The sequence below is a fragment of the Coffea arabica genome, chromosome 8e, assembly GCF_036785885.1.
Source record: "Coffea arabica cultivar ET-39 chromosome 8e, Coffea Arabica ET-39 HiFi, whole genome shotgun sequence".
In the NCBI taxonomy this organism is placed as follows: Eukaryota; Viridiplantae; Streptophyta; class Magnoliopsida; order Gentianales; family Rubiaceae; genus Coffea; species Coffea arabica.
In genome coordinates, this window is record NC_092324.1 from 49054026 (window position 1) to 49174528 (window position 120503).

The 120503-nt window shown below is 36.4% G+C and overlaps 19 protein-coding genes and 1 long non-coding RNA gene across 28 annotated transcripts; 15 read left to right on the forward strand and 5 right to left on the reverse strand.

Annotated features, from left to right (window-relative positions):
* Positions 1–667: 667 nt before the first annotated feature.
* On the forward strand, positions 668–2739 carry LOC113702761 (probable aspartyl protease At4g16563). The gene has a single exon (XM_027223893.2). The coding sequence runs from the start codon at positions 883–885 to the stop codon at positions 2386–2388; it is 1506 nt and encodes a 501-aa protein (XP_027079694.1). The 5' UTR covers positions 668–882; the 3' UTR covers positions 2389–2739.
* Positions 2740–14511: 11772 nt separating this feature from the next.
* Positions 14512–20305, forward strand: LOC113704233 (phosphatidylinositol/phosphatidylcholine transfer protein SFH11-like). Of its 2 annotated transcripts, none has more exons than XM_027226001.2 (12): positions 14512–14584; positions 15347–15726; positions 15903–16002; positions 17188–17454; positions 17810–17887; positions 18010–18111; positions 18180–18229; positions 18385–18493; positions 18603–18695; positions 19544–19687; positions 19790–19831; positions 19929–20305. In XM_027226001.2, the coding sequence occupies exons 2-12, from the start codon at positions 15353–15355 to the stop codon at positions 19971–19973; spliced, it is 1404 nt and encodes a 467-aa protein (XP_027081802.2). In that variant the 5' UTR covers positions 14512–14584; positions 15347–15352; the 3' UTR covers positions 19974–20305. The 2 variants fall into 2 exon arrangements, with proteins under 2 accessions (XP_027081802.2, XP_071918072.1); XM_072061971.1 differs by lacking the exon at positions 14512–14584 and adding an exon at positions 14617–14747.
* An 832-nt stretch (positions 20306–21137) lies between these two features.
* On the forward strand, positions 21138–25188 carry LOC113704234 (vesicle-associated protein 1-2-like). The gene is made up of 8 exons (XM_027226006.2): positions 21138–21392; positions 21476–21546; positions 21693–21774; positions 22599–22714; positions 22933–23088; positions 23238–23279; positions 24462–24539; positions 24831–25188. Exons 1-8 carry the CDS (start codon positions 21341–21343, stop codon positions 24939–24941), a joined length of 708 nt encoding a protein of 235 aa, XP_027081807.1. The 5' UTR covers positions 21138–21340; the 3' UTR covers positions 24942–25188.
* A 2105-nt stretch (positions 25189–27293) lies between these two features.
* Positions 27294–32685, forward strand: LOC113704975 (vesicle-associated protein 1-4-like). The gene is made up of 14 exons (XM_072062087.1): positions 27294–27401; positions 27488–27529; positions 27954–28008; positions 28112–28182; positions 28274–28355; positions 28771–28886; positions 29076–29213; positions 30360–30399; positions 30494–30564; positions 30778–30859; positions 31222–31334; positions 31454–31603; positions 31980–32071; positions 32446–32685. Exons 1-14 carry the CDS (start codon positions 27396–27398, stop codon positions 32474–32476), a joined length of 1089 nt encoding a protein of 362 aa, XP_071918188.1. The 5' UTR covers positions 27294–27395; the 3' UTR covers positions 32477–32685.
* Positions 32686–33976: 1291 nt separating this feature from the next.
* Positions 33977–35334, forward strand: LOC140013040 (small heat shock protein, chloroplastic-like). The gene is made up of 2 exons (XM_072062019.1): positions 33977–34345; positions 34667–35334. The coding sequence occupies exons 1-2, from the start codon at positions 34111–34113 to the stop codon at positions 35086–35088; spliced, it is 657 nt and encodes a 218-aa protein (XP_071918120.1). The 5' UTR covers positions 33977–34110; the 3' UTR covers positions 35089–35334.
* Positions 35335–36587: 1253 nt separating this feature from the next.
* Positions 36588–37661, forward strand: LOC113703018 (heat shock 22 kDa protein, mitochondrial). Its single transcript, XM_027224225.2, has 2 exons — positions 36588–36899; positions 36988–37661. The coding sequence occupies exons 1-2, from the start codon at positions 36668–36670 to the stop codon at positions 37323–37325; spliced, it is 570 nt and encodes a 189-aa protein (XP_027080026.1). The 5' UTR covers positions 36588–36667; the 3' UTR covers positions 37326–37661.
* A 2683-nt stretch (positions 37662–40344) lies between these two features.
* On the forward strand, positions 40345–46822 carry LOC113704976 (putative 57 kDa heat shock protein). Its single transcript, XM_072061165.1, has 8 exons — positions 40345–40553; positions 41014–41300; positions 41677–41818; positions 41989–42346; positions 43849–44027; positions 44164–44495; positions 46004–46145; positions 46270–46822. The coding sequence occupies exons 1-8, from the start codon at positions 40445–40447 to the stop codon at positions 46602–46604; spliced, it is 1884 nt and encodes a 627-aa protein (XP_071917266.1). The 5' UTR covers positions 40345–40444; the 3' UTR covers positions 46605–46822.
* Positions 46823–47575: 753 nt separating this feature from the next.
* Positions 47576–48499, forward strand: LOC140013126 (14.7 kDa heat shock protein-like). Its single transcript, XM_072062233.1, has 2 exons — positions 47576–47876; positions 47974–48499. The coding sequence occupies exons 1-2, from the start codon at positions 47651–47653 to the stop codon at positions 48339–48341; spliced, it is 594 nt and encodes a 197-aa protein (XP_071918334.1). The 5' UTR covers positions 47576–47650; the 3' UTR covers positions 48342–48499.
* Positions 48500–55062: 6563 nt separating this feature from the next.
* LOC113702699 (NAD(P)H dehydrogenase (quinone) FQR1) lies at positions 55063–56709 on the forward strand. Its single transcript, XM_027223827.2, has 4 exons — positions 55063–55171; positions 55554–55647; positions 56053–56315; positions 56405–56709. The coding sequence occupies exons 1-4, from the start codon at positions 55149–55151 to the stop codon at positions 56634–56636; spliced, it is 612 nt and encodes a 203-aa protein (XP_027079628.1). The 5' UTR covers positions 55063–55148; the 3' UTR covers positions 56637–56709.
* A 2042-nt stretch (positions 56710–58751) lies between these two features.
* Positions 58752–61979, forward strand: LOC113703541 (uncharacterized). Of its 4 annotated transcripts, XM_072060640.1 has the most exons (6): positions 58752–59042; positions 60652–60768; positions 60976–61189; positions 61266–61347; positions 61451–61563; positions 61655–61979. In XM_072060640.1, the coding sequence occupies exons 2-5, from the start codon at positions 60656–60658 to the stop codon at positions 61480–61482; spliced, it is 441 nt and encodes a 146-aa protein (XP_071916741.1). In that variant the 5' UTR covers positions 58752–59042; positions 60652–60655; the 3' UTR covers positions 61483–61563; positions 61655–61979. The 4 variants fall into 4 exon arrangements, 2 of the variants coding, with proteins under 2 accessions (XP_071916741.1, XP_071916740.1); XR_011819677.1 differs by having other exon boundaries at positions 58752–60768; positions 61322–61347; XM_072060639.1 differs by having other exon boundaries at positions 58752–60768.
* A 4609-nt stretch (positions 61980–66588) lies between these two features.
* Positions 66589–67600, forward strand: LOC140013099 (24.1 kDa heat shock protein, mitochondrial-like). Its single transcript, XM_072062169.1, has 2 exons — positions 66589–66926; positions 67029–67600. The coding sequence occupies exons 1-2, from the start codon at positions 66665–66667 to the stop codon at positions 67376–67378; spliced, it is 612 nt and encodes a 203-aa protein (XP_071918270.1). The 5' UTR covers positions 66589–66664; the 3' UTR covers positions 67379–67600.
* Positions 67601–74430: 6830 nt separating this feature from the next.
* Positions 74431–75451, forward strand: LOC140013030 (heat shock 22 kDa protein, mitochondrial-like). Its single transcript, XM_072061967.1, has 2 exons — positions 74431–74785; positions 74872–75451. The coding sequence occupies exons 1-2, from the start codon at positions 74494–74496 to the stop codon at positions 75210–75212; spliced, it is 633 nt and encodes a 210-aa protein (XP_071918068.1). The 5' UTR covers positions 74431–74493; the 3' UTR covers positions 75213–75451.
* A 1373-nt stretch (positions 75452–76824) lies between these two features.
* LOC140012491 (uncharacterized) lies at positions 76825–77982 on the reverse strand. Its single transcript, XR_011819652.1, has 3 exons — positions 77517–77982; positions 77264–77345; positions 76825–77144 (listed from the first exon to the last, which is right to left on the reverse strand). It is a non-coding gene; the product is annotated as an uncharacterized lncRNA (long non-coding RNA).
* An 868-nt stretch (positions 77983–78850) lies between these two features.
* LOC140004112 (uncharacterized) lies at positions 78851–80811 on the reverse strand. Of its 2 annotated transcripts, none has more exons than XM_072061735.1 (2): positions 79870–80811; positions 78851–79302 (listed from the first exon to the last, which is right to left on the reverse strand). In XM_072061735.1, exon 1 carries the CDS (start codon positions 80645–80647, stop codon positions 79895–79897), a length of 753 nt encoding a protein of 250 aa, XP_071917836.1. In that variant the 5' UTR covers positions 80648–80811; the 3' UTR covers positions 78851–79302; positions 79870–79894. The 2 variants fall into 2 exon arrangements, with proteins under 2 accessions (XP_071917836.1, XP_071917835.1); XM_072061734.1 differs by having other exon boundaries at positions 79888–80809.
* Positions 80812–81366: 555 nt separating this feature from the next.
* Positions 81367–88311, reverse strand: LOC140012985 (uncharacterized). Of its 2 annotated transcripts, none has more exons than XM_072061813.1 (15): positions 87960–88311; positions 87674–87848; positions 87499–87553; positions 87349–87388; positions 86636–86740; positions 85863–85975; positions 85717–85782; positions 85489–85631; positions 85238–85331; positions 85081–85142; positions 84348–84452; positions 83734–83809; positions 82766–82878; positions 82111–82170; positions 81367–82009 (listed from the first exon to the last, which is right to left on the reverse strand). In XM_072061813.1, the coding sequence occupies exons 1-15, from the start codon at positions 88045–88047 to the stop codon at positions 81898–81900; spliced, it is 1407 nt and encodes a 468-aa protein (XP_071917914.1). In that variant the 5' UTR covers positions 88048–88311; the 3' UTR covers positions 81367–81897. The 2 variants fall into 2 exon arrangements, with proteins under 2 accessions (XP_071917914.1, XP_071917913.1); XM_072061812.1 differs by having other exon boundaries at positions 85714–85782; positions 87960–88309.
* Positions 88312–90088: 1777 nt separating this feature from the next.
* On the forward strand, positions 90089–97539 carry LOC140004561 (uncharacterized). 3 transcript variants are annotated; one of them, XM_072061456.1, is made up of 4 exons: positions 90089–92321; positions 92778–92962; positions 93114–93265; positions 93536–97539. In XM_072061456.1, exons 1-4 carry the CDS (start codon positions 90299–90301, stop codon positions 93588–93590), a joined length of 2415 nt encoding a protein of 804 aa, XP_071917557.1. In that variant the 5' UTR covers positions 90089–90298; the 3' UTR covers positions 93591–97539. The 3 variants fall into 3 exon arrangements, with proteins under 3 accessions (XP_071917557.1, XP_071917558.1, XP_071917556.1); XM_072061455.1 differs by having other exon boundaries at positions 90090–92321; positions 93530–97539; XM_072061457.1 differs by lacking the exons at positions 92778–92962; positions 93536–97539 and having other exon boundaries at positions 93114–93260.
* LOC140012912 (membrane steroid-binding protein 2-like) lies at positions 97437–98284 on the forward strand. Its single transcript, XM_072061458.1, has one exon. The coding sequence runs from the start codon at positions 97437–97439 to the stop codon at positions 98004–98006; it is 570 nt and encodes a 189-aa protein (XP_071917559.1). The 3' UTR covers positions 98007–98284.
* A 3101-nt stretch (positions 98285–101385) lies between these two features.
* On the reverse strand, positions 101386–102977 carry LOC140012863 (uncharacterized). The gene is made up of 3 exons (XM_072061229.1): positions 102239–102977; positions 101860–102048; positions 101386–101629 (listed from the first exon to the last, which is right to left on the reverse strand). Exons 1-3 carry the CDS (start codon positions 102476–102478, stop codon positions 101516–101518), a joined length of 543 nt encoding a protein of 180 aa, XP_071917330.1. The 5' UTR covers positions 102479–102977; the 3' UTR covers positions 101386–101515.
* A 976-nt stretch (positions 102978–103953) lies between these two features.
* Positions 103954–106841, forward strand: LOC113703746 (uncharacterized). The gene has a single exon (XM_027225223.2). The coding sequence runs from the start codon at positions 104380–104382 to the stop codon at positions 106657–106659; it is 2280 nt and encodes a 759-aa protein (XP_027081024.1). The 5' UTR covers positions 103954–104379; the 3' UTR covers positions 106660–106841.
* A 2518-nt stretch (positions 106842–109359) lies between these two features.
* Positions 109360–110051, reverse strand: LOC140012924 (uncharacterized). The gene has a single exon (XM_072061505.1). The coding sequence runs from the start codon at positions 109781–109783 to the stop codon at positions 109610–109612; it is 174 nt and encodes a 57-aa protein (XP_071917606.1). The 5' UTR covers positions 109784–110051; the 3' UTR covers positions 109360–109609.
* Positions 110052–120503: the final 10452 nt, after the last annotated feature.

Genomic DNA, 120503 nt, shown 5'->3' on the forward strand with positions numbered 1-120503 from the left:
ATCTCACGTATATCACATCATAAAAAATACTACAGTAATTATTCCAAATAATATTTCAAATAATTCTGTATCCAAACACATTAAGATCATTTGTGTTTGGTAAACCATAAAAGTGAACATCCACAGATGCTGCCTGATGCCTCTACTCCCTTTCAATGACAAATTTGTTAATCCTCGTCCAATGTTCCCAACAAATTGAGTAACACACTGCAACAGTTTAATTGACCACGTCAAATTTAAGCACTTATTTCTCAGAAAAAAAAGTGGGAAAACAAATAGGGAAAAAAGTAAAAACATATATAATATTGAAGCTATCAATCTCAAAAAAGCCGGATCAAGGGCCTCCGTCCGCCCAGTTGATTCTATTCAGTTCAATTCGATTATTGTTGTATATCTTATAGTAACTTTTAACGTAAATGCGTATAATTTTAAAATATAATCATGAATCAGTTGTATAAATTAATAAAATTCATGTTTATACTAAATAGAGTGTACGTATTACTACTGTACAACAGCCCGAAGGTGGATAAAAATTCAATTTGGGAAAACTCCGAATCCAAAAAAGCCAGCTAGCTAACCAAGCAACCTACTAGTACGTTGCAAGTAAACTTTTAGGCTCCCTCTTCCCACCAGAAGCTTCGTCCTCTTCTGCCCCCACTTATGACTTAACCTCTCCTCTCAACCATGGTCAGTTCATCACCACCTATAAAGCTCACCAATCACACACTCTCTTCTTATACCCAAGAAAACACGCACTTCTTCCCTCTCCCTGTGGATATAAACACACAATCACACACCCTTTAAAATTTAAAAACACAATTGTGGATAGATAGCTAAAATTAAAATTTAAAAAAAAAAAAAACTCTGTTTGTGTCCTTCGGTATGGCTTCCTCCATTTTATTCATCATCTTCGTCGCCACCATAATTCTCCACGTCTCTATCTCATATTCATCAATCCTAGTCCTTCCCTTAACTCACTCCCTCTCGAAATCCCAATTCAACACCACTCCCCACCTCCTCAAATCCACCTCCACGCACGCTGCCACCCGCTTTCGCCACCGCCTACACAGCCAAAACCAGAAACAAAACCACCGCCTTCAAGTCTCCCTTCCGCTGAACCCCGGCAGCGACTACAGCTTGTTCTTCACCCTCGGCTCCCAAACCATCTCTCTCTACATGGACACCGGAAGCGACATCGTTTGGCTCCCCTGCCACCCCTTCGACTGCATGCTCTGCGAAGGCAAGTTTAATCCCTCCACCATCCCATACACAGCCCCTCTCAACATCACCTCCGCCACCCCCGTCACGTGCAAGTCGCGTGCATGCTCCGTAGCTCATTCCTCTCATCCCACGTCCGACCTCTGCGCCGTGGCCAGGTGCCCATTGGAAGAAATCGAAACCGCCGATTGCAAAAAGTTCAGCTGCCCGCCTTTCTACTATGCTTACGGCGACGGCAGCTTAATTGCTCATCTGTATTCAGATAACTTATCATTATCCCTCTCTTCTCCGTCCTTGGTCCTCAATGATTTCAAATTCGGCTGCGCTCACAGCACTCTCGGCGAGCCTATCGGAGTAGCCGGTTTCGGCAGGGGAGCTCTATCCATGCCGGCTCAGCTCGCTAGCAGTTCCCCTGAAATCGGGAATCATTTCTCTTATTGCTTGGTTTCTCATTCTTTTGACACCGACAGAGTTAGAATGCCGAGTCCACTCATTCTGGGCCGGTATAACTCGGTTGGCGAGAACAAAGACAGGCGAACGGATTCACCGGGAACTGATCCTGTCTACACTCCGATGCTAAAAAATCCGAAGCATCCGTATTTCTATTGTGTTGGGCTGGAAGGGCTGTCCGTCGGGAAGAAGAAAATTGCGGCGCCAGAAAATTTAAGGCGGGTGGACGGAAGAGGCAACGGTGGGATGGTGGTGGATTCCGGGACTACGTTTACAATGCTGCCACCCGGGCTCTATGAATCGGTGGTGGCGGAGTTCGACAACCGGGTCGGGTCGGTTTATAAGCGGGCGATTGACGTGGAGGGGCGGACGGGACTTGGGCCGTGTTATTACATAGCTGGCGGGGATGTTAAGGTTTCGTCGAATGTGGTCGTGCCACAATTGTTGTTGCATTTTGGGGGGAATTCCAGCGTGGTGATGCCTAGGAGGAATTACTTCTACGAGTTTTTGGACGGTGGCGATGACGGGAAGGTGAAAAGAAAGGTGGGGTGCATGATGTTGATGAACGGTGGGGATGAGAGTGAATCTGGTGGGCCAGCTGGTCTGCTGGGGAATTATCAACAGCAGGGGTTTGAGGTGGTGTATGACTTGGAGCAAGAAAGAATAGGGTTTGCAAGAAGGAAGTGCGCATCTTTGTGGGATACATTGAACCAGCACTAACTTGCGCCGTTGGATGAATGGGGCGAAAGAAAAGTCTCCAAGCTCCAAGTTTGAAGCTTCAGAGTTGACTCTCTGATTTGGGTTGAGGTGGTCAAGAAAGGAGGGCTGACCACAATCATCAGCTCAATAGGAAGGGATTTGCCTTGCATTTTTTGCTTCTAATAGTCCTGAGCTTTTCATTGTATAGTTTGTTTACTGTTATGGTACATAAGGTGATAATAAATGGAGTTTTAGAAGCAACAAATGGAAGGCAAATATAAGCAACAGATTCTTGAAATTGGATGTATGAGTTACTCACTCGGATTAAAGTTTGTACAGAGTTCCTTCTTTAATCATGGATCTTTTTGGGTACCAGGTTTGTTTGGATTGCTTCATATTTCCCCAATTTTATTTGCTTACATCATCTTTACAATTTTCAATACACTTTTTTATCTTTCCAATATCTTTTTATCTCACATACATCACATCACAAAAAGTGCTACAGTAAAAATATCCCAAATAATCCCAAATAACTTACAATTCAAACAGACCATTCGATTGTCTTTTTCTCCAAGTTGCTTATGGGAAAATGATTGTTGGAAAGATTGTTTAGAAAATTAAAAAGATATTTTTGCACAAAATTTTTTTTAGGAAGCTAATATGTATTGAGAGAGCACATTTGGAGCTGCAAATAACTAGAATCACCTACCTCCTAAACCGAAAAAAAAAACCCTACTTAAATCTGAATTTTGCATATTTGCTTTGAGGAATAACTAGACAACGGAAAAGATGATATGGACCAAAATGAGTCAAGGCTAAAATTTTTAAGGACCAAAAGTTAATTTCTTATTTAATCTACCAATACGCCACCGTTATCCAAAGCAGATGAGGCAATAAATTATAGTGCTCCGTTAAGATGCATCAATTATTAATGGGTTCTCTTAATTTTCAATGGTACTAGTTATTTTTACAACCTTGTCAATTTACAGAACGTCATGAAAGATGAGAGAAACTCACTCAATTCAAGTGGTTATACTAGTAGTATATAGAAATGAGAGTGAAATAACTAGTGACCACGATAGCTAAGATTGGAATTTTGGACAACTACAATTGAATTTCAACTGCTCGCATTCTCGTATTTGAATCAGCACTTTATACTACTATCACTTGCCATTAAGTCTTTATTCCCGTTGAAAAAAGAACAAAAGGACAAAATGAGATCAAAACAAAAACTTGTTGAGTCTTTGGTTGTGTTTGGATTGCATTTTTCGTCATTTTTCATGGAAGAATTACTGTAGCGATTTAATATATGTGAGGGAAAAAGGTGATAGGGAAATGTGATCACGGAAAACGATAATATTTTCCGATGGAAACAAGCAATCCAAATAAGGAATTTTGTGGATTGTGCTTTTCAAAACTATTGTTAGGAAAACATTTTGTTTGGATTGTAAGTTATTTGGAATATTTCTACTATAGCACTTTTTGTGATGTGATGTATGTGAGATAAAAAGGTAATTGGGAAGATAAAAAGGTGTATTGGAAATTGTAATGATGATGTAAACAAATAAAATTGGGAAAATAATGCTCAATCCAAATATTACTGGTAGTGACGTGACGTATGTTATGAAAAACGGTGATTGAGAAAAGTAGAGTGATTAAAATATTTTGTTAAGTGAATGATCCAAGAAAATAGTTGATCAAATTATAGGTGTTACTATTTCATGACACGAAATTATAAATTCAAACCTGATTCTAGTAAACTCGGTAGATTTCCTAGAATTTCAATTCGACTATTAAAATTTTATAATTTATATCTGTTATTCTAGAAAATCCTTTCTTCCATATACACATTTTAACAAAAGAAAGTGAGTTAAAATTACAGATTAATTTGCTACTGCGTGTGACTTATTCAATGTTGAACTTTTCTCGTGAAAATGAGCTAAATAATTAAGTATAAGGAAATTCATTACCCAACCTTGTGGAAATATCAAATGTACAAATATACCAACTCCATTATTTATTAAACTTAGTTATTTTGTATGATTTGAAAAATAGCTCAAACAAGAAGATAAAAGTTGGTTGAAGAGAGAAAGTAAAATATGAAGAATTTGATTCCTTATATTAGTTGAGAAAGACAATTTTTAATGATTACTTGATTCTTTATTTATCAAAAAAAAATCTGAACTACTTTAATTTATTCTAATATCCAAATTCTGATACTAGTCACTCACTTAGCATTTGAATCCTTGAGTACCTTTTACGATGTCGATCAATATTCTGCAGTTGCTTGCTCAATGAAATGCATTTGGATAGAAGATTAATTGGAAATATTTCAGAATATTATTATGTTTTTTTAATATAATGTATGGAGATAAAAAGGTGATTAAGAACATATGTATAATTTAAAGAATCCAAAAAAGAGCCATCCAAACGAATCCATTTATGAGCAGAAAAGGAATAAAATAGCATAACACTAAATAAGTATCGTCGACTCTACAATTAAAAGTTAACATGTCCTATTGTTAATCTAATATGTTGTCTTGTGTTATTCTTTGTACTTTTATTTTCTGAAAAAACGCATCAGTTTCTCGGCCAAAAAATATTTTTCTTTGACTAAGAATATAGAGGACTTCAATGTATAATGAGTCACGTATAGTTGATACAAATAAGATTGGATTCTTTTTTTCTATAAAAGGGTGTCGATTGGATTATATAAGCAGGATTTTGGCAAGTCAAGTTCGACTCACAAAAATATGTAGAATTTCTATAATTCGAGTTCATATTAGGAGTCCCATAGTCATTCACAAAATAGTCTTTTTAGCCTATTTTGGGCTCGGACTTGAGCTCAAAATTAGCACATAACTATATATTTACATTACGCATTATAATAAAATTTTATATAAATTGTAAATTCTATACATTATATAAAATTATTTGAATGTACACATCAATAACACAATAACTTAGTCCCAAATTTTTAGCCAAACGGGTCGAGCTCGGGTCGTCCAGTCACGTTGACAGTTCTATTTGTATGATTCTTTGCTCATGCAAAGTTGCAAATCAAGTGCTTCATTTGTGTTTTTTTCTCATTTCAAGTCATGCGTGAACTTTTGGCAAATCAATTAGGAAGAGAAGTAGGGGTTGGCATGAGTCGGATACCTGTCCCATTTACTATTTGATTGATCCGATCCGCGCCTCACGGATCAGTCATTTTCTGACCCTTACCCTAAAGAGAAGCAAGGACACTGCTCTGCCAGATTTCAAGTGTAAATTAGTATGAAACTCGAAGCGTGCAACAAAATATAATTCTGCTAGCATTCTGACTTGTGATCGTAAATCGCTAGAGTACTATTTCATGCAGTAAAGATGCACGGCAACATTACATAAATGTCGTCTGAGGCTGAGCCTGGCTTCAATTAATTTTCGAACTGATTACAGAATTTGTGTATCAAAAGCCAGCGAACAAGCAAGCGTATAATGATGAAGCTACAATAGGTTACATGCTTGATTAAATGAACAATGAATGGTGCCAGTGGCGACGCTACAAGGACTAAAATTTTAGGGTTAATCACATTTTATCTCCGTACTCCATTTCTCAGTTTACTTCATAACCTTTAATTTTACTCACTTAACCTCCTTTAGGACAAAATTGCCCTCGCATTATCTTGACTTTTCATTTACTTTGTTTTCCTTTCTTTTATTTCTTTTTCTCTTTCTTCTTTATTTAATTCTTCCTCTTTCCCACAAAAAACTTCACCTTAATGATTGAAATTAAAAAAGAGGAATTGCGGAGATCTATTTTTTCCTTAAATGATTAAAAAAATATTCAAATCACTTTCCTAAAATACAATTTTTTTAGCCTTTCAAATCTTTTAATTTTGGGTTTTCCTCTTTCCTTTTTAGTTTCTCATTTTATTCCCAAGAAAATATCTTAAGATGAAATTGTGACCTAATTAATAATCATCAATTGAAATTTGTGACACGTGACATCATACAAAAAATCAAAATTAGTTTTTGATACTTTTTAAACCTTCACCCAGAAATATGCAATTACAAACTCAAAACAAAAATTTTCGTTGAAATGGAATTTCTATTGGGAAGGATGAAAGAGAGAAGAAAGAGAAAAAGAAATAAAAGAAGGAAAACAATTTCATCTTATGATATTTTCTTGAGAATAAAATGAGAAACTAGAAAGGAAAGAGAAAAACCAAAAATTAAAAGAATTGAAAGGTTAAAAAAATTATTTTTTAGGAAAGTGATTTGAATATTTTTTTAATCATTTAAGGAGAAGATAGATCTCTACAATTCCTCTTCGTTAATTTCAATCATTAAGGTGAAGATTTTTGTGGGAAAAATGAAGAATTAAATAAGGATTAAACTTTTCTACACTGACAATGTATACACTATTAACGTTGGATGATTGACAACTATACCAAATTTAAATTTGAAATTCAACTTTTGCACACATGTCATGAATCCAACGATGATAGTGTATACACCGTCAGTGTAAGAAAGATTTACTCATTAAATAAAGAAGAAAGAGAAAAAAAAATAAAACAAAGGAAAACAAAGTAAATGAAAAGTCAAAATAATGCAAGGGCAATTTTGTCCTAAAGGGGGTTAAGTGAGCAAAATTAAAGGTTATGGGGTAAACTGAGAAATGGGGTATTATTTAAGGGGATAAAATGTGATTACCCCAAAATTTTATTGGCTAAATCTTGCGAGTAAATGCATTCACAGCTGTGCTGCATTATCCTCTAGGATTGCATTGCCTTTTCTAGTGAGGGTTAATTTAATGTGATTAATTTTTATACACTCGCATTGTAAGTTTTTTTTTTTGCCTACACAAGCAGACTTAGATGAATATCATATCATCACCTTTCAAATTTTAAATTCACGTTTTATCCATGTGTTATGCATGTATACTTGTTAATATAAAAAATCTTTATGCTCATAGTATATATAACATTAATCCTAATTTAATTTGAAAAAATGTATGCCAAATTTGAAAAAAATCTTTACAAACAAAGGTGCTGGGCCAAAAATGCTCCGCTCAAAACTCAATTAGTTGACGGATTTAATCCGCCTCAATAAGTTTGTTGGACTTTATACTCCCTCTCCCTTAGTCCCAATTTAATAATCTTATTTATTATTTTTTCATCCGTCTTAAATTATAGTTCATTTTTTAATTAAAAAATATAGTTACTTTTTAAGAATTTTTTTAATGGGTGTTCATTGGATATTCGTTATTACTCATACATTCCATTTAATTTACCATTTATATATATATATATATATATATATAGACACACACACACATACACTAATAATTAATATCTTTTCTTACAGTTATACACTTTCCTTAATTAATTTACTGTATTTTTATACTTTTCTTAATTAATTTTATCTTTCTAAAAATTTAACATCTGAAATAGATCTCAACGAGTGCTTATTAGACATCTGTTAAACAAACCCAACTTTTAATTACTATGCTACACCTTTATTTAATATACTTTGTTATCAGTTAGTATAACCTACCTTATTTAATATAGTTTTTTTTATCAATAATTACTTTCATTCATGCCTTGAATGGTACTTCCTCTGTCCTACTTTGATAGTCTTGCTTTTCTTTTTCAACCTTCCCCAATTACAGTATACATTCCAATTGAAAAATATAATTAACTTTTAATTTTTTTAAAATACCCTTATTTAACATACTTAGTTATTGGTAAATATAACCTACCTTATTTAATGCAATCAACTTTTTTCACAAATAGTAATTGTTTTGATATATGTCTTGAATGATGCAATATATTATTATTAGTATTATTATTAATTTATAGATATAGTGGTTAGTAACACTCCAAATATTAATGTAAGGACACTTTAGAAAAACATCAGATTAGATTTATTCTTTCAACAAAGTTAACTAATTTTTCTTAATAAGAAAAAAAAAAGCTATCAAAGTGAAATAGAGGGAGTACAATTTTTTTATCAATATTGTTGTTGTAATTAATAGTGTAAAGGTATAGTGATTATTCATCATAATCCTAATTTTAACATAAAAGCATTTTAAGAAAATAGTAGGTTACATTTATTTTTTCAACAAAATCAACCAAAACATGTGAAATAAAAATCAAGATTATCAACGTAGGACCAATGGGCTATTACCTGCCTGAAACTACTCGGTTTCACTCAAATTAAGGCATGCAATTTGAATGTAAGTTGAGACGATTTTCCCAGTGCCATCTGCACGGGGCACTGCACAATTGAAGGCTTTTTTTTTTTATTTATTTTTTATACAGGGCTTCAGGCATCAACAAACAAACGGGAGAGGGCAGGAACGGTTACTGTTTTCATGGCCAAGATGTGATCAAGAAGAAATGTAAGTTTCGAATTGTATATTAAACATTTATTATTTTTGATACTATGTATGAGATTCATAAAATTTTATCCTATAATTATATGTTATTAAAAATAAATTACACCGTATATATACAGAGTTACATGCTGTGCATTTTGCACAAAACCGTCCCAACCTCCCCCTGTCCTCAACAAACATTAATAGGTTTGTTTGGACAGTAGATTATTTAGCCAAATATATTTACTGATATCATCATTACACTTTCAAATATAATTTTTTATCTTCTCAATTATCTTTTTATCTCACATACATCACATTACAAAAATATTACAATAATTATTTTAAATAATATTTTAAATAATATCCTATACTATCCAAACAAACCCGAATCATTCATCAGCTTGATTAAGCATAGTATTGGTTACTATTAGGGATTAGGTGACCAGTCACTGAAATCAGTAGGAACTAGGAATCCGATCCAAACTCTTTATTAAAGTTGAAAAAAAGTCATTGAATCAGAGCCCAATGGAGCGGGACGCCGGAGACGCGACAGGTACTTGACAAAAGACGCCGCCGGAACCAGAAAACCTTTTTGAAGGATTCGGTAGCTGACGTCATGGTGTCCTTTTGTTTTGTGTTTTCAAGGAAAATGCTTTTATGAAAACGTGTGTGTCTGCTCACCGCCAGCTGTTTTCCAGATGTGCTCCCGTACCTCTAAGATATTTCCTCACGTTTTACTGCTATGTTAGTACAGTACTTAGCAGTAGGTAGCAGTAACATTGTGGGTCCCCTCTTCCCCACGAGTGGGTTTGTGGGACCAACTGTCCTTTTCACTCTATGACGCTAATTAACTTCTCATCAACAAACAATCAAAAAATACGTAAGAGGATAATTTTCTTACGTCGTCCAAATAAATTACTAGTGCTAGTAGAGTAAAATTTCTATAATTAACTTTGGCATCGAACAATTTCTATTAATTTAAAGAAGTATTAATTAATTGGTAAATTAATAAATTACTATTATTTATCGAGTGTAGTTATAATTCAAATAAACACTCATTTAATCAACTAAAAATTTATTTTATTTTATAAAAATATGAATTATTCTATTAATGAAAAGAGGTTAACAGTTAAAAGAATATAAACTAATCCATATCTATTTGATTTGCAAGTATAATTTAATTTTAGGGGAGGGTTGAGTTGGGCAGTAAGGTGGAATAGATTGTAAATAGGAGGTATTGAATTTAATACCTTTTACTTACAAAAAAAAATAGATAATTTAATTCTATTAATGTTTTCAATGTTCGTGTGCCTAACGAGTACTTATTAGTACATCTACATCAAACCTAATCTATCATATGAATTTGCATTAATAATTATTAATATATCTTACATTTATATGCTTTCCCTAATTAACATTAGCTTTTCATATTATTAATACTTTGAACTCCACCTCAACTAGTGACTATTGACCACCCGTTGGACACATCCATTTTTCTATTATCAAGAGGTCAAAAAGACTTATGAATGATAAATGATTGATATCCATTTCCTGTTACATGAAAGGAAGCATTGAAATCATCAAAGTATCAATAACTCTTCATAATTTCTCATTGCAATATGAGAATTCAAGTCGATAGATTTATATTAAAAAATACAGTACTAGACACATATTTTAGGAATGTATGATATGTAATTTTAATAAATTATTAATTTATGATACGAATAGAAGCAAAAGGTTGTGTAAGGTTTTCAAAAAATTTATTATCTTATTATTTTATCAAAATTATTAATTTAACTCGTTAGTCCAGATCGAGATCGATAAAAGTTATTATTAATTTATCAAATATTAATTTACAGAGATTTTACTGTAGTTTAGATGTGTGGCACATAAATTTCATTTAAAGTCCAAATTCTCTTCTTACGCATATGTCATTTTTTTTTTTTTCAAATCCGTATGCATAAAACAATTTTTACACTAAAAGACTAATCCAACAAATAATGCACTTACCATATTTTAATATTCAATTCAAGATTAGTATTGAAGATTTGGTAAATGTCAAGAATTGAAAGGACAGTCGATTATATAGAGCGGCATGGACTGGCCTCCCCAACCCTTATCATGATGTCTATTATTTTGCATAAGCCGTTCGGTGTCCTTGGCCAGTCAGGGGACGAGGTCATTTGTCTGCACTACTATAAATAAAGCCAACAAATAGACGTGAGAAATTTCACTACAGCTAACAATACCTTTATAGATTTGCGGGGAAACGCTCATCGTATATTTTATGGGACTCCATACAACATGATTTGGCTTCACCAGGCATGCAAATCTTTTGATGATTCAAATGTTACGGCATTATGATTCTGTGTTGGGCCAAAAAGATGCAGACATACATTATCATGGCATTTCAAAATATATGTTAAGATTGCCATGCATTTACGACAGACTATTATATATATATATATATTGGCTTCTTCAATTTTTTTTGTTTTTGTGCTGCACATTATGGCTGGGGCCTGGGGGGTTAGTCATGCATGGCCACTTCAATTTGTCATTTTTTGCCTGTCTGTGTCTCTGGTGGGACTGGGGATCCATATTGCCTCTAGTCCAATCAAAAGAATTCTAAACGCTTAGATTTGTTCCACACTGATCAAACGATTTTGACTCTGGCCACCGTAGATGGAACAGATGGCTACAATACAACCAAGTGGTTGAACAATTTCTTCTTGCCTTCTCATAATGCATAAAAATGATAACTAAAAGACAAACTTTGCTTAGACTTGAGTCCAATAGCACATACCAGAACAGTCCGAACATATAACAACCCCCCGGCTGCTTTTTGAGGTCTAACTAGATCGCCATTCAGATTTAGTCAAGAAATTGAAAGATGTTCTACCAAGGAAAAGAATTAATTGTTTCACAACAATTGAGAGATCCCTTGGTATAAGTATGAATATGATTCATATGAAGTAAGGAAGACAACCAGAAGGTTAACCAACCATCAGTTTGGGACCAATGAAGCCCGGTTGTTGGACTCCATGTCATCGGTTTTAATGCAATGCAGCCCATTCAGAGACCAACCCATTACAGTATGGGGCTCTTTTTAATGTACGTGTACACTCGATGTGTGTGCAAGTGATTAAAAAAAAAAAAAAAATTCCTACTAAACTAATGAATGTAGATTCATTTTCTGACAACAAAATCTAGCAGTAGTAAGTTTAAAAAAGTTAATACAAAAAATCAAATAAAAAATTAAATCAAGAAGTTATTTGTATGCGGTTTATGTTTAAGTGATAAACATGTATTTGTTGGTTGTCTGATGTTAGTGGTCGAGTTGAAGTGGATTAGTGGTGAGAAATTATTAGACGGATGAAAAAGAAATTCTAAAAAGTGATAGCTGATTGTTTACATAAATTATCTGCTCTTGCTTTATTATTGTAGAGATAATAGCAAGTATGGATGCATGCTACTTATGCAAGAATTGAAGTTCAATTTCAAATTAAAATAGGCGACATGCATTTAGAGTTAAAAGATGGATCAAACTATAAGATACTCAAATCGAGTTCACCTGTGTAAGAGTTTGTTTCAATTTGGTTCGCTAGTTAATCAAACCAAACTTTGAACAGAATTTTGTGTTTGATAAACATTTAAATTCAGTTTGAGTTCGCCTCGATTAGCACATAAGTGAAATGTGAATGTAGAAAATTCAAACTATTCGAACTCAAATTAAGTTGAGCTCTATAAAAGTTTGTTCGAGTTTGGCTTGAGAATAAACAAATCAAATTTGAACAAAATATTAAATTCACAAAAATAATCAGACAAGTTTGAACATTAAAATGCCCGACTTGTTTGGATTCATTTATGCTTCTACATACATTCATGTCCACTAGTATCAATATTATCAGCGTATATAAAATTAACCCTTTTTCATCCGCACGAAAAGATAAAGCGGTCCACGAAGTGTTCCTTAAAAATTTTAGGATTAGAGGTACCAAAAAAACATCGAGGGTCGTCCTTACAGGCAGAGTCCGCGGCCCAATTGGGAGGGACATCCAATAGTCCAGCTTATAAGGATTACGTAAGCCTGGTCGTTTAGGCCTTATTGACGTTGTTGTCCAGAAGCCCAGTCGTGAACCTACCTCAATTTAGTTGGTGCCAAATGATGTTGGCCGTGATGTTTTGAGACAAAATACTAGTGTAGAATAATAGCGGCAAAAATGAATTTGTAATTGACTACTTTCATTGTGTTTACGAATAATGTGCTAACCAATCATTTGATAGCCAGCTAGTCACGGATTTCTTTTAAGGTGTTAATATTGTTAAGGTCGAATTTTGAATTTTTGCCAATTTCTCATTATTTGTATAAGTGATTGTTCGCTTATGGAGTAATTAATCATTAGTGTGTATTCAAACCAGTTGTAATCTTGTACTCACTTGCTCTTACAAAAATTAATAATCTCTACAATAATAAATCGGGAGTAGATAGTTTGGACCCAATAAATGGGTAAAAAAGAGAGGCAAAGATCAGAATATTTCTCTGATCGCTAAATGGATCCCTCTGTCACTTTTTCAAATTTCCTTTTTATCCTTTAAATAACTCCTCATCCATTGTTATTAAACTTGACCCGGATCTCAACCCGGAAAGGCGACCGAGTCATCGGTTCAATCGCAGATTGCACAATAGTTATATTTTATAATATAATAAAATATTTTTAATTATAAAATAGTAAAATTTTTAAGTTAGTGGCTCAACCAGTGATTTTTTTTTAATTCACCAGTTGAATCGCTGGGTCGTTGACTATCAACGAGTTTGTTGTTTAACTGATTTAATTAGCAACCCAACCCGATCCTATAGTTGATTCACTGAGTTGTTGGATTCGACCGTGGTGTCGGGCAAGTTTCATAACTATATGTCTTAACCACTAACTTACTCCAACATGGAAAATGCTTTTTTTTAAAAAAAAAAAAATTTTTTTATGGAAAAAGTGACTCAACACGATACTAATAGTAGACAAAGGCATATGAGTGGACCGCCTGATCTTGATCTTGTAATTTCCTTCTTGCTTTGTTTGCCATGTTGTGTTGTAATGGCATATCGTATGAAAAGCATCAAACCACTAAATATCATATGATTCCTAAATTACACCTTACAATCCCATAAAAAGTTTCTAGTCAACTACAAATTACAATCACATAAAAATGTCTTCTCCATCCTCTTCGTACGCATCATAAGCGTACGAGAGAACCCTTTTTTCCCCCTGTCTCTTATCACAAGATTTTAATCCTATAAATGATTGTGAAATTCCGTCCCAGTGTAAGAGTACATTTAGAAAAAAAATTGACCTTTTTAAGAGATTCATTAATCAACCACTATACGTAAGTGATTGATTTAATTTTTTAATCATTTTTTGCTATATTAACTTTTTTAGTTCACTACTAAATTTTGTTGTCAAATAGTTTACTACTAAATTTTTTAGTTCAAATGCATATTTTCTTAGTGAATTACACACACATTTGGCTGTGCGAGGATCACTGGTAATACTAATAAATGTACCAAGTGCAAAGTGCAAACCACGGACTTGGGATTTATTTTAATGCGTGAGCCGAATGTAGCGAAGCTGTCACTGAAAACATATTATTATTATGGAATAGTAATTCTTGTGGGGCGCGGGGATTCCTTAGTTCCTTGGTATTCAAACATTCGAAATTCTTATGCGATACCCATTGCCAGGAGGACATGATCAAAAAAGCATGGCATTTGACGCTAGAAAAATTCATTGCTTCACCGTCCCAGCTTCCTTTTCATTCATCCACTGCTCTGCTTTCTTCTCTGTCGCTTCACATTCGTCGGTAACCTCTCTGATTCCTTCACATTTTTGGCACTAGATTCTCGAAACACTCTTCATTCTTGAGATTTTCTACAACTCTTAAAAACTCTTGATGTCGACTAATTCATGACTTGATTAGATATGCTGCCCGATCTTGGACTTAGTATTTGCATGATAATGCAGGGGTATATTTAATGGATTCTTCTTTAATTTAGCTGTTTCATCAATGTTGTTTCTTAAATATGATTCCAGGTTTGCCAAAAATCATCAGGATTTGGCAATCAACATTATCTCATAACGCGTGGAGCTATGTATTGAGTGCTTGGGCATTCGTTTGACCTGTATGAGTAAAGCATTTGGTCATATATCTACTGTATTCGCAGAGCAATCAAACACGACTTTATTACTTAAGAGAATTCCAATGCTAGCTTTAACAGAATTATGCATTCACAGAGCAACCGTAGTACTACTGGGTTCACAGAGCAATCATATTGCTACTGCACTCACAGCGCTGAATGGTGGAGTCAAGTAGTGGGAATAGATTACTGTTTTGGTGTTGCACAGAAAAATTTCCAAAGTCTGTTTATCATCGGCTAATGTATCTCAAGTTTACTGCACTTAGTAATCTGCTTCATTTTATTTCAAGCTCATAATTCACTGGGGTATCAATGCAATCATTACCTCAATATTCTTGAATATCCTTTCAATTTTTGAATTCTTGAAAGCAAGCGTAATGTGACAGAAGCCAAGTAATTTTGTCGTTCTTTCTTTACATGGATATTAGGTTGACATGCAGAAGTCAAAGGAGCTGTTGCAGGAAATAGTTATTGCAGCTGGTGCAGGAGGGACCAGGAGATCTCCATCTTCTAAAGAAGCTCAGGTTGCGAAACAAAAAGCTAAATCTATTCATCCTCCTATTGAATTTCACTGGCACTTACCTCCTCCAAAAGAGAAGAAAAGGTCCTTCGGATCGAAAGACAGCTTCAAGGCGATATTGACAAATCCTTTGGACTCTTTTAGACTAAAAAAGAGCCAATCAATGAAAACAATCCTTGAAGGAGTTCGTAATCCTAAAGATGAGCAAATTGTGGATTCATTCCGTGAACTGCTTTCTCTTGAGGGTCATGCAACAGGAAAGCATTATGATTACCACACCCTGTTAAGGTACGCTTACTTGGTCTGTTTATCGATCAAATGCCACTGATGGTATGCACTAGTGCTTCTTCTACAAAATTTTAATGTCAGCATTATCAATATATAAAGTACAATAGCTAGATATAGTAGTTTGGACCATTCTACAATTGCTTTTTTTTTTTTTTTTCCTTTTTTGGTGACTACAGGTTTCTTAGAACGAGGGATTTTAATCAGAACAGAGCAAACGTAATGTTTTTGAATTACCTTAAATGGAGAGAGGAGTTTGGTGTTGATGCAATTGCCAAGGTAAATTTCAGGTTACCTTCCTGAAGAGTTCCTTGTGTTGACACTTATAATGAACGGATTGATTTACCTTTACTTTCCAATTTGTTACAAATTCAAGCAAAAAATGATGTGCACTTCAACTAAAAATTTTATCAGAATCCTTTCTGTTAGTGTAGCTGTGTAGGTGATGCAAAGTGCCAAACCTGTAAAGTCTCTCTCTTTGTGTGTATTTAAGTAACGTAGTTTGGAGGATAGCATCTCATTCTAACTTGAAACATCTATCTGTAGTTATGTATTTCTAGACCAAGATACCTTGTCATTTGTCTCTCTCAAACTTGAAGCATCTATCTCTAGCTATGTATTTCTAGGCCAAGATATCTTGTCATTTATAAGTACTATTAATGAGCTGTAATATGTCTTTATCTGCACACAGTGAAAATGCATATATTGAGGATGCATCTGTAGATTTTCTTCTCTGCTATCATTTATGTGCATCTACATCTTCATGTGACCCTTGCCTGTGGTGCCTGGAACTGGCATGAAATGTATGCCTGTAAACTTTTTCATGTACATAATGGTGGCATGTCACAAAAAGAAAAAGGAAATGCCTTCTAACTATGCTGTTAAGGAAAATCTAAGACGTGTTATCCCAAAGGCTGGATCCAGAGAGAAAATTTAGGTGACAATGATCATTTCAGCTTCATTGCTTGTTCCGAGTTCAATATTTCGCAGATTCTATGTATCTTAAAAGTAAAGGATTCTTCAGGGTTGACATGGAGATAAACTGATACTACTTTTAACTATAAAAATCATAAATGACAGTATATTGCCCTGTATTTGATATTTTTTTCTTTGGCCAGTATAAGTTAAGATAACCGGCATTATCTGGAACTTAATGACACAAAGAAAAGGTCCAATTCTATATATCTTGCATTAAAGACTACAATTTTCTTCTGTGGGAGTTTAACTTCGTATAAAGATCGTTCTGTGCATTGACTAGGTAAACATGAGCATATCCTGCATATCCATAAATACATGTTATCTTGTATTAACTCCTAACTTTCACAAATTAAGACAATCTCTATGCACCTACAATTTTTTGAAAAAATTCTTTCCATCAGTATCTTGGCTAGACTGCTTTCACCTCTAGAGTAACAACTTTCTCATGATGATTGCTAAAGTTAACAGGCTTGACATATTCTCCAGGAATTTAAGTTTGAGGAGTATAGAGAAGTTAAAGAATGTTACCCTCATGGATTTCATGGAGTAGATAAATATGGCAGACCAGTTTACATTGAAAGGCTTGGGATGGTGGATATCGATATGCTCCTCCAGAAAACTACCATTGAGAGATATGTGAAGTATCATGTTTCCGAACAAGAAAAAACTTTGCATTGGAGGTTCCCTGCATGCTCACTTGCTGCAAAGAAGCATATAGCCTCCACCACTAGTATCCTGGATGTGAAGAATGTGGTAACAGTTTGAAACTTCCTTCTGTTAATCTTTCATATGTGCGATCAATTGCCTTCGTGGTACGCTTCAAATTTGCATCTCAGTTGATGTGCTTTTCATTCGCCCCTTAGGTAGGTCCACAGGTGTCCCGGAAATTGCTAAAAAGTAATCGCCTTTATGATTTCTCCCTTGACTGACGCCTTTTGTTTGGCATTTATACCTCAAATGAGAGTAGAAAAGTTTTTGCACCTAAACATGCTAGTTTAGAATTTAAAAAACATGTTGCATAAAGACCATCTTCTGGGAAAGCTGATGCGCAACTGTCTGCAGAATACGATAGTTTCTGGTAAGCTGAAAACCCACGTTCTTTGCACAGGGAACTTCTAACTTCTCAAAGCCTGCAAGATACCTTTTCCTGGAAATTCAAAAGATTGACAGCAACTATTATCCTGAGGTACTGATTAGTGCAGCTCTTCTTAGCCAAATTCTTCACTTATTCCACGTTAAAGATTAGAATACTGTTGGATGAAACTTGGAACACTAAAATATAAACCTTCTCCCTTCATATATTTGCAGACGCTGAATCGGCTGTATATTGTCAACGCTGGATCAGGGTTCAAGGTCCTTTGGACGGCTATAAAGGCTTTTCTTGAACCCAGAACTTTGGCAAAGATCAAAGTGCGTAGAGATTTTGGTTTGCCTTTTCCTTTCCATTGTCAGTCTAAATTTTTGGGGTGCAATTGCAGGTGCTGGGAAGTAACTACCTAAGCAGTCTACTAGAAGTTATAGATCCAAGGTAACTGCAAATTTGAGCATCTACATATTTGGAAAAGGAGGTCAACAGATATAAGTTGTTCATTTACATGTACCTTATGGCCAATTTAGTGTATGCTTGTAGATATAAAAGGCTCCCCTAAGGAAGTTGTTGACAGATATTGGTTGCTCCTGCAGTAACCTTCCTACTTTCTTGGGTGGTAGCTGTACATGTTATGATTCTGGAGGCTGCCTGTTCAGTGATAAAGGACCCTGGAATGATCCAGAAATTACTCAAATGTTACACGTGCGTGTAAATTGCTTTATCATTAGTAACTTCCTGTTTTTGGTTACAGTAGAGAGTTCACATATCCTACCTTTAAGACTAAACAATATTTTATCACTTTTCCTTGTAGACAATGATTGCTACAGGAGAAGAGTGTGAGTGTGAGTGTGAGGATGGAGGAATGAGAGACCATGAAGCAGAAGATGCCTATGGTGGTGATACTGTATGAAAACCTAGTCCTTGCGTTACATCATTGACTAGAAAACACTCGAGCAGCTACCATATACTCATTTTACAATCTCATTCCAAATAATTCTATGGTGGGGGAAATTAATGCTATACAGCGTTTTTGGGAATGTTGAATTCTTAATCTTGCTTTGGTTGATGAGGTCCTGCTGTTACACAACTGTTTTCTTCTCTTCTCAAAAGCTACATTTCCTTCTGTCATCGAGTATAGATAACAAGAAGACCTTTTTCTCTAATGGCTTGAATTTTTGGCTGACACAGTAGTTCAATATTGAACCAAAGTAGACAAAAGTAATAGATCATGAAAGAAGTACTGGAAGTTTCTTGGAGAGGGACATATTCGGTTGTCGATATAAACAAGGGACGAAGACATGATAACCGCTTTGGAATCTCCATGTTTCCGTCTATTAAAGCTTAAATCTTCAGATAAGGAGACAATTCCCCACTTTCTTATATAGACCCGATAAAAAACTGAAATATTTGGATTATATATAGTCACTCTTGTTGCTTCAAATTTTCTCAATCAAGTTCAGTGATGATGGCTAATGTTTCTTCTTCTTCTTCTTCTTCTTGAGTTCTTCCTCCGCTCTCCTGCCCCACTGTCCTTGTTAGTCTGTCTGTCTGCTTCTTGGTTTCCTGTGTTCAGGCAAATCTGCCATTAGAAGTAGGAATGTCTTGTTATTTCCACCTAATGAAAGCTACATTCTCAGAGACGCATTAGAATTTTTCTCCGAGGACAGTTGCCAAGTCCATTTTATCATTTTTTGGTTACAAAGATGTTAAATCTTTTGCATCTACTGAGTTGCAGGCACATGCTTGATGCAGGATAATTTGCAAGTAAAAGATGTGTATGACGTTACCCCAGCAACAGATGAAACCTCTGGGGAACTTGCTGAAACAAAAGGTCCTGATAGACACTCATTGCAGAAAATCCGAGCTTTTGAAGATCTGCTTACGGAAGTGAAAATAGTGAGTTTCTGTTTTACTGAATACATGCATATCTATTGCCCTGAACTGTAGTACAATACGCGAATTTACAGTACATTTTTACGAGTTATTATTGTCTAGCAGAAAATCGGGACACTGGAAGTTGCACTTGAGGATACCAAGTTGGTAAGCAATTCCTACCAAAAGCATCTAGGCATCTGCCTGTGTATTGCTTGCTTTTGGTGGCAACTAATAGCAATATTCTGCCTTGCATCATCTGTAGGTGCTACAAGGGCTTTCACAACATCTGGAAGAGCTGAAAAGATGAACCAACTGTAATTACTACTAATAAACAGCTGATGCTTTTCACTTCACCAACTGTTTTCCTGTGAAGTTAATTTCGGTTCTTGTAGCTTTCTGTCTCAAACAAGATTTGTAAATCGTTAAAAGCCAGCAAAGAAAACAGAACGAGTGCTTCATCAAGTCGGCACAATTCATCTACACCAGCTGTAGGCAAGATTTTGCAAGTACACTTCGAACAAATCTTCCTCATGTTCGACATTCCAAATAAAAGTTGTGCAACATGAATTTGCGAGATTGTGAGGAATATTAATGTTACAAAATGTGCACTTAAACAAAGTTTGCAACATGTTAAGTTTACACATAGGCTATATAGTTTGAGCCAAAAAAAAAAAAGATTTGCAAGATGTGCTATGATTTTTGTCTGTCCTATGATTCGTGTAATAATATAAATTCTCTCAAGCATTATGCAGAGTATTATGTACAAGATTTTAGATTATATGCTGAAAGCTATGAGGTTTACGATTGTTGCATCCCCAATTCCTACATGGCTTTCCATTTTCATAACCAAAACAAAACGATGAACCAAGTATTAGTATTTTGGTTTAGGGTAAAATACAACAAAAACTCCTTATGCTTTGCTAAATATTCAATTTAACTTCCTCTGATTTGAAAATCTACACTATGGCTCTCTGTGATTTCATCTAAATTAAAAATTGAACGGAAATCATCTCATATAACGGTAATACGTGAAATGTCAAAATTGCTCCTGTATAAATGAACTCTCGATGGTTTGCACAATGTTGAATTTAACTCTCCCTAATTTAAAAAATTACACTTAGCTCATTGCAATTTCGATTAAATTAAAAATTGAATGGAAAGCATTTCACATAAAATGGGGGTAATATTAATATTTCCAGTACAACCGTCACATTGGATGTTTTCTATCCAATTTTTAATTTAATTGAAATTACAGGGGGTTATAGTATAGATTTTCAAATCAGAAAGAATTAAACTGAATATTTGTTAAATCATGGGAGTTTTTTTTTTGTATTTTACCCATCTGGTTTATTTTGAAAAAAAACAAAAAAACTACGTGGTAAGATGACGTCATTGCTTGAAATTGTGACCACGATTTTTCCGTTTCATCTTTCTTATTAAAAAAAAGAAAACAAATGTACGCAAATTGTAGTACTAATAAAAAACCAACACCCCCCACCTTTTCCTTCCTCCTCCCCACTCCAGATTTATTCGGATCACCCCTATCTGTTTCTTCCCCAAATCTCCAAAAAAAAACCAAGAAAAAAAAATTCTATCTGTTCCAATTTGATTGAATTCATTTCTTCAGTGTCATCTTATCTCGGGTGAAAAAAAAAACAAAATACATAAGAGAAAATGAGTGCCGGAGAACTTTTAAACATTGAACCATTGGAGCTCAAGTTCCCTCGTAAGTCATTTTCGATTTATTTTTTCTTGTTGTTGTAATTTTTTTTTTTCGTTTTTTTTCCTAAATGTTGTTGTGAATTTCAGTTGAGCTGAAGAAGCAGATCTCTTGTTCATTTCAATTATCTAATAAGACAGAAAATCATGTCGCATTTAAGGTAAATTCTTAAGTTTTTTCTTTGAACATATCCCACCAATTATGTAGAAGCGGTTTTTTTTTTCCCTCTCATACTTGATGTCTTGAATTATCTATCTGCATTCGATCTATTTCACGTTTCTTTTAAACATCTGTTTTGTGTTGTAGGTCAAAACGACGAATCCCAAAAAATATTGTGTTCGACCAAACACGGGGATTGTCTTGCCGAGATCAACTTGTGATGTGATAGGTAGTTATACATCACATTTTCTGTTAATATTTCCTCCAACACATCTAAGTGGTTTGCTTTTATTTTTAATGTTAATTCTTGAGTTAAAAAGATATAATGTGGGTATTGTTAAATTCAAATGCTTGCTATAGGCTTCCTCTTTTGATGTTGAACAAACACTTTGAAGAGTATGGAGTAGGAACTCTTATCATGGATTTGAAATGGTAGGGAGCGATTCTCGAAGATCATCTGAGGTGTTCTTTCAGAAATGTGTGCTTTAACCTTAGAGAGGAAAACATTTCTCCGCATTGTGATCAGAAAAGATGGTCCATCATGGTTTGTAGCTGTAAATGAATGGCTTTCAAAATTCAATCTATTGCAGGGTCTTATGACACTTGTGAATTTGTCACGTCATCTTCTCTGATTTCTCCATTTGGTTGCTGGCCAGGAACAGATAATGAGAAGTAGCAGATAAAATACATTGGAGGATTTCATTGAGCCCTTTTGTTGAAACAAAAACATAATATTGAATATAATGTAATGACATTGTAGTGTCCAACTTCTATTTGGCTCAACCGTCAAAATTAAGCCCCGAGAGGTCTAATTCTGGATAGATTTATTCGTAGTTCAATCTTAATTGGGTTACCAATAATGGCATTTGAATAAAAAGTTTCCTCTGTTTCTTTCCATCATCATATTTATGAACCAAAGACTGGTCCTTGTGGGGTTGTTGATTTCCATTTTTTTGGATAAGAATTTTGCTTTTTTCTTTTTCTCATTATATTGACGATACAAACACTGGTCCTTGTGTTGGTCATTAATTTTTACTTTTTTATCATCTGCAGTTACAATGCAAGCGCAAAAGGAAGCTCCTGCTGACTTGGTGTGCAGGGACAAATTTCTGCTCCAGAGCACAGTTGCTAGTCCTGGAGCAACACCGAAAGATATAACTGGAGATATGGTAATTTTGTCTGGTCATTTAGTTTGTCTATTTATGATTTTAGGGTGATTAATGTGGCTGAACCTTTCATTTGTTTTTAAGCTTTTTCTGAGCTATTTTGTGCTCATATGTTCCTTATCTGTCTTAAATGCTAGAAGCTAAAAGAAGTGGGTTTGCTAGAAGAGCTGTATATTGTCAACACACGTCATATCTTATACAAGTGGTTTCTCTTTTAACAGTTCAACAAAGAGAGCGGAAATCTAGTTGAAGAATGCAAACTAAAAGTTATTTATGTATCCCCTCCACAACCTCCATCACCAGTTGCAGAAGGATCTGAAGAGGGTTCTTCTCCTAGGCCATTGATATTTGAAAATGGGAGTTTTGGTGGTTCTGAGGTAGGTCAATTTTGGTTCCTTTTTCATTTTTTTCCCTTCTTTTTTTTTTGGGGGGGGGGGGTGGGGTTGATTTTATGATGTTCTCTTCACTCCTTTTACCTAGCATTGATAATACCTTGGCATTGAGAAAAAACTTTTTGTACATGCAGGTCTCGAGAAAGTTTGTGGATACATATGACAGATCTTCAGAGGTAACATTTGCTCCTCTCTAAGCACATTAAAAATATGAGAGCTCAATTTTCAATACTTTACGGGTCTTCGCTTGTGCTTAGAATTGCATATCTTTTGTATTGTGCCAGTTAATTATCCTATAAATCATAGCATTTACTGCTTTTATTTATGTTTGGATTCCATTGTCCAAACTAGCCATTTAAGGTTTGCACATATCTTCGTGATCTACACTCGAGGGAAATACCGCTATCTTTAGTGCATCTCTCTATACAAGCTTACTTATATGAAGATGATAGTTCTGGGTGGAAGGACCATAAAAGGAAAAGAGTGAATCTGGACTTACTATTCCAAAGTAATTTTGGGATGGGTTTACCTTTGTGCTATGCAATGATATATTATTGTTGTTTCACAGATGATGGGATAAGGTAATATAATATTCCTATGTAATCGAGATATGGATGGATTTCCGTACTTTTGCCAGTTCCTTAGTCTGGAACTGTGTTCAGCTTGGTGCCAAAAGTAATATTTTGCTGGTCAGATTGCCAAGTCTTTTAACCAATGTTTGAAACATAGCAGTGCAAACTCTCTGTCCATATATTCCAAATGTGAAACAGCAGTATTTTTTTTTAGGTCTAGGTAGATCTGGGTCAGATCTCCCGTTCATCTTCAAGCCTGTGTTTGGAAGCAAATGGAAATTGTTCTTGAGACACTATCAAGGAACTAGGGGTTTAAGTGGATAGTTTAATATGCTTTTTTAGTTCCCCCTAAAAAGAGTTGTAGAGAAATGTACCCAGACACACGCATTCAAGTTTCAAAAGTCTTATTTGATTTGTAGTCTTTCTTGGTACATGGGAGTAATGGTTGGACACTATGACATAATTTATGTAGTTTTTTGTCATAGAGAATTAATGATATTGGAAATATTGGTCTCCACATATCATTTTGGAGTGTTTCTTTTGGTATTGTTGATTTAAGAGCAACATTATGCACACATCTTTTGACTGGCTATGGTATTCCTTTACCCTCTGATTTTCTCACAGCAATACGCTTGTTGATTCTACAAGAACTTAGCTATTCCCTTTTTAAGTTTGCTTTATCGTTTGATTTTTAGATGCATGTCTTCGTCCATTTGCATTTTGCATCCATCCAGCTCAAGCATTTAACTTTGACAACTAATAGGAACATGATGTGATGTTTTTCAGGCAAGATCTCTCATTTCAAAGTTAACTGAGGAAAAAGCTGCTGCAGTCCAACATAGTAAAAGAATTCGTCAAGAATTGGTAAGGTTTCCTGTCCCTTATTATGTGAGATCTAGCATGCTTGGTTATTTGCCTACAATCATGCTTTTTCTCCAATTTTATTTGTTTGGTTTGGATTCACTCTATGAAATGGCAAATAAGTTTGTTGTAAATATATCACAAACTGTAGAAATGCAGAACTGAGAGGTAAGCAACAATCAGTTGCAATTAGAATCATTACAGAAGTACGTTGTACTTTGTTATGTGTCAGATTTCTTGTCTAGTATTTGAAAAATGGTTGTAGCTTATCCTTATAAACATTCTGTGGTGCAGGAACTCTTGAGGCATGACAGCAACAAAAGTCGTGGCGGTGTATCTGTAGTTATTGTCATTGTCTTTGGCTTGCTGGGCATCATATTGGGATACACATTGAAAAGGACATAATTCTTCCAGTGAGGACACTGATTTTGCATAGTTAGCATTTGTGTAGCAGGAAACTTGATCTGGTGGATTATAGGTGTATTCTTTTATGAAGTTGATGAAATTTTTTTATTTCTTGTTATTCAACTAGTATTTAAAAATGCAGTTTGATCTTGTAGGACAAATTACTGCTTTGCAAGACATTGAAAATCCCAAAAAATGTTGGGAGATAGTTTCTTCTTAAGCACCATAATCCAATTATTTTCTGTTATATTTCGTATTGGGTTTGTCAATTCGTGCTATCAAGGTAATCTGCTGTATTTTGGTGTGAAACTGTACGTTTAGGTTGCAAGTATGCAGGAATCTGGTTATGAAGTTTAGATATATTTGAGCCATGGCAGTACAAGTTAAGCCATGTACAGTAATGGACGGGACTTCTTGCTGTTGTCTGGTAAAGGCAAGTCGCTACTGGCAGGGTGGAAACTGGGCGTCTTGACCATTTCTCTAACATAGAATATGAAAGGCTTTCATTTCACGAAATTGTGGCATTGGTGGGCAACTTCTGAAACTGATAGTGTTTTTTTTTTTAAATTGGTGGTTGTCAATTCTCATTTTTTACCGTAGTGGCAGCAACTGTTGTTACTTAATTATGATGAGGTTTAACCTTGGGTTCATAAAATTGTGTCTAAATTACTACTAAATAAGCAAATTGAGGAAGGCTACTGAGCAATCAAAACAAAAATTGGCATTAGGCAGCAAGAGTGAGCACGTACACTACGGAAGACCTGTTAGTTGACAACAAAACACCGTTAATTTTTTTAATGTTGAAACACCTTCTAATCAAGAAGTAGACGAGATTACTCAACTTTAATCTAAAAAAAGGGATAAATTTTGATGAAGGGAGGGAATAAAGTGACAAGCCCAATAACGTAAAAGAGAAAAAGGAAACAAGGACAAGGCCAATATAAGATGTCTGTCTATTAGCCCAGCCAAGAAGATTATAATATAAGAAGGTACCAATAAATACACATAACCCTGCAAATGGGACGAAGAAATATCCTTTACAAGTGAATTATAAGTGAATTATATCGTGTGCTAATAAAATTATGGCGCGGCATGTATTTTACACAAAATCGTCCAAAACGATTTCCTTGATAATCATTCGGCCCCTTGTCCTCTTTAGAGTAGCATATCATATCCTACTACTCCTACGGATGAAGTCTTTTTTGAAAATAAAATAAATTTTGATTCGGCTTTCAAGTGATGGGGAATTTGGCTAATATAATAAAAGCTCTGCTTCAGCAGTTGAACTGCCGATATACTACTGGATGATCACACATTGAAGTCCTTTCATGCTTTGTATTGTCAAACCTGCTTCTTTCAGATAATCTTCGACTTTTCTTGTCAAACCTGCTAAAAATTTTGTTTGATCCAATAAAATTGTCAAAGTAAAATATTTTATTCATTTGTAAACTTATGTTTCCATAGGGTTGGTTTAGACAGAGATTATTTGTCAAATTATTATTTGCTTACACTGTTAATACATTTTTTAACTATATTTTTATTTTACATATATCACATTCAGAAAAAAAAAATGCTACAGTATATTTTTTTTAAAAAGAAATTATCCCAAATAATCTACTATTTAAACAGTTTTTATATATCATGAAAATAAAATGTAGAAAACTCAGCATTAGCTAAATAAATAAAATTCTTCAACGAAAATGAATAATTTCTACCATCCTATGCTATTAATTAGCATTAAAAAAAAAGAAAAAGAGAGAAGTTCAGGGCAGCAGGGAATTGATTTTGCTTATCGCAATAAATCTAAACTTTGTAAAATACAAGAATTTGAATCACAACTTATCTATCAAGAAGCTATCTTAGTTCATAAAACATGGACTTTTTTTTTTTGATAATGTAAAACATGGACTTTAAATCACAAAATTCTAGCCCTCCAACTATACTATTATTAGCTGACTTCAAGATCGAGATGGAATTCATAATTTGAAAAGTATCCTAAGAGCACAATATAGGAAGTTTCACAACTATCGTTGCCGTACGAGATTGTGCGGCCGTGTCGTAGTAATTTTCATGTTTCAAATGAAATTTCTTTCATTGAACAAATGAAATGTTTCTACCCTCAAAGGCTCAAACAAGTAATTGACATGGTTTGGTTCCCCTCCAAATAAGAAGAGGAAAAAGAAAAAAAAAGTTTGGCATTAATTGATGTGGTTCCATATGTTCTTGGCTTTGCACTACCATTATTATGTTCTACGTAATTTCTTAAACATTTTAAACTATTTTCCCCAATTGACTTGACTTTGTTATACTACTATAATAGAATCCTAATAGCATTAGATGTTGCCTTTTAATTTTATAGAGACTAACAAGAAGCATTCTTGTATTTTTGACATGTAACCAAGAATTCTCCCACATCAACAAAGCTTGTTTTCGGAGCACTTTTGGCTGTAGACAATGGAGGTTTGCATGAGTTTGAGAGTTCCTTTTTTTTTTGTTTTTTATTTTTTTTGAATGTTCTAAAAAGCTTTGGATGCTGGTATCTTCAGGTTGTTGAAGCATCTACTCGTAGTCTTGACAATTCCTCTGAGGTAAAGGGCCTTTGCTTCTGGGTTTAATGTGCAAAAAACATGCTCATTTACTCGTGAGAATGATTAGCTGGACATCTGCAAAAGAATTCATAATGCTAATCATCTTTGTCTGTTTTCCCATTTCTTGAGTCTGCAATATCCTTTGGCATGAAATTTGAGATAGGCAGAAAACATTTTTTTTTTGAGCTATTCTGTAATCAAATGGGCTGAGTTATATAATGATCGAGGTAATTGGTTTGTCAGAATCAAGCTAAACATTAACTCTTTTCATTAGCCAGTGAAATATTTTCGCGTATTACTTTTCATCATTGATTAGCTTTGTGATAAGTATTAAACAGTTGGCAGTTAGTTTCTTCTGCCAAGCCTTTTTATTGGTCCTGCTGAATATTTATTCTCTCTTTTTGTTACTTTATGAGAGTAAAAGACGCCAAGTGGAGGGAGGCTTCTCAAGATAGAACCTTCGGAACTGAGATTTACCTGTGAGTGAGTCCCTATTGTTTTGCAATCAAGTTTTCTCAGAGTTTATTCTTCCTTCTGCATTTGTTATTTAACAGTGCAGTCTTTTATTGGTTGTCTGGTCAGTTGAGCCAAAGAAGCAGATATCTTGCTGTCTTCACTTGTCTAATTTGATGAATAGCCCTGTTGCTTTCAAGGTATACTTCACTTCAATACCCTATGTGTGGATTTTCTAATCTGGTTGGTTAGGTTAGGCTTTTGTAATCTCATTGTTTTTCTCACTTACAGGTTTTAACGACCAATAAGACTGTCTATGTTGTCCGCCCAAACACTGGAATTATTTTGCCAGGGACAACATGTGGTATCACAGGTGGTAACAATTTTTTTTCCTTTGTTTGCTTTTCTTCTTCAACTCTGTTTATTAAGACAGGTAAAAGAAATCAAAACATCGTCTTAGGTGTTTGATTCTTTGGTTATTGAAACTATGAAAATCTTGTGTTATTTCTCCCTTCCATTGGAACAATTTCTCCGACACTGTTGAGTTCAATGAGATACAAGTCTCGTCGAAACTGAACTGTATGAGGGTCGAAAACTGGTCTTTCCTGAATGAAGCCTAAATTTGATGAATTGATCTATTTGTTTTTTATGCTCTTGCAAAAAAAAAAAAAAAAGGGCTCTCTGAGATTGATGTAACTTTCCTTTGTTCTCCTGCATTCATTGTATTTGTATTTGATAAAAGAAGGTGCTGTTTCTGAATATTATGCCTCTTGCTTCAATCTCCACAGTTACAATGCAAGCTCAGAATAAGCCCTGCACAGCCAAGCAATGCGAGGACAAATTTAAGATTCAAAGTGTCCTTGTCAGCGCATGTGCAGACTTAAACCACATCACCAAGAATGTGGTATGTCATATGATTGTGCGATCAATTCATGAGTTTGTCAAGAGTTACTAATTGAATGGCAAACTTGCATATGCATAATTAAATTTTACAATTTTCCTTGATGCCATTGTCAACAAGTCAAAAGTTGTAATCACCCACTTATTCTGCATTTATTATATGCAATTAAAACTGGAGTTTCCTCTTGTATAGTTTGATAAGGAGGAAGGGTTTTCTATTGAAGAATACAAATTGCCAGTTGTTTACCTGTCCACAGCTCTACCACTTTCGCTGGAGTCTGAGCAAGCCAACACATTGCTAACAGATGGCACACATTTGAATTCTTCTCAGGTTTTCTGTCTTATATAGCTGCACAGTTTTTGTTTTGAACTAGTAAATTCGGAATGTTTGATTTCGAATTCTTGTTTTAAATTTGTGTTGTTTTGTATGCCCGCATCAGTTCTTAAAATTCATGTCAAACCTTTTGGTTATAGCCTACAAATACACATCCTAGTTGGATTTTTACATCGGTACATAGAAGCATGCATTCAATAATTTGATGTTGTATTCTAGGATCGTATTGGAGTGCAAACTATGATTCTGTCCAGCCTGATATGTTTTCTACTAATATGTGGCAAATAGTTTACAAACCATCTGGAGTGAAAATCAGAACTAGAAGCAAGATTTACATTCTCTGGAAATGTATCATTAAGCAACTAGTTTAGGTGCAGAAATCTGCAAATCATCCAACTTGTGTATACTGGAATAGATTCCTTATCAAAATCAGGGAAGTCGATGCTGAAGAGCTAGAAAATGTATATCAAAACCACCAAAAGATCATCTTGAAACTAAAAGCATTTCCATTAAGGGATAGACATTTGTATGAATCAGAAAACGAATGTCTTCCATCAGCATTTTTATCAGGCATTTTTAGCTTTCTTCTTGCCTAAAAATGTTGTCTTGCCTCTACTGAAGAGGCTCAGTGATGATTTCTCCCCAACTATGTGCCTCCTTTCAGAAGGCCATAGATACCTTTGTATTTTCATGTATTTCAATGATCACATCTTATAGCACTACCAAGACATGTCTATGTTCCTATGAAAATGAGTTCTACCTTCAGCACTTAATTTATAGTTTTGACAATTTTCTAGTTTTACCTTTCCTGGATTTTATTTTTCTTGAGGTACTCTGCGAACACATAAGGAAGATAGAACTGGTCTGCACAGTTAAATTTGCTTGGCATCAATGAAATAAAATGTAAAAGTAAATGCTTTTGCAAAAATTCCTTTCCACACAAGTACCCAGAATTCAGATTGATGAGTTTACAATGAAGCTAGTTTGGGCTCATGACATCATTATTCATCTGATAAGTGTTATGAATAGACCAGCTGACCTGTATATTCTATCCTAGCCAAGTACCTCATTTTTACAGGTACCTTTTCATTATGAACTGATGCAAATTAACACTGTTCTCTTCTTGTCTTTGAGGGTAAAAAGATGAGCACAATGGAGATGCCTGATGTCATCAAATTTCCTTGTAAGCACCCCAAACCTTTTCCATTCTTTCTATGGAGTTATACTCACGTTTGTTTGATTTCTTTTTGTTGTCTTTAACTGGACGTATTGGACAGTTGAGGCGAATAAGCAGATTTCCAGTTCTCTCCAATTTTCAAATACGACTGCAAATTATGTTGCTTTCAAGGTGATTTTCCAATATTAGGGGCATATTAATCCTTAGAGAATTTACATTCTCATCTATTCTACAATTGCAGATATTTTTAGGTACATCGAATTTCATTTGTATGATGTCGGTGGAGGGTTTTCAGAATTTTCTAGCATATCCATTTGAAACAAGAATTAAATTCGTTTGCAGTTCTTCTTGTACATGCTGAAGTCTGAAGTACTTTGTCTTCAGGTCATGACCACAAACCCGAAGAACTACAGTGCTCGACCAATCCGAGGTGTTATGGTTCCTCAATCTACATTTAGTATCACAGGTGTGATTACCTTTCGCCAGTCACCCCTCCCTTTCCTTGCACAAACTTTGCTTCTTTCTAATGCCAGAATTTTGAAAATAATCAATAGCAACCTGTGCTAGATTGTACTCTTATGCGAAATTAGAGTCTTCGACTTGGTGAAACCGAGCACAATGAAGATCCTTTCTGGTCTCAACCCCTTTGTTGCTCAAATTCTACTTGACACCCCATTTTTTAAGGGATATTGAGTGTAAAACTCTTACTGGTAGACAAAAATTTCGGCAATGTGGTATAAAACATCTTCCCAGTCTTCAAGATTCTTTAAGGTACAGCAGGTGATCCTTCACTAACTCTTGCTCTTTTGTTAATTTTCTTTGCTTCAGTGACAATGCAAGCTCAGAAAGCTCCTCCGAATGCACCAAGCAAGGACAAGTTTCTCATTCGAAGTGCAGTTGTTAGTCCCAGTACCACGGAAAAAGACATCAACTGGGACCTGGTAACTCTATTATTCTTGAAGTGTCTATTAATGTCCTCGAGCAAAGTGAGAGTGCATAGGCACTGGACTTGCTAATTCATGAAGATGATAACCATGGAAATGTGGTGATCCTGTTACAGTTCGGCGAGGACGGACTGGTTAAGGACCATAAACTGAGAGCGATTCATACTCTGTCACCCAAAGCAGCAATTCCAGTTGCAGAGGGGTCAGAAGAATTTTCCTCAGAAAGGGTGTTGCTGATGCAAGATGACAGTTCGAATAATTCTCAGGTTGTTGCCAAGTCCCTGAACATATTTCCTTTCTTATGGTCGGCAATCAGCAAAATTGTTACTCAAACTCTAATTGATCCGCTTACTTTCCTTCGCCCCATAGTTTATGCACTGAATATGTGCAGGAGTTTATACCTTTTGAGCTCGAATACAAAGACTAGACAATCGTTTACATCTTCCTTTCTTCTGTATGCGTTACAGTTGAAGAACAATTAGGCACTTTTTAAGATAACCATCGTCCACTATTAGATGATATGCTCTGTTCATGAAAAAGCATGTGTCAAAATTCAAGATTACTCCCGTTAGATTTTTCTTTTGCTTGGATCTCGCTTTAGCTTGTGAAGATTGAAAAGTTTACTTAGGTTTCCGAATGCAGGAAATCCCATGGCATGATGGCGAGACAATTATGGGTACTCCATCTATTTTTGGCAGGATTTCTGACTTTTTGGGGTTGACTTCCAGGCCCAGGTAAGTCGCAGCCAATTTAGGTGGATCTTTCTTCTTTTGTGTGGTGTCCTCTTATTCTTCTCGGTGGTTGACATATTGTGATTTCATCACGGTTTTTATTCGAAGAACTTTCTTGTCTTACATACATGCATTTCTTTTATTAAATAGTCCTGCATGAAAATTTTGAAGTTGGAGATTATTCTAAAATTTTAGAAATGGGATTTTTACTCTTTCAAGATTGAGTTATTTTATTTTGCATTGTAATCCCGTTTGAATTGTTCATTTTGGTGCTACGATTTATCAGTGTCAACCTTTTTTGTCGCCTTTATGCAAGAATTTTGATTCTCCTACAGTACATCCGTCATTTTTTAACCTTTTCTTTTTTAATTCTTAAGGTCTTATGATCAGTACAAAAAGTTAGTGTGATGAAGCTGATGGATGATTCATTGGGAGGAATGGAAGAACTTTTGGTCAATGCTCTGTCCCTTCTTTCATTTTTTTGAATGCAATATTATAGGATAAATTGGATTACAACACTCTCCATTTGTACAGAATGTTAACCATAGGATGCAGTATGTGTACGGTTACTTACACAAATGTTACTTATGATAAGTGAAAAGGTATTTTACACCAAACATATGCGCACGCATTATGCAAAGTATTAAGACACAAGTGTGCATTTGCACAGACTTGCAAGCAAAATGCATTTGAACTTTATTCAATAATCTAATGTATTCCATGTGAAATTGAATTTTTTTTTTCTTAAGAACTTGGTAATAGATTTAATATACAATTAATTTATGACGTAAATGCATATAATTACAATTATGGTCCATCTATTTTTGTTCGATTTATTTTCACTTTTTCTTTTAGGTTCTTCTTTTAACAAATAAACCCACGCTCTCAAATTTGAGTCCACTTATAAAAAGCGATTCAAAATCACGGCATCTTTAAACGATAGATACGACAATATAAAATTCCTAAAATCAATGAAGTGGACCATCTTTTTAGTCTATAATTGTTGGTTAAGTCATATCATCGCTTAACATAGGATTTAGGATCTCACATTTTAATGACTTATAGTTTGTATCCTAATTTTGGGTCCTATGATCAGGCCTTAGCTGCGCCAAACTCGCTGGACCCCTAATAATGATAGTACACAACTTATGTTTTCAGTCTGGGACCGAGCATCGACTCGATCGAACTCAGGGATTAATGAGTTCGATCGGGGTTGAATCGAATGATGTCAAAAATAAAAATTATTTAAAAATTAAAATATTGTATGTAATATACCTAAGAGCATGTTAATATTAATAAATGTATATTCATATATATTTGATGTTTCAAATATATTTAACAAGAAAATACAAAGAAATTAGAACGATTAAGTAGCAATTTATATTATTTAATGAATATTAACAAGTTTAGAATTAAAATTATAGACTTGATTGAAAAATAACATCAAATTTTAGAACAACATTTATAAAGTATGAAATATTTGAGATATATTAATAATTTTTAACAACTTAGAGGTCAAAATATAATATTAAAAATATTTGACCTTTCTTTTGACTCCAAACAGCTCTTCCAGTCAAATTTGGTTTTTGATCGTATTTGATCGAGCTTTTATCCACCTGATCTTTTAGAATAATTTGGACCAAAGACTCGACTGATTCTTGATTCGATCGATCGGATGGACAAGTCCGGTCCGAATTTAAAAACATACACAACCAAACCAAGCCCAAAGTTCAGCTTTGTGGACGTGCCAATGGAGGGAATTCCTAATCCTTGAGATGGATCAATCCAAGTCCTGAAGTCTTGATTCTAGAACAAAACCTCCAGAAACTTCTTCACACTCTGGAATTTTCCACACAAGAGAGAGATGCGCCTCCCGCTGATTCCAGCTCGTTCCTTTTCCCCTTCTCCACGTCACCGCCTTCCTTTATAAAGCCACTCCGCCCATTCTCCGCTGGTACACAACGGTCAGTCACCAAGCAAAGCTTGATATTCTACTAGTACTCTTTCACAACCTGAAATCAGATTCGGCAACCCTTTCGAAAATGGCTTCCTCACTTGCTTTCCGAAGGGCTGCGAATGTTTCTTCACCTCTTCTCATGAAGCTTATCGATGTTGGCTCTCTCCGTACCCTTGCAGCTGCTCCTTCGATGGTGCGTTCTTTCAATACGAATGCTCAGATGACGACTTATGGTGAGGGTGACCGGAGTGTTGACGTCGAACGCCGCCCCGAAAGCGGTGTCTTTCGCCGACGGGACTCTTTCCCCAGCTTCTTTTCAGGTACTAGATTTCCCCTGCTTTCATCAAAATTGTTCCTTTGTCTTTGTTGTGTGTACGAGTCAATTAATTTAGAGCCATTTAGGAAATTTTTTTTCGTTTTCTTTAAAACAAAAAGATCTTCGATGCCTTAATTGATACTGGCCTGATGTTAGCTGGTTAATTCAACGATCGATACTCGATAATGAAATGGTGTTAGCTATTTTCTTCAAAATTTTCTTGACAGTTGGGTATGGGAAATGTGATTTTGATGATTGATTGATTTGGATAATGGTGCGGAATAGGAGGTTAACATTTTTGTTCTCCTTGTTAAAAAACGAGCAGATGTGTTGACTCCATTTTCACCGACGAGGAGCGTGAGCCAGTTGCTGAACCTGATGGACAGAGTCATGGAAGACCCATTTCTAGCTGCTCGGGAACTTGGGCCAGCGGCGGTGTCGAGGAGGGGCTGGGATGTTAGGGAGGGCGAAAAAGCGCTGTACATCAAGATGGACATGCCAGGACTGGACAAGGAAAATGTGAAGGTCACGGTAGAGCAGAACACTCTGGTAATTAAAGGAGAAGGCGTGAAAGAGTCAGAGGAGGAGGAACATGGAAGGAGGTACTCGAGCAGGCTTGATTTGCCGCCTAATCTGTACAAGATTGAGGAGGTCAAGGCTGAGATGAAGAATGGAGTGTTGAAGGTAATCGTCCCCAAAGTGGAGGAGGAAGAGAGGAAAGATGCGTTCCAAGTTAAGGTTGATTAAAATTAAAGGTTCTCTGCGTAACATGAATGATCAAGAAACACGTTTAGGATGAAGGGTTGTTTTTGAGGCTTTAATTTGGGAGTTTTTTTTTTATAAGGCTTAGTGCTTTTTGTGGTCAGGGTTAAGAGTATGGATTAAGGAAAATAAATGTGAATTATGAGTGAGGGAAGAGTTTGTAAATGCTGGCTGTCTAGACACTTGAAGAAGCGGAGTTATAATTAATGATATCTCTGTTTTGAGCTTGTATCTTCTTCTTCTTCTTCGTTACTTTTGTTTTTCCCTTACTTTTTTTTTTTTTTTTCTCGTGTGTAGGAAGGAGAAATCAGTCATATTATCTGCAAATCTGAAACAATCTGCAAATAAATTGCTTATGTGACTGATGTTCTTTTTAGGAAAATAATTGCCAAAACCTGGAACTATTGTGTTATAAAAAAAAAAAAAAATGGACTGGTAAGGTAAGAGAAGGTGATTAGGCTAGTGCCCTATTCTTCATGCGAATTAATTGGAGGCGATTCTTGTGCAGATTAGCCTATCTTTGCCTTGTGCGTTCAAGCTAGTAATATGCATTCTTTTGGCAAAATTGTGCGAGATTTGGCAACTGAACCAAACAACTGCACGCTTGTTCTTTCTACATAACAAGAAAAATGAATAAGAACAATTTAACGCAATTTCAGAATCAATCATCAGATAATCAAAACATGAATTAACGTGTGAATGGGTTGTTCCTCGGAGGGAGATTTGGGCTTTCTAAGCAAAGTTAAAGGGCTCACTGGCCACTGGGATGCTGAAGCCCACAACGCTGACACTTAACTACTTTTTGGTTACCTTCAATTGAGTGGTAAGGAAACGAAATAATTGATAGGTGTTGTTTTGGTCAACGTCATTTTTCTTGGTTGGGAATAAAATCAAAATTATTTTAGTGTGAAATGGCTCTATCTTTTGCTATTTAACATTAATTCACTATTTGAAACAGTATACTAACATTTTTAATTTCCTGTTTCCAAATAAAAAAGCTACCTTTTATACTCTTTTTGGGTTATTTGTTGTGGTAATATGTTAATAAAAGAATGGATGATAACTAACGTACATAAAAGTAGACCTGCATAATAGCTTTCTTTTAATGTATATGAAGTACTAACCTACAATTGGACCTCTACCAAAGTATAATAATAATAATAATAATAGCCTTGTTTGGATTTCAATTTTTTTTCAAACAGCTTTTATATTTTCATGAGCATATTTTTTAATTATTTTTTTTTATCTTTCATACATCTTAAATCGATACAATATACTTTTTTTTATAAAAATTTTAATTAAAAATAGTAATTCAATATATTTTTAAATAAAAACTACAGAAAATAGCAATATAAATGACTCAACAAAAATTTTCATTTCCGGTCCAAGTCAAACTCTATTAATTTTATTTAATCCTAATTTCCTTCGTAGTTTATACTTAATACTCGTATGAGGTCCTTTTCTTGTACAACAAGAATTAGCAGTAAAAAACTACTACTGCTCAGCGGTGGGAGAAACCTGCCAGATTCTGTGAATTCTTGGAAAAGAAGTCAATTCAATTTCCATGGCTTTCCTCATGGCTATGAGGAGAACCGCGGCCTCACCTGCATCCTCCGCCCTTTTCACCAGATTCCTCAACGGCACCGTTCTTAAACCCTCCGCCGCCGGCGTTGCCCCAATAACAACTAGTTCCATCACTTCCAGCATCCCTATTATCCTCGGAGACGAACCGCGCGTGACCCTCAATGCCCTGGGTGGTTCTTATCCCCGCTCTGAACAGTTTCCCATTGAACGCGGTAATTAGTTTCCCCACATTTCTTCTGTTTTTCTTGCTTCTTCTGGTGAAAAGGGTCGATTTAGATTTCGTTTCTCTGTTGATTTCAGGTGGGTACTCTGATGAATACATCAACCCCTTCCAGACTTCGGGCTCGCGCGGGGCTTACGAGATAAACCATGTGGATGAAGGGTTGTACGTGAGGATGGAGATGCCGGGGATTGATAAGGAGGATGTGAAGGTTTGGAATGAATACGGGACTGTTTATGTGAAGGGGATAGGAAACAATAAGCAGTCAAGATTTGAGAAACTCAGAAGGGCTTACAGTGCTACCATTGAGATTCCTTCAGACACTTTCCATGCAGGCAAGATCGAAGTTGACGTGAAGAATGGTGTTCTTAGAATGTTGATTCCAAACAAAGAGAGTACTAATCTAGGCCAAGTTTGAGTGAGTTTCCTAACAAAACAATCATGGGTTTTATTGGGAACCTTTTGGTTGGATTATGTTCAGTAATCAGTACTTACTAGCAATTGAATTAGCCTAGTGTTGGGCTGCATTTGCAGAGTGAATATGGCGTTTGTGATTATTTCTCTTGTTTTCTTTGCTTTCATGGGCAATGAATTTCAAGAAAATACGGTTGAATTGTCCATGTGATTGCTCCAATTAACTATTTAGTTGGAGAATTTTTTTAGTTGAAATCATTTCAATAATCCTTCTTTGGTTCCACTTGATGAAACCATTGAGCTTTATTAATTAAACGTGGTATGCATTGCTTCTTGCTCAGTTTTGTTGTTGATTTTGAATTGTTTCCTACATCTGTAGTTGTAGAACCTTTTCCAATTTGATGGATTTTATTAATTTAGCTGAGAGGATTGAGCCAGGGCATTTTTGCTTGATTGCACAAGTATCCATACAAGATCTCTGTGACCATTATCTAAGTGGCCGATATGTTCCTCGAATTTCAAGTCTCACTATCTTACCAGGCAAATTATAGAGCCCATCTGGGGTTAATAAATGAATGCTAGACGATGATAAGCTTGTGCAAATTCATAATTACACGAGTGTTCAGCTGTTTTTGGAGTTGATTGGTTACATTCATTTTAGGTTAGAATTCTTCCACGCATAAAATTAAGGTCACAAACCTTTCTTCTACAGGACCTTGTCATGTCCTAATTGTCACAGAAAAAAGGCCAAAAAAAAACATTATTTGGAACAGGTTGTACACCTTGGTGATAACTAAGATAATAATGTATTCCAATTATTTAAAATGCTTCATTTCATTTGTGCCGAACCTATTTAAATATGCATTATGACTTTGCTTTTCCAAGTACACAGAAAGATTGCAAGCTACTCGGATACTGCTCGGAGCAGTGGAAAGATCTTTACGTCATAAATAAATTCTTTAGTTGAAATGCAAAATTTTCTTGTAAAATATGTTGAGTAATTATCGTTGTAATTACTTCTTATTGCAAGTATATAGACACAAGTCTGCTTGCTGCCTGAAAATGAGGTTGTCAAGATTAAGTCATGTTATTTTAAACAAAACTTATATTCCATTAAACTAAATTCAATAGAGTCTATCTAACTCGACCTCATTATTTCAATCTATAGGTGTTCATTGTCTTAGACCTACTTACAAGTGTTTTCCTATTTTTGTTGGTTTCACATACTGCAGAGAGTGCTGCTAATCCAGTCGAGTCGAGTCGAGTCGAGTTCAAGCAACTGCTAATCGAACTCGACTCAACATTTATCAAGCTAACTCGAGCTCACTCGATTAGTAGTTCGCATAGTTATTAAACCCAACCCGAGAAGGAATCCGGCGAAGGAGGTGGGTCAACGGGTTACTGGTTGAACCGGTGGGTGAGTGGTTGAACCGGTGGGTCACTACATATATTTAAATATTATATTTCATAATTATTTATATAAGATATATGATATAAATTGTAATAAATAATGCCATAACAAAAGCTCATTTAATTTAATTTGTTATAAAATAATTAATTCATATAAGAATCAATCAAATATAAAGTTATTTATTAATATACCAAACTTCAAGTGTAAAATTTTATCTATATTTAGTGTAATTATCTAGCTTATTTATGAATTTTAAGTGTAAAAAATTATTAAAAATAATATTTGTCTTTAAATGAATCATGTAATATGTTATTTTTGGAATCCATTTTATAACTTATAGAGTTTGGAGGGTAATAAATTTTTATTAAAAGATTCCAAATAAATTTGTTTTAGAGAAAAAAAGATAAAATTGAAAAACCATTTATATATCATAATAAAGCTACTATATCAACATATTTGGAAGTAGTTTGGTGGTAAGCAGGCGGTAGTGTTGTGGTAGAGGTTCGAAGTTTGAGTTCCAACAATAGCAATATAATTTTTCCACAAAATTCGGTTAGTGACAAAACCGGCCAAAACCGGCCGGGTTTCCGGTTTAATCCGGTTCGACCACCGGGTCGTTGACTAAGTCAACGGCCTCTTTGCACAAACGATCTGATTCCAAACCCGGCCCGGTCTAATGACCGGTCCACCGGTTTGACCGGTTCGACCGCCGGGCCGGGCCGGGTTTAATAACTATGGTAGTTCGAGCTTCAAATATTGTTCAAGATCGACTCGTCAAACTCGGTTTTGAGTTCGAACTCGAATTTGAAAATCGAGTCGAGTTTAACGACCATAGTGGGCTATGGAAAAAGGAAGGGGAAAGAAAAATTAGGGCAGCCATGAAATGATACTAATGTTCTTATATTTTGAGCCTGTCGAGTAGTTCGCGAGTCCAACTCGGTTCGGCTCGATTCATAAATGAGTATGTTTAGAACTTGAACTTGACTCGTTTACTGAGAAAAACGAACTGAGTCAAGTCTTTAACGAGTAGAGTCGAGCTCAGCTCACGAACTACCCAGTTCGATTAACAGCTCTAACTGCAGAGCGTTGTCAAATGACTCTAAACAGACATCACGATTGAACTATACATAGGACCATACATTGTCCCCAATTTGCTCCATTTCTTTGTAGCAAAGTTGAATTAGTTCAAACTCACATTGTGGAAAGATAGGATCCAAATGGCTCATTATTCATTAAGAAGTCCATTGCAAATAATCTTAAACCAAAATACTATAACAAGAAATGGAAGTAAAACTGATAAAAACAGAAACTATTATAATGAAGCAGTGCAGTACCATTCACCCCACCCCCCAGTTCCTTACCAGATATAGGACTGGATGTACTAGCCCGAATATAGGGTGAAACAAATCAAAAGTAATGTACAATATCAGCTCCTACTACGGAAAAAAAAAAGGCATTCTTATCCACTATTTGGCCAAGAAAACTAGTTTTTGCTGATTAACTAGGTAGCTTCACTTTTCGTTATGAGCTAATCCCAATATTGGCATTCTAGCTAAGTTTTCCTATTTATACCAATAGAACCCTTTTATTGTTAGTCTAAGCCTAGTGAAAACGTCAACCCAACCTGCTATACTACTAAACTTGCCATTTTCTCTCTCAAGAAACATCAAAAGCTAGCTCAAAACCCTCTTGAAACCTCTCAACCTCAAAAAATGGCTTCTGAGCAACAGCAGCCAAAGATTGCTTCCTCAACTCCCCCAGATGTTACTTCCAAGTCCATCATCGTGCATCCGATGAGTGGAGCCTTGAAAAAGAGTTTAGGTTAGAGAAAACCAAAACAAAATAAAAAATAAAGAAGATCTCTTTCCTCTTTTTCTTTTTGGTTTTTTGGTCGTTGTTTCTCATATGTATTTTTCTCATGCTCTTTCTATTTCTTCAGAGTAGTATTTCGGGGTTTTTTTTCCATCTTGCATAATGATTTCATTTTCATTTTTTGAAGGAAAGAAAAGCACTTCATAGATATTTAATGTTTTGTGTTTAATCTGAGCTTAACATGTACTAGAAACTATTTCACAAAAAAAAATTTGCTTTCATTTTTTCTCTTTGTTTTTTCCTCATTTTCCTGTTTCTTGTTCTTCATAATAGAGTATTTTGGTTACTATCATCTTAGATAATCACTTCATTTTCTTTATGTTTTTGAGGGAAAGATAAGCACTCCCCTTTTTTTGCTTCTGTTTCTTTGTCTTTTACCCTTTTCTTTGTTATTTGTTTCGTTTTGCAGAGGGGCCGTTTCAGATTATCCCAGATCTGAAAGATGGGCCAAAAACCGGGTATGAAGCCAAGACAGTGAAGGAAGGATTGTATGTGAGAGTCGACATGCCTGGCGTAGAAATGGAAAATTTAAAGGTGACATGGGAGAAGAAGAAAGTCAGCTTTGTTGGTGAAGCCCCTAGAGAAACTGAGAATGATGCTGGAGGACGGAATTACGAAGGGGTACTTGATTTCAGCTCTGGGCCAGTTGCTATTTATGGAGTGAAAACTAATCTGCAAAATGGAGTTCTGACGATGGTAAATGATCTTTGGCCTAAGTAATGATACGGTGATTAATTTTCTCGTAATTGATACCATGACTAGGATTTGGATTCCACTCGTAAAATTTTGTGAGTAACGAAGATATAATCCTAAAACGCAAGAATCTAAACTGTCCAGTATTGTATCTTTGCGAGTTAATTTGGTATGAATTTGTAGAGGCACGTGCCTTCAAGTTTATCCTGCTGGAAATTCTTGCAGTAATTACAGGATAAAAATTCATGAAAGAGGTTCTACCTTTTAGGCCATGGTTAATTGGTAATCTTGATATCCGTAATGTAATCTGACAGGACTACAATATAAATTTCAGATTTGGTTCATATAGAATATATCTGATACCTTTGGTTCTTAAAAGGTCTTGGTGGGTTCTGGTTTCCAGCCTGGGTTCTCTACTAATAGCCGTCATTTCGAATCCTATGGTTGTATCAAGGTTTTGGGGAGAGTGAGTAGTGATACCTTTGTGGTTGTGGACAGACTCTACCTCAGAGCCCTACCAGGTCCGTTTTTATTGATTCATTTGGTACATTTGATTATTTGACACCAGTCACTACCATGTTTGCTTACACTTGAAGGTCATATATAAATATAACTCGTTCAAGGAACAATATACTACTGTAGTATTGTTTTTCTCTAACATTTACTCTGTTCTTTTTTCTTGTTGCAACAGCTGAGCTTAAAGGGTTCTATCCATTCCAAGCGGGCGGAGCAACTGGAACCCTGGAGTCAAAATGTACTCCTGATAGAGATGATTTCGGCTTTTTCTGCAGGATTGACTTGCCTGGTGTTTCGAAGGAAGGATTTTCCCTTCGAACTAAGAACAACTCGGTGTTCTATGGTGGCAAAGGCGTCAAGGGCTCAGAGCATGACAATAACAGTACAAGGACGTATTTTGGAATATTCAGACTGTATTGTGGGTGCTGCAACGTGAAAGATGTGCAATTTGATATCAAAGCTGGAGTTTTGAGGATGCTGGTTCAAAAGGAAAAGATCAAAACAAAGCTGGTTCAAAAGTACTCTATTAATTAGCTCTTGTTTTGCTGGACGGACTAAATTAATGTAGTAGTAGTTTGTCCCTCACCAACTTAATTACATGTTTCTAGCTTTTTTGGTAAGTAATCTAAGTTTTTAACTTTTGGAGTGTTTGTTGCTTCTGGATTCACGCCTTTGATTTTTGTCAAAAGTTATATACAGAGCGTGCGTGCGTGGTTGGCTGCATTATGGGATTTTAAGTGCCAAGATGCTGTGGTTTTTGTACGCTGCATTGCATGGTGGACCAATTGGTGCACGCAACAAAATTCTTTTCTTGTAAAGAAAGTGTAAGTAAAATAAAATGGAAACCCGAAACCGTTGAAATTGTAAAATCTCATATCATTTCAAGGAAACCGATAAAATTTCCTCATTCTGTTGCGATGGATATATCTTCAATCTCACCTCATATGGTATAACCTATTTGGAGAAAATACCACCATTTTACACTACTGTCAAATGTGGCTCAACACTTAATACATACTTGAATTCACACTCACAAACTCGAATTGCTGTTTGGCACTCTCAATGGATTTCAAATTGATCAGATTAAAATTAGTATGCCATTCTCTGGATTAATAAAGTAAAGTTAGTCGGAAATCACATTCTTTGGATTTAATATGATCAAAAACAGCCAATTAGATCTATCCCCTTAAACAATGTGCTGGAAATACTAATGTGCAATGAAATGTACTCCATTTAAGGTTGTGGGAAAATCCCACTATAGTTAGCTGAGGTTCAAATCCCTGACCTACAGTTCAAAAAGAGATTTAATCCCTTTTTTGTGGCCACTGAATCAAAGCTCAGTGGTTTAATAAAGTTTCTCTTTGCTTATAAAAAAAAAAAAAAAAAAAAACAAAGAAGGTGGGAGAAAAGCTGGTATATTTTGAAAGAAAAAAAATTTTAACCTCCTTAATTTTACATATTCCTGTATTTGTTTTTACAATTTATTCGAAAATGTTTGTTGCGTGATTTAAAAATGCTTTCTATCGTTCAAAAATGTCGCGTGATTTAGAAATGTTTTTTTTTTCTTGTAGATGGACTCAATCCGAAATTGGTAACGCTCATTGCTGAGGGTAATTATATATCTTTTCCCATTGGTACAGACAGTTTCCCAAAAAATCCAAATTGCAGCGGGAGTGGAGTACCTACCACTACCACCGAGGCAGCAACAGAGGACAGGACAGCTGGGGTATTCCACACCTTATCCAAAAAATTCATGCAATTGGGATGCTTTCTGACATGCACTGCACTGGAATATCTGCAATTCTTCTCCTAACTAGTGCAATAAAAAAATGACAATCTTATTCAATCTCTGGGTTAAATTTTGAACGAATGATAGTGTCTAGTGTTAAGTGGAGTACAAGATTCTGATAATTTGGCACTAATTCTAGTATTTAGCTGAAAGATTATAGAGTAAAATTGCTGCTAATATGATGCTGTGTCTACTGCTGCTAATTTTATCTTATTAGGCGTACTAGTGCTTGTGAAAATCATAAAGCACAGAAACCCTCCTAAAACCCCTTTACATAGAAGAACTAACAATGGCTGCTCAGGCTGACAAACAACTAGCTAAGACCAAGGCCACTTCTTCAACCACCAAAGGTGTGGCGCCCAGCTGCAGCGCTTCCTCATCCACCGACCGCCATCCCCTCACCGGCGCTTTGAAGAAAAGTACAGGTTAGAGAAAAAAAAAAGATCTCGCTTTATTGTCTCATTTCCTCATTTTTTTTCTTTTCATTTTCCTTGGCTTTTTCTCTTTTTCTATGATGTATTTTACTTACCATTTTCGTGTTTTTTTTTTATTTTTGTGCAGAGGGACCTTTCCAGATGAACCCATACCAGATTGAGGGGCCAAAAGAAGGCTACGAAGCTAGAACGGTGAATGTTTATCCAAGACAGAAGAAAGAAGCTGCAAAGAAGATGATGAACAAGGGGTTGTATGTGAGGGTCGACATGCCCGGGGTTGAGGAGGAAAATGTGAAGGTGGCTTGGGATAAGAAAAAAGTTAGCTTTGTTGGAGAAGCCCCTAAAGAGACGGATCATGAAGCTGGAGCTAGATATTACCGCGGCGAACTTGATTTCAACTCTGATCCTGTGGAGATTCTGCATGTCAAAACTGACGTAAAAAATGGAGTCCTTAGGATGGTAAAGTGATCTTTGTTTTTTCATTTCAAGTTCTTGCTTTTTTTTTTCCCTCATCCTTTGCTTCAAACTGTTTTTGTTGGGTGATAAATGATTCGTTGCTCGGGTGTTTTTACTTAGTTGTACTATTCCAGCTTTAATCTTGATCTCAGTGAAAGATGTGCACATATTGATCTAAGTTAAAACGGCACTTATACATCTTGGCATGTGATAGTTTAGAGGCAGAAAAGGACCTGATACCTTTCTGAGACAAAAAATAAAAATAAAAAAAAAACAAAGAAGAAGAAGAAGAAGAGAGAGAGAGAGAGAGAGAGAGAGAGAGAGAGAGAGAGAGAGAGAGAGAGAGAGAGAGAGATCCTTGCAGATAAGCCCTTTTTCCCCTTTTCTTTTTTGTTGTTATTGTGTGTTTTTGTCTTCCCCATTTGTGGGGGTGGGGATGGAGCCATGGAGGGGCAGTTGATGCACAAAAATGAATTATCAACAATGATGGTTCGATGACTAAGTTCTTGACTAGACTTTTCTTTATTATTTTTTTTTAAGTATTTTATCCATCAGCCAATGTTGATTAGTGAGATCCGTTTAAGTTATTACTGATTTTTGCTTTTTCCCTCGATGTTTCATTCCAAGTGCACGAAAGTTTATGGGCTGCTGATGTGGAAATGCTTGAAATCTTAGATGGGTTGTTCTTTTTTTTTTAGCAACACAATTGATTGCCTCTGCTGTTCCTTAAATTTTGATGGTAAGATTGTAGGGTTGCGGCCTTGCAGGAGAGTTCTGAACCTCTGATTGTGATTAATTCCTCTAGGCTCTTATTGAGTTCCTGAAATTTATTTGTTTGATTCCCCTTTTTTGGTGGGTTTCGTAAGTTATACCAGTAGATAATTGCATAAATATGTTTGGTTTCCTGTTCTAGATTCAGATAATGCCACTTTGCCACCGCTGAAATGCATGCCACGGTAGCTGTTGTGATATCTGTAGTGATGCGGGAATAGCTCACAGTGCACTGAGTAGATTTACTGGCTTTGCTGGGTTAAATTGATGTTGTTCTTCATATTCCTAAACTAAACTAGCAATCTCTCTATACTTTGGACTGGACAAGTACATTTATGGGAGTATATTGAGTATTGCTTATCCTAATCTTGGTTAGAAGTTATTTGATGAATAGTAGTAGCTAGTTGTCAGCAGAATCAGGTTAATCTTTCTGGTATATCCATATCAAAATGCAAGAGTCATTTGTGGCATGATTTAGATCTCAGCCGACCTTCTGAAGCATAATTAAAAGACTTGTATGATAATCTGAACTTCCATAGCTACTGTCGAAGGACGAGGCTCAAATTCATGCCTGTTGGTATCACTATCCTCGTTCGCACTGTCAACTGGGAAAAGAACTTCAAAATTAATGCTAATGTTCAGGTTACAGTGTCCTGATATATTACTGAATAACAGATGATCATTGAACTTGATACTTTAGATTAACAGTGATATCTAACCTGTTGATTTCTTTTTAAAAGGTCTTGAAGGGTACTGGTTTTCGGCCTGGCTTCTCTACCTCTAGCAATCATTTTCCAGGAATTGATTATTCCCAGAATGTGGAACACAGTATTGGGAATTTGTTACTTCGGCTGAGAAGCATCCCCCTCATAGCCCCACCAGGTGCAAATCATCATTACACTGTTGTTTGTTTGTCATGAAGGGTGACAGCGCATTGGTTGATAATAATGCTAATGCTACGTGATAACGCTCGTTTTTTTTTTTTTCCTTAATGTTTGTGGTGCAGTTGAGGTTAAAGGATTTTATCCTTTCCAGGTAGCTGGATCGAATGGAACTATGGAGTCGAAATGGCTCTGTACTTGTGATAAGAAAAGTGACAGTGGATTGTTCATGAGAATTGACATGCCTGATGTCCCAAAGGAAGGTCTCTCCATGAAAGTCAAGGATAACTTTGTTTACTTTGCTGGTGAAGGGGTTAAGGGTTCCTACTATGATGGCAGCCGAAGAAGCTATGTTGGGAGATTTGGTTTTCAGTGTGGGTGTTGTTGGGTCAAGGAAGTGAAAGGCGAAATTAAAGCTGGTGTTCTGAGAATGGTTATTAAGTCACAGAAATCAATATAGAGTCAGACAGCTAAGTGATTGCGCTTTTGATGGAATGCGTGGTTGCTGCTCAAGTCTGGATTGATGTTATTAGGCTATATTTATAAGCATGCAACTGATATTTGTATGCTACTGGTGTTAATAGGTGATATATACTTACTCTGGATTGAGACCTACTCATTCTGGTTTTTGTTATACCGTGTTATTTTCTGGAATCAAAACGAGACTTGCTTGCACTATTTGATTATGTTGAAACACAGTTCATGATCAGCTGCTCGAGACAGTGTGGCTTGTGAATTTGCTGTCTCTATTTTCTCTCTGTTTTCTTTTTTCATTCATCTCATGGGAAAATCCAGATATAAACCCGTCTGGGTATCTCCTCGTCATCAAACCTAGAGATCAGAGTATCAGCTGGTAAGAGATCAATTCCCACAATGAATAAGCAAATCCTTCCTTTGGAGGAGGAGGTGATGGCGTCCCTTTGCTCGAAAATGAAATGCTAGCACAGAAGCCACAAATCCCATTCCCGGCAGCAAAATTCCGTGCAAGCTTTGCATGGCTCGCATCGCATCGCATCTTAATTATGGTATTTGTTAATACTAACCAATTCATCGTATGGTAATTAACACCATCAAGTGAAGCATAAGACGTAAATCTAACTGCAGGTCATGTGCAAAAATGCACCCATTTGATTTAGAAGTGAGAATTACTCCCTTTGACTGCTCTTGATTCAGTTGAATCCTCAGCTAGATAAGTTAGAGTAAGACTAGTGTAAGCGTAACAACTCGTGATCGATTAAAAAAAAAAAATTGATAAGACTACAAATTGTTTACTGGGCATCGGCACTTTGGGCTGTGGTATGGTACGTGTCTAACATTGGGCTTATTATATTATACCCAAGGCTATTATTCTAGAAATTAACGTAGTGCCCGAGTCAATTGAAAAAAAAAAATTTGTTGGAATAAATAAATATTTCGTGAAACACGTAAACCCTCATTAAGTCCCGAAGCAGACCAAACCAAACTAAAATCCAAACTAAAAAAATTTAGAAGAGGAAAAACAGAGAGATGGCTTCTGCGGCAGTAGGCAACACCGTCAAAAAAGCTACCACCACTACCACCGGCTCTACTCTTTTGAACAGATTCCTCCGCCTCAGACCTCCTATTACGGCCACCTCAACTTTGACCCACCGCTTCCTCTGCTCCAAGTCCGCCGGCAAGTCGTCCACCACAGCAACATCAGAATCGGCCCGCGAAACAGGCGAAAAGACCAGCAACAGCCAGGAATCTCCTCGTATTTCCTTCAACCCACGAAACATCCTTTTATTTTCTTACTAGCGGATGTGTTCCTGTTGTATTTTGACTTGAAATGTTTTGTTCATGGTCTACAGTTGTAATTAAAGGGTCGCCACAGGAGTTCAAGATGGAGAATCCATTTCAATCAGGAGGCCCAAAAGACGTGGTGGCAGTAGATGAATTGAAAGATGGTATACTTGTGCGAGTTACCCTGCCTGGGATTGCCCAGGATGGTTGCAGAGTTTGGGTGGAGAACAACACTGTATTTTTTGCTGGGAGAGGAGAAATTGAACTTGAAAGTGAAACTTCTGGGAGGACTTATGGGGGAAGCCTTGAATTTGACCCTGACTTTAGTAAAGTTGAGGAGGTTAAGTCCGAGATGAAGAATGGGATACTCAAGATGATTATTCCTAATGTCGGTGGACTTGATAGTGTATTGGGAGGGAAGGACCAAGAGAAGTAATCTGGTGTATAATTTGTTCAATATGGAGGGCCTTTAGTTTCAGTTAAGAGTTTGCTTATGGTTTTTTTGGATGTTTAATCCGTTTCAATGCAGAGTATGTAGAAAAAATAGATGTTATTACTCCATCTGAAATGAAGAGGTGAATATTACTCCACTAATCTGTTGTTGCTGTAATTTCTAGGTTGATGATGCAGTAGCTGATTAATTTCATTTCATTCGTCTCTGTGTGTGTGTGTTTTGTTGGTAATTACTAATTACTCCAAAAGATGGATAGATGTGCATCCATGCTTGCTATAGTGTAGTCTACTGAGGATACATACATAGGTGTATTCTACAAGACATAGTGGCGAATCAGAGAAGAAAAACAGTTGAATCAAGCAAGTTATGGTATGGTCTTAATTTTGGTCTTGTGCAGCCCTTTTTCATTTTTAATATTGGGAAACTTTAATTTTGCCCACTCCTTTAATGACGACTCAATCCTGAATTTGTCGCATAAGAACAGGAAACCATCAAATCTGTTTTCTTAGTTGAAATTTATTGGGGAAATGTGGATATGTATTTCGAGTAGTGGTGTTAACGATTGGAATCAAGTTCAAATTCGATGCTACACAAGCCTCCTTGAGTTTCAACTCAACTCAAGTGAGTATGCATTTTTACATATGCATACTCAAGCGAGTATGTAATTCAATTCGACTCAACTCGACAATATGCATTTCCAAACTCGATCTCAACTCGTTAAGATTCAAGACTTGAGACTTGGGTCTTAACAAATTCTAAGGTTAAAAAAAACAAAAATTTATGGTAAATTATCTAAAATCCTCATTTCTATCTAGTTTTTACAATACTACATTTTTACCATTTATGAGTTTTATTAAGTTGACAACACTTACAGTAAATTACCTAAAACATTAGCCCTTATTAATCATTTCATAATAAAAATAAAAATATAATTTAAATAATATACCAATAATCAATGAGCACAGAATAGCCCTTATTAGTCATTTAATCGACGAGCACAAATGGAGGCTCGAACTCAACTTGGTATATGCATGAAGTTACTCAAGCTCGAGCATTTGACTTGCGTGTGGCTCGACTCGCTAGCACCTAGCAACTCTAATTTCAAGTATGCTAGCACTAATTCGGTTCAGCCATTGGAAATGTTTGAATATCATCAGGAGCTCTATTCTAAATTCATATGCTTGAAAACAAATTAAGGAAAATTATAATAGGGAGATTGAGATTGCTTGCCCTACCAAACAAATTAGATTTTTTTTCCTTTGTCAATTAAACTAATCAATAAGCTAATGGTCAAGCCTAACTAAATAGCCATCAAGTTCTTACAAGCTGTTTACTAGTCCTTTAATCTTAGGTATGAACATTGACCTAAAAATGGAAACCATGGATAAAAGTAGACTAATAATGCAAAGAGGTCGAGAATCTTGCACTCATACAACTGGTAAATATGTACTACTTGGTCATTGGGCTTAAAAAAAAAATTGACAACCCAAAACTCAAAATTACCCATTCAAATCCAAAAGAAAAATGAAATGGCAACCAAACAAAATTTGAAAATCTCCAGTCTGAGTCCTGTCATCTATCCACCAAGTACTCTCAACTTGCTACGTGTACGGTTGTAAAATACAGAGGTACAGTCCTACTCTTGCTTACAAGTTACAACGTCGCACTGCATACAGCAGTTAACGGCGTTATGTCTGAATGTAGTCCGGCGATCCAACCCCCAATTCCGGTCCTTCCCTTCACGAAACCCCAGAAACCCTTTTTCTACGCTCTCCAAAAAAAGAGAGACAGAGAGAGAAATGGCATCCTCCTTGTTGGCCTTCGCCGTCAAAAAATCCGCAGCACCCACTGCGTCCTCCACCCTTATCACCAATCTCCTCCACCCCAAAACCCCATTATCCAGCGCCACCGTCTCATCTTTCTGGATGGTCACCAGCCGGCGCTCCTTCTCCTCCGGCGGCACCAGCAACAGCAGCAGCCTCCCACCAGACTTACCCCAGAGCGCATTTGAGCCAGATGCGTGGTGCGTTCTGAACCCTCTTCAATCAGCAGGTCCGAGTGCGGCTGTCACCATCAAAACTGCAAAAGACAACAAGGAACATAAGACTGTGAGAGTGGTCATGCCGGGTGTAGGCCCAGAGGGTTACAAGGTATGGCTGGATTCCAAGGAAAATGCTCTGTGTGTTGAAGGAAACGGAGAAGACGAAATGCTAATGGTGAAGGGTGAAACCTCCGGGAGAACTTATGCCGGAAAAATCAAGTTTAAGCCGGAAGAAGTTAAGGTTGAGAAGATCATTAAGTCAGAGATGAAACATGGGATCTTGAGGATCACTGTGTCTAGGAATTTGGCAGCTTGAACCATTTAGTATATGGTTGGTACTGTTAGTGTCACTAAAAGGGTCATTTACTACCGCTGTTGCTGGCCTCTTCTTTTTTTTTTTAATTGTAATGTTGCCCTCTACGTATGTGTATTTTGCTGGCTAGAATAGAATTGTAATGAGGTTTTTGGATGTTGGTATTTCATACTGGAATTTGAGATGCTGGACTGGAGGACTCTTCTAAGAAAGCACTTCTCTGGTTCCATCCGATAAAGTAATGATTAGATGTGTTTTACAACAGTATCTATATATATTTAGGGTACTTGATCATTGCTAAAAGTTAATTGGTTTCTGGGTTCATCTCAATTCCTTCCCCTTTTCAACTGAGTTTTTTTTTTTTTGGGGTATGTGTGTTATTTTCCATTTGGTTGTGTGTTTTACTTTTAGGCTTTTTAAGTAGCAGTAATGCATTGAAAGGAGATGGCCAGAAAGTTCCCTAAAATTATCCGATATTGTAAGAAGCTACTACTAACGTGAAAGATTGTGCCTAGGGCGGGGCAGTTTAGACGAATCAAAATAAGTATAAAACGTAGCTATAATTAACACCCCAAAAAAGCACTCTTTCCCGCTGTGCTGTCTCTAAGGCTAAGTTTGGCAGTTTAGGATAGAAAAGAGAAGAAGGGAAAACTTTAGTTATGAGAGGAGAGAAAAGAAGAGAAAGGATTGTTATGTTGTTTGGGAGTTTTGAGAATTAGTGGAATGATTTTGGATATGAAAGTTATTAAATATTTGTTCAAGGTATTTTTAAGGATAAAAGAGGTATTTTAAAAATTTTTTACAAGCTTCCTCTAACTTTCTCTCCAATTTGGGAGGAAAAATTTTGTCCACTATTCATCCTTTCATTTTCTTTCATTTCTCTCTTACTTAAAACTCATAAATAAAGGAAAATCAGGCTTTCTCTTCTTTTCCTTTCTTTTGCGTTCAAATCCTCAGCTCCCAAAGGCACCCTAATGAAGGATTTTCCCTCAACAGCATCAAATTTGTGCATCAATAAATCATAAATTTTAAGATATTCCCTAAGGGATCAAAGAGCACTCGTGCATATATATATAAATTACCATATGAAAGTATATATTTATGTTTATTATCTCTTATTGTATCTAGTCATCCATTGATTGGAATTCAATTTTCTAAGAAAAAATTACCGATGGCTCCAATTTAGCTAGTGCCAAGATCTTAAATATGTACCAACATATCAGCAAATTTTTTTTTTTGCCTGACACGTAAATCTACACTACTCTATATTAAGGAAAGGGGAATCTGAAGATATCCAAGAACAATTCAAATAGGAATGAATCCCCATCATATGCGTGTCTATGCACTCGCTGATGACATTTTCAGGAAGCCTGGATTTTTAGTCCTGACCGGCCTAAAGAAGAAATTGGCAATCCGCAATTTAATAGAGGGATGTCCATTTATCATGTGGTTTTTGTCTTATGACAACACAAAATTGATAAAGACCAGTTTGACCGAGTTCCTAGTACTCCACTCCAGTCCACTCCACATCTGTAGAATTACTGCCTCGGCATAAGCAAAATCTCAATCCCTTTCATTTTCGGAAAAAGTAAAACCCTTAGCAGTATCAGCAAAGCCTCTTGAGCAACCATGGCCACCGCGCTACTCACCAGATTCCTCAGCCGCACAACCCCCAGGACCACCACCCGTTTGATCTTCTCCTCGTCTCCCTCCTCCTTCCCCCAGAACTCGGATGAAGACCCAGCAAAGATAATTGCAATCCGAGACTACAATGAGGAGCAACCAAGAAGGATCCATCAAATAGCCCATCCACTCCAAACTGGAGGTCCAGAAGAGGCCATCATAAACCTTGTAAGCCCGATCGGTTGGTACCTTAGGCTGTGCATGCCGGGGGTTGCAGAAGATGGCTTCAAGGCTTGGGTGGATAAGGATAGCAACACCCTTTTCTACAAAGGGTATGGCGAGATTGAGGATGATTCTGAGACTTCCGGCAGGAATTACGGGGGCAACATAGAATTTGAACCCAGTCTTTTCAAGGTTGAGGAGATTCAGCCCAAGATGAGGCATGGGATATTGAGGATTCTCGTGCTAGGTCAGCATCAACCTGGATCTAAATATGACCGGGGTTAAACCCAGTTGGATTGTGCCTTCTGCTCTTCGATTCCAGCTATGTTTAGCTACTTTTGTGATGGTTACTGGGGTCATCTTTTGGATATTAGTGTAAAATTGATGATAGATCATGATGATGGCTTGGTCTATCAATTCTTGTCTACAGTACTTGACATATGAGGAGTAAGTATCATGTAGTCTTGATGATGGTGTATCAGACAAAACAACAAGAGGCATTAAGATGGATTTAATCACAGGTTTATGCGGGCTCAAATAAACATTTTCTCCCAAATGGTAAAATTTTATATTTGTGGGAACATTTTGGAGTAAGATAGAAGTTTAAACTAGGGGTGGCAACGGGCGCGGATCGCCCTGCCTACAAACTCCCCCCCCCCCCCCCCCCCCCCCCCTTCGCCCCAACCCCCGCCCCGTTTTTCCTGCGGGCGCTCCCATGGGGCTAATAAAAATTTGTTATATAATTTTATTATGGTTAAATTTTAGCAAATAATCAAGTAATAAAATATCAACACATCATCAAATTATTATTCATTGTAATTTTACAATTGAAACTTATAAAAACAATCAAATAAAAATTATTTGAATACAATCTAACATGATGAAATAAATATAATTAAAGTAGTCAAGTTTTCACTTTTGGTACAAATACAATCACTAATTCATTATTGTACTTGTGCTTTTAAAAAAAAAAAAGTTATTATATTAAGTGTAATTAGGGATTTAGTATAAATGTATAAGTAAATTTAGTATAACCAATTAATAATTTGTATTAGTACACATATATAATTATTAGTATAATTAATAATATCAATTATATTATATATACTAATAGACATCATATAATACATATAACTAATAATATCATTACCATAAGTTTGTAATTAATTAAATTATATATTATATATATAATTATATTTTTATTTTTTTAAAGCGGATGGCGGGGCGGGGGTACACTCCCCCTCCCCATTAGCCCCCCGCGGGGTGAGTGCCCGCCATCCCTAGTTTAAACGTATCTTTGCCTTTCTAAGTTTAGTTGTAGGGAGAAGATTTAGGTCTGTGTTTGGATTGCAACTTTTTGGAGATTTTGTAGAAAATGTACTGTAGATATATGTAAGGTAATCGATAATTGAAAAATATGTTTATGAAAATATAGAGATTTTTTTGATGAAAATCCCTTTCCAAATACTTATTTGGATCTTTTGCCTTTGCTGGGCAGAAAAGAGAAAATTGTATACAGACTTTGGTCACAGTCTCTGTAGTCTGTATACTAATTACTATTTGTTCGGATCCTTTAAAAATTCGCCATGTTTTCTGTTCGATAAGTTCATGTATTCTGTTCAATAAGTTCATGCATTGCCTCACTGATAGTACACAATAGGAATATTGCGAAGGCCTTAACTTACTTCAAATACACTAAGGACCCATCGGAATGAACTTAGTCATCTCCACACACTTTTGGTACAAATTCTTTGTACTTTTTGTCGACATATTTTGCACTCATCTTGTGACGATTTACAATTCATTGGATCTTGCTCAGGAATATGCAATTGTTTCTTCCCTTGATTAGCTTATCCGTGTCTCAAGAACCTTTTTTCGGTTAAATCAATATCCTCGTACAATTAGGAAAATATTTTATCGGTTGCTTGATTAAGTTGCTAACATTATTATTGTGTGAACAAAATGTCTACCAACCAGCATTTAATGCTGGAAACACATTGAAGAACAAGGAAAATACTGCCATAGTAGCTGCACCAAAAATTTTACGTCAGTTTGGAGGTAATTGCTAAGTATGTCTAGTAGTTATTATCAAACCAATGAAAAAGTTTCACGTGAATATATAAGCGTCTCATTTTATCTCATTTTAACATTCCAAGTGGAACGTGATTCTTTTCTATTGATTCTGAACCAACATAAATGCCTATGAACAACTAATATGACAGAAATAATTTTTAACATTTTTATGGTAATAGAATCCATTATGATTTTGTTCTATCAAAATGGAAAAAAAAAAAAGGAAAGAAAAAAGCGATGGCTCCATTAATAACATAAAAGAAAGGACAAATGACAGATCAAATTAATCGAGACAACTCAGAACTTTGTAGGTGTAACAAACATATCACTGAACATTAATTATGGAAAGAAAAGTAATTAAGGAAACAATGAATATCGACTCCCAGGCGCCACTATATAATACGGGCGGGAGGTGCCCCTTGTTATTCTCCATTCTTCCAACCTTTCATTCATCTTCCATTACACAATCAAATAAAGAGCGGTCCTCCTCTTCATCAAGAAGAAGATTCTTAATCCAATGGCCACCAAAGTCTACATTGTGTACCGTCGCTTTTGCTTACTCTCTTCATCCTTTTTACTCGTTTTCAAGTGTCTGGATTTTTTGCAGTTCATGCTATCTTTATCTTATTTTCTGGGCTGAATCGCCTAACTGTATCAAGTCATGCACAATATTTTGGTCTGAAGAACACTTTTTTTTTTTAACCCACATCTATTTTTCTGAATATACAGGACTGCATGATTTTCAACTCTAGATTGGATATCTCATGAAGTTTGATGCACAAATTGCTTATGTTCCCTTCTATTTCTCTAGTAAAAAAAAAAAAAAAAAAACATGTTGTCCCCGTTTCTAAGTCTGAAAGCTTCAAGTCATATATTTCCAATTGGATCTCTACATGTTAATTTTTTTTTCTCCGGATTGCAGTTATTACTCTACCTATGGACATGTTGAGAAACTTGCCCATGAGATCAAGAAGGGAGCTGATTCTGTTGAAGGGGTGGAGGCAAAACTGTGGCAGGTACAATCTTAAGTGCAATTGTGTAGATCAACGCAATTTTGTTTTCTGCAGATTTTACTATCTGGCAGGCAATAAGTTCAGAAAGTTTTGTCTTGAAGTTATTGATGGACTCAAAGTTAGTTGTTTTCTATAACGTTTCATAGAAGGATGATATCAATAAATGCTCCTGTTCTGTTGTGGAGATGCAGAGGATTAGGTACAGTTCTAACTAAAAAACTGCGATTAAATTAATATGAGAAATATGTGTATGTTCATGTCCAAGTCAAATTAGAAATCATATGTTTCTCATAGGGGGGAAAAGAGAGAGAGAGAGAGAGAGAGAGAGAGAGAGAGAGAGAGAGAGAGAGAATTCAAGAAACTGTTTCAGGAAATGCTAATGCAGCTGATAGTAATAACTCGTAACAGGTGCCAGAAACTCTTTCAGAGGAAATTCTTGGAAAGTTGGGTGCTCCCCCAAAGAGTGACGTCCCTGTGATTACTCCCCATGAACTCCCTGAAGCTGATGCGTTCATATTTGGCTTCCCAACTAGATTTGGGATGATGGCTGCCCAATTCAAGGCATTTATGGATTCAACTGGTTTCTTGTGGGGAGCTCAAAAGCTGGCTGGAAAGCCTGCTGGCATTTTCTACTCCACTGCATCTCAGGGAGGCGGCCAAGAAACCACCCCGTAAGTACACGAATTACGTGAAAAGCATATTCCAGTATATTGGAAATAAAAATGAATGATTAAATTATTCTTGATGAACAATGTTGTAGATTGACAGCCGTCACGCAACTTGTTCATCATGGGCTGATTTTTGTTCCTATTGGATATACTGCTGGAGCTGGAATGTTCGAGGTGGAGAAGGTTAAGGGTGGCAGCCCATATGGCGCTGGTACCTTCGCCGGAGATGGCTCCAGACAGCCAACTGAGCTTGAGCTGCAAATTGCTTTCCACCAGGGCAAATACATTGCAGGCATTGCCAAGAAATTTAAGGGATCTGCTTGAATTTAATTATCCTACATCTCCTCCTATGTCCATCAACACATTACAGCAATAAAAGATTTCACTTCTACTAGAATTCATGTTTTCTGAATTTTGTAATGTTTATATTCTTATGATACTTGGGTTTTGTTCAGTGTGACTAGTATCTCACGTCCTCATCTCAAAGATTTCTGATTTCATGCAAAATCAATCCTGGGTTCTTCCGATTGGCTCATTTTATCCTTTTCAATCCACATTTTTCTTTTCAGTCCCCGCGTGAATGGTCCAGCGGCGGCGCCTCTCACCAGTGACCCTTGAGGTCACAAGTTCGAGTCTCCGCTACGCTGGATTCCTCCGCGCACTTAACGTGTTCGGACCGGGTTGGGGCGCCGGGCCCGGGCCGCAGGGAATTAGTCGGACCCCGTAAGGATTAACCCGAACACTCCTGTGTCGAAAAAAAAAAAAAAAAAATCCACATTTTTCTTTCCCTGTCTGCAGAACAGGTCTTTTCTTGTTTGTAGAATAGGACGGTCGAGTGTGTCACAAATATAGGAGGATGCTTGGCGTCACTTTGCTTGCAACAAGAAGGCTTTCTCATTTGGAATTAAAAAAAAAAACTACTATTATCAATTATTGAAGTGCATGCTAGCCTCTTCTGCTTTTCTTGGTTTCTGTTGCCACGTGTATGACTAAGATCTTGAATCGATAGTGTGAGTTGTGATCTTCAACTAATTACCCTTAATTTGTCTATAGTCAGCTAATTTATTAAACTTCGTCTGGATTTTAAAAATTCGATGAAAGATTTAAAATTGACCCAAGACGTTTGAGTTTGTAATTTACTAATTTTTTTAAAGTGCATTTTAAGCACAGAAATAATTGGTGAATTAGCAATCTAAATGTACCTCTTAAATAATCTAAACAATTAGAAGGATTTGAGAGGATTACAAAACTTTCATATAATTCTTCGATCCAAAAGTAGCATTAGTGAATTTCGTGATGTTTTGCACTAGTAACTAAATTAACTTTTAGTGGCAAAATAACCAAGATTAAAACCTCAAAAGTTAGAAGTATCTGTTGAGTCTCACTAAAACATGAGTTTTGGTCTAACTATTTTGGGGGGTTATTATAAGGGAGTTATTGAATTGTAGTGCAGTGTTCTCTAATCATCAATCTATGAAATTTAGATGTCCTTTTGATACTACTCTTACAAATGGGAAATGAATTGGTTGGACTTTCCCTCATTTTAGCATACAGATTCAAAAAATGAAAGGACAAGCATTCAACAAAAAAGTGCGCTAATTCCTCAAAATATTATTGTTGAAAAAAGAAAAAACATCACACAATTATTGCTCGGACAAGGGCACTTAATTTGGTCCTCTATTAGAACCTTGTATTTCAAAAGCGCCATATACGAAGTGCCATAGTTTTATATAAAGTTCAATACCGTTGACAATACTTTTATTTACTAACTTGAATTTTTTTTCATTACAAGGGAAAGGGTGAAAAAGTAAAAAGCAAAAAAAAAAAGAAGAAAAGAATCCAACAGCTGGATACCGTCTTTGTGTTGCTCTCCTTTGTTTGTTTGCTTGCGCAATTTCCCTAGGACGGACGGGACGATGAACATTAAATTCAAGACCTGCGAATCAGCTCATCTGCAATTCCTTTTCTTTTCTTCTTTGCCTTTTGTCATCAAAAGACTCTATAGAGATGATGATTCTACCCTTGTCATGGAAAACCATAAAAGCCGTGTTAAGGAAAGGTACTGGTTTAGTTACGGCAATGTATAAAAAAGTGATAGTTGTCCTATGAACCATTTTATTATCGGACAGTGCTACAGTGCCTATAGTTATGGTAACGATATTAGGGAAACCTGCTATTATAGGTTTCTATTACCTTTAGTGACAGATCAAATCTTTTAGTGACTTTTTAAATATTATATTAAAATAATTAATATTAACTTTAGTAAGTTTTAAATTAAAACTAGTAAGTATATGCCTGAAAGATAAGATTTAGTCAGAAATAGAAATTTACACTTTGAGTAATTTAATTTACTTATTATTTGACAAAATTTACTTATGTTTAAATTAAACTTACCAATACTGAAAGTAAAAAATGTACATATATTTAAGTAAAAAAACGGTTTTGGGTATCACCTTTCTCTTTAAAGTTATCTACCTTCTTCTTATTCAGTTCCCAGTTCCAATGATACGATTGAATTCCCAGGCAAAGGTTTCCACTTTGATCCACACTTTCTCTTTGTTACAATTGAATAAATCTTCTCACTTCAAAATTTTCATCTTTAGTTCACACTTTGCTTCTATCCTTTCTCATCGTTCGGTTGGGTTTGAGTGATGTCATATGCAAACACAACAAAAGGGTTAGCGACGGTGGTAGCCAGCCAAAGAGCATATGAAAAATAGCAGTGACGAGGTTAGATCATCATGTTCTCTTGAAATCGTTTGATTATATTGCTGTAATTTATTTATATTTCATTTGTTTTGTTTGTCAAGATTTTCTTGGGAAATCAAGGCTGAGAATTTGAAGATTTTATTGCAATTTTGGGGCCGAAAATGTCCGTTGAAACATCTAGGAAATGGTTTGTAGTTTTGATTGTCTACGGGTAAAATATGTTTAATAGCCATGTGAAACATCTAGGAAAGGACTTGAGACCAGGCGTTTAAGTTAAATGTGATTAATTTGTGAATGCATATAAGATGTTTGGTGAAATGTCAAAGAGAAATTTGTATGTTGTGATTGCTACTCTGTGCGGGTGAGAATTACTAATATATTAGTAACTCAACATGAGCTTTATAACTTGAATTCTTCAGGCAAGAGAGGTTTCTCCCGTTTTGGAATTCTAAGTTGATACGCTTGATGGAGCATATGTTATTGAACTGAACTGATCTAGAATCATTGTTGCGAATCTGTTGTTTCTATGGAAATTTATTATCAGCCTCTTGAATTTTTTACTCCATTGTAACGTCTGCAATGCCACGGAAATTTAGCCATTATTACTCTTGTAAATCTGTGTTGCAGAAGCAATTCTTATTACCATCCTATGATACATGTAGATTTTGTAGAATCACATCTTCCCTCTTCTTCAGTCAGGAAAGGAGAGAAAATTCATAGATTCCGACCATCAATCAATTATGGTGTTATACATACTTCATATTTTTGCATTTTTTTGTTTATTTTTCTTTTGAATGGTGTTGCATGGGGCAAACCTGCGGAATCCAGTGGTCTTTGAGCAAAGGATTGTCAAATGCTGGTTGTTGATACATATAGACACAATCAATTATATCACCGTCTTTGCTCTGTCATGAGAAAAAATTTTGAATTTCATTGTAAAGAGCCAAAGGCATTCAACATAATCTAATCTACCTACCCGCAAATTTGTGACTTTCATTGAACTAAGGATTAGATTATGCTGGTTGTTTCGATATTTTGGACATGTGAATAACTCATCTTCCTCCTAAAAAATTACTAATACGTAAACCCTTACCGGGAGAGTCAAAATAGCTTGTTAATGCCATTGCTATATTATAACGATTAGACTGGAACATAAATCTGTTGAATGGGTTGATTGGAACAAAATTCAGATGAATGGTTTATATGAGAATTGAGGTTTTCAATTAGTTTGATGATGGTTTGTAATATAGAGAGAATGGAGTTCTATTCATAAAATACCTAGAAAAGAAACGGGTTGCCAAGTCGAGAAGATAAGTAAGTTTTTAATTCAAACTAGTAAGTATATGCCTGAAAGATAAGTTTTAGTCAGAAATAGAAATTTACACTTTGAGTAATTTAATTTACTTATTATTTGACAAAATTTACTTATGTTTAAACTAAACTTACTAATACTAAAAGTAAAAAATTTACATATTTAAGTGAAAAAATCACCGGGTTTCTAAAAATGATTTTGGGTTGCTGAAAACGGTTTTGGGTTCCTGAAACACTTTCGGGTATCACCTATCTCTTTAAAGTCATCTGTCTTCTTCTTATTTAGTTCTCAATTCCAACGATACGATTGAATTCCCAGGCAAATGTTTCCACTTTGGTCCATACTTTCTCTTGGTCCAATTGTTGTTGCTACAAAGGGACAAAAGGCAAAACAGTCCACTCACAAGCGAAAGCGAAGACGATGCAAAAATTGCAAGTAATCACCTACTCTTAAAATTGACTTATTCTACGGTTAGAATAGCTTTGCAAAACCAGATATGAATGAGCAATGCTAAATTTCATCCACTCATTGGCTTTATGTTAGAAGGCCAAAAATGTTAGTTATATATGTACACTTCATATACGCCTTTATAAATTCAATCTTATTGTTTATGGATTGTGCTTGGCAATTTTTTTCCCGCAGGTCATTTGGACATGATAGACGAAAATGTACTAAAGTGTGCACAGATGCATATGAAACTCACAATTATGATCATGTTGGGGCACCCAATAATGTTGAGAATGTAAATTTGAATCTGATAGGATCATCCGATGGCCTATTGCAATCAGATTCACAGCGTGGATGCAATAAGGAATTAATGGATAGTAATTGGTTTCAGATCATTCCTCCTGGTCAGGTAATGTATAGCTTGCTTTTATTTATTTTTGTGTGAAGGCATGAAATATAATGGTGCTCTATTTGCATTTGTATAGGCATTAATGTGGGCATGCAATCCTTCATTAATCCAAAGTCATGTACAAAACACTAGCTTGTTAGGAGATGAAAAGTATTCAGGTACATTTTTCCTTCTTCACGCCTAAGTTTTATGTTATTTATTTGCTATGATTATGTGTTGTTGTGGCCTTTTTTTAATACAAATCTTGTGATGGTTTTGTAGTGAATGAACCAGATTTCAGCCAAGACCATTAAGGAATTTTATTCTTGAGAGAGTACAAATGTTTTTGCACGTCTTTGCTCAAAGCTTTTAGGATGATTTAAGTTTCTTCGAAGGTAGTTTAATGCGTTTTGATTGTAAATATGAACATAATCTCCTTAGTTTGCAATTTCTGGTGTTTACTTGTTTTAATGTGAATAATTTCAGCTTGCTTGGAAAAAAGTTTGGTGATCAAATTTCAGATATTGTTAGCATCCAAGTGCTCTTGGGTTTGTAAACCAGAAATGTCAATCCAAACTGAAGCTTTTGATAGTGATATCAGAGCCCTTGATGCTGGTGATCAAATTCTCAAATCAAGTTACTAGCCTTTTGATTGCTTCAGATTTTTGAAGCCAAAGTCTTTGTGCTCTAAATTCAGTTCTTGGCCATGTAATCTTGTCATGCTTAGATAGCTATATCTAGTGTCCTGCCAGCTTAATTTTGATGCGTAAGTATCAATTATTAAAAGTTAGATTCATTCTGATGCTCAAAATGAGCCGTTTTCTCCTATTTTGAAATACCAATTTCATATCAAATGTCTTGTGCATGTAGATTTTGCTGTTTACTTCAAATTGGACTGGCTTACTTGATGAGCAGAACTCGAAAAGCAACTCAAATACTCATGTTATACAATACTCAGCACACGGTTTTTTAGGCTTTAAAACGTCATTAATGAAAGTTACCCATTCAGTTGTTTAGGAATGTTAGGAGATTCGTCAAATTCAAATGACGATGCCTGAAACTTGTACTTATCCCCAAATTTGTGTTGTAGTACAGTATCAAGATCTTGCACCTATTCCATTCACCTATAAAAATTATGATTATCATAAAATGACATTTTATAATAATTTACATACTATTTGCCAATTAAAAGCAAGTTTCATAAAAAATGTGCATGTAAATCCATATTGTGAATGATACGAAATATATTTGAAACTCACGAAACTTAATATATGGGTAAATTTACTATAATTTTAAAAGATTACGCTACATTAGATACGATCACTTTACCTTTTATACTTGTGACCTAGAAAATAAATTTATTAAAACACATAACATTTATAAATGATGCATACATTTATTAAAATGCTTAAAACGCAAAACATTTATGAATGAAACATACAATCATTATTATACATTTATGTTACCAACAACTACTAACTATAATATTAAGTTTCAACCATTAATAAAAAAATCTTAGCACTAGTTTAAATAAACTTCTTAATACTTGTTTCATATAAGTTTCTTTAAGTAATATAGTAAATTTATGCCACAAACTAGTAAGTTTTGATGATTAACCAAATTATTATTCTTTCAACAAGATTTACTATTAATCTATAAAAACTTACTATTACTTGAACTAAACTTACTCCCCACAAAACTAAGTTTCGAATGTAGAGTAGTAATTTAATTTTAAAAAAAAAGTAACTTTCATTTTTATTTCGATTTACTTTTTGAAACATAAATAGGATAACACTTATATGACCATTTTCGATTTATTTTTTATTTACTTTTAGCGGCCATTTGATTATTTGATAGGCCTATCCACCTAAATAGGATAACACTTAAAAATAAGAAAGTAAGTTTTCCATCTAAAATAGTAATTTAACAGTAATAAATTAGTAACTTTTATACTTCAAAATGTAAATTGGAATAAATATTAAACTTACTTTTTAAATAAATAAATTACTACTTTATATCCCAAACTTACTTTTTATAGTGTAAGTTTAATTCATGTAATAGTAAGTTTTAATACATAAATAGTAATTCTTACTGATAACATGGTAAAATTGATTAATAATCAAAATTTACTGATTTATGAGACACATGTACTATTTTACTTTAAAACATATTTCAAACTAGTGTTAGGGAATTTATTTGAAATAACGATAAGATGTTTTATTAATGATTAATTTTTAGTACCTTAGTTAGTAAGTACTCATAATATACCTGTATAATACAAGATTATAGTTAACATTTAAAAAAATTTATTTACATATTTTAAAATACTATGGAAAAAAGTTTGACTTTTCACATAATCTCGTAAAATATGTAATAAAATTTTGTCGTATTATAAGTTTTTAATTATTTTCAATTTTTGAAAAGTTTGAAAGTTTGGATAATAATAACAACAAATCTTCCTAGTTATATATAGAATATTACTTGTTTATATATCAAAATTTTTATAAATTAACACCTATGAATATAATAAGATGATAAAGTTTTAATAAATTTACATCTGAGACACAAGAAATAATAAGAGTAAAAGCCTAAACAAAATGAGAAATAATATAATAACAAAAATTATAAATTTAGTATAACAATTAATATAAGAAAATTAAATTAAATTTAGAAGGTAAATTAAATAACAATGTCAAGGTTAGAGGTCATGGTAAATGTTACAAATTTTAGGAGAAATTATGTACTGTAAAAATGGTTTAATAATTTTCTATTAAGCATAACTATTGCATACAAAAGGAAAAGATATTTGATTTTATTTTGCTTTGATTAGAAGAACTTGTACTAGTAATAAAAGAAATTTCAATTCAACAATCAACGTGTACATGATTACAGTAATTTTTTAGTCATTTAGACTAATATGTGTCATAAAGTAGTCAGATTTAGTCGTTTGTGAATTCATAATTTTAACAGTTTACATAAAATTCATCTATTAAAAATTATGATTATTATAAAATGCCCTTTTATAATAATTTACTTACCATTTGCCAATAAAAAAAGAGTTTGATAGAAAACATATGGATACAAATCCATAATGTAAATGATACAAAGTATGTTTGAAAGTCACAAAACTTAACATATGGGTAATTTTACTATAATTTTCAAAGATTATTCTATGTTAATACAACTTTAATTTTTATACTTGTGACCCAGAAAATAAATTTATTAAGATTTTACCATTTTATTAAATTCATAGGCATTAATATATGAAAATTGCGTACCATTTTATTATATTCATCGGTGTCCATATATGGAAATTGTGATGTATAGATAAGTGCAATTCTATATATAACTCAAAAGATTTTTTTTTACTGTCATCCAAACTTTTTAACCTTTTACAAATTCAAAAATAATTCAAAATTTATAATATGACAAATTATTCTTACATATTTTATAAGGTCATATGCAAAAAAAAAAGTTTTCATAGTTTATTTAAAATGCTTAAAACATATAACATTTATAAATGATACGTACAATTGTGTATCATACATTTACATTACGAGTAATTACTAACTATAATACTAAGTTTCAATTATTAATAAAAAATCTTAGCATTATTTCAAATAAACTTCCTAATACTTGTTCCATATAAGTTTCTTTAAGTAAAATAGTAAATTTATGCCATAAACTAGTAAGTTTTGATGATTAACCCAAATTTACTATTCTATCAACAATATTTACTATTAGTCTATAAAAACTTACTATTATTTGAACTAAACTTACGCTCCAAAAAGTAAGTTTTAGATATAGAGTAGTTATCTACTTCAAAAAAAAAGTAAGTTCCATATTTCTTCAAATTTAATTTTTGAGACATAAAAGTTACTAATTTCTTGAGTTAACTTACTATTTTTAATGTAAAACTTACTAACCATATTTTTAGGTACTATTTTATTTAGATGACCAGTATAACAGGTAATCAAATGGTCGCTAAAAGTGTTTTTATCTGTTATATCAGGTAAAAACAGTTTCGTTATCATAACGCTCGTTACTTCAGACTTTTCCTTTATTATCATGCCTTTTTTCTGTTGCCAAGTGTATGGCTATGGATGCTGAATACAGCCCACTCCTCATTTCTCGGCAGCTTCTCTAAAATCACCACTTCTCCAGACTCGCTAAAAAAAACCCACCACTCCACTACTGCTCTTTTACAACGAAAGGGAAAAATGGCGTCTTCATTGGCTCTCAAGAAAACTTCCAACTCCACCGTCACCATGCCCCTTTTGACCAAACTACTCCTTCGCCGCCCCACCAAAACCCCCATCTCCTCTGTCACCAGATTCACCAGCACCACCACCAGCCGCTGCTCCTCCGCTCGCTCGAGTGCTGCAGTTATAATCGAAACTGACATGGACAAGGAGGATTACAAGACTCTGGAGTCGGTGGACGAAAGTGGAGTCACTACTGAATCGTCCGGATACAGGGGTGAAGCGGAGGCAGCTTTGAAAGCCGGGAGGGCTCATTCCATGTTAATTACCATTAGGCAATTCGGCATTGTTAAGCTTGTCAAGAGGGCCACTTATGAGTTGGATAAGAGTGATCCTACGAACATGATCATCAAAATGACAACTGTGTTTAAAGCCAATGATCCTTGATCTTCTTGTACTGCTATAACTTTTCGTGTTTGATATGATTCCGGCAAAGTTTAACGTTCTGATGTAGTACTACCCTAGTGTCCTAGTAGCTTCCATGTTGTTTTTTTTGCCTCTTTAATTCAAAGAAAGATGATGTATTGGAAATTTCCTGTATTTTATTTCTCATTATTGCTTTTTTCTCTCTCTCTCGGCGTGTGTAGCAGATCAAATCTTCATTCTGGTTTTTCTCTCGAGTAAATTAGTAAATCAAGAAAAGCTTACATGGGCATATATTTTTGGAGGAGGAGGCTTGAAACTTGGGTTCAAGAATGTAGTACATTATTCTACAAAAAGAATTCCAAAAAAAATACGTGTTATACTACATTTTTTTTACAAAAAAAAAAAAAAAAAAACTCTAGAAAATATCAATCCAAACGAGTTCCCCAAATTTTTACCATTCATTGAATTCTAGCACTAATCATCTAATTTTCTTTGGCTGCCAATACTAAACAGACGCTCCCATCTCCAAGCATACCACCAGCTTGGTACCACCAGCGGTGCCAGATTGTGAACTTAAAAAGCGAAGCACAACAGTGGCAGAACTAAAGTCTACTGTCTCTATACTTCTTTTACTCTTACTTTCACTAGTTTGGAATCATACTCCTTTAGAATTTCTATCCTTTTTTTTTCCCCATCCCTATCTGTTTCTCGATTGTACTGTAGTAGTAAAAAATTGTCATATGCATATATGTTCTCTGATCCGGTTCTCCCAGCTGCTTTAATACTCTCCCTTCTCGTGGCTACTCGCTGCAAGCAAATTCGTTCCTACAACAAGAAACCCTCTTCCAGTTTTTCATCTTCATCATCAATGGCTTCCCTCACAACCCTTCCAACTGCCACCTCCTTCTTCTTCAAGAAGCATCTGGTGACAGAACTGCCACCTCCTTCCAAACTGCCTAGCCTCATTTCTTCTACTAGCTTCACTGCTCTCACCCCTCTCTCGGCCAAAAGTGAGGCCACCGGTACTATTCTTTCTCAAGAATCTGAATCTGATTCCGGCTCAGATTTTGAGGCTGAAACACTGGCATCTTGCTTTGATAATATCTCCAACCCAAGCACTCTTCCCTATGGTAATGACTAATAATGACATACATACTAATTCTACCACTAACGTGTGATTTCTTGATATGTTTCTGATTATGTTTTTTTAAGAGTTTCTTTTATTTGGTCAGCGAACCCTTTCCTGAAAGCTGGAAACAGGAACATTCTTGAGCTGCAGAGTGATGAAGAAGCCGCTAGAATCAGGGTTGACATGCCAGGAGTGGAAAAAGATGGTGTGAAAATATGGTTCGAGAATGGCGACCTCAAAATAGAAGGCGTTGAAGTGGCTGTCGGAGGTGGTACTGATGGTGGGATGGACGAGGAGGCCAGGAAATATGCTATTACGGTCAAGATTTTTGAGCCAGAGATGCTGAAGAAAGATGAAGCTACTGCTGTGATGAAGAACGGAGTGCTGAAGATGGTGATTCCTAAGCTCAAATTTGAGGAGAGGAAGGACATTTTGCACATTAACGCAGCTTGAAAGTGGATGAGCACTTGTCTTCTTGGCGTCCCATTTCTAACTTCTAATAGCGCTTCATATCTTTTTTTTTTCCCACCTTTTAAAGTTCTATTTTCTGTTTCTAGATCTACAGTATGTATAGATAGGGAGATGTTAAGGTCAGTTCTTGAACCCTTTTGCTGACTCATTAGTTTCATCCTTTTTTGAGTCTGGGATCAATTACGTTGTTAATGATCATAGATTATGACATCACTGTGTTGAAAATCTTTTGTTAGGAAAGATTAGGGATCATTACTGCTTGGTTTGTTCCTTGCTGATTTACTTCATGTTTTGTTGATTCCTCCATTCGGATGATCTTTTTTTTTTTTTTGAGCGAGGAAGTCTTGAATCAAGTATAGAGAAACAGCTAGCTTCCTTACTTCAACAATATTCAATTATCAATTTTTTTTTACATAAGGATCTTAATGCCTTTTATTTTACTCCGTGTTAACCTAAAGGTGGAGCAAATTTGCATAAAGAATATGTCACTTTTACATGATTTTATTTACACGAGTGAGTAACAAGTGCTTTACAAAAATTGCTCTGATAAGTGACTTCAACCTTGATGCAGTTCGTGTAAAAATATTTATCACGTTGTAAGCATTTATGAAAGCTTAACCCTCAAACAATCGCCATCATACGTCTTAGACCTAATTGGGATTGTTATTTTCTGAAATTTATATAAAAGATGCATGTGAGATAAAATGTGAATTCGTGAAAAATGTAAAAACTTTTTGGGGAGGAAATAAAAATGATTGGCTAGTAACGCAGTACTCAATTGACTGTAATTGCATATTCCTGGACATTCGAAAATGACAGGTGTCTTATGAGTTATGTATGACTAACCTCCTCTAATTAACGTGCGATACAATTGGTAAAGTAAATTAAGACATCAGACATTTCCTACAATTCTCCGAAATTTCAATCCTTTCCTACGTATACCCCCCTAAAACCCCTCAGATCCCCACTCCCTTCCCCCGACCCATAGCAGGTTAGTCCAGAACTGCCTTTAAATGGCTTCCTCCTTGTTGGCCCTCACTCTCAGACGAGCCACTATCGCCACCGTTTCCACCACCAACTACGCTAAACTCCTTCACCCGAGAATCCCATTAACCACCACCTCCACCGCCATCAGCCGCTCCTTGTTCTCGCGCAGCAGCAGCTCCACAGGGTCAACCTCAGAATCCTCTGATTCCGAGTTGCCCAAGCCAGATGAGGAGTACACCCTCCACCCATTGCAGATTTCGGGCCCAAAAGCAGCAATTGCTCTGAAAACAGAGAAGGATCCCAAGTTCAAGACCATGAGAGTGATTATGCCTGGGGTTGGAAAAGATAGGTATAAGGTGCGTTTGGATGAGGAGATAAATACCATTTTCTTTGAAGGGCAAGGAAAAGCAGAAATGGAAGATGAAGATTCTGGGAGGACTTATGAGGGTAAGATTGGGTTTAGGCCGCAGGCTTACAAGATTGACAAGGTCCTCAAGACTGAGATCAAACATGGGGTTTTGTGGATCTATTTGGAAGGCAACACACAGCCGTAGCTTAGTCTGTTTGAGCTTTGAAGACCTTTTGTTTAGTTGCTAATTTGATGCTAGTACTACTACTACTTTTTTTTTTTAATGTTTTACTTTAGCTGTTTGTGGATGTTTGATCTTGTTTGGTAGTTTGTTAAGTGGGTTTTGTTTATGACTTGAATCGAGCAGTGAATAGTGATGGCCTTTCTTGGTCTTGGTCCCATTGGGATGCATGCTCCCTGATGAATGATTTTCTTGTAATTTTTGTTTAACCCGTGACAATTGGATAATTTGATGTTTATATGATGTTTGATTAATTCCTTGCGTTTCATTTTCTGCTTCCCTACTTCTTAGAGAAAGGACTTTATGCTGAGTTTAGAGGAAAACTATTGGCAAGGATTTTGGTTTTCTTGCAAGACTGCAAGCAAGTTCTTCCGTTTTGCTTCTGAATGCATCTGCGTGATCCTGGAAGTTTAGTTCAAGGTTGAGAACTTCACTGACCCATCTTTTCATTTCTATTTTCTTAGAAAAGGGAAGGTAGATCCAAAACGCGATCAGCTTCTAAATCTCAGTCATCCATCATCCATGTTTGAGAGAGGTAGCTTGCTAAAGCTAAATGTTGATAGCACTTAATAAAGCCGTAGATAGCAGTACCCAAAATACTACTCAGGAATCCATCCATCCATCCATCCATGATCCACCCCACCATTGCATTGCTGTCAATCCACGGGCATTAAGGCTGTAGAATTCCACGTTAGCCACTGTGCATAGGCCAGATTGAGATTACCAAAAGAAAAGACTGCGCTGCACTGCACTTTATTGTCCAGCCAGCACAGCAGGGCAGCGGAGTACTATCTGAATTCTGAAGAAGAAACATTTGATCAGATACAGCTGGCCTACAAATACTTGGCCAAAACGTAAACGTAAAAGTTAAAAACCCAAAAAAGATTAAAAAGGAAAATTGGCCTACCTCATTGCAATCTGCAATAGTTATTTTTTTGTCGTCCATTTTACTTCCATGAAGATGAAGGAAAAAAAATAAAACAGAAAATCTTTCCTCCTCTTTTGCAGTCCACGTGTATGGCAAGAAAAGTTCGATAACTCCCAATTTCAATTCCCAAAATAAAACCCTAGCGTAGCGTCCCACCCAGTAACATCCCCACAGCTGAGCAAGACAAAAGCTACTAGTGCCTGAGCCTTTTTGTCTGCACCCAAAGAGAACGCAAAAAAAATGGCTTCCTCCGCAGCTATCACCCTCCTGCCCAAATCCCTGCGACCCAGAACCACCTTCAACACAGCCATCGCCACCCGTTTCTTCTCCACCGGGAGCTCAGACTCCCCGCCCAAACAAAAACCAACACAGAGGTTGGTTCCCCACCCGTTTCAAACAGGAGGGCCTCTGATGCCTGTAATGCATAGCCCAGTGAAGGGCGGTTGTCTGTTGAGGGTAAACATGCCGGGTGTTGGCCAAGATGGTCTGAAGGTCCATCTTGAGAACAATACTGTATTCTTTGAGGGTAAAGGAGAAGCGGAACACGAATCTGAAGAAGGGAGGGGTTATAAGGGCAGTTTCGAGGTGATTGGCATGAATATCAAGGTTGCAAAAATTGAGCCGGAGATGAGAGATGGGATTTTAAGGGCTTTTATCAGGGTCAATAAAATTGATGACAAAGCTCTTATGGCGTCCGATTGCAGTGCATCCTTTTGAAAAATCGACCATTGTCTAGCTTTCTAGTCTTTTTTGTTTTAGGTCCAGGGTGGGCCTGTTTTAGCTTTCTAGCTAAAATTTTGTGGTGAGGTATTGTGGTGGGTTCTTTATGCTCTATGATTTTATGGATAAAATGATGTTTGTATTAGTGATCTTTAATCCAGAGTGTAGCGGATGGATTTCTTTCCTTTTCTTTTCTAAATTTTGCATAATACTCATTGACAAACGAATCAAATCTTAATGCTGAAATTAGTGGGAAAACTGTGCATTTGATTGATTGTGATTTGGTCAATTTCTGTCAGCCTTATGCTGTGAAATTTAAATGGAGAATTAACCAATGAATTTCAAAACGAAAACAACAGATGATTGGTCTTCAGATGACAAATAATGAACACTTAATTATTATTTAAATTGCCGTTCATTACATAATAATTGTTTACAACGAATTAAATCACATACTGAGTGATTTTTCAAGTTGATGTGGGTGATTAACTCAATATGGAGACTTGCTTGTCCAAATTTAGTAGCTTTCTTATTTTGGGCTCTCTTCTGTTCTTTTATTATCACCATTGGCGCGGTTCGTCCAATCCTAGCAAAGCCAATGGAGGGTCGGTTATTTATTGAAGTAGCCCTTAAGTGCTTACAAATGAGTACTTGCTAATATTCAGTTCATATCTTTTTGGCACATAAAAAAGCAGCTTATTTTGTAAGCCCCGAGGTGGAAATCGATTTCCATTGGCAAATTCAAGAAAAAAGAACGCAATACAAACGGCTCCAATTTATGATTCATGTAAGCCTCATGCCTGCATTCTACATCGATCCATCAAACGCCAGATTATGTGTGTTGAAGAGTGACTGGCTAAGCCCTGTTTGGATTTTCATTTTCTGTCGAAAAATTACATCATTTTTCGTGATCATATTTTCCTATTATCTTTTTTTTTTTCACATACATCAAATCGTTATAGTAATTTTTTCATGAAAAATCATGAAAAATACAATCCAAACGGGACTGCATGAAATTATGGATCATTTTTGTCTAAAGATATCATAACTAAAATTACATGCTTGGATGAAAATTCGATTCTCTCCAAGAGTTACTTCCTTCCATCAAAACATTTTGTTTTAGGCTTCTCTTTTGGAATGGATCATGTTAATGGTACGAGGGAGCGACAGACTTTTTCTGCTCCCCGTGTCGCTTTCAAATTTGATTCTGTACCATTTGCATCCATCTTTTGCCTGCTTCTGCTGAGTTGCAGGCGCATGCCAAAGGTTTTTTGAATCCCGAGACACACAGACTCACCAACTTTTGCCAACTTAAGAGTTCTTTTTGCTTTTTAATTAAGGCACCATCTTAAGAGTTTGTTTAACTTGATATATTTCTTTTGAATGTTAGACCCCGATTTTTTTATTTATTTTTTTTGAAAGTATTACTTACCACACAAATTTCCCAAAGATTCTTGTAGGACGCTATGCAGCAACAACTACCTAAATACTGCATACTTAGCTCTTGTTTGACTAAAAATGGTAACAATTCTTACCATCAAAATTTTCGTACAATTGACAATTAATATTAATTTTGGAGAATTAATCAAGCACCATTTAGAGATTTAACTCTTTTGCATGCCCTCATCAATTTATAACTAGTATCTTGTAAATGCATGCATTCATGAAAAATTTGATCCTAATGCTTCATTTTTCTTTTTTTTTTTTTTTTTTTCCGTTTCATAGAGCTTTGAGCTGATCTTTAGCCTTGTTTGGATTGCTTGTTTCCGTCGGAAAATATTGTCGTTTTCCGTGATCACATTTTTTTCTCACATATATCAAATCGCTACAGTAATTTTTCCATAAAAAATGACGGAAAATGCAATCCAAACACAACCAATGTTTTTGGTCGAAACGATCGTATATTTTCAAAGACAAGGGTCGAAATGAGCAATGGACAACGGTCGAAAGAACCCATTTACAAAAGTGCTTACTAACACAGAAGAGCGGGATTAACCCATTCTCATCCCACGCATGCTTAAAGCATAACTGCTCGGTGATGTAATAATAATGGGAGTATTTGGATACAAAATTTATCTCAAATAATATTTCGCTTGCATCATAAACACATTTTCCAACCTACTTTTTTATATTCCCAATCACTTTTTTTATCTCACATACATCACATCACAAAAAGTGCTACATCTCCGCGTACAAAACAAAAAGCAGCACTGTGAAAACAAGTTTTCCTACTTGTGGCTTGTGGGTCATTTCTTTTATGTTTTTCCAAACATTTCTGAGATAATTAGCATAAACTTTCTGAGTTTCTATTAGTTCCTTGCGGTCTTTCTTTTTTAATTTTTGCTTTTAAGAATTGTATGTACAGCAGCCTTTAAGTATATAATAAATTGTTTCACTGTGAAATAAAGGTCTAAGTTTCACTGTGAAATCTAATGTCGATTTTAAGAAAATGAGGAAATAATTGTGCAATATTAGCCATTTAAATTTGCCACAAGCAACTTAAAAATTACTGTTGTCTGTTTGTGAATGATCCCCAAAGAGATAAGAATATAAGTTACTGTTGTCTGTCATTTCCCAACCCCGTCCAGGTTCCGACCACCCAAAAAGTGAAGGCAAAACAAAATGCTCTAGTGACACTAGTGTACTGATATTCAACACTGAAGCGTTGCAGTGTTGGTTTCAATCGTCAGTAGTATTTCATTTCATGCACTTCATTTCCCACGATGCCTCAATTAATTTTGTTGTCAAAATTGTGCGACACCATATCTGGCCAATTACATGAATTTTAGTGGTTGCTATGCCGATTTAAGCATTTGTCTGGTTTAAGCTGTTTTGTTGTGGCTTTGTTTAGAAAGCAATTTTTCTCTTTTTCAAAGAAAAATAGATTTTTCAATCACCTTTTTACCTCACGTATATCAAATCGCTACAGTAATTTTTCTGTAAAAAATTCAGAAAAATGCAATCCAAACAAAGCCAGTATGTGGTAGTAAGACAGGGGTTAGCATTTCAAAACTTAACATAGTTAAAGTAAGTAATATGCTTATGGTCATTTTCATTCAAATTGATGAATTAGCTTGATACTAATTTGAATTGCTTGACTCTCAATTATAAATAAGATTGCGTATCCCTAATGTTGTGGATTGGATTTCTTAATAGATGCCTTGGATTTTTGCCATTGTAAATTGCATATTAACATAAGAAAAGCAAAAAAGCATTACACAGGATTATAGGGGTACATATTATATATCATCATTTTAAGAAGCATACAGAAAGTTAAGAATTAATAGGGACTACTATATAGTATTATGTTTATACGCATCAGCATTGTTCTCACTTTCTTATCAAATTAATACTACTGTATCATTTTTCAGAATTATGAAATTGATCTCACTACATTTTGAGGTCACAAAAAGTATATTACACTCGCAAAATGTTGGTTCATCTGCTGGCCATACTGGTACCATCACCATGAATAATTAACCATCACAATTTGCCCCGTAACTTGAAACACCATGCTCTCAAAGTCCTCATCTGATCCAAAATGTTCCAAATTCCCCAACAACTAAATACATTTATTTCAATGCATTAGCCAAAATGCATTTGTATATACATTAGTTTTTCTTGTACATACTCCATTGCAGATGAATTTAGCTGCTACAACAAATCAGTAATTCATCAGAAAAAAAAAATCACAGCAAAGCACTTGTAATCAATATGATTACACGTGGCACAATCCCATATCCCCGCTCTTGCTCCTCTCTAGTACAAATTTTTCCATCAGATTCATTCTCCCACATGTCCTCCTTCACTTGACTGATACCAAGAAAATTACTTTCAACAGAGGAAAACCTTCATTTTCAATTCGGTCATCAATGGCTTCCCTAAGAACCCTCCTCACGGGCACAGCTGCCTCCTCCTTGAAGAAGCATCTGATCATCACAAATGCACGTCCAAAACTAGCTGCTACCACTTCACTTGCTCCCCACCGCCTTCAGCTCCTCCCCACCACCAAAACCTTCACTTTCCGCCCTCTCTCCGCTCCTAACTATTCCACCTTCATCGTTTCTGACTCCGACTCTGAAGCAGCAGATGAGTTCTGCTCTGATTCCGAGGAAGCCGTTGAAATCTTCTCTGATGAATCCAAGAGGGGCATTTTCCCATATGGTAGACTAAGACACAAAGCTTTGTTTCCTTTTGTACTCATTGGTTCCACGTTTTCCTGATTTCTTTGGTTATTCTTCTTATTGCAGAAAACCCTTTTCTAAAAGCTGGAAACAGGAACGTTTTCGAGATGCATGTTGATGATGAAGCAGCAAAGCTGAGGTTTGATTTCCCCGGGGTAGGGAAAGAAGGCCTGAAAATCTGGTTTGAGAACGGTAACCTGAAAATAGAGGGTACTGAAGATGCTACTGATGTTGACGGGGTGCCCAAGGAAGGCAGAAAGTATGCTGTTACATATGAGATTTTTGAACCAGGGTTGCTGAAAAAAGATGAAGCTAAAGCTGAGATGAAGAATGGGGTCCTGAAGGTGGTCATCCCCATGGTGAAATTTGAGGAGAGGAAGGAAGTTGTTCACGTCAACGTTGCCTGAAACTGAATCACCATTCGCCTACCTGGTTTCCATATCTAAGAGTAGATAGAACAATTTAGGATCTTCATCTAGTTTCGGACTTTTTCCTCTAGATCTGCTTTTGGTTATTTATTTGGAGACTTGGATCCCATTTGCTGGCTCATCTTCCTTATTGTTGGAGTCTTGAATCGATTAAGTATCTGTATTTAATCATGAGTATGATTTTCAAGACATCACAACTATTTTGGAATCCTTTCCTATGGGTAGTTGTACTGCTCCTCGTTTTATTTCTATTGATATGCATCTTTTAATCCTATTTAATTGGTGATACTAGTTTCATGGTCGTTTTCATATCTTTGTGTACATTTAGAATCTGAAAGATTAATGAAGCCCTGCACCAAGTACATACAATGGCTTTTGTGATATGATGATTGAATTTTTTTTTTTAACCTTCATGTTTAATGATATTTGAAGAAGAATAAAGCATGAAGAAGTTGGGGTACATCTTCCTCACTCTACTAGTGCGTGGGCCTTGCAGATTATTCCATGGCTATTCATCTGTTTATGAGGACCTTGTGTGTATGTATATACATATGTATGTGTTTGTTTGTTTGTTTTTTTTTAAATCTGTTTGGTAGTATAGTATGTGGATCATGCCAGTTTCCTTAACAATGTGGCCTTTGTTTTAGGTAGTGAGGATTTTGTCTAAATGATCCCTTTCTGCTAACTCGTCAGTTTACTGTTTACAGTGGTCACTTCATATATTAGGGACTGAAATAGAAGATGGCCACATCATATTACTCTTGAGTGTTTTAAATGGGTTTGATGTATGGATTGAATTTAGTCGTTCGAATGTTTGCATCAAATTGCTATGTTCTACTTCTTCTGATCTTCATTAATCTTCTTTGTGGTGGGGTTTTTTGTTTTTTTTTTTTGTTGTGGGGGGGGGGGGGGGGGGGTGTTAAAGAAATTGTGCTCTTTTCTTGCCATGCCATTTTTGTTCAAGCCATGATCAGACTCTTTGGTTTTTTTTTTTTTCCTTTTGAGGTAATCCATTATAAGACTTGAGCTAATACATGACAGAGTCGAAAAATTTTCCTTTTTCTGTATGATAGAAAGCCGTTGTTGGATATGTTTCATTGAGACATATTATTGTCGCATCAAAACATTATGAATAAGTCGGGCTTGCGTGGATAGAAAATTATTTGAAAATCTTAGTTTAGAAATGATAATGTAATATTTTTTTGTGAGGTGACAATGTGACATGTATCATATAAAATGACAGTTAGAAAAAAAATAAAAATTGATTAAGAGATGCATCTATTGCAACTAAAAAAGAATTCAAAAAAAAAATTCACAATCCAAAACCCAAAAGCAATTTTCGTTGTCACTATTTAAAAAATTGAGTATCAAAAATGCTCAGTACTTTATGGAGATTGAAGACAGTACACACTTAATAGGCCAAAGAGGCTGCACTCTTCTTATCTGTATGATGTGGATGTGGGTTCGCATTCTATTTTCTTACAGGCTGGTGGTTAACTGCGAGTGTCTGTTCTTTGAATTTTTTTTTTTTTTTTTTTGGGGATCAATCCGTTCTTTGATTCAATATGACTACTATTATTGTCTAGTGTACTTGAAGAAGTATCTACTCTGCTAAATTGTGATATGACGCCTACAATTACTACTAGAAACGCTACCAAAACAACAGATTTAGTGCAAGGCAAAATTTAAGAGAATCAAAATGAATGTCAATTGTTGCTGATTCTTAATCAAAGCGTGGATCACTTGAGAAGGGTAACCTACACAAACACAAAGATGAGTGCCCACGTTGACAGACAGCCTTCATCCTCCATTCTGTTCCTTATATACCGTTTCTGACATTTTGATCAAATCTGACATCTCCCTTTGCAATCACCACTTTATTGCTATAATCAACCGTACATTCTTCCAACCCTGCAAAAGTTCGTGAAATACTACCACATTACAGACCTATACTAACTCGACTAGTACAGGTTTAAACCTTGACATGCGATCTTTCAATCAATTTGTTACTATTTCTGAGAAGTTCTCACCATTGATCTTTGAAATTACTTGAAAAACTCTCCATCTGCAAATTGCACATCCAAGATTCACCTTCAATACTACCACCTGAAACTGCTTCAAGTAATGCCAATTTAAGCAGAAGATATCAAACATTTCAGAAGAATTGGATTACTTTCCAACTTTATCAAGAAAAAAAACAGAAAAGAAGTCATGTTCTAAATATGTGGAAGCACGAAACCAGTAGCTCTAACTCTAGCAAGTGAGTTGAGTTTCTGGACTTACCGAGGGGACTGTTAGATTTGCAACATGTAAAAGAACCCGCTTATCGAGCCTTTCCATCCAAGCATATAGAAGAAATTTTGTAATTAATGATGACAAAGTAAATTCTGCTTATGTACCGAAAACTTAATCGGTACACAGACCAACTTCCTTTATCCTCTCCAATTCACCATCGTAAATTAAAGCAAGGCCTACAACTATGTAGTATTTTTTTTGGGAGCACTCTTGGATGTTAGTCAATAATGCCTCAACAACTGTGGATTATATATCACGATGGCCTTCAAACCTGAGACACTGCGAAGCAATATATGTAGTACCAGGGGTGTGAATGGTTTGGCCGGTCGCATGTTACTGACCACCAAGAAAGATTCGCCTCCCAAAACGCTGTCTTTCATGTCCTCATCAAACCTTTTGCTAATGCCTTCATATTTTATGTGTAGATAAGGTTACAGATGAGTTTTAACTAAAGACTAGAAGCTCCGGTATGGAGAATAGTATTTCAAATATCCCAAAATGCGGTATTAAAATTGAATTAGCTGTTCGTCCGCCCATTTGGTTTACTGCTATTGGGAGCAGATGGAAACGAACCCTACTTAATTAAGTGAAAAAAGGCGCTTCCAGCTAAGCAATTTACATTAATTCGACACCCGTTGCCATCACTCTTTTTGCGTCAAAAGGTGTCATTGGTTAAGAGCATCAGGCGGCCAACGTCTGCTTCCCTTGGGATTTTATTAATCCACAAGAAGAATTAGCACAGCTATGGCAATTCCGCTGATATTGGCCAGTCCAGATTGTGCGAATAAAACCATCGATTAGTGTAACCATTGTTAAACATAACAGAATACTTTTAACTAAGCCCACAGCATCAGAGTGCAGAAATGATCTGTCAATATGAAGTGTAGTCAAAACCCGTTAACTTGAAACTTGATACAGGCCATTTAAACAAAGCTGAGTGGCACAGCATCAAACTGCAGAAATGATCTGCAAGTCTCAAGTGTAGCCAAAATCCACAAACATTGAACTTGATAGAGGCCAATTCCCCGAAATAAAGATCTTCGATGTTATCTGCATCTCTCCACCTCTCGCCCAATTACATTGTATGACAACTGAATCAGTAACATGAATGACGAATACAAAACAAAGGCAGCATTTTGGCAAATTATAACAGATTGATAAGAGATTCGCCAAGGAACAGACCTACTGCCTATTGCAATTCTCCTTTTGAGCTTATACATTAATCAATCCACACCGACCATCAACAGACCCCTTACCGCGCAATTTACCCTCTTTTTGAGATCATCTGATACAATAATCAGTCCATAGGCACACATCCAAAAGGCCAAAAGAATAATATTCCTTGTTTACTGAAATAGACAACTTAGCAGTTGCAGGAAGAGCATCGTATTAGTTATGTAACAGCAAAGTACAAGGAGCAACACATAAGTTGACGTTACTATCTCCAACTAATTGGCTATTTACAAGATCAGGGGGCGTTTGACACAGCTGGCTGCCATTAAACTTGTACCAGAAGAGACAGAAGACTCGTGCCAGTTAAGATTGCAAAAAACAGGGCCACAATTCATGTCGAGAACTCCACAATAACAGCAGAATCTTCCACATCTTGCTTTTCTGAGGACGTTCAGACCATCAGCTCAGTTAACAATAGAGTGTCCAAAAATTTTTCATGAATGTGGAACATCCAATGAAAACAGAGTGCCAAAAAATAAGAAATGTTATGGTACATGACTCCGATATAAGCACGGCTCCAAACTGAAACTATGATTCACCTCTGCAATGAAAGATGCAACATCAGAAGATTGATTGTAATATCTTAAAACAAATAACAACCAACTGAACTGATGGTCACTGGTTTTTAAAAAACCAATGACCATCAGCATATAATCCTTTTACAAATAGATGTCAAGTACCTCTGAACACCATAAAATTGCTCAATACCAAGCATCACGTAGTAAGATACAAGCATGTATTACAAATAGATGACTCGCAGGAGAGTGTACAATCTTGATCATCAGGAAAAATTCAGACTTGCATGATAAACTACAGTAGTTTGCTTGAAAACAGACTAAATCACAACTAACAGTGACATCTTTCAATAGAGATACAGCGAAAAGCCAAAACTATCCATCTCATTAGAGAATAAAACATGGGAAAAGCATTACCAAAATCATACAGTTAAAAAACCAATCAGCTTCCAGACCAAAGTGAAAAAAGAGTCCATACAAATTTATTTGCTCCATTCAGATTACTAACACAACACCCCACCCAACAAACCAATAATCAATCTAAATAGAGAAATGCAATATAGCAGATCAGAAAATGAAAAATAGCACCCAACTTTGGAGAATGCTCAAACCTCATAGTCATCTCCGCAGTGAAAATCCTCCATCCCTGCGCGACTTCTCCCCCAACAAAGCCCTTTCTCTTTCCTTTTCCCTCTTCTCCCTCTTCAACCTCTCCTCTCTCAACTCCTCCAAACTCTTCTTCTTCATACTACCCTCACTATCAGCACCAACATTGCTACGATCCTTCCTTCTCCCAAACTCCAATTTACCACCATAATCATGATCCTCATCAGCAACCATCTTTTTATCAGCAAAATCTCCACCCGGCTTCGCCATATACCACGGTAATTTCACGCCTTTCCCCACCAGTCCATACCCTAGCCTATACTTCTCGTCCTCCGCCGTCACCACCCTCACCTCCTCCTTCTTCACTCTCTTGTTCTTTTCCTTCTTCTCATCTCTGCTAACTTCTCTAACCTCATCAATCGGATCAAAAATTCGAATTCCTTCGAACAAATTCATGTGTTTTGAGTCGGATTCAGATTTCAACTCTACCGAAGCCGGTTTTTCATCGGCTTGGGCTTGGGGTTGGGCTTGGGCTACGGCTATGGTTTCGGCCGTGGAGGTTGAGGTTGAGGTGTTAGACAAGCCTCGTGCTCGACGGAGCTGTTCGAGGCGGAGCTCGGCGTCGCGCTTGCGAGATTGTTCGCGCTGGAGCTGCTCTTCTTTAGCCGCAGCTTCCTCATCGCGCCGGACTTTTTCGCGGTTCTCGTAATTGTAAACATTCCATCGTTTTTGAGGAAGAATATTCAGGCCACCGTGACCTCCCATCTTTTCAGCTTGAATTATGTATGGAGCTTTCTATTCGAATTTGATTCTTCAAGTATTTCTTGACCGGAAAGGAAATAGTAGAATTAAGTAAGAACCCTAATCTCGTTCAAATTTGTTGAACGAAATGAAGGAAGACGATCCGAAGGAACTTATTTATCCTTTTGGGTTAAAAGACTTGGCCCCCGGACTTTTATTAAAGAAAGCCCAATAGGAAGAATAGGTCCAATTACTCCAAAAACAGAGCAAGATTCTACAAAATCTTATTTTTTTCAATTTTCTAACATAGGAAAAAGAAAAAGTTTTAAATATGTTTTCCTTTTTACCAAATTAAATGTGTCAATCCTTAATCTGACCCCAAGTAACATTCCCCTTTTCATTTTAAATAAAGAGTCGTAAATTTGAAAGCAAAACATTTGTGACTTAAAAAAATTACGCTGGGTTTGGATGGTAGAATTACTCGGTAATTGTTGAAACTTTTCGCCTGACTAATCCAGTAAGGTGACTTGCGGAGAGAATTCATGAACTTTTGCTGCATGAAAGTCAGCGGAAATGCTTGTTTAGTACAGTATTTCGTATGAGTTCCTCGATGGGAATTACAAACATAAACTTCATGGATGAGGTTATGTATGAAGATCAAATCTCATCTCCTTGATTAATGGAAGCAAAACAACATTGCTGCCCAGAGGATTGAGCTACTCACAGCTTCTTTTATCTCTTCCTTTTCCATTTTTTTTCCTAAAAGCTGACAAAAATACAAGATCTGATTCCCCCCCCCCCCCCCCCCCCCCCCCCCCCAAAAAAAAAAAAAAGGACTTAAAAGCAATCCCAGATAGCTGCAGTGTATAATGGGACAAGCGAAAAGGATATCCCATAGAACCGAGGCTTACTAAACGACAATGCTATATGGACACTGTTAAGGAAAAAGTCACGGCTTCACAGGCTTTTTTTTTACGATGCATTATCAACATCTTTTTTCTGAGAAGTTTCGGCACATATGAGATGGGCAGTATGCAGCAACTTCTAACTTCTTGGATCTATCCACACCTTCCAATTGATGGGCACAATAGACATACAACGGCTGGAATATATCGAGAAATTCAACAGCACTGCCATCCCTGATGTTGCCCCGCGGCCTCTGGAGATTGATGTAGATATTACCCACTTCTTTACACTGCTTGCAAGTGCCAGCGTATATCCACCATATTTATTTGCCTTTGGTCGCCATATGCATCTCCAACTCTAATACCTCTTTAGAAGATGAAGTCACTCAGCTGGATAGGCTTCCGAATCTGGTCTTGGCCATGATGTTTGACAATATAGGCACTGTTTTCTACGTTTGCACTCAAGCAATTTATTCTGTGCCTGTAAAATTGCAGCATGTGCTCATGGTTGGGACAGTTATAAATATAGAAATAATTGGTTCTTGATGCAGAAGCAAATTGTTTGGAGAAGCAAATGTTTACCATTCAAAATGATCCTCGCAGCAAATAGAACCCCAGATAATAGAAAGCCCTGCTGCTTTCCTGCAAGCAATCGGTCGTTCATGAGGAAATAGAGAAGAAGAAATAATAGCCTGTGGTTGAGCATTCTAAATTTTGTCATCTCAGAATAGTTAAGGTTAGGTAATCAAGAGGGCAACAACATAAATCCAAACTAAAAAGGGGGTCCCCAAATGGGTCTTTCGTAAAACAATTCAACCACGGGACTATCTAAAATGGTATCTAGAACACAGAATGACCTTCCTGCTTACAACGAGGAGGACAAAAGCAAAATGGCAAAAGCACAAAGATGTATGCAGTGCCACCAAGAAAGAAGAGTCTGATCTAAATGTCACCAGGATCTTATGACAGTTTGATATTCATGATACAAAGTCCAATCCAAATTACCAAAGAAAAAGGGGGATAAACAATTTGAAACACATTCGATCCACCTAATATCAAAATTCAAGAGTACAAAAAGTATGAAACCAGGGAAGGCAAATCAAAACTTGTGTAAGATATAACTCATGAAATCAATTTGTGAGTAAATATCAATTTTCCACACAGAAACTGGGAAAATGGTGTTTTAGATTAATCAATATTGCTATCCAACCCATAAACAGCCTCTAATGTCACTTACCATGTGGCAGTGTACATATCATAGAACTTGTCAAAAGCTTTGTTGAGGCAATAATGACAAGCTAAGAGATCCTTGATGTCAGTCACCTGGCATGTCGATTTGCAGCATTTGACCTATTATGCAAATTGAATAAAACATGACAGAAAGATCAAGATCAATACTAAGAATTTAAAGATATCACAGTTATAGTACACCCCTCCAGAATGAAGATATTAGTAATCACAACAACATAAAGGAAAAAAAATAAACCAAATTGAAAAGTGAGTAACAATTGGTGGCCAGCTCTTGTGAATGAGTAGATTAACCAGATTAGCTAACATGGAGCATCCGAAAGGTGCCTGTCCAAAGTTTAATGTCTCTTCAAAATATCAGCTTGGACAAGTCAGCTAGTCTGTTACACATGAAATGTATTCCTACTCCTCAAGGCACAGCTTGCCATGTTTTAATAGCTTGCAATTCAAAACCTACTATCACCATTACCACTCTTAAGTTGGGGCATGTATGGGCAATATTCTGCACTTTCCCAAAGAGAAACCATCTCTGCGGCAAATGGCAGATTTGCTAAGTTAAAGAATGAGGAGTTATTGGGAGGTATATATGGATTGCATGTGTGAAGCTTTTAGAAAATATGAAAAATGGAAGGATGATAAACACAATCCAAGGATTATCCTTCACACAGTGGAACTCAAAAAACCCAGAAACATAACTGGTCATGTTTACATCCAAGAACTCACAAGAAGTCCATAGAAATGTGCAATAATATTTATATATCTGGTGCTAGAATCAATTCTTAAGAGCATAGCAGTCAAGAATGCAACAACTTTAAACCTTCACTCTGGAGAGATACATAGCTGAGAGAGAAACTCAACAAGCCACAGTTACAGAGCAGGCTCAACTTCTAAAACACCCAAAAAATAAAAATAAAAATATACTGAAATTGGAGGCAGAGAATAGGAATGAATTCTTACCAAACGCTTAAGTTTATAGGAGTAAAACTGTCGATGACAGGAGTGTGCCATAATGTGGTCTGCCAAATGACCTGCACTGGATATATCCAAAATTCAGTTCACCAACCACTTTCATCCAGGGCATTTCTGTATATTAGGATTTAAATTCATCATGATTTTTCATTTGCCATATTGATGAAGTTCTTAAAAACAGTCTTAAACATCCTCCAAGCCTTCAACTTGCTAGTTTACTTAAGGCATTTTTCAACAATTTGGAGAAGAAACAAAACATTGACACACCTAATCCTCAAACAAAGGTACAGCTACTTCACTTTCTAGCCTTTTGTTCTTGCATTCCAGAACATTACCCAAACAAAATAGTTTCTCTTATTCAAATTTGTCAATTTTATCATTTGCAAAGCCAATCTCCCACATGCATCCTGATTAGAGAAGCAAAACCCAAAGAAACAAAATTCTACTATTAGTCGCCAGTACAGAAATCCCACTCAACATGTTCTCTATCCAAAACTCACAATTCACAATAAACTGACAAGGGTTTAGAGACTGGAAAATAATATAAAATAACATCATCAACAGGTAAGGACAAAAGCAGCCAAAAAAGTAATTCTCAGTACCTGTCACAAAATGCATTACTACAGTTTAGACATGTAGCCAGAGTTGTTGATCCACGGCAAACACTACATTTTGCAGTCAAAAAGGTTTTGCCAATATTATGACATCTGCAGACAAGGAGAGACCAGAAAGAATAAAACATTGCTGGACAGAGACAATGACATGTACCATTCTGAATAATAATTGTACAAACTCAGATGCATGTAGTAAACAATTCAACATTTGGTTGTTCCATGACTGATAAAGTAGCTCTAATGTATAATTAGAAGTTATAGTTCAAAGAAGTGAAACACGGTTCAGCACATGATTACAGCCACAAAATTTGAATAAAATTGTACAGATCAACAAATCCTAGTGGCACGTATATCCATTGCTTTTTGTCTGGTCTGATGATATTTCACTGGATGCTGAACGCATCAAATCTTTACATCATTTTCTAGATGCTACTAACAAACTGAAAATGCCATTGTCTAAAGGATATTCAAATAGCATGTTTGTTTCAACATCATTCAGTGTATGGCATAGCCAAATCCAACCTAAGACAAGAAAAGGAACCTAGTTTCTTCTACACAGCTTCATGTCTCAAAGCCAACCCTTCGTTTCAGTTTCTCTACTTCATTCTTTAAATTTCTGATTGAGATATTTCCAACCAGAAAAATACTGGATAGCCAAATGACACTTCAAATAGAAATACTATATCTGAATCCAAGCTAAGCATAAAAGAAATTTTGAAACCTTTTGTACAATTGAAGAAGGTCTCTGGGTATAGGATTGGGTATCTTCTGAACTGATCCCTCCTGTCGAAGAAAAATTTCCCAGCATGACTTTCCCTGACAGTGACCTACAGCCATCAACTATAAACTCTCTAGAACACTAAAAAGAAAACAAGTACCTCGATGGATTTCTCCCCAGATGAAAGGAACCAACTTTGAGATGTTATCACCAAACAATCTTCAGCAAGATGCCCAGGCCTCTGACATTTCCAGCTACAACAGCAAGATGAATATCATCAAATTCATGATGCAGAAGAGAGTTACTCATTCTCTTGCATAAGATGGTACAGAACATATGTAAATGCTCCAAGCTGCTAGTCTATCCCATGAACATATATAATTATGACAAATCAATTATACGTGAGCTTACCATTCATATGTACAGAGACTAGATCTCTTCTTGGACGAGCAATTATGGTCATAGTCCCATGTGTCTTGAACAGATTCAGGCACTTCCAAAGAGCCACCTGCTTGAGAGAAGGAATCGAAAACAAGCCTGCTGCTTACAGGACCCTGGTATAATTACAAGAAAGTTGGCAATGTGTGAAAGAATGCACGGTAAAATCCAACTGGAAATGAAAGTAAAAGCACATACCACCTCTTGGGATTTAAACTTTTGTAGAAGCTCAGCTTTGCAGTCCATGCTGCATACGTCGTCATCGGTCTACTAAGCAATATGCAAGGTGGTCAGGTAATTACCCAATAAACAGAACAGAACTGAAAACTGAAGCATGAAATACCCACCTCATTGCATATATACTCCCCATATTTCCCACAAACAACGCAAACAGGCTCACCAGGTAGAGGAAGTCTCTGCTCACTTCGACTTTTAACTCTATCAACTCCAGTTGTGCTATCTGATAAAAAATACAAATTGAGCCAAAAAAGCCATAAACAAGAAGATACTGGATGGCATGAAAACTCAAGGCATCAAGAGGTTCATCTTTGTCTACCAAGACTGTTGCACCCTACAGAATTTAAGATGCAGCTTGAAGTTCCAAACTACAAGCTATTAAAAGGTAACATCAAATTGAAACCCAATGGGATGGAAGATGCAAGATTGTACTTAGAAATGAAAGCGATCAATAATTTACTGAACAATAGACAAATTCGAGGCAGCAAAAAGCTTCTTGCTGATATTGTGGAAAATAATTGTACTAATACATATATTTGCAAATCATATCGAGACAGACAGTTAAACTAACTGCCAAAGTTGTAAATTGAAATGTAAGACCAGCACTTGCCTGGAGAATTCATCAAAAGACTATCATTTAGCAAAACAGAACTAGTTCAAAGTAGCTAATATGCATTAAATTGTTAGTAACTTGCAAAATATAGGCAAAAGTAGGTAATTGAACTTGCATGTTTCATCAAGTTCAAGTGGAATCACAATGCAGAACTGCTTCATCAAGTGTCAGTGCACGCAAGAATTTGCAAGCACTGAATAGACACACATGCGCACAGACTCTTCCTTGTTAAATAGATATGCTAAAGATTCAATCCATGCAGTGACAAACCAGATGTAGAAGGATTCTGGTCATCTGGAAGTGATTGTAGCAGCCCTATACAACCACTATTAGGATATTGCTTTTCTCCAACTTCACTAGAAGAACTGGAATCGCCTGCACATTTTTTACGTCACATGATTTTAGACAACAGGAATCACCAACAAAGCTGAAATTACTTAGAAGTGCAATACTATAGAATATATAATTATTGGAGAAAAAAAGTTAAAGCAATTGAAAGCCACGGAAAGGGGGGAACTAGACCACAGGAAGCATAGTCAAAGACAATCAGTAATCAGGAAATTCAACTTCCATTTTTTGCCCAAGTTAAATGGCAGGCACAAAAGGAGCCATTTATTTTACTAGCATACAAAAATGTGTTTATGTGTCCACGCATATATACAGCAAACAGGCAAGGGGAAAAGGAGAAGTTAGAAAAGGACACGGTAGGGAATGATGTAGGACAAGGGGAAAAGGAAATAGCAAGTAGCAATAGCTGTCTTCCTTCCAACATACACATGATCCAGTATTAAAAAAAATATAATAAAAAAAAAAACCAAGAGTGAGATGAAACTAAAACCTCAAACCTAAAAGTTGCATAGTTGTTTGCTTCCAAGCATTTCTAAGATATCCTATTTCCATACGAACACTCATATTCACAAGGAAGACTAAAACTCCAAACAGTTTAAAAAGATATGCATCCACAAAGAAAAACGAGAGCTTACTATCATACTGTACTAAATGCAAAACTGAACTTGAGCTTCCCTGCACCCAAAATGAAAATGAAAAAGAATAATTCAAAACTTACCAAATTTAACTGAAAAGTTACAATAATTTACAATAATAAACAACCAGCATAATTCAATTTTAAGTACCAATACATCTGCAGATAGTTCTTCATAAGGCTGAGCAGCAGAATTAACCTCCTTCCTGATAGCCAAGTAATTAATCAGTTCTCAATTCACCAGCACCTTAATTCAAGCAAATTAGTCAATATTAATTGAGAGAGAGAGAGAAAAAAAAAGAACTCGGTGGTTTATCATTACTAACCTTCTCTTATTAATGTAGTCCTGGTGCGACATAGGGCCTTTACTTTCTCCAATTTCATCGTTCTGGACCGCCGGCGGTTCCCGCTCCCGTCGGCGCTTGCGATGTCGTACGCTTTTATCGTCGGCGGGGACTGGCTCAGCAGCAGTAGAAACATTTCCAGTGGCGATATTGTAAGCTGAAAATATAAAAGAAAATTTGAAAAAAAAGAGACAAAAAAAACCTAATTGCAAAGCTGAATATTTCCATTGATAAATGAGGATTGGGAAAATAATGATTCGTTAATTACTGGTTAGATTTTGAAGGACGGAGTTGAGATTAAATTGTCTGTTGTAAGCGTAAGAAGGGTTCTTGTAAAAATTGCTTCTATTCGCCATATTCCTTTCTGGATCCTAATCAAACAGCCTTTATAACCACCGATGGCGGGTTGATATATATAACCGCGCCTTTAAGACTTGACTTCTCAAGGCGCGGGAAAATGTATCCACAATTCTTGACTTCGTTCCCATTCAGATGCCACATCATAAAGGCGTGGTATAGTTGCTGGATATCTCACGCCTTTCAGTTGCTTTAGGGAATACTACATTCCCAACGCGTGGGCTTGGCAGTCATGGATGGAATCCACGCCTCTTTCCCACCAGGCAAGAAATGAGTTTATGGTACTGATAAATCAAAATTTGGTGACGTTAAGATTCATAAAATCTAGGGAGAAGGGATGGGTGTAATAAAATCAAATAAAAGAGAAAGAAAGAGTCACTTTTGCCCCTTTTTCCCTTGCCCATGCTACTTCATATATTTAAAGGCGTGACGTTGTTGTGTAATAATAAAAAGATTAATTTTATATACATTGTCAACGTATACACTATCGTGTCACCGTTAGATATATGACACATGTATAGTCTAATCGTGATAGTGCATACAATGACAGTGACAGTGTATATAAAATTTACTTATAACAAAATTATGTCTTTAAATAGGGATTAATCTTTCCTATACTAACATATTGAGTGACAATTATGCAAAATTTAAATTTGAAATTCAACTTTTACACACATGTTATGAATCAAACCGTAATAGCGTATACATGGCAGTTGATATAAGATTTACTCTTACAGTAGTACATATTTATTTAACTACGGGCTAACCCAGTGATCATTAATGAAACGATTAAAATCATTTAGTCGCTGCCAAATTACATGTTGATTACAGTATACTACTGCATTTTTGTGCTTTTTTTTTTTTTGGTTTTGTAGAAAAAAATTAAATCATAGAAAAAGTTTACCCCATTCCAACTTCCAAGAGTAGAACAGGACATTAGTACATTTTTCAGCGGCTCATGATGATTACCACACCAAGTTGCGCCTCAATAAGGTTCTTACGCATTACTAGTAGTTCCACAAGTGACAGAGACACAAACTTGAATCTTTTACTTAGTATTAAATATGGTGAACGACTTATATTAGTTGAGCAGCCGCCGTTGGCATATAAATGAAGCAGTGGAAGAGAAAATGACTCGTACTACCGCCCCAAGCACCAGGGCATCTTCGCTTGAAATTGACAACGCGGAGGGGGATTTGGGTAGTTCTTAAGCTCCTCAGGAACCATCCAAAGTTACCGGCTTTTGGTGGTTTCTGTGGGTTTAAGTTTAGGATTTACAAAAGTCAAACTATCGTAATTGACAAAAAAGACATGACACTGTTGTCGGGGTGTGTGAGAGTTCTTCTTTAAGGCTTAGTAGCCACTCTGTCAGGTGTGTAGTCCCACATCGAATATGGGAGGGGGATTTGGGTAGTTCTTAAGCTCCTCAGGAACCATCCAAAGTTACCGGCTTTTGGTGGTTTCCTGTGGGTTTAAGTTTAGGATTTACAAAAGTCAAACTGCCGTAATTGACAAAAAAAAAAAGGACAACGCCGAGAGTTCGCCTGATCAACATGGTCGCTAAACTCTTAAGATAATGTCCAATTATATGCTAGTATTACTCTTAAAGTCTGTTTGCGACCCATGACGGCTGCACCGTCGGAGGCAAAAGACGCGTAAGATTGCTATGTGCGATGATACAAGACCACTCTTACAGTCAAGCCGTGGACCATTGACCCTATATTTTAGGGTAAAATATAAAAAATTTCCTTTATGATTTAGGATTTGATCACGACACCTTCTTATTATTATTTAAAAACTCTCTCATAACCCCTTTGATTTGAGCTTCTTTGAATTTTTACTTGAAAATGGTTATACTTTTGGTATTTCATTTAGTTACTGGTTACAAAAGGTTTCAGGTAAAAAGCCCTTGATTGCAAAGTAGAGTTGCTCCTCCTTGAATGACTTTTGGAGCTATGACGACCTTTCTAATATTACTAGTAAACATTCATACTTTGACGAGAGAAAATGTTTGTCGTAGGGTTCTAGAAATTGTCAGTGTTTACACCAAAGCTAAAGTAGTAAAATAGAACTTTTATTACTTGAAGTCAAGAAATGAGAAAACAAAAAAAAACAGAGCATAATCAACCCTATACGTATACATTCGACTCCCCCAAGCCCACGGCACTGCTTTTGTGCTTGAAATGCAAGGCAAATTGCTATATTCTCTGATCCCTTGACAAATTTAGTCGGCCTTAGGTGAAGAAGCTTATGGGAGATTACATTGATCAAACTATTCAACCATTGCCCTGGATAGGTTTGTATGCTGCTGCAGCCTCTTTGATCTGCACGCTCTCAATGGCTGCTGATGCCGTCCACGCAGTCCGGTGTAAAAAGTTCTGGTTCCCATGCAAGTTTTTTACTCTCAACGCAATGACCTTGACGTTGTTAGGTGTAGGAACGAAGCTCACAGTTGACCTTAACACTCCGATGGAGGGTACTAGAGATCAGCTCTCAAAGCTTAGCAGCACAATTTTCATGACTTCTGTAATGGGTAATTCTCTAACCTCCTTGGGAGCCATGGATGACCAAGAAATGTTAATGAGTCTCATGGCCTTAGTTATTCTAGTGGTCACAGCCATTGTAAATATCTGCATAGAAATTCGTCTTAATGTGGCAGATTACTCTTTATGGACTGAATACATTTTGGCCACAACTGTCATGTTTATCATGTTACTGATATTTGTTTCTTCCGCTTTATCTGTTCCAATTGTCAAGGAACATATCAAAGCTCAGTACCAAGAAATGGACCAAACAGCTTTGAATGATGAAAATGCCCAAAATGGGACATTCTCAGCTGAGAATGTAAAATCAGTAATTAGAAGGTATTGGGTGATGGCAGCAACGGGTAACCCCCAATTTGTGATGGCACGTTCTGCAACCTCCACCACTTGTGGAGCAATCTGTCTACTAAGCGCCCTTACTCTAGGTGAAGCAATAATTCGTATTTCCAATCTCTATGGATTACACAGTTCTTCCGATTATCATTGGTCAACCATGTGTATTCTGGTGGTTCAGTCTGTTGGAATTGCTGTTGGTACCATTGCCCCTACGTTTAGATGGTTCACTGCTGCAATTTTGAAATGCTTAGAAAAACGCAGAAAAGGCAACAAATTTGAGTTGAAAATTGAGACATATTGGACGCAACAGCTGGAATATTGGCAGGAAAGCCGCATACCTTTTTCAATCCGGGGTATTAAGGGCAGAAAACTTGTTTACAATATAAGATATATCATTTTAAGTCTATGCATAAAAGTTCAGATTATGATTGTCGGGGCCGGTAAATTCATTCAGCTATTATCTGCTAGCCTCTTGAGCTTCTTCAAGCTGTTGCTATCTCGTATCAAGATACTCAGGGTTGAATCTGAATTTGATTCTTCTGCCTCAACTGATCAAAGGCATCAAGATCCTAAATATGGTGAGGAACAAAATCTTAGCCCTTACATTCTACTACTTGAAGGGGAGATAGAACTGCCCAGACAAACCTTGAAGATAGTTTTCTGTGAGGTGGATGAATTGATCCTCAAAGGGAAAAAACAGCAACCAAAGTATTTACTTGAGCTTCTGGGAAAATCTCAAGGCTTTCATGGGGTAGCAGATTTCGATAATGAACAAGTTCCAAGTTTGTGTTCTAAAGACCCTCCTAATTGCTGGACTCTACCTGTAGTGACCCTAGCAAGCATTGCCATTGCACTTCCCAACATTCAGAATGACAAAGCTGATCGGTTGCTAAGAAGCGTCAGTGAAGGCCTCCGCTTTGCAAACATGATAGTGAAGCACCAGAATAACAGAAAGGAATTCATCAACATCTGCAACGCAGCAGATTTGGTGTGGGTTGGGCTTGAACTCTATCACAAGTGGTTGGAGGAAGATATTAACAGTCTTGAAGGGAAAACATCCCCAGAAGTTCTTGAAGGCCTTGCCAAAGTAGCTGAAAGGAATCTTATTGAGTTCAAGGCAAGTAAACATGGAAAGCTGCCTGATAATCCACTTCAATGGCCTTTAAAGGTCATAGCAGCTAATTCATTGTACAGAATTAGCAAAACTATGTTGCTGTACTATCAAGGAGGCAATGATCTTACGGATGAACAATTATTTGCAAAAATATCTATCATGATTGCAGATATTTTTTTGGCTTGCCTTGCCAGTTTACCACATATTATATCTATGAAGTGCCACTCTGATGCGGTTGAAAAGAGGGAGAGAAGCATCCGTCAAGCTGCTATTCTCCTGGGTGAGTCTGAAAAAATTCTTGAAATTCTTCATGAACAGTGTGAATTATCAGGCTTCACTCCCGATCCTGCAGCAGATATTTATCAGTGGCGTCTTTTAGTCAATCAGAGAAATTTATTTGCTTCAAATTCTTTATCCAACGATAATGCAACTCACAGGCAAGCCGGTGAAGATGATGTGTAACTGAAATAAAAGCCTGAGTAGAGGCATTAAAGACAACATACATGATATCAACATATGTATTTCCTCTTTCTTAGATAGAACAGTTGAATTCTTGCCATTCTTTAGGATGATACAGGTTCTGAATCTAAGGGTTATCGATTATTAATTTGCATACAATTCTGGTTTGTTCTAGCAATGTATGGAAAATCAAGTTCTAGTAGTAATACCAATACCATGTTGCCTGGACCCTTGACCTCCGAGCGCATAAATCCAATTGGAAATGTCTTCATTGAAGCAGGAAACAATCTTGTGAAAAATGAATTTGGTGCATACGGCGAGAAAATCTTTGGGTCAAGTTCATCATTTCTTCAAAGCAATTATGTAAGCAGACACCTCTCAAATCCCCAATACTATTTGGAAGTGAATGATGACTACGTGAAGAATAAAATCAAGATGATTCTCTTTCCTTTTCTGCACAAGGTATGTAGAAAAATGTTCATATATCAGTGAGATTATTCTTTTCTCCTTCTTACTTTTGACAATAACTGGGATGTCTTCTTGATTCATTTATACTTCCAAAGTGCTTGCATGATGAATTTAATTGTTTGGCCACCTTGCATTGTGAATATAGGGACACTGGATAAGAGCAACTGAGATGGTTGGAGGTGAAATTTTGTACAAACCTCCATATTGTGATATTAATGCGCCTGATCTATACATCCCCATGATGGCATTTGGCACTTGCATGGTTCTTGCTGGCTTCTTTTTGGGCATCAATGGAAAGTGAGTCATAGTCTGTTTCCCACTCCAATTAGACTAGTACTGTTTTGCCTTTCAAAGAAAGAGATATTACTACCACTTATTTTCAAAAAATGATATCGTCAGACCAAAGTTTTGATGCTCCATCAAACATGACAAGACTATACGGCTCAAGTCAATTTGTGATGGTATTTGATTTGGCAGATAAATTCATTACATTTAACAAAAAATTGCAGTGACATTAAATTTTGTGTTTTGGTATTAACATGAACCCTTGTTTAACTGTAGCTTTAGCCCTGAAGCTTTGGGAGTGCATTTTACAACTGCATTACTCTGTTGGATATTGTAAGTTCTACTACTCGGGGCCACATTGCATTCTCTAGGAGGCGGAGGAGATATTCCATTGCTCGGCTTGGTTGCTTATGGTGGATGCATTTTTACAGCAGCATCTGTAATTATCAGTTCTAAACAACCAGGGAATCTGAAAGAATGTCAAATCCTTTGTCAAATCTTTGGATCCAAAAGCAAAGGTATTTCATGGTACATATTTATATCTCAATTCAACCGACCTTATAATTAATGCATTGTTTTAGAAGTATTTCATGATGTATATTTATATCTCAATTCAACTGGCCTTGTAACGTGTTGTTAGACTTTTATAGCTGTATTCCCTCAAAAAAAAAAAAAGAAGACTTTTATAGTTGCATTATCTCTATTGGAAGATGCGAAGCTGTTTGCATTATAACAGTTCCTTTCCAATGCATCTGAATCATAATTTAATCTTCTAAACCTTCACCCATGCATTTGGACCAGCCTAATTTCATACGCTGTCACCTATCACGGTGATGGTAAACAATGAAGTTAAGCGGTTACATATTAAGAAAAGAGCTTCCTCTTGGCAGCACTACAAAGAGCAGACAGTAAATAGTTGACGTCCTATGTGTCTAGTGCAGTGGCTGAAAGAACTCGTCAATACAATGGCCTAGGCGCTAAAACTAAATCCAGTGCTTTATATAGGATTCTCAATGAATGTAGCCACACATTGTAGCAGAGCCGCCACAAAGAATTAGCACAATGCCTTATGATCCTTGTGATAGCATAATTTGTGAAGTAGTGCTAAAACGATATGAAGCATGCCAGCGAACTTTACAAGAACTAGCACAATATGCTCAGCCGCTGATCTGGATAGGTTTCTATATTGCAATTGCATCTCTGATCTGCTTTCTGGCAGTGGTGGCTGATATTTTCCATGGTTTCCGTCACAAGAAGCTCTGGTTTCCTACCAAATACTCTGCCCTGAATGCTGCTTCACTAACAGTGTTAGGAGTGGCATTGAAGCTGTCTGCAGACTTGAATAATCCAATGCCTGGCAGTTCTGATCAGCTAACAAAGCTGAGTGGTAATGGTTTTCCTGTGTACCTCAATGTGCGTGTTCTTGCTTTCTTTAGGGCCATTGAATAATATTGAAACTTGGACGAACCTAGCTGCATTAGGTATCCTGGTCATCACCACTTTCGTGGATATCTGCATCCAATTAGGAACCGAGGTAATTAACTTCCTAAAGTAGAGTATATCATTGTTATTTTAGTCGCTATTCTTAATCATATTACTTTGTTCCACTGCTATCGCAATTCCAACCACTAAAGCATATATTCAACACAAGTACTCTGAACTACACAGCTCGATTTTAAGTGAATCAGAAGAAAGCAGGAAGCTTACAGCCGAGGTGCTGAAAATACTGGATGATGGCTGAAACTGGGGCCCCCAATTTGTGATTGCTCGCTCTGTGACCTGCTTTGCTTCAGGGGTAATCTCTTTTTCCTAGGCTGCCACCCTAACTGAAGCAGTTTTTAGAACGTATCTACATGTTTGGGAGATAGTTGGCAATGGTAGTTATACTGATTATAGAGATGCCATCTATATTATATGCATTATTCAGTCTCTTGGGGTGATTATGGCAACTTTTATCTCGGTAAACCAATGGTTTACCCTAACAAAATTCAAGTGGTTAGCGGAAGGCAACGACATATGCTGGTACAGTTTGAGAATACCAAATTTCTGGATACAGAGACTAGAAGAATGGGAGGAAAGTCCTTTATCCGTTCAAGTTCGTGGACGGAAGCGCAAGAAATTCGCTCAACGAGCAAAGATTCTTGTTCTTAACATCTGTATTGCAGTCCAGAAAGGTATCATAGTAGTAAGCAAAAGCTTGCAAACGTCTTCTATCTTGTGTCCAAGTTTTGTATTGTCATTTCTTAACTGCTGCAAGAGACAACTTAACCCGAGTTCTGCTGCGTCAAACAATCAGAACGGATCAGTTCCAGAGTCTAGAAGTGACCCAGATCTTGGCCCTTATATTTTATTGCTTGAAGACGACCCAAAATTGCCCAACAGAGTCCTGGATAGAATATCTTCGGGTGTTAATCAATTCATTCTGACTGGTAAAAGGAAACAACCCAAAAGTTTAGGTCAGCTTCTCATGAAATCTACAGGCCTCAAGGGGTTGATAGAGTTTGACAAGGACCAAATTCTCAACTTGAATGCAAAAGAGCCTCCTAATTCCTGGACATTGCCTTTAATCACATTAACAAGCATTGCAATTGCACTTCCCAACAACGAAGCTGACCTTGCAGCCGAATTGCAACGATCTGTGAGGGAAGGTCTCTTGCATGCTGAGAAAAGCCCGGGCACACATGAGAAACTAACAAATTTCAGAAATGCAGCAGATGCTGTATGGGTAGGAGTTGAACTTCACTTCAAGGGGCTGAACGTGGATCTCCTACAAGTTACAAATGACTCGAAAAAATCATGAATCCTTTGATGCACTTTATTGCTTATCCGATGTTGCAGAACACACTTTCAAAGAGTTCAAAAGAAAATATAATGGCAGCCTGATGAAGAATCCTCTTAACTGGCCTTTGAAGTTAATTGCTGCTAACTCAATGGACAGAATCAGCCAAACCATTTCACTGGGCTTCAGATAAGACAGTCCGCCTTCAGATGTGACCAAATATCCATCATGATTGCAGACATTTTGGCTGCTTGCCTCACCAATTTACCACGAGTGATAAACTGTGAAGTGTTAGGCTGACAGCACGATTAAGGAAAGGGTGGCGAGCGTGCGTGATGCAGCTCTTCTTCTGAAGGTATTATAAAAATTCTTGATGGACGTGACGTTCCAACTCTGGATCCTAGTCAAGCCGCATATATTGATGAGTGGCGCATTGCAATCGAGCCAGAAAATGTATCATCTTAACCTCGGATAGATGAAGCACGCTTCATTTCTCTTAGTATAGTACCCCATTGCCTTGATTAGGAGACAGCATCATCACGAATTTACATTAATCTCAGGCCGTTTAACCCAATTGGTTCCAAGAATTAAGAGACTGAATTCCATTTATGCTCTCCAAATGATCATCTTAAAAGGCTGTAGCCTGATTTTAATTTCTTTTTCTTTTCAAATATAAGTTTCATTAATTAATTTTTTTTTTTTATTTCCTGGAAGAGTAGGCACATTTCTGACCTTAGAGGTCCAAACTACCATCATCTACCACGAAATTACCTAACACCCTCCGCAAATTATAGACACTGACAAAGGAGTGCATAATTAGAAGACTTGCAGAATTAAACACACCAGTTTTTCTAAACCAATAGCACTTGCTCGCAGGAATTGTACTCCATAGACTAGAACCAAATTATTGACTAGGAAAGGCACCATTGCCCACCTGCTTCCTCGATTTTTCTCTCCGCTCGCTTCATTTTAAATTTATATCCAAGGGAACAAAAAAGGAAAAGCTCAAAAAAAAAATCTTTTCTGCCCCATCTATTGAGGAACAATTTTTATGTACAAAAGTCAAAAGTTTCCTTTCACCAGTCAAGCCGTCTTAGATGATTTTGAGCGTGTTCACCAACTAGGACATCTCCTGGTTTACATCGACGGCTGAGGTTTCATTGTTAATAAATCATCAAGCAAGGGCCGGCAAAAGTAGTCCACTGATGACTAAACATACATACGCCGCCTTATTCTTCTCACCAGTAAGCGCTGTGGTTAGCTGGCGTTAAAACCTTCGACCTAAACTTCCTACCAAATTCTGATCCCATTCAGATCCCAGACTCCAGAAAATTTTCACATCCCAAAAGGAAAAGAAAAAAAAAAGCTCAGAAATTTGAAGTTCATAAAAAAAACAAAAAAAGGATGAGTCTTTGGACAAGCTTTGCAGATTCAACAACCCACTACACGGGTTTATCCCCGACAGCATTCTTCACAATATTAGCAATGATGATTGTAACCTACAAAATAGTATGCGGGATGTTCGTGGCAGGAGGGGATTACATGGAGGTCAAAAGGACAAATGAATATGTAATCCGAGAGCCCGTACAGTTAGGGGATCAGGTGACCGAGGAAGAATTATCAGCCTATGATGGCAAGGACCCTAACAAGCCCTTGCTTATGGCCATCAAAGGACAGATCTATGATGTTTCCAGATCAAGAATGTTTTACGGTCCTGGTGGTCCCTATGCCTTGTTTGCTGGGAGGGATGCAAGTCGTGCCTTGGCTCTCATGTCCTTTGACCCTAAAGATCTCACCGGAAACATTCAAGGTCTCAGCAATTCTGAGCTTGAAACCTTGCAAGATTGGGAATACAAGTTTATGGAGAAGTATGTTAAGGTTGGGCAGCTTGTTTCTTCCCACAGGACTACTCAAGAAGCTGGACAAGAAAGTGGAGACAAGAATGAAAATGCCCAGGGAAATGAAGCAGAGTAAGAAGCCCTCCTAGAAGCCTAGGTTTTTTTTCCCCTCTACTAAATTACTCTATTGAAATTAGTGATTCAAATATGAACGTTGATATATTTTGAGTCAATTGCCAATTCAGTATGAAGACGTAATATGTTGGCTACTTTGTTTTGTACTAGTATTTTGATTTCACAATTGCAATACATGAACTGCAATTGTCAATGGATCAAACAGAAGACTACTAGTCATATTTACAGTGAGTTGCAAGCAAGAAATCAAACTCAGTTACCATTGGTTACAGTGTTCAAGATTGACCTTGTATTAATAACAAAGCTTGCAGCCGTATTATTAAGAAGAGCCTCCTACTGGGTAGCGTTCCAGTGGACAAGATTGACACAGTATGAAGAACCGAAAACCTTGTTTGTCCGAACCCCAGCCGTACTATCAAGATTGATTGGAACTTGTACGAAGTTTAGTGTATGAAACGATGGTTAGGATTCCAAGTTGCAACATTGATTGTGACTTACAATGGTTCCTAGTTCAGCCTGCAGCCAATGCCATGGATTGGCTTGCATTGCTGCAACAACATCTGCAGTTTATGTATTATGTTAGCCCATCAGGGCTTCACGGATGCTACAAGAAATTTTGGTTTGAGCACGCCTTGCTTTTTTAGCTGTGACAGCTAAACTTTCTGTTGATTGGATGCCTTGATAATAATGATACCTCAGTGGTACGCTCACCATTCTTGCTTTCAATCTACCGAGATGGAACGTTTGAATCCTTAAGCGCTCATCAGGGCATTATATATATATAGTCAATAATTGGCTCTTCCATCATCAACTCCAGATGATTCACTGGGTAACAGATACCCACACTAATCTTCATAAAATGTTCTGCATTTCTTTGCTCTCAAGCATACAAGTTTGTGTTTTTATTGCACTTATTGTCTTGAACGAATTTCACTTTAAATCTCTGTTTATCCAATTCAACAGAGTTTGGAATATTCTGATAATGTCTTTCCTTCAGGATCTGGTTTATTAGCTATGAATCAGTTGAGGTCAATCAGAAACCTACACATGTAATGTCATAGAAAACTTCCTGGATGGTTAGATACAACTCGCTTAGGCAATGATGTACCCAGTAGTATCTGAATTATACCTTCAAATTCTTCAACTTCAACCATCCATTTTTCTAAACATTCTGCAGCAATGTGACTTTCCAGCTCCTGAACCTAGTCAAGCCGCAGCATACATTGACGAGTGACGTGCTGCAATGAAGACAAACCTTCCATCAGTTTCCAATGATTCAGGACACTAAAACAGCTTCGGTCCATTTGGGCAATGCTTGTCTGCCTAACCTGTGAAATCATTTAGACTAGAGCACTTTTAGCAATTTTGTTTGGTGTTGGTAAGCATGTTTTCAAGTTTAATTCAGTTTCAAGATTCTTTAGGACTATTATTCATTTACGTTGCAAACGTGCAATCACCGAGAAAGTCTTGATCAGCTACTAAAACTTATCGTGGACAGCCTTCTGATATTACTAGAGCACTGTTAGCATCATAAGTGCGGAATCCATATGGTTTATTTTACATCATAGAAGACTCAGAAGAAAGCCATCTATGCCTAGAAATTACTGCTACCCTTCTGATCTCCATCATCATTTTTAGCGAAAGTCCATTTCAAAGTTGAAGGATGGATTTTTAACTAAAATCATGAGGGGCAGTTTCAAACAAATGTGCAAACAATTGACGAAACTGCCTTCCAAATAAGACTATGAAGATGAACGAGGCCGAAAGAAAAATAACGAAGAAAACCCGTAAATAGGGGAAGAAGAAAGAAAAAACACTACTATTTTTGTTTATATATATATATATATATATATATATATATATATATATATATATATATATGAGTAAATCTTATATGCACTGACAGTGTATATACTATCACGGTTGGATGCACGACACATGTGCAAAATTTAGGTTTCAAATTCAAATTCGAATTATGTGTCATGCATCAAATGGTGGAAGTGTATACTGTCAGTATATAGAAGATTAATTCTATATATATATAGGGATAATTTCAGAAACCTCTCCTGAGGTTTTTGACAATTTCACTGAGCTCCCCTAAGGTTTGAAAAATTGCACTTACCTTTCTTGATTTGATAATTTTAGTAACAAAACCTTAAAATAATATTGACTTGGTCAATTTTTTAAATGAATACCCAAAAATGCTCTTGTGTAATGAGTTTTAATTTATTTTTCTATACAATTATAAGATTATTTAGTATAATTATAAGGAAAAGGTGCCAAATTTTTCATATTCATATCTACTATTTGATAAACAACTATAATAATAATTTTATTATTATGATATGATACTTTTGATGGTATTTTATTATAGATTTAGATTTATAAGATAGAAAAGAAAATGTTGAAATAATTCATTTAGAGTTTATGAATTTTATGAAATTTTGGAATAGTGGAATTATCATAATTTAGTAATACTTTTGGGCCATTTTTTTATTTATTGTTAATTTTGATACCAAAAATAGAAAACAAAGATCATCAAAAACATTGGATTACATATAAAATTAACTCATCAAAAAAAATCACTAATTCGACATTTGATTAGATAGAAATTAGAGGCAATAGTAGTAATTCTACAGTTTTATTGGCGAAAATTTTTTAAAAAAGGAATAAGAAGGACAAAGAATGAAAAAATAATTTTAAAACTCATTCTAAGTATAAGCATACCAAATAAGGGAATTTCATTAAAATATTTAAGGATAAAATTGTCATTTTAAATAACAAGGGAGGTATATGTAATTTTTCAAACCTCAGGAGAGCTCAGTGAAATTGTTAGAAACCTCAAGGGAGGTTTCTGAAATTATCCCATATATATATAAACAAATGAAAGTTTCAGCTTCCAGTAGTGTTGGCTCTCCGGCGGATGGTTTTGGCTAGTCAAATTTTACATACAAAAGTGAGGGCAACCGCCATTTCATTTTATATGGTACTAGTTTTTTGCCCTGACGCTGTGCGTCAGGTAGTTGGGATTTCTTAATTTACTATAATGGGTATTAGTCTGGAAAATTGGAGTGTGAGAGGAGTAATTAATTTACTACAATAGGATTTGTTAGATATAGTGTTTTTGTATGTGCATGGGGAATGGACATATCGATGAATAGATTTAATGAGAATTTTAATTATGATTTAAAGGTTTTAATACAAACAAAAAGAATGTTAAAATGATGGAGTCACCTGAGAAGTGGCATCGCGAGAATTTTAATACGAGTGTTAATTATTTTCCAGTTTTACAATTTTTGTCGTAAGGCGTAGGAGCACAGGATAAAAAGATATATTTATAAAGGAAATAGATAAACTGTCACCTGATAAAATGATAGATGTAGTAGAACATTTCTAAACAAGAACGGCCAAAATGAGAGGAAATTGTTTTGCATGACAATATGGACAACTTGGAACATCGGGCAATACAGCAGGTTCTGTAGCTATTGTAGTTAATGGATCAGTCGTAGCTCATTTTCTAGACCGACGTTGCCTATGCAATGATGGTTCACCAGCATCTAAATTTGTTGATGGAATCTCGTTAGCACCATCAGCAATAGACGCAGATACATTTTGTTCATTTTCCTGCAAACCAGCCAAAGCATACTTAAGGACCATGAATTCAGTGTGGCTAAATCAGTCAATCTGAATTGTAATAGACAAAAACTAATATCTCACCCACTGGTTAGTCTAGCCATAGTACATGCCTAGATAAAACCACCGGTAATATAAGTAGTCTAACATTTATTTTATTGCAAGGGGTCTAAACAACAATCTTATTGCATGAAAGATGCTCAAAATAAGCACAAACATACGGTTGGAAATTGCTCTGCATCACTGAGCAATACTGCAGGCTCTGTAATTATTGTGGTCAATGGATTAGTCACAGAGCGTCTTGTACGCCGACGTCGCCTATGCAAAGATGATTCACCAGCATCTGAATTAGTCGTTGGAACCTCGCTAGCACCATTACCAGCAGACCTACATATATCTCCTTGATTTTCCTTTAAAACAACCAAAGCATAGTTAAAGATTGTGAGTTTAGTATGCTTAACTAAGTCAATCTCGTTTGTCTTACCAAAGTACATGCTTAGGCTTAACCACTGTTAACATAAATAATTTAACATTTATTCCAAAAGATTTAAACAACAATTTATATTGCATGAGACATGCTCAAAATAAGCACAGACATACAGCTCGAAAGTGCTCTGCATTGTTCTCTGCAAATGACAATACTGAGCCCGAACCTAATGAAGATTCAACGACACCCATATTTGGCTGATTCACAGCATTTCGGTCATGTATATTAAAAGCTGTGACAGCTAATGTACACACTCCTAATGGCGCATCATTCTTTGTCCCACGCTGAGCAGCAGCACGTTGCTCGCGGCTCCTTCGAGTTTTTCTCAGCACGAGCCTCTTCCAAACTTCCATATACTCTATTTCGACCCATTCTCAAAGCATATTATACACAGCTGAAGCGGAAACCAAACAGACTCCTAAAATGAACTATACAAAAAAACCACAGCAACAAAAAAAAATTTCCAGCGAAGCCAATCAAACAGTGAAGTACTTCAAAACCAAAAGAAACTTTCCCAAGTTATTTCCGAAGCTACCAAAAAAAACAAAAAAGAAGAGTGAAAGCTAAAAAAAAAGATCCTGCTGACCGCATAAATTGTTCAAGTTATTTCCGAAGCTGCGAAAGAAAACTAAGAAGAAAAATCAGAGCCAAAAAGAGATTGAGCTCACGGCCTAAGTTTGCTGAACAGTAAAGCACTTCAAAACCAAAAGAAACTTTCTCAAGTTATATTTGCTGAACAGCTGAGAACACAAGCAAGAAAACAATGAGAGCAAATTGGTGACCGAGAACGAGCAAAAGAGAATAAGAGCCATGCGGACCCACAAACCGCTTCGGACAGCAACGACCAACCACGCGTGTAAATTAAAAGAGAGCCACCTGGACATAAGTGGGAATGTACAACGAAACCACTGCCACCCATCATCAAAGGACGAAAAGGCCCCTCAAAGCCAGACAAATCACGGCATAACCGGCTCATCTGCACTGTTCACAAGGCGTTGGACGCTTTATATATGTAAGATTAGTCAGTATCTTCTTCTGCTGCTTTATTTTTGCTTTTAAGTAATAGTTCACCTGCTTCCGTGCCTTAATTAACAGTAAGTATTAGTATCTCAGTTAACCGCCATTTCATTTTATATGGGAGTAGTATTAGTCAATTAATATCTTCTTCTGCTGATTTATTTTTGCTTTTAAGTAATAATTCACCAATTTCACCTGCTTCCGTGCCTTAATTAACAGTAAGGATTATCTCAGTTAGGTTACTCCTATTATTGTGAATAGAATTATCGTGGGTTGACTTGGGAATTATCTTCTTCTCCAGTGATTATATGTTAAAAAGTCAAAGTGGGATGGCGATTGATGGTTGCAGCAATCTCACTCTTTCGTCAGCCTTGATGTTTTCTACACAGGTAAACGTGTTTGATAATAAAAAATATAATATTTTATTAATTAAATGATATTAAATTTTTTAAATAAAATTATTTTAAAAAATAAATAATAAACTATACACTCAAATATATCAAATTTAATACTTAACAATTTAATAATTTAACGAATTCACGTTTTAAATTTTAATTTTATCAAACACATCCTTAGTTCCCGTGATATTAAACGAACATGACATTTTTTTTTTAACACCCTGCCAGGTCTCACATTCATGTACTAGTACTACAAGGTTAGGTGTGAGCGGTGGAAACAGTTGTCATGGAGGACAGCTTATGCCTTCAGTGGAACCATGTAAACTCTTCGTAAATGATTTAATTACTATTAATTATAATGCAACCCGTAAAATAAACAAGTTAATAAAAATTACTCCAATGATACAGAAAATTTGAGGCCAATGATTTATGCTGGAGCTTTTCCATATTGGAATTAATGCAAAAGCAAATCTTTAGCTGCTCAGCAGTAACATCAGCCAGCAAGTTGAGGAAAAGCCCAGCGGCTTAGTTATCCGGCTCCAACGAAACTTAGCAGTACCCACTTGCAATGAGCAATTATTATATCTCCCCGGTATCCGAGGAAGAAATCATCCGTTGAGTTTGACTTTCAACCAGCAGCCAGGTGACGCCGACCCAATTAAAGGACCTAGAGCACAGATATAAATCCAGTGAACAAGCCTGCGCTGGTGAATTTTTGCCCATTCTAGCAAAATATTATAACTGCTACTATTAGAGGAGTCAATCCTTGGCAATCCTATTCCACAGCAATCACTACCTTCAACAGCCTCATTTTGCAATCCAGAAGCAGCGAATGAAAGATGGGCAGGACTGGCTGCACCATAGATGGTTCCCTTGATGACTCCAAGTTCAACCAGCCTATCCCATGGATCGGCTTGTATGTTGCAGCAGCATCTGCAGCTTGTGCAATCGCCATGGCCATTGATACCCTTCACGGCTTACGCTACAAAAAGATCTGGTTTCCTTCCAAGTTCTTCTCTCTCAATGCAACAAGCCTCACCCTTTTAGCCGTGGCAACTAAACTTTCCGTTGATCTGAACACCTCCATGCCCCAGCGGCAGGATCAGCTGGCAAAACTTAGCAGCACCGTCTTCATCTGCACAGTGATGGCTAATTTCATGCCTTCGCTTGGAAACATGGAGAGCAAAGAGCTCCTGGCAAACTTGGTGGCTTTGGGAATTTTTGCAATCACAGTCATAGTGAACATCTGCATCCAGTTAGGTACGGGTGTGATTTATGTTTTCTGGAGGGAATACGCAGTTACCATGGCTGTTATGATAATTTTGCTAGCACTCATGATTTCTTCAGCTTTGACGATTCCTATGACAAAGAGTTACTTTGATCTCAAATACAAGAAAAAACATAAATTAGCAGTGAAAGAGTGCAATGATAAATCTAACAGATGCCCATCCCAGAAAGCATCTCACAGATTGAAGGAAGATTTGACAAAATACTGGATCATGGCACACACCTGTAACCCCCAGTTTGTCATGGCGCGCATAGCAACATGCAGTGCCTCAGGAGCATTCTGCCTTTTGAGCACCGCAACTTTAGCAGAAGCTATGATCCGTTGTTTCTTCATGCCCTGGGAGTTCAAGTTCTGTGTGGGAGACTCAGATTTCAAGTGGTCAACTACGCTCATTTTAATAATTCAAACCGTAGCAATCGCAGTTGGCACGGTAGCTCCAGCTTCAAGATGGTTCGCTACCATCAATTTCAGGTGCCCAAAGAGAGCACACAAGGCCTGCAAAAATAAATTCAAACTGGAGAAATACTGGACCCTCAAGCTCAAGCAATTAAAAGAGTGCCCATTGGGCTCGAGGTTGTACAGTCGGTTTTATAGAAAGCTTGCACACAACCTAAAAGGCAAAATCTTGGATTTGTGTATCTGGATGCAGATTGGGGTGGTGTTCTTAAGCAAGCAAGTCCGGTTTATCTCCCTGTTCTTTATCATCAGGTTCCTGATAAGCTACCGGTCCTTCTCAAACATGATCAGGCGCCTCAATACCAGCAATAGTATGTCCCTCTATGATTCAGAGTTAGAGTCACAACCTAATCCAATGCAGGATCTTAGTCGTTTTGTAATGCACCTGGAGGGAGAGGAAGAGTTCATTCATATGATGACGAGAAAAAACTGCGACGCTACTGGCCATTGGATCAGGATGGGGCAAAAGCAGCAGCCAAAACATGCCATACAACTCTTGGAGAAACTCAAGTCTTCTAAGGAGTTTGAGGGAGTAATAAAGTTTGACAGTGACCTGGTCCATTCATTAGATTCCGAAGAACCTCCAAATTGCTGGGCGCTTCCTGTAGTGACATTAACAAGCATTGCAGTGGCACTTCCCAAAGTTGACCGTGACTTGGTTAAACAGTTGATAAATAGCGTACACGAAGCACTCAAATACATCAATTTCATTGAAGACAACCTAGATGCAAAAAAAGACTTGATAAACGTCAGGAAGGCAGCAGAAGTACTGTGGGTAGGAGTCGATCTCCATTACAAGTGGATGGATGTGGATCTCCACCAACTATCCCTCCAAGATAAGCGTCCAAAAGTAATATTCGAAGAACTTGCTGAAAAAGCAAAGCAAAGGTTTAAGGAATTTAAGGAGAAAGATCCAATAGCTTATCTAAGGGAAAATGCTTCCAAATGGCCAACCAATTTGTTAGTCGCCAATTCAATGTATAGAATATGTCAGACTCTTGTGCTAAGTTCTGATAGCGGAGAGTGGGAATGTGGCAAGACAGCATTTGAGAAACTGTCTGCTATGATTACTGAAATAGCTGGGGCTTGCTTTACAAACTTACACCATGCGATCTCTGAGCAATGCCACCAAAGTGCAATTGAACAGAGGGAAGATAGAGTTCGCAATGCCATTCTTCTTCTTGGGAAAACAGAGAAGATATTGGAGATTCTCGAGCAGCAACCACTCCCAAGTTCAAACCCTGAGCATTTGTTGCACATTGACCATTGGAGGATGTTGAGCAAACGCAAAGATCTTCTGGAGTGCAATTCTTCATCCACAAAAACTGACACAGCCTCCAGTAACTCCCCAGACTTGTATCTTACTATTGACTGAGAACTAAAGTTGGAAAGCTGGGAATAGATAAGCAGGTTATGTAAATTTCAAAAGAAGCATAATTATTTGCTTCCAGAGCTAATTTCAAAAAAAGTGATGCTGTATTAAAAAATGTTTAATCATCTTTGTACATATATAGTAAACCTTTGTATTGCTATCAATGCCAAAAGCTCACTTGGAAACTGAACAATATTTCATGCTTAGTTATAGTATTTGAATGAAGAAAGGATGGCAAGATGGATATCAATGGTGTACATAAGTACATAATGAGCTACCTCAAACCCAAGTAAAAAGTGTAGAGCCTAAAGCAGCTGTGAAGAAAAAACATAAAAGAAAAATTGAGACAAGGGAGCATTCCAAGCTGCAGCAGTTAGACCAAATTAACACATCCAAGCAGCAATGCTTTTCACCTAGCTGCTGATTTCTTCCGCCTAATCATTCAGCACTGAATAGCACAAACATATAGACAAAGTTCAGCAAATAGGTATGAAAGGAAGCAATGAACTAACAAAACAAATGTTTACATATTACCATTTACAATTGCAAGATGAGGTGAGAGAAAGAAGCGAAAGTCCTTATAAAAGGACTATGACAGGTTGAAACTATTACTCTAATGGCTATCCAACGAGATCACATACTGACCCGCCAAAACCTGCAGCCCAACAGCGACAGTAACGCAAATCTCACCATTCTATCCAGGGAAAATGGCTACATGATGGATCCAATTCCCATTTCGAAAATAGAGATTTCCAGAACCAGAAACAGGGGATACTGGTAGGATAAAAGTCGAAGTTGGTGGTCCATCCATTTAATGGAGTAGATATAAGAAATAAATGAAAAAGTATGTGAAAAGGAAACTTTCAGTAATAGCACCATATGTAATCCACCAGAATCAGAAACAGTTTTCCTACCAAGATCATATGGTAGAAAGCCAAAGGGAATGTCAAGCCACGCAACAATATGCAAGTTAAATTGCAGAGAAAAGGGAAAGCCAATGCATGCCCACTCAAACCCATCCCAATTGAAACACATTGATCAATTTTCATATAGAAGATCAGTGTTTCATGGTGATCTGTCATTTGCTTCTCTACGTATTAGAAATAGCCAAATCTTTAAAATTTGTGATTTATTTCATAATTCCTTGCCACAATATTAACTAAAACTACATAAAATCAGTGAAACCTGAAACCAGATAAGGACTTGGTTACATCATGTGCAAGCAAAAACCAAAGACAGCAAACCAACAATTTTAGAGAATTCTAAGGCTTCAAGTACCATCTTTGAGCATGGAAGATAACTTACCTGGCATGGTTAATCCTAAGAATTTCAGGTGGAATTAAATCTTAACTTCAGTACTTCTCTTGCTTCCTCCTAGACTCCTACTATTTCCCTCTCCCATATCATATTGTTAAGAACTTCCGAAACTAAGTTCCAAATCCATCTTACATCCTCCATGAATAAATATATAAAACAAATACAGTTGTAAACACATGCAAAAGCGTGTACATTTGCATCCAGCAGGTGCCAAGGGAGTAAGTTTCCTCTACCTTATTACATTTGGTCAAACAAATTCTACCAAAAATCTGAACATCCAATGTTCAATCTTTGTCATCATATGACACCAGTACTCAGATATTTGTTTTGCCTAGGCCACCCGCCACCATAAGGAATTTGATGAACGTGTTAGAAATGACTGAATTTAATCGAGATCACAGCTGCAACTGCTTACTTAATGCCTTTGTTTCTATTTGACATAAGCAAGCATAGATTGTTGAATTACTGCCTAATATAACAACTTAAGCAATTAACTTTTGGAGCTGGTAGTCTTTGACGTACCAAGAATAATATAGCATGATAACAAGTAGTGGAAAGACTTGAATAGAGATATATACCATGGAAAAGATTGAGCCTACTGCCATGAACCGTACAGCGGAAAGTTCTACATCAATAACGTGATAAGCCAATGTCTAGCAGCATTTGCACATTTTGTTTCCAAAGTTACGATGTTGATCATAAGAGAAAGTTAAACCATCGCATTTTAGCACAGGCTATGAAATTTGCCATTAAATTTACAGCTATAAACATATAATGTCAAAAACATCTCAAACCTACTTTTTCATCCATATATTGATACTACAATCTGACAGTCTATTCTTCAGTTTCTGCAGTTAAGACTTGTTGGATTACAAAAAGAACAAGCAAAACATAATTTTTGTTATTGCATCATTCAAATTCTATGAACTTTGGACATGGACTAAATATTCTATCATTAGTTATGCTATCCATGCACGACGTGCAATCTCTCCACAACTAATAGCTAATTTTGTGAATTTCACTTATTACAAAAAAAAAAAAAAAAAAAAAAAGAACATAACATATACAACCATAACCAAAAGCATCTTAAATCGGATCTAATTACAGCATTATTAATGATAAGTTAACCTTTTTAACAATTCCAGCTGCTTATCCCTAATAAAATTCAACGGATTTAATACTTCAATATGCCCCACTTTTACATTTAATCAACCAAATAGCATGCTTCTGTCCAACCAAAAAATGCACACAATTCCTGTAAAAGAAAACGATGAAAACTGCATACTAAATAAACCAAGAATTTAAGAGAAGTCATTCACAGTGGGAAAAAATCATCAATCTCAATAACGAGAAACAAGAATTTGCACAGCTAAGATTATGACAAAGTGTAATGAAATTTTCATACTTCCATTTCATAAACAAAATATGCTGGATTTCCAAAATTCTCTTATCTCCCTCTCCCAACAACTATAACTAAATTCCTAATCCTTCCACTAAATTTCATAAACCCCAGACCTTCAAAACACCTTTCTCCCTATACCCAAAAATATCCTCCCAAAAGTTATCCCCTGAACCAAAAAGCAAACTCAAATCAAACACCTGGTGGACTCAAAATAACTCCAGAAAAGCCGGCCAACTACTCATCACTGTCTCGGTTCTTGGGCTTGCGATAATTTTCTTCAATGTGCTTGGCAATTACCAAACCGGTATTGCAGAGCTTCTGAACATTGGGGACGTTGTAGTTTTGGGCTAAATATACCCCAAAAACCGTACCCACCATGAATGAAAAACAGCTCCTAATCAATCCCATACCTGAATTTCTTTCTTAGTTCTTATTGTCTGTGGGATTTTCGGTAATCCGGAGAATTGAGGATGGAAGCTCTAATACGTAGAAAATCTAATGAGATCGGAGAAGAACTATTCCACTGATTTTCTTTATTTCTATTTTCTAGGGTTTTCTGAGTGAAGTGAAAATTGAAAAGAGCAGAAAAGGTTTTTTAAGGGATTTAAAGGTTTTGTTTTGGGGGGATGACAGTTTGACCCCTTCCCCAAGGTTCTTGCCATCGGGGAAATGTAGGACCCACTTATAACCAAAGATGGATTTGCTTCTTTTTTTTTCCCTCCAACCTCTCTTTTGGATGGTACTCTTTCGGATTGGGCTTCAGATTGTTTACTTTGGGTTGTAAGGCATCCGGTCGAGCCCCTCAATCCTCAACCCTTAATCAGTTTTCAGGCTCCGGTAAAATGGGCTAAACAGGGCTGGAACCCTTCGTCCTGACCACATAGCCGAGAGCCATTCTTATGTGCATGGCTTGTTATGGTTAGGCCGGACCCTGCGGGTATTGTACCCATTTGATGGGCTAAATTTTTCTTTTTCTTTTTTTTTTAACATTTGTGACAAAGTAGGATTTTAACTTTTTATTTCAATTATTTTAAGCAAGAGAAGGGAGGATTTAAATATTAAAAAAAAAAAACAAGGGATGTGGGTTAAGGAGCGAGAAGGAAAATTAGAATCCAGAACCTCTAAATTCTATAACCTCAAAGTAACCATATGAGATTCTTGTGTGCTACCTCTATAATTATGTCAAGTGTTTTGTTTATTTAAGCTTTCACATGTTCTTTAATTTTTTTAATAATTCAATTTGGTTTAATTTAACTCAAGTTTCTTTTACCTTCACATAATAAGTGGGACTAGTACCAGAATTGACACCAGCTAGTGGCACCAAGAATTACAACTACAAAGTAACATATTAACTTAGCAATGAATATTTTTTTTAATTAATGAAATTTTAGAGTATGTAATTTTTTGTATTTATTTCAAGAGATGCATACATAAACAACCGGCATGAGGACACAAACAAGCTGTCCGGCGAACGGCCATAAATAAGTAGTAGAATGAAATTGGTGGTATGTGTTGCATCACTCTCATTCTTAAATGGCTTCATTCCTGGACAAAAATTCTCCAATGACTTGTTGCTGCAGGTTCAAGCTTGGGTCCTAGTTCCCAGTGCAGATACAAGTTCCTACTTTGTGGGCAGTTTCATATTACATGTTTTCTATAATTAATTGGACGTTGAATGCATAAATAAACAATATAAACTCGTTGGCTAGTGCCTGGGTATCTCCAAAACAAGCTATTGGCATAATATTGCTTATTGGACAAAGCTATACAAATTAAGAACATTATAACAAAGAGCATACAATATCAAGTTAGAACTCCGAAAGGAAAAATCTCTGTCTGATTACGTGACCTTCAAAGTTATGAGAAGGATTGAAGCCGGCCCAAAATTGTTATTTATTTGCCTAATGCATGGTAGCGACAAAAGAGATTTGTAACTATGCTTGGATTGCTTGTTTCCGTCGGAAAATATTGTCGTTTTTCGTGATCACATTTCCGTATCACATTTTTCTCACACATGTATCAAATCGCTACAGTAATTTTTCCATGAAAAATGACGAAAAATGCAATCCAAACACAACCCGGGGTGGGATTGGTCAAATCCTGAATGTGACCAAATCGTAAAAGTCTTAAGGATTTCAGGAACTCGGTGTGTTAGAAACTTCCAAAGGTCCCAAGCAGTTGTTGTCAGTCCGACTGAAATTAGACTAATGCTTTGTGGAGTCAAAGTTCCACTTTGCACTATGGTCCAAAATGAAATTATACATAGAGAAAGCTAGTTTGAAATGAAGTCCACCTTTCAGTGGGTAGTTTTGGCTTCGGCTCCGGAAGAAGCTCAAGAAAATGGTTAATGAGTTTCCATGAGATTGATATTTGGTTGGGGCCATTCTGTTGTTGTTGCTTTTAGGCTTTTTGTTTGGACATGAAAATCTAACAATTAGCGTTTCTCTTACGCTGAATTGGATGCAAAAGAAAGAGGAAAGTATTGATTGGACCAAACTTGTGGAGATTGATTGAGATGTTCACTTGCTTGTATATTTTTCAGTGGTTGAAGCATCCACAGAAGAGCCCAAAAAAGTAAAACAAAATGAAATAAAAGAAAATCAGATTGATGATGGCAATCTCTACTTTTTTGAACATCCACATCCACATCCACCCACTATTGGAGCTTGCTGGACTAGTTGCATAGTTTGATCTACATGTGAGCTAGCTCAGTCACTAGGGAGGCACATTTTGTCCCTCTCAACTCCCAAAAGTGTGGGGAAAGGAATCGAAACTCTTCATCTGTATTTCTAATTCAGGATTTTCTAAAATATTTTTGAAGGTAATTTAGTTCTCTCTGAATTCTCAATAGCTAAGTTGGGTTCATTCCCATCTCCCTTCCCCACCCCCAAGTATTGAACCATTTATAAAAATATTGTAGTACTAAAAAGACCAAATCTACATGTGAGTCAAATTTTATGGGACATTGAAGTATGCCATGAAATCCCCCTCAAGTCTCAAGGTGCCTCACTAATTTTTCGAACCTTTGAGGCATTGACAGCTAGCATGGCCCTATTGCTCCATCTTATATCGACTGGCATTTTAGTACAAGGGTTGGAGGTTCCTAACAATTTGTATTAGTTTTTTTTTTTTTCCGACAGTCGGCAATAGTCTATTTTATAACTATTCCTATTCTGACTCTAACCTATTCTAGGGGGCTCAACTAGACCAATGGGAGGGACCGATGGAAATTGAACCACCATCAGGCCAGACAGGTGCACTACACGCCCGTTTGATTTGTTAGAGAGCCACTTAATGTGGCAATTGATGAGAGATAAAGTTACCAAACCCTTAAGGCTTGGTGTTGGGCTGGTGGTTAAAACAATTTGTATTAGTTCCATAGCTGAATTTCAATCACATCAACATATTGATTTTTGAAACGTGAAAGTGTAAACAAACAAAGAAAGAAATGGTAAATTTTTTTTGTTTTTAATAAGATGTGCTATATCCATTCCTTTAGAACAGAAAAAAAAGTTTTATATATATATATATATATATATATGTTACATACTTGAGAGTGTCAACTTTCCAAGTACCCCAAACGCGAGCCCATCATATGCCATTAAAACCAACTACACACACACGTAGAACAAGGAAGCCAAGGAATGATGCCGTGTATATCTAGTGGCAACCCACTCGATGTTTTGACCTTTATCTTCTAGTACATGATTGAAGGGAAGACAAAAGCTCATTCGTGTCCTATGAGAGAAATTTTGGGTTTCATCCAATTACAATCCCCCACCCCATGCATCAAATTAACCAAAAATTGAGCTATCTGGGGAAGGTGGTTGCTGTCTGTCTGGTGTCTTCAAGTGCTTGTTTCCTCTGATGAATCCATCATAATTTTGTGTGCTCTCCGTCACCGCACATACTAAAGTCACAAACGTGGTCAACATTTCATGTAATCACCCCACTCCATCCAGTGTATTGTACAAGGGATAACCCTTTTCTAGTACAATATTATGTCGCCGCGATTCACTCAACCCTCATATGGTAGTACTTAATGGCAACTATGTTGTCTTGTGTATGCGCAAAAAAAAAAAAAAAAGATGTAGCGTAACATAAATATTAAATAGCTGTATCTAGTTACATTTTGAGGTCTTTTTTTGAATCTTTAAGGTAAACTGGTTCTAGCTATTACTTTTTTTTTTAATTAACAAAAAAGTAAAAATGGTAGTTCAAGAATGTTACTGCCGCACAGTGGCGGGCATACTGACGTGTAATTATGTATACGTAGCTAGTAACAAGTACTCGTGCCCAACCGGCGCCAGTTCTTGTTGATATAAATGAAATTTTTTTGAGTTAATTCCAATAAATCTCTTCGAAAGGTTGAATTAAAGTAATCCACCCTCTACAATATGAAATATGTCCAATTAGGTGCAATCGAGTTAGACAACCCAATTTGTGACTAATGTGGTTATGTGCACCTCATATTATGGCTGATTGCGAGCCGAACAACTCGATCAACCGTTCAACTCGAATTCGATTTGATCGAATTCAAGACCAAGCTCGAGTAACTCGAGTGGGGATACAAGTTGAGTTTTAAGTTTGAATATATGGTACTCAGCTTAATGAGCTACTCGTCGAGTACTTTTTTAATTTAAACAATATATATTTTAAACATAAAATTACCATTAAGGGTTTATGTTTCAGTTAATTTACAAGTTGGTTTGCATACTTAATTAAATTATTTAATGGCAAAAAAGTAATAATATATATCAAGTTGCGTTCAAGTTTTTTTGCATTTTCTTCGAATTGAGTTCGATCCTCCATTTCCTAGCTCGATCGAGATTGAATTCAAATCGAGTAGGATGCCAGCACTACTTGAGTTGAGCTCGACTCGATTCGTTTACAACTTTACCTCAGATAACTCTACGAAGTGACCAAACTATTTCCTCAAAATCAATTAATTGATATGGCTAAAAAAATAAATAAATGAAGTTACCAATTTGTCCTTTTTCTGGCAGGAGAATAAGCCGCTAAGAAATGAAATGACCTAGTTGCTTGCTTGAAAACCTCATACAGTGGTATTTTTTTTTAATCATTTCAAGCATTGCAATAATGGGTTTGTCTCTTGAGTCTTTGGCGAATTGATTAAATGATTCACATATATTGTTACAAATCATATCAGACTTAGTAAACTTTATTTATTTATTTATTTGTCATACCAATTACCGATTTTTGTGAAATAATTTGGTCATTTCATGGAATTATGCAAGGTGCACATAACTGAATCAGCCACAAAAACCCGTTTGGATTGTATTTTTCTGGATTTTTTGTAAAAAAAATACTGTAGTGATTTAATATATATGAGATAAAAAGGTGATAGAAAAATGTGTTCACGGAAAACGTAACAATTTTTCTGAGAAAAATCGCAATCCGAACGGGCATAAATTGTCCGACTCGATTGCACATAATTGAAAATATTGCAATATCATAGGGGGTGATTGGTGCAATTCAACTCATGGGGACATGGTGAGAAAAGATATATAACCCTTTTGAAAAAATATGTACAAAGCCAAGGAAGGATTGGGATATTTTCGGGCAGATGATAGCCAAATAGACTGACATCTCTTCCCACAATGGGGTCCCCTGTTTTTCTCTGCATCACTATCAGAAGAGATGAGTATTGTAGACCTCAGCAGACACACCTCACATTCTACCAAACAAGTTTTGAAGATCTCGAGACATTCACAGGTTGTTTGTACGAAACATCAAAGTACTGGTACCAGTATTCCAAGTCTTTAGAATTTTAAAAACACTAGTAATTGATTTCTGCTTTTTGTTTTTTCTGTTATTTAAGGCTACATGTGGATTGCACGGACCACTTGTTGTGGCGAAATTATTAGTACTTTTGTTCCCCAAAAGTTAATAGTATAAGTTAAAAGGGGGGGGGGGGGGGGGCTAGAGAGAAATTGCTTATAAAGAACAAAACTATACACCTTTTAGATTTTTTTTTAGTTCAAGAAACAAACTATATGTCTTACAAGAAGAAAGAGGGAAAGAATAAAAATTTGAAAGTTAAAACCAAAGAACTGGGGTCGATGATTTTTTTTTTTTTTGTTTTAAATCACTACGGACTAGAGCAAAAATCTCTGGGATCATAAGTTTTATTTTTCTTTTAAACCACTACAGACTTAGAGCACTAATATAATTCTCACATCGATAACGAAATTCGAACACACAACCTTTTGTAAAAAATTAGCCCATCCTTATCGACTGACCAACTTGTGTTGGCCAGGTTGATGATTAATATAATCTTTTTTGCGACTCCCCTTTTACAAGTTGGTTTTGGAATGACTTTACATATTAGTCATTGGTAGGAGTACAAACAAATCAAATTTAATTAACTCATGAGTTTACTTGGTCAAAACTTGAACTCGAACTCGAGTTCAAAGACTAAGTTCGAACTTGGATTTAATATGTGAATGTCGAAAACTCTTGAATTCAATCGAGTTCAATTGAGTTTCACACACATACACACATGTTTTTTTTAATTTATTAATGTAAAATATCTATTTTATCCCTAATTTAAAATTTAAAAAAATATAATTTTATATTAGTTGAACTCAATTAGACTCGATTAAACTCGATTAAGGTAAAACAAAATTGAACTTAAATTTAAGTTCAACTTTCAAAAGCTTTGGCGAGTTTTATGTAATATTTGAACCTGATTTGACTCAACTATACTCGTAGTCCTTAGTATACGTGTATCACAAAATGTAGGTTAGTATAAGGGTGCTATTGAGCCAAGTTGAGCTCGAGTAGCACTATGCTCGACTTTGAATTCGATCACTATTAATACTACTTGAACTCGAGTTCGAACAAGTATATAAATATGAGTTTGAACTCGACTTGATATAATGAAAATTAAACTCGAACTTGACTTGTTTGACCTCGAGTAAGTTATAAGCCTTATCAAGCTGGAGCTCGAGTTTTTCTTTTCTTGTTTGTAATTTTTTATATTTTAGATTTATTAGATTACCATTTTGCCATCCATCACTCTTTTTACTGAACATTACATTATGTAAATTTATTAAAATATGAACCTATAATAATCGTTCTATAATTAAAATATATAATATATAATAATATAAATACTCGATTAAACTCGTCGAGTAGTCGAATAGTTACTACTATACTCGAACTCAATTCATTATATGAAATGAGTAGACTTCAAATTTGAATTCGAACCAAACTTTTGACCAAACCGCTAGCAAGCTACTCGCGAGCGCTTTGGCTTACCCACACCCTTAGGTTAGTAACTAAATGGACAACGTACCGAACGAAAGACGAAAAGCACGAGATTAGTTAAGATGCAATTCCCCTTTCAACTAGACCCCATAATCTCCAACGGGAGAAGAGCCAAACATGTGGGAGTAGTTAATTTCAGCCCTTATTTCGTTTTCTTGCATTATTTTTCCGCTTAAAACGACCACAGGTATTCTCAGTCCGCTAATTTAGCACTACTAATCGTTATTAGCATCATCAATTAAGCGGGACCAATCAATCGGCTGGATGGTCCGGACAGTGGACCACTTGCGCAACCAACCGCAGTATGGGACTATGGATCATCACTTAATCATTACATGACTCGACTTTTTAATAAGTAATTTCTGGAGCGAATTGCGCGAAATGTCACTAAACTATTTCAAAGTGCCGGTTCTGGTCACTAAATTTTTTTATTAGCGCGAAATGTCACTGAACTCGTAAATCTGTACCATTTTGATCACTCCGTGTATTTGTGCCGTTGGGAGAGACGGAAAATCACTTTTTTGGGGGCAATTTTGTCTACACATTTGTTAAAAAATTTAGACCCTCATTCTTCTTCGTCCTCATCTTCTTCCTCAAAATCACAGCAAAAATTAGACCCACTTGCTGAATTATTCTGCCCAATTTCTGGGTCTTTGATGTCTGATCCTGTGGTGATTTCTTCTGGCCAAACTTTAGAGCGGGTTGCTGTTCAAGTTTGCAAGGATTTAGGGGTTATCCCAAATTTATCCGATGGCTCAACCCCTGATTTTTTCGCTGTAATTCCTAATTTAGCTCTTAAATCTTCAATTATCAACCGGTGTCGACAATCCCGTGTCGAAATCCCCTCCCCACCTGATTATTCTTCCATGGAAACCACCATTGTTCAAGCAAAAACGGCCTCTCAACAGGAACCTTCAGTTTCTGAAATGGAGCTGCTGAGAGGGCTAGAGAATAACCCTCCATTTTTGTTTTCTGCTCGGTTGGAGGCGCGGCGGCGAGGGTCTGCGCACGGCGAGGATCTGCGCACGGTGGAGTTGCGCAGAAAGCTGCTGATGGCTGCTGGTGCTGGAGCTCGCGCGCGCTGGCTGCGCAGAGAGGGAGACGTCGCGCGCTGGCCGCGGAAGAGACGCACGGCTGGCGTGCGGCGTGTGAGTGCTGATAGCCGCGGCGGCGCGCGACCAGGTGGCCGGCTGCTGCGCGCTGCCCGCTGGCGTATAGGATGGGCACGCGGAGGGTTGGAGCTGGAGGGAGGCAGCGTGGCGCGCTGGTCGCGCGACTGGAGTGGCGCGCGGCTGGTGGAGATCGAGCGGCGGTCAGTGACGCGATGGGGGCGGCGGCGGACAGCAGGAAGAAGGAAGAAAGAAGAGAAGGAAAGAAAAAAAGAAAAGAAGAAAAGAGAAAAGGGAATGTTTTTCATGCAATTTGGCGGTGTCACTGGAGGGGTGGTCGGCGTTGTTGGATGGCGGCGCGGTGGCCAGCCTGGTGGCAATTTTGCGGGATGGAATTGAGTCTGACTCGTCCGAATCAACACGTGAGAATTGTGTGGCGGCTTTGTACTAACTAAGTCACGGGAGTCTGAGGTTCAGAGGGCTGCCCAGGGAGTCTGGGTCTTTGATTTTTAGACATCAAAGACCCAGAAATTGGGCAGAGAAATTCAGGTGGGTCTAATTTTTGCTGTGACTTTGAGGAAGAAGATGAGGACGAAGAAGAAGGAGGGTCTAAATTTTTTAACAGGTGTAGACGAAATTGCCCCTAAAAAAGTGATTTTCCGTCTCTCCTAACGGCATAAATACACGGAATGACTAAAATGGTACAAATTTACTAGTTCAGTGACATTTTTGGCTAATAAAAAAGTTTAGTGATCAGAACCGGCATTTCGAAATAGTTAAGTGACATTTCGCGCAATTTGCTCTAATTTCTGCATTCTTTAAAAAAAAAAATTTTTTTGGCTATGTTTTCTTGTATGAATGCCTAAAAAGGAATGGACCTGAATCACTTTGGCGTAATCACACAGAGGACCAAAAAAGAAGTGCAAAACAAAACATCCACCGGGCATTGTATTCCAAAAAAAAAAAAAGTTCTTATTGTCCCTTTATTGCCATTATGCTGTAAATGAATCGAATTAAATGCAACTTTTGACCCATCGAGCTCGATTCAAAATTTTGGATTTAAACTCGAATTCAAATTTGAACCTATATGAGGTCGAGTTCAATTTGATATAAGTATTCCATAGGTTTGAATTTGACTCGAAAAGATTCCTTTCCCAAATAATTGAAAATCTAAGTCGGGTCCAATGAAAGACAAATATATAGTGCAACGACATTTTTACTCAAGCTCTTTTTTAAAGATGTTACGTATAAGGGACTAGCAAATATAAGAACCTGATGAAGTAATGTTTTAACACCACTTTTGAATTTTTTGTTAGCCACTGAGCTAAGCTCAATGGTTTGGAGCTACGTACTTTTGGGAGGAGTTTTGTGATCCACGTCACTTGAACACTAAAACTAGTGGATTAGTTTACTCAAGCGAAAGACAACTGAGCTCCTGTCCAATGATGATTGTGGTCGATAATCATCATCATCTTACTATTAAGTTCCAATGTTTTATATATATATATAGGTTCCAACTATGATTAGATGGATTCCCCACATAAATTCTAGAATATTGAGGTCGCCTAGTTTGAATTTCTCGGCCGTCTACTAGATAAATCTAGTATAGAAATTCTTGTGTTTGGTTTGCTCTAAACAAAGGGTGTATCAACAAGGCTGAGATTATTCAAGTTCAAATGCGACAAAGAAATTTGCTATTGAAAAGGGGAGGGGTTCAACTTTCAATCAAATATGACTCCCATGTGGTCAGCTTCAGTGGACGAATAAACTAATTGCAATTTGTGAATGATAAAAAGAGCCATCCGACAGTCATTACTGGCGTAATGAAATCCAGATGAATAGACGGCCGACCTCTCTCTTTAACATTTACTACTTCAATCATATGGGCATTGGAACAATTCGTCTTTAAACAACACTAGCATAGAATGCTACTAATTTCCACCCTACTAATTAATAATTGCAGACCAATAAAGAATTCACAATCATATATCATACTCACAAGTTACACCAGAATGAATACACTGATCCCTCTATTACTGTCCTTTAACACTTCAAGGACTTCCCTTTAATACTTCAAGGACTTCGGATACAGATATAGTCAACATCAACTTCCCTCTTCTTTTCTTTTTTTTGGGGTTTTTTGGGGCCGCCAGTTTTATTTTAACTTTTATTTTTTGGGTTAAAAATGCAACAATAGACAAGACACTATCGCTAATGTTGAAACCTTAAAAGACACAATGGCCTTTGTTTTGCGAAACTATTGCAATATTTGAAGCAGAAAGTGATCATGATCATTCTTGAAAACATGACTATGCCGCCAAATGTTAGAAAGTTCAACCTCCCTGAACTTCTCTGTTTTCATGTCTAAGCCTCAAGTCTAATCCTTTCACAAATATATATACATATATATACACACACACACACAGCTTAATCTGAGTCTTGAAACAAGATCTAAAAATATACTCTAAATCATTTGGAAGTTCCAACTTCTGATGCTAGCAAGGAGTACCGAATCCCTTAATAAGGCTCAAACACCACCGAATTATTCAAAACTAGAGCTGCAACCAGTTCACTTCCACTCACATTCTGCAGCAGCCACAACCACCTCACTACCCCCAAAAAAAAACAAAGACACAGACAAAAAAAGGGCATCCATCTCAAAGCACAAAATGGAAAACCAGTCGAGCAAACCGGAATTTGACTTGAGCTGTTGTGATTGATTCCTC

Bases quoted from the DNA above. Each gene is read 5' to 3' on its own strand.
- LOC113702761 (XM_027223893.2), top strand. From the start codon at position 883: ATGGCTTCCTCCATTTTATTCATCATCTTCGTCGCCACCATAATTCTC.
- LOC113704233 (XM_027226001.2), top strand. From the start codon at position 15,353: ATGCAGAAGTCAAAGGAGCTGTTGCAGGAAATAGTTATTGCAGCTGGT. The intron at 17,455-17,809 runs GTAACAGTTTGA...TTCTTTGCACAG, and splicing joins TCCTGGATGTGAAGAATGTG to GGAACTTCTAACTTCTCAAA. The intron at 18,230-18,384 runs GTAACTGCAAAT...TTGCTCCTGCAG, and splicing joins CTAGAAGTTATAGATCCAAG to TAACCTTCCTACTTTCTTGG.
- LOC113704234 (XM_027226006.2), top strand. From the start codon at position 21,341: ATGAGTGCCGGAGAACTTTTAAACATTGAACCATTGGAGCTCAAGTTC. The intron at 22,715-22,932 runs GTAATTTTGTCT...CTCTTTTAACAG, and splicing joins AAGATATAACTGGAGATATG to TTCAACAAAGAGAGCGGAAA. The intron at 23,089-23,237 runs GTAGGTCAATTT...TTGTACATGCAG, and splicing joins GGAGTTTTGGTGGTTCTGAG to GTCTCGAGAAAGTTTGTGGA.
- LOC113704975 (XM_072062087.1), top strand. The intron at 28,356-28,770 runs GTGGTAACAATT...CAATCTCCACAG, and splicing joins GACAACATGTGGTATCACAG to TTACAATGCAAGCTCAGAAT. The intron at 31,604-31,979 runs GTTGTTGCCAAG...TTCCGAATGCAG, and splicing joins ACAGTTCGAATAATTCTCAG to GAAATCCCATGGCATGATGG.
- LOC140013040 (XM_072062019.1), top strand. From the start codon at position 34,111: ATGGCTTCCTCACTTGCTTTCCGAAGGGCTGCGAATGTTTCTTCACCT. The intron at 34,346-34,666 runs GTACTAGATTTC...AAAAACGAGCAG, and splicing joins TTTCCCCAGCTTCTTTTCAG to ATGTGTTGACTCCATTTTCA.
- LOC113703018 (XM_027224225.2), top strand. From the start codon at position 36,668: ATGGCTTTCCTCATGGCTATGAGGAGAACCGCGGCCTCACCTGCATCC. The intron at 36,900-36,987 runs GTAATTAGTTTC...TGTTGATTTCAG, and splicing joins ACAGTTTCCCATTGAACGCG to GTGGGTACTCTGATGAATAC.
- LOC113704976 (XM_072061165.1), top strand. From the start codon at position 40,445: ATGGCTTCTGAGCAACAGCAGCCAAAGATTGCTTCCTCAACTCCCCCA. The intron at 40,554-41,013 runs GTTAGAGAAAAC...TTCGTTTTGCAG, and splicing joins AGCCTTGAAAAAGAGTTTAG to AGGGGCCGTTTCAGATTATC. The intron at 42,347-43,848 runs GCTCTTGTTTTG...AAAATCATAAAG, and splicing joins CAAAAGTACTCTATTAATTA to CACAGAAACCCTCCTAAAAC.
- LOC140013126 (XM_072062233.1), top strand. From the start codon at position 47,651: ATGGCTTCTGCGGCAGTAGGCAACACCGTCAAAAAAGCTACCACCACT. The intron at 47,877-47,973 runs GTATTTCCTTCA...CATGGTCTACAG, and splicing joins CAACAGCCAGGAATCTCCTC to TTGTAATTAAAGGGTCGCCA.
- LOC113702699 (XM_027223827.2), top strand. From the start codon at position 55,149: ATGGCCACCAAAGTCTACATTGT. The intron at 55,648-56,052 runs GTACAATCTTAA...AACTCGTAACAG, and splicing joins TGGAGGCAAAACTGTGGCAG to GTGCCAGAAACTCTTTCAGA. The intron at 56,316-56,404 runs GTAAGTACACGA...ACAATGTTGTAG, and splicing joins GGCGGCCAAGAAACCACCCC to ATTGACAGCCGTCACGCAAC.
- LOC113703541 (XM_072060639.1), top strand. From the start codon at position 60,656: ATGTTTCCACTTTGGTCCATACTTTCTCTTGGTCCAATTGTTGTTGCT. The intron at 60,769-60,975 runs GTAATCACCTAC...TTTTTCCCGCAG, and splicing joins AGACGATGCAAAAATTGCAA to GTCATTTGGACATGATAGAC. The intron at 61,190-61,265 runs GTAATGTATAGC...GCATTTGTATAG, and splicing joins AGATCATTCCTCCTGGTCAG to GCATTAATGTGGGCATGCAA.
- LOC140013099 (XM_072062169.1), top strand. From the start codon at position 66,665: ATGGCTTCCCTCACAACCCTTCCAACTGCCACCTCCTTCTTCTTCAAG. The intron at 66,927-67,028 runs GTAATGACTAAT...TTATTTGGTCAG, and splicing joins CCCAAGCACTCTTCCCTATG to CGAACCCTTTCCTGAAAGCT.
- LOC140013030 (XM_072061967.1), top strand. From the start codon at position 74,494: ATGGCTTCCCTAAGAACCCTCCTCACGGGCACAGCTGCCTCCTCCTTG. The intron at 74,786-74,871 runs GTAGACTAAGAC...TTCTTATTGCAG, and splicing joins GAGGGGCATTTTCCCATATG to AAAACCCTTTTCTAAAAGCT.
- LOC140004112 (XM_072061735.1), bottom strand. From the start codon at position 80,647: ATGGGAGGTCACGGTGGCCTGAATATTCTTCCTCAAAAACGATGGAAT.
- LOC140012985 (XM_072061812.1), bottom strand. From the start codon at position 88,047: ATGGCGAATAGAAGCAATTTTTACAAGAACCCTTCTTACGCTTACAAC. The intron at 86,741-87,348 runs GTAAGCTCTCGT...AAAAATGTGCAG, and splicing joins GCATTTAGTACAGTATGATA to GCGATTCCAGTTCTTCTAGT. The intron at 85,783-85,862 runs GTGGGTATTTCA...ATTGCTTAGTAG, and splicing joins GGGAGTATATATGCAATGAG to ACCGATGACGACGTATGCAG.
- LOC140004561 (XM_072061455.1), top strand. From the start codon at position 90,299: ATGGGAGATTACATTGATCAAACTATTCAACCATTGCCCTGGATAGGT. The intron at 92,322-92,777 runs GTGAGTCTGAAA...TCTTCATTGAAG, and splicing joins TCAAGCTGCTATTCTCCTGG to CAGGAAACAATCTTGTGAAA. The intron at 92,963-93,113 runs GTATGTAGAAAA...TTGTGAATATAG, and splicing joins TCTTTCCTTTTCTGCACAAG to GGACACTGGATAAGAGCAAC.
- LOC140012912 (XM_072061458.1), top strand. From the start codon at position 97,437: ATGAGTCTTTGGACAAGCTTTGCAGATTCAACAACCCACTACACGGGT.
- LOC140012863 (XM_072061229.1), bottom strand. From the start codon at position 102,478: ATGGAAGTTTGGAAGAGGCTCGTGCTGAGAAAAACTCGAAGGAGCCGC. The intron at 102,049-102,238 runs GTATGTCTGTGC...GTTGTTTTAAAG, and splicing joins ATGCAGAGCACTTTCGAGCT to GAAAATCAAGGAGATATATG. The intron at 101,630-101,859 runs GTATGTTTGTGC...GCTGGTTTGCAG, and splicing joins ATGCAGAGCAATTTCCAACC to GAAAATGAACAAAATGTATC.
- LOC113703746 (XM_027225223.2), top strand. From the start codon at position 104,380: ATGGGCAGGACTGGCTGCACCATAGATGGTTCCCTTGATGACTCCAAG.
- LOC140012924 (XM_072061505.1), bottom strand. From the start codon at position 109,783: ATGGGATTGATTAGGAGCTGTTTTTCATTCATGGTGGGTACGGTTTTT.